The sequence below is a fragment of the Gavia stellata genome, chromosome 12 (genome assembly GCF_030936135.1).
Source record: "Gavia stellata isolate bGavSte3 chromosome 12, bGavSte3.hap2, whole genome shotgun sequence".
NCBI classification, from domain to species: Eukaryota; Metazoa; Chordata; class Aves; order Gaviiformes; family Gaviidae; genus Gavia; species Gavia stellata.
The window spans coordinates 7,656,326-7,786,603 of record NC_082605.1 but is presented as its reverse complement, the minus strand read 5'-3'; the positions used below and the strand labels follow the sequence as shown (position 1 = coordinate 7,786,603).

At 40.3% G+C, this 130,278-nt stretch overlaps 3 protein-coding genes across 3 annotated transcripts; all 3 read right to left on the bottom strand.

The window, feature by feature from the left end:
- Nucleotides 1-2,319: 2,319 nt before the first annotated feature.
- On the bottom strand, nt 2,320-6,723 carry MUSTN1 (musculoskeletal, embryonic nuclear protein 1). The gene is made up of 3 exons (XM_009819392.2): nt 6,438-6,723; nt 3,435-3,555; nt 2,320-2,662 (listed from the first exon to the last, which is right to left on the bottom strand). The coding sequence occupies exons 1-3, from the start codon at nt 6,444-6,446 to the stop codon at nt 2,556-2,558; spliced, it is 237 nt and encodes a 78-aa protein (XP_009817694.1). The 5' UTR covers nt 6,447-6,723; the 3' UTR covers nt 2,320-2,555.
- A 3,628-nt stretch (nt 6,724-10,351) lies between these two features.
- STIMATE (STIM activating enhancer) lies at nt 10,352-47,782 on the bottom strand. The gene is made up of 8 exons (XM_059823519.1): nt 47,608-47,782; nt 29,147-29,195; nt 27,249-27,344; nt 23,513-23,634; nt 17,245-17,357; nt 16,237-16,314; nt 15,271-15,420; nt 10,352-14,368 (listed from the first exon to the last, which is right to left on the bottom strand). Exons 1-8 carry the CDS (start codon nt 47,780-47,782, stop codon nt 14,252-14,254), a joined length of 900 nt encoding a protein of 299 aa, XP_059679502.1. The 3' UTR covers nt 10,352-14,251.
- An 8,043-nt stretch (nt 47,783-55,825) lies between these two features.
- SFMBT1 (Scm like with four mbt domains 1) lies at nt 55,826-89,933 on the bottom strand. Its single transcript, XM_059823265.1, has 20 exons — nt 89,906-89,933; nt 83,272-83,366; nt 78,015-78,255; nt 77,486-77,574; nt 76,293-76,539; nt 74,888-74,985; nt 72,566-72,667; nt 71,199-71,349; nt 69,145-69,227; nt 67,577-67,703; nt 66,772-66,885; nt 65,315-65,357; nt 63,962-64,026; nt 62,347-62,486; nt 60,345-60,454; nt 58,853-59,028; nt 57,909-58,087; nt 57,476-57,721; nt 56,830-56,958; nt 55,826-55,966 (listed from the first exon to the last, which is right to left on the bottom strand). The coding sequence occupies exons 1-20, from the start codon at nt 89,931-89,933 to the stop codon at nt 55,826-55,828; spliced, it is 2,604 nt and encodes an 867-aa protein (XP_059679248.1).
- Between the last annotated feature and the right edge of the window lie 40,345 nt (nt 89,934-130,278).

Below are 130,278 nucleotides of genomic sequence, written 5' to 3'. Positions count from 1 at the left end.
GCACACCCCCTCTCTGCTACCTGGTCTAGCAAATTTGCAATATTCAGTCACTTGTATCATACAAAAGAAAGTGGGAACAAAATTTTGCCCCACTTGTCCCTCTCCATTATTTTTCTAATTATTACAGAATCACAGAATCACTAAGGTTGGAAAAGACCTGTAAGATCATCAAGTCCAACCATCAATCCAAGACCACCATGCCCACTAAACCATGTCCCGCAGTGCCACATCCACACGTTCCTTGAACACCTAAACTTTAAACAACCTCCTGCCAACTTCTCATCACAGATTAATTAAGGAGGGTTTGTTAGACCTGATGCAGGGACAGCTCCAGTGTTATCAGGGTGGAAACTTTTTTCCCCCACAGTGTTTTGTTCTGGTTTTATCTTCAAAGCTCTGGAAGGGGTCTTGCTCAGAGGAAAAGGCTGTGCTGAGTTACCTGTGAGGAACCCAGACCCCACGGAGAAATAGCGTTCAGCAGAGAGAGGAGGCAGGGTCTTGGCTGCAAATAATAATCTTTAAAAGTGAAAAAAATGGGGCAGGGCAACGCACCAGCGATATCTTTAATTTTTTTAAAGAAAACTCCCCCTTAAACCCAAAGGATTTGCTGCTGCCTTATGCACATCCCACTCCACGGCCTCTCTGGGAGCTTCGTGGACGTCAGCACGTTTTATCCGTCAAGCGTTTGGGACAAAAAAGGCAAAGATTATATTCTTCATGGTGCAACAAAGACCTTCGATATCACTTTCACCTCTTCATCAGGTCTAGCCTGTGCAAAATTAATTCTTTATTTAAAGATGGCACCTACCTTACCATTCCCGGACATGCTGCCAGGGACTCGGGGGTGAGAGAAGCGCAGCAGCTGCCAACAAAGCGGAGGATCATCTGTGTTTGAGCACAAAGATCCAGCTGAGGGGAAATATTCCAATTTATAACCTCGGGGGAAAACAGGTTTAGCGTTTAATGCAGCAAATCAAGATGTAAACAGAGTTGCAAAGAACCCAGAGCGGGTTTGCTGTTGTACAGAGACACTCCGCGGGTCGCTCCGCTCTTCAGTCAGGAGGGACGCTGCGCTGCGCCGCCGGTCTGTCACCCCGCTTCTCGCTTGATCCAACAGAACCTCGAGGACCTGAGGAAAAAGCCACCGGGGAAGGGGCTGAAAGCTCTCTCTCAGCAGTGGGGCACGCTGGCAGCCCGGCATCTTGCCTCCCAGAAGAGCCGCTCGTGGGGAAATCGTGGGGAAATCATGGCGCTGCCGCCCTGGGGGCCACGAGGGGGGACATGTGAGGGGAAGGCTGTGAGGGGGAAGGCGGGGGGGGGGGGGGAGGGGGATATGGGGGGGGAGAAGGCCGTGAGGGGGGAGAAGAGATATGAGGGGGGGAGAGAGGGAGAAGAGATATGAGGGGGGGAGAGAGGGAGAAGAGATATGAGGGGGGGAGAGAGGGAGAAGAGATATGAGGGGGGGAGAGAGGGAGAAGAGATATGAGGGGGGGAGAGAGGGAGAAGAGATATGAGGGGGGGAGAGAGGGAGAAGAGATATGAGGGGGGGAGAGAGGGAGAAGAGATATGAGGGGGGGAGAGAGGGAGAAGAGATATGAGGGGGGGAGAGAGAGAGAAGAGATATGAGGGGGGGAGAGAGAGAGAAGAGATATGAGGGGGGGAGAGAGAGAGAAGAGATATGAGGGGGGGAGAGAGAGAAGAGATATGGGGGGGAGAGAAGAGATATGAGGGGGGGAGAGAGGGAGAAGAGATATGAGGGGGGGAGAGAGGGAGAAGAGATATGGGGGGGAGAGAGAGAGAAGAGATATGGGGGGGAGAGAGAGAGAAGAGATATGGGGGGGAGAGAGAGAGAAGAGATATGGGGGGGGAGAGAGAGAAGAGATATGGGGGGGGAGAGAGAGAAGAGATATGGGGGGGGGAGAGAAAAGAGATATGGGGGGGGGAGAGAGAAAAGAGATATGGGGGGGAGAGAGAAGAGATTGGGGGGGGGGGGAGAGAGAAGAGATATGGGGGGGGGAGAAGGCTGTGAGGGGGGGCACGGCCTGTGGCACACCCCAGACCTGAGGGGCCTTGCCAGGGCACAGCTGTGGTCAGCACAGACTTGGGCGAAGTCTCCAGGTCTCTGTGACGCCCCTTCAACCAGCTCCTCCTCAGCTCTTGGCGAGGGCACAGTGCGAAGGAATTGCACTGACACTAAAACTGCATCATCTGGGTGTTTATTCTTTGTGTTTGACAGACTAGATCACAGCTTGTAATGCCAAAGCGACCACAGAATTAATCTAAGCCTAAATTGAAATTAGTAACCACAGTGTGCCAAGCTGTGTTCAACAACCTTTTTTTATTAAACTTTTATAGCAAACACTGTTCAACACATAGAAAGAAAGCATGTAATAAAAATTAACATGAAGTTATACCCTTTGACATGAGTCTATTCCCTAGTTAATGGCTTAGAGTAGAAATTAGCTACTTAGGTCTACGGTGACTTTAGTATAAGGGGCAGAAATTTGGGAAAATGTTACAACCATCATCTGGGTGAGACACATCCAGCTCCGCTGTCAGCCAAAGACGCTCTTGGCCGGCTCTTCTTTTGGTTTCTCAAAGACTGTTTCACCCCCTGTCCGATCCCGGCTGAATATGGAGGGTGCTGCAGAGCCCATTTGTTCTTGGAAAAGAAAACCAGAGGAGGCAATTAGTGAGGTAGCACACCAAATTCAGGGAGTAAAACTACTGCTGTTGAAATACACACATACACATTTGATAAATTTTTCATCCGTCCATCAACTTCCCAAACCTTAAAGCACAGCGCTCCCATCCCAAGTACAGGGCAGCCGGCAGCACCTGTAGGTGGTCGTGGCCATTGACTGGCCCCAAATGCCTTCAGGTGCTTTAGAAACTTGTAAGCTACTGAGGTCCAGGCTATTATGCTGAAAAGGGGTTAAAATTCATCATTTTTCCTTATACTCTCCCACTGGTGGTGGAAAAGCAACACAAAACCAGAGCACCAGAGGTGTTCAGTGCAAGCAGCCACTCTCTTCTCTCTCACCTTCTGCCCTTTATCCCCCCCAACTTCTGCTTCATCTCAAACTCATCAAATTAATCCAACTGAGAGGCCAGAAATCCCCTGATCTATGACCAAGCCTCCAATCTTCAACTTGGGCAGTCATTGACATTGGCTATGGTCCCAGGGCTTGGTTTGAACCCTGGTTCAGAAGGCGAAGTCAGGGCTCTCCCTCCCACTTTGTCCAGACAGAGAGAACGATCACTCCAAGCTGAGCCCCGTTGGCATCTCTTGGTGCTATCAAGACGATGGATCCAAAGTCCCTGCACAGCCAGGCCGGGGCTGGTGAGCACGCTGCCAGCTGCTGTTTCAGAGGCACACCCTTTCACTTGAAAAGAGCAATTAAATCAATGTTTTACTTTGGAAGACTGCTTACCACACTGCTTCATCACTTGGTAGGTTTTGGATTTAATTTCCTGGTTTTTGGAAAGGTTTCCTCTGGCTCCTTTGAGGTCTTCTTCCTTCACTGGAGGACGCTTCTTTTTCACAGGGGCTGGCTAAGAAACATACAAATTGCCCACACATCAGTATTTCATGTGTAGAAGCACAGGGAACAAAGCTGCCTTAGCATACAGGGGTTGCTGATACAATATTCCACCTATTCCAGTTCCGAGACTGAACACTCAGCTACTCCAGATCTTTGCACAACCATGATTTCACTGCCCCTCCCAAAATCTGTTGCCACTATTACTGTTCTGTTCTGAAATTGTCTTCTGATTGTAGAGCTTTTGAAAGAGACAGTGGATTGCTTAATTTTTTAATTTAATTTACTTTTAAATTTTCCCCTGTCCAGCCCTGCCTGGCCCTTTCTGCAAGTACAGACTGGTAATTCAAGAATCTGTCCAATGTTTGGGAAGGGGAAAAAAAAAAACTTCAGTACTAAATTGTGCTTGTGCTTCAGTCTACTCACTGCTTCTTTACGAAACTGGTCAGAGAGATTTTGAAATCTGGCTTGATTTACTTGGAATAAACTTGACACTTGACCCGTAGTTATTGATCTTAAGTTTAGGGAACAAAAGTATCTGAGCACTCAACAGGGTTGTCTACAAGCATGTACTGAACATGCCTGAAACACTGGACTCAGAACCCAAAGAAGGAGAAGGAAATCTAATATAGAAACAGATGCATCATCAGGTGGTGCACTGCAACGTCCAAGTACTAACCTGTTTACAGTTCATCTTGCTAGAAGAAAATCAGGATAACATGGGATCATATCAGCCTATCCCTACCTTTAAATCAGCACTTCAAAGTCAGACACAACGTCAATCAGCAGCAGTCGGCACCATTAACATTCCCTCTTCAGTTTACTATTTCAAGGACAGATCGCCAAGGTTCCACCGAGCAGACCTTGCGGCAGGGTGCAGGGGCACAGGAGATACAATTAAAAAGAATAAAAGACCCCCACACTCCAACTTTAACAGATTTGCACAGTGAACCATCAACGAGAAACTTCTCTGACCATTGCTACATATGTTGGTCTTCTGATAGTTGGGTTTTGGCAGCAGAGGAGCCCATTTGTACATTTCTAGGCCATTGTCTGTAAAGCTAAAAAGAGTTGTGGAGGGAAACAAATCCCTCAAGGCCTGCAAATGGCTGGAGCAGCGAGTCCCAGGGAGCTTGTAGAGACATCGAGTGCCTGCCTGGCTCTGGGTAGGGGCAGGCAGGCTGCCCTGGAGCCTTTGGCATGTTTCCTGCCGGCTGTAAATTCCCGGGAACGCTCAGAATAGCTCGCTGTCAATCCCATTTGCATGTGTTGTGGGAAACAAAACATTCACAAGACTTCTGGAGAAAACACTCTACCAGTAGCCAAAGCAAGCAAGGGGAAAGGGTGGTAGCAAACCCTTCAGAATTCACAACAGCTTTTGGTCAGTTAGCTGGTTAACCAAACACCCCTACAGCCCGGGTCTCATCTGTCCATCTGTAACGAAAATTGGCATGTGTTGGGAACGGTCCCCCATGCCCATGGTGTGGTCCACAGGCAACCAGTACAGACCTGTACTGGCTCCAACACAGAAAGGGAAAAAACCCCTTGTTTTGTTAACAGGAATGCAAAACCTGCTAAGGTCCTTCACCCATTATTGGCAAAAGACAATAACTGCGAGGCTTCTTTCCACTGGGACAAGGGACTTCTTGGGAATGGGGTAAGAAAAGGAGGCATGGAGATGTATTGAGACACAGCCAGGCTGAGCAGTACTGTTGAATTTCACCCAGTTATTTTAAAATAAAACCTCTCATGCTTTGATTACAGGTGGATTTTCCAGCAGGACAGCTGCTGCAGATTAGCTGGCAGCCAGCTAAAAAGCAAAAATGCTGCACAGAAAGGTTCCTGTGAGCCACAGAGGTGAGCCCCGGACCTGCCAGCACCAGCAGCTGCCAGCATCCTCGCAGCCGCACAACTGCTAATTGCTCGCAACACAAGTGCATTTGTAAGCAGGGTTTGCCAGGAGCCATTCCCAGCTGGCACAGCAGTGCAGCCTGCGCTTTAACTCCTCCTGTCAGAAGTGAAAAAGTGTTGGTTTACCACACACATGACTGTTCAAGTCTCTTTTTCTTTGGAGTCAAGAAAATAAGCCGAACAGAGTTACTCTATGTGGTTGAAGGATTGTGCTCTTCTACCCTCCCCATGTTCTTACTCTCCATCCCACCCACCATGTAAAACTCTCACACTGGGGAGAACTCTGCCAGGCACAGGTAGCTTGTGCTGAAAATGTAAGAGTTATGTGAAAAACAACATTTCTGAGCTAATTTTAAGATCGCTTTGAAACACTGATTATTGGGGAAGACAGTAAAGACAAACCATTAGTTACAAAAAGAACATAAGAGTGTGTAACACAAGATTTCAGTCTTGCATATCATGAACTAACAGTTATAATTTGCAGTCACACTCTCTCTTTTCCTGGATGTTGATACATTAAGCTTTACACAGCAGCACACTTCAGCATAGCCACGTCCTTTCAAAGCTACTGCCAAAATTTCAAATCATTGTCTGAGGAAGTATGTTGGAAAAGCAGAAATCACTCCTTCTGTAAAACATCCCAAACCAGAGCAGTGGAAATGGCTTTTCCCTTCCTACAGAAATAAAAATATTTACAGTAAACCAGAAGAGTTAGAAACTAAATTAATTAACCATGAAGAGGGCAGCTGCTTTCCTTCTTCATCAAATAATCCCCCCTAAGAACTTACTTGTTAAAATACATAGACAGAGAGTTTAAATACTTTAACATAATCAAACAAGTCACATAGAGCAGAAAAGCCAAATTCACTGGTTAACAAGAGCAACATGCTAATAAGCCATTCCAAGAAAACCCTCTAAAACAGTAACACGCTTGTTGGGCACCCTGCTCCGACGTGAATCAGCCTCATACAAATCTCCCCGTACCTGTGACATAACTGCGGTGCTCACTTGACCGTAATCCCTGCTGAGGTTGTTTCCCGGCTTTGATTAAACCCAGCCTGGGCACTCTGTGAGCGCTTGTTTTTTCCCTCGACTTATATAGAGCATCTAACATGAAGTCATGAGCTGGGTCATTTTCCCAAACCAGAACCCAGGATGATTCCGGTTGACAGAGGCTGTTGTTCTCGAAAGGTTTATTCTTGGCGATGACTCGGGTTTGCAGTATTTACCGCGCCCTGTGCCTGGGGACGGATGGAGTTGGGCACTGACGAGAGCAGACAGCTGTGGCAGCCGGACGGCGGGGAAGCCCAATGCGCTACAAAACGACTTCCCGGGGAGTCCGCTGGGGCTCTATTTATAACTTTAAAAGGCAAAACTTTGTTACGGACAAAAAATTGACTCTGAATCCTCTTGATGGGGGGGGGGGTGGGTGGGTGGGGTGGGGAAGAGAAAAGTGTGTTTTTCTTTTCCCAGTGTAACAAAATATGCATCCTCTAAAGATTATATAAACCTAACAACCAAAGCATAACATTGCGCCCTAAATCACTTTTGCACGGGGGTCTTTAACAGAAGAGTATTTTGTGCATTTTGGAGAGCTAATAAAATAGGATATGGTTTTACTCTTACAGCTCTATTGCTGAGCTTGCGCTGATGCCAGCACTTACACAACTGAGAGAGTAAAATCACTTTCGACTTACAGCAGTATGAGTAAGTTTAATCGTTTCACCTGTCATCTGTATAGGAATAGCTTACTCAGACATGAATAAATTCAGTGTTCCCCACTGCACCTGCTGACAGTAGTAAAACCTCTTCTAGAGCTTTTAAGATACGCTCTCTAAACAATTTTTTATTCAAATAGAAAAAAAAACCCCTCTTAAGCATGAATTCAGATTTTTATTACCAGGAGAGGGTTGGGTGGGGGTTGTTTCCCTTTATTTATTTTTTTTACATTAATTCTTTGCGTTATGCAAAAAAATCAGCTTCTGTGACTGCACTCAACACCTACAAAGAACCAGGACTCCAGCCAGGTATGTTAATATGAGAAAGGCAGAGGCGGCAGACCTCCAAACATCTTTTACCAGAAACATCAGCTGTTATAGTGGTAGAAATCTGCCCTGGCTTATTCTCGAGCTCTGCCTGTTTTGTTTAGGCTAGAGAGAAGCACAGGAGGTAAAATAAAATTGGTATTTTTCATTATGGAAACATTGCATCAATACCACAGCACTAGGGCCATACGATCCAGGACGATGGGATTTGTCGGTTGTGAACTATCTCCCAGGCCTCCGGGTACCCACTTTGCTTTTAAGCTGAACTCTTTCCAGGCCTGAGAAGATGTTTTCCTTTCGTGACTACTGGGGGAATTATTTGTAGGTTAAGAAGCAGTGTGGATGTTATGCACTTAGCCATTCCTTATGTTGGATTTCTATTTTATACCCACGGCTTAGTAAACTCTAAGAAAAATTTCTGCAGAACAGTGGTACCTTTTAGTTCGTTAACAAAGCAGAAGAAAAAAAACCATCAAGTTTAGGAAAAAAAGCAAATTTTTTTTTTTTCTATTGTACAAAGTAACACCTCTCCTCTACTAAGGGGTTTCTATACAGCCTGTAAGTGTCACCATTCTGACGCTATCTATTACAACAGGAAAATAACATTATGCATGTTTAAAGCAAATATTCAGAATTCAAGACACTAAACTATTTTTTCCCTTCAGTTTTCAAAATTCCTTCATTTAATTGGTACTACATATTCCTCACTCAAAAGCAGAGTTATGCTTTCATGGCAATTAATTTATGCAAACAAAATCATTATACAAAAAAAATCAAAACCCCTTCAGCTTGCATGCCATTCAGGGGTAGGAGATAAGGCGCTTTAGAGGTATCTGAAGCATATCCTGAAGTTTCGAAGACATCCCACATAGCCTGGGCAATTCTGTTCTCTTTGATTATATATTTGATTTGTTTCCTAAACCAAGGCTGAACAACAAACACAACCATTTCCTCTTACAGATCATGGGCTAATTTATCCTTACAAAACCCCAACCCAAATCCACAGTTACTTACATTTCAGAGTAGGAATGTTCCTGTTCACCTGGTTGAAGTCCCGAGATCTGTTAAATGGGGCACGAATGACAATGAAACAAAATAGGCTCATTTATTTAATAATGGCTATTAAAAACGCAAGTTAACCCTCTTCCATCTGCCATTGCAACATGAAGCGTGCAAAACTCCTTTGCTGAGGAATGGTTGCAGCTAAAATATGGCGATGACCATGGAGAATTTAGTGAATGTACACGTCTGGCCACTCTGATCTCCAGGAGACACAGCTCTTACGGAAGATTTGACTCCTCCTCCAGGAAACTGCTAACATCCTTCAGTGGACTGACAGGCTTGATAGATTGAAGATTATTCTCTGAATTCCCTTTAAGGATGCAGTGGGTATGGGGCTGCTTGTGTGTAGTAGGTGGGAAGTAATGAAAATAGCAGGCAAACATTATGGAGGAGTTACAGGGGTAGTAATAGATTGATACTGTGCAGGTCCAGCCCAGCAGAACACACTAAACTGCTCCCACCAAGATAGGAAGGGGTGACAGCAACTGCAGCTCACCAAGAACAGGATTTCTGCTCTATTCTGGCATAAAGGTGTCAATCTCTTGCCATTTGCAGCCTAAAAAAAAAAAAAAAATCCATCACCTGCACATGGTCATGTTACAGCTTGACAGTGAGCCAGTTCTTGTCCTACATGGTCCTCCTCATTCCTCCAGCACTCTGGAAAATTGATGGAAGATACCTTGCCATACCTCCAGGGAACCTGAAGAGTAAGACGGCATCTTTCTGCCAACAAAACAGAAAAAATCCAAGCTAGGCTACACTCATTTTGTTGGGTGTAGTAAGGGAAGTCCAAGCACTTGCTGCAGACACTTTGGTAATCAAAGAAGCTGCTTCCCTGGAGCTTAAGAGACAACTCTGCACTACATAGGCAGCACGCAGGAGTGATGTCTTCGTGAGACAGGAAAGAATCAGCACTGCTTCCCCCCTTCCCTTTTGCATGGTTTTGGAAAGTAGAAGAGACTAAAGCAAGCAAGGAAGACATTGGTCATCTCCAGCATGTTGCCCTCTGGAGACAGAGAGGCTACTTGGTCCTAGAACTAGACATCCTCACATGGCCCTTTTCTGGCTCCGAGGAGGTACTACATGAGTTCTGTGATACAAGGCACTGCACAAGTAAACTTCTCAACAGGATCCTCAGACATCTTCCCTCAGCTTGCATTTCTACTACCTGCTGCAAACAAATCAGAATGGGGAACAGAAAACAAGTTAACAAGTTACTGAATTAGGCCACGCCTCTGCCAAGGGGCAGGCCATTGGAGGTAAATTCAGAAATTTCTAAATTTACACATTCTTGTTGCCAACATCCAAAAGGTCTGGCTTTGCTTGAAGAGCTGAAAGCAGGCTGGGATAATCAGCTGTGTGGTTAAAGCATTTTAACAACACCCTACACTGCAAAAAGGCCTCAGGTCAATGTTCTGCAATCTCAGGAGTTCTCGGGTTGCACATCGAAGGTTTTACTTTTAATATGAAAATACAGATGGTTATTTTTCATGTGCGCAACATGCCGAGGGCAAAAACCCTCCTCAGGGAACAGATGCTAGAAGAGCTTGCAAGGATTCTTAGTTGTAAACAAAATTTGCCACTTAAGAATGGTCCCTCCAACTGAAATGGGACTTGCTGTTAAGGTAAATTAATATATTGAAATTAATACCAACACGATAGTGCAAAAAATTAGATCTGCAGCTCTGAAGTTAAACTCCAAAACCTGCTTCCCACAACAGCACATTATAAACATTGAAACACAGGCACTTTTACACAGAAAAAGTATAAAACAAGTGTACAAATCTGTAATAAGTCAAACTTTATTGTAAACCATTATACAATGTAATTACATCAGATACCCTTAAAAGTTTAAGGTAACACCACTGATTAAACAATATGGTCCAAACAGAGGGTAGCAGAATACAGCTGTTGGTTTTGCTCACATAGGCTATACTCTGAATTTACTTACAAACAAACCCAACATTCAGTTTGAGACGGATACCCACGCAAGACAAAAACACCTACAAAAGAGTCCCTTTTTTAAAGATACTGCAGTTTTACTTTGTAAAACCATAGTAGTCATTTTCAGTAATTGAACTGGAAACTTTACCTAAAAAAGTTTGCACGCCTATGCTGTAGATCTACTCTGACTTGATGTGGCTGAATTTATTCGCTTTCATTACTGGTTTCTTCTGCAAAAAGCACAGCAAAGTTGCAAACATGGGTTAGTCAAGCACAGTGGCAGAAATTCCTTGTGACGCTCAGCTCTCAGCAGAGGGTGAGAGCCCAGCCTCCCTCCCCAGGCACAGCTGGAACCTGCCGGAGGGGATCACTTTGCATTGCTCTAATTTGCAACTCAATTTCTGAGTTTTCCCTGAAGAAAAGCTATAGTACATTTTAGTTAGCAACATTAACATACAGCATTCACCTACTTAAAGTAAGACAAGGGGACCTGAACATACTAAAGCCAGAACTAGAAAACCACGTATTAGACAACACCAGTGTTTTAAATTTATGCAGATGTGTCACAGGTCAGATACTGGAAACAGTTAATACATTTAGGTTGACCATTTGCGGTAAATTCAATCTCCAGCAATACTTCTGTGTCTCTTCTGTAAGTTACAATCCCTTCCTCTTACTTTGGCATATACTACATAGCTTATTTTCATTAAACAGAATCACATTTTTCTAAGCACAGCCTGAATTAAACCTTTGCTATGAGTTGTCCTGAAGTATGTTTACCAGGCATAAATTTAGAGCGCCAGTTTGAGGATAATGCAAACGTTGTCATGTTGCAATATTATTACTGGATCAACTCTTTACGAAAAATTTATTTCGGACTGTACTGCCAATACATTTCAACAAACAGTAAGACATAGTGAAGCACTAGCGCGTACTTCCTTCTTACACATACAAGCTCTTGAGACAAAGCACTTGTCCTACTTGCACCTACTGCAAGAATTCCGATTTTTATCTTACGAAGAGGAAACCTGCCAATTTCACATTTTCCATCTCTTTCACATGGTAACAAAGAATGAATAGAAAAAGATTTTGTTATTTTGCTAAGGTTGTGAATAAAATTTTTATCTTAGTAGAGAAAGTTAGAGCTGTTTTTTCCTCTCTGAAGATATGCTCCTCCTAACCACAGCTACTACTATGGTATTTAAAATACTTCTTTGGCTCATAGTGCTCTACTACATCATCTTGCTAGGCATATCAATATCTCAAACCACGAGGAAAAATTCCTATAGCTTCGCTACAACCATCTTCAAGAAACTGCTCCATAGTGCTTTATACTGTTTTGTACTTGGTCAGTAAGTTTGTGGTCTGCTCAAAACAAATGTTTTACATGATTAAGGCCATAATTTTATACTGACATTGCACAGACTAAACATCAGACTAGAAATAGAAATAATTTTGATAATTTAAGTAACTGGAGAAAAGGAGGGAAAAGGAAGATAAAATGAAAGCTCATACAGTTAAATTTGTGTGCGCTGCTCAGTTATCTCTGATGGTTGACGAGGATAGCGATGGCTGTGCAGTGGTGTGTAGCACATGTTGAATAGCTTTATTTCACTATCTGAAATAGAACAAATCCTATGCTAAAAAATAAATGCTGACATTTGCGACAAGAGCCAGTCCTAGCTCTTAAATCCCTTTGGAAAAGTGAGCTGTATGAGACTGCTCTGTTGATGAAAATGAATTCCTTGAAGTACTGTGCTTTTGGAGATATGCACCCACCCAGTGGTAAATAGTCAAGAGAAGATGCAAGTCACACAACCAATGAAAAAAACTAAAACACCTAAACCAGAGGCAACACTGATTAGGGACATTTCCCCATCCCCCCACCCCCCATTTCAGAATAACTCAAACTTCCATTGTCATTAGTTTCTAGATTTAATCTAAAAGAAACACTAGTACTTAAACTTATTGCAGTTATTACATTTCAGTGCACAGTAACAGAGGTCAGTGGCTCAACTAAACTCACAAACGTTCGGTTTGGTAAAATGTCCCTTCTAGCCGGCTGGACACGCTGAGGTGTACCTGAAGTCTCAGAACATTGTGTTCACCTCAGCAGCCAAGCAGTGAAAAGGAATGCTGGAATAGTGAAAATACGTACAGGAGCGCACAGTTCAGTATTTACTAAGGCCCAAGAACCCCATTTAAGTGGTCTGGATAATAAATCACATTAAGACCTAGTAAATCTATAAAAAAATGTAAAAAATCTTAAAAAGTTCTGAGCAGTTTTCTGATGAAACTGTTTGGTTTAAGGCTTGGAACATTTCTGATGTCCAGATACTACAACAGATTTCAAATTAAGGTCTGTTGTCAAATCTTTGACACATTGCCTTGTCCTGCACAAGGTTTAACTAAGTACAGAAAGCTGTCGGAAACAATAATTTAGAAAATACGCAAAGCAAAAGGATGTCACTGAAAACATGCCTGCTAGGTTTCAGATCAGCACATGTTGTCAATTATCAGAAGGCAAGACAATTAAAATCACAAAAATTCTGTAGTAACAACTGTATTATACCTCTTAGGTTTTTTCTTTTTAATACTAAAGGATAACCAGATTTTATGGAAATTAAACAGGAGAAATCTTGTTTTTTTAAAGCACATTCAATAGAAGATTGCTTTTCCAACAAAAAACAAAAGGACAGAATTATTTGCAATATTGTAGCACAACTGCTTCAATCAGATCACGGTCCTGTACCGCAGGCCCTATATGAGGAAAACTAAGAAATGTTCCATCTCTTCTGGGTCATTTGAGAGGTATGCACAAGAGACTTGCAGAAACAGAAATAGAGTCATCCATAGATATTCATTTCACAAATAACCTATCACAACAGATTTTTGTAATACACTAAAGTGCACGTTTGTCAAATATGCAAACACCACCTCCTATTAAAAAAGGTACTTTCAAATGATGTGGTCAAAAGCACACTTAGGACTGCATTTTTAGTGATATTTGGTGACTTCAGCAGTGACAGAGAGCTTTTCCCTTTGCTATCCCTTTATCTTAAACCAGGACACAAGGATAAATAAGATTTTCACTACAAATCTTTTGACCTATTCTGCACAAAAAAGGGAACTGCACCCTTTTCTCTGACAAAGAGAATCTTTAAATACAACTGTATGAAAATATAACTTAAATATAAAATAGTCAAATAGATTTGAGGAGACTTGGAAAAAAATCTTTGTTCCACCTATTAGTTCCATAGGTACCTGGTAGCAAGTAAACATTTGTAATTAAAAAAATAACGTTAAGTTACAGCTTGTAACCATAAACTATTCTGCTCTAGGAATTATGCTGCAAAAGCCAGTTTTAGTAATAAAACACACTCCTTTAACTTAGTTGATTCTGATGCCTTTTTGAGAACATCTTAAACTGTATCATCAGTAACCTTAAGTGAAAGATTGCTGTATCTGTTTTCTATGATCTTCTCTGAAATGTCAGATACAAATCCCCTTAGCGACAAGTCCTTAACAACGCTGTGTTTGTCACACACGATGAAAAGACATTCTTGCATAATTGGTCAGTGTGTCTGTAGTGCAACTGAACTGGAAGTCTTCCAACTGTTTGCATTCTGTTGGCAGACCTTGCTTTTAAGTCAGTTTGTATGAAAAGGGAGATGCAATTGCAACATTAAAACCCACTGACTGAAGTTTTTGCCATGAAGCCTGCAAATACACAGGTCAGGGAATGTGTCATACAGGCAGACCAAAACGATGCTTCTTTTTCTTAGTGGGCTTTAAGTTAGTCAGTCTACGCAGGTCCTCTTCAGCATCTGATTCCTCCATCTCATCATCTGCTGAAATAAGGATCTAAAAACAAATTATGGCTTCTGAGTAACATGGATCAAAGTCACGCTCTTTCTTCATTCTACTTCTAACCTTTTATTACTTTTATGCTCGCAAAGCACTTTATTGCTCAAGAAAGGGCTTACAGAACGTAATTTGGATTTACTGCCAGTACTATCAAACAATGTCACACATCCTAACTGGAACCTCTAGTAAATTTTGAAGAAGGATGCATGCGTACTAATCTCTACTACAATCACTGACTCTAAACCCCAAGAAGTGATTCCAGCACCTCCAGAACAGTGGGGGCAGCTTAATGTTAAAATGAGACAGAATATGTAAGCTCTCTATCCACACTGATAATATGGCAGTCATCTTATTAAAGAAAACCTTGTATAAATAGCACTGTCTACAACGCAGAAAAGTTACATTAACCAACTAAAGCTAAAACAACTTACCTTCAAAAGATACCACCCATCCTTCAGGTGAACTGAAAACTGCCTACTTAATATAATTTAGAATAAAATCATGCTAAGGCAAGGATGTAAATACTTTTCCAAAATCAGGCCAGTTTCCTCCACCAGCTTGCTCTCGCTTTAAGTTATTAACCTCTCTTTGAATCAGAATTGTCTATTAGTTTTGTATTCCATGTGGGGTTTTTTTAGAAGCATTTGTAACACAGTTCATCTGTGTTATTTAAATGTATTATTGTATCTTCCTGCCCATCTGGAAGGAAATTAACTACCATGAGTGGTGCAACAATGCCATTTTCCTCAACTGGTTTTCAACTGCAAATGCTATGAACTACTGTTAGAGGTATATGCAAAGAAAATCAAAACTAAGTTGACAGTGTTACAGTTAAATCAATGGCGTGAGTGATGAACTGGATTGATATTGTATTAATTGCAGTAATTAACTTTACATACTTCTGACTCTGACTCTTCATGTGATGCTGCTCTCCTGTATCGGACTTTACTTCCATTTCTTGAATCTTGTCCTGCTTCCTTTTCTTCAAGTTTAGCTTTTGTCTTCCCTTTCTTCATAAGAAAATTATCTACTACCCAGAACATTAATGCCTGTTAAAGAGAACGGGGAAGTGACAGTTCAGTTTTCCTCAGAGTAGCATATGTTCATTCGGTCAGTATTTGGACAGAATTAGGAAAACTTGACAATAATTCTGAATTGGCCAAACAGCTAAAAATCTTGTACAGGCATACAGTCACATGGCTTATTACACATAGCACAAACGCTCTAGAACACAGCTACTTTATTCCTTTGTAGAAAAGAAGAAAATAAGAAAAGTAGCTGCTATTCAGAGGTTCTCAAAGGATAAAATCCATGCTTGTACAAATTAATGAAAGAAAAAAAAAATCACCAGCAGTTACTAAACGCAAGGACACCCACCATCTCTGGCTCTAGTCCCTAAATCCCAGATTACTGGGAGAGTATTCTTTGGGAAGGATGATTGCGCACTTGCCCTTTTCCTCTGCTCCATCATAGGCCAGCCACTCTTAGCTAGGGTCAGATGCAGGATACTTCACAGTACAGCTATCCTTAGACCAACTATTTCCTAAAGCAAATTTCATGGTAATTTTATAACCTCTATGTCAGTATTTCAGTAGTACATTCAAGCTACTGAAGTCATCAGCCCAAAGAGGTCTATGAAGCATTTCTGCACCTCTCCTGAGCCTGGTTACTTAGCTCAATATGGATTTCAGCTTTGTAAAATCTATGTAACCAGACATTTTATCCATTCTTTAACACCCTTCCTCATTAAAAATTACCTTAAGCACTAAGGTACACTGTGCTTTAAGGGCTAACATTAATTAATTAACACATAGCAGAAAGATATCCAAGTAAACATCTCACAGAAGCGTGCAAGTTGTACTAACATTAACAAAGAAGGGAACTATCAGCATGACGATAGCCAGCTCCAACTGGGGGTTCTCTATAGGATTCAATAAAGCTACCTGTGAAAAGAAAAGGATTACGTTCAGATCATGGCAGCATGTGCACATAACTGGATTAGTACGTGCAATTGTTCATGTACTAGCTAACACTACAGAAATAGTTCATATGAACCAAAAAAGGGCAGCTTTGTAGAAAAAGAAAGTACTTAGGACAGCTTATAAATTACCGCAGATAAGTAAGCAGGGCTGGCAAGAAACTTATCTCTGTCATTTTTGTTTACAGAAGTCTGAAGAGCTGCGTTAGAATCATCTTGAACATTTTAGAGCTCCATGCTGCCCAGGAACATGTTTTGAGTTCCATCTTTAGGAAATTTAAACAGACCAGTGTTTCACAAAATACACAGTAAGGAGAAGACAGAATTCCCAAAGTAGTCCAGAGCACAAAATAGCGACTAACTGGTTTTAATGGGCTATAAGACCACGCATCATCACTTTGAATATTACGTTGCACAGATGCTATCAAAATAAATATTTATCCAGTCATCAGCAACGGCTTCACTAATCCATTGCAAATTACTAAAATTCTACAGTTTAGATCTGTCAACAAGGACAGGCAAAGAAAATTATTGAAAATACTACAATAAGCAATACAAAAAAGCTTTAAGTAAGGGTTAAAGAATTAAGAAAAGGAAGAACCACTTAGTAGCATCAAAAGCACTCAGACAAGGAGATAGAATAAAATTGCATATATTGCAGTACATAAAACCCCTCCAAAATATGATAGGATATTCCTGGCAATGGATGCCAGAAAGCCTGATTAGCAGTATCCTAATCAAGCTAAAAGAACACACCAGTAGCACAGAGTTAAACGGCATTGACTGTAGACATTTATGATGCTTGAGCCAAACCAATGAACACTATTAGAAGCCTATTGCTTTACAGCTTCCACCTGAAATTCATTGGTCTGTAAAATGCTGTGAAAATACAAACCTCTTTCCACTGAGGTATAAGAAGCACTATAATGATGATGGTTTTCTCAAATGTCATAATCATTATGTACAGAGCACACTGGCCCACCCAAGCACTGCACTGCACTGGGTCACCTGCAAGAAAGAAGAAAGGTTCAATACATGCATAGGGTTGATTTTACTTCACAGTAAACATTTTAGAAAAGCAGTATTAGAAGAGTCAGGGCAGCTATATCCTCTTAAAGTGCCTTCTCCAGTTTTCTTAGTGCTGCTCCTTCCCCTCCCTCAGCCTCACCCCAGCTTTCAAAAAGTATCAGTTAGAAACTGAATATAACAGGACTTTATCTGATTCAGCAGTACCTGGGTATACGCTCACTGTTTTACATAATCTGATGAAAACAAGACAGATATAGTTGTATTACATTTGTTTCTCATCAAATTGCTATTTTTGACCCTCTATCATGAAGTATTAAGTTTCTTAAAAGGGAAAACTTAAGGGAAACATAGCTGGGGAAAAACATTTTTCCCTTCAGTCTAAGTAGAAACATGATGATTTCTGCCATTCTCCCCAGGCTATCAAACATATTTTTCCTCTCTGCAAAGTTAGTTACCATAACTAACCAATCATAATTGAAGCAACAGGTGCAAGAGCTGTTATGAAAAATTTGATGGAACAAAAAATTAAGATCACATTTTAGTTTCAATCTGAAAGGGTTTGAAATTCTGCTGCACCCCACTGTGGCAGAATGAAAACCTGAGTGCATTAAGTTATCTGCCAGGACAGAACGAAGCCCACAAATATTTGAACATGAAAACTTATGTAGACTATTATACTATATGAAAGCAAGGAGAGGAAAAAAAAGAAAAAAGGAAAAAAGCGGACTGGTATGCCTAACAAGCTTTGCAGGTGAGCTTAAAGCAGCACTTCGCTGGAAACCAAAGGGAAGCTTTGGAGGGGGGTATTAGGTCTTTAGTCTTCGCGACAGTCTTCTGCAATGTCTTCAAAGGCAGCTTAAAACTTTTAGCCTGGGGATGAATAACAGGCAACAGAAATTCAGATGCCTTTATGTATTTGTAATGCATAATGGATAGTTGCTACTTCCTTTTCTGGAACATTTCTGAAAGGCTTTCAGTATTAATACTTGGTAATAGTCTTGAGACTTACTGTTTGCTGCTTAAATGCTATGAAGAGAAACTGGTAAACCAGACTGGAGTCCAAAACAAAGAAAACTTCCTAAACAAGTTTCAAAGTAAGAGCTAGGGATCAACACTCAATAGTCTAAGAGGGAAATGGTAAAAATGCTCAAGTTTTACAATTATATACTGCAGTTTATGGCTTCTGTTGAAAAAAAGTTAGAAAATTTGAAAGGGGAAACACATCAGTAATTCAAAGTTGAGCAACTACGATTCTTCTGAAGATACAAGGCCTGAATTAAATTTGAGAATTGTTTTAACAATTAACTTTATACTCCACATTTTTATTAGCATTCTCTTGTTTTCTTCATTAACTAGCAAATATGAAAAAAAAATAAATCTAGCTTTAGCTACAGACTTACCACCAAAACTAGATGATCTGCAGAGGTCCCTTCCAACCCCTATCATTCTGGTATTCTGTGAAACTTTACCAGTTCATTCTAAGCTCTATTCCAATCTGTATTTAATTCCTAAAAATTAAAGACAGCTATAGCAATTTTCCATCTATTCCAACTCTGTCACATGAGATTTTGTATGTCCAAGAACTGTGAAACTCTGTAGTAAGAGTGTTGTGTATTATCACCAATGAACATTTTGTTCCATGATGTTTTTGCAGGGAGGGGCGCTGGGTTTTTTTTTTGTGTATGACTGAAATTAGAAGTTGTGTATATTAAATTCTACTTGAGGATTTTTGTGTGCCTTACTGCATCTACAAAATTATCTCTCAGCTCTAATTACAAGTGGGGAGAACAGGGATGCTGTCTACTTTGACTTTACCAAGTCTTTTGACAGTGTCCCAATAGTGTCCTTGTAGAAAAGTTTGGGAGATATAGACTAGATGGGTGGACATACAATTCTGACACAAAGGAGAAAAAGCTTTCACAATGACAGTGGTTAAGCACTGGAGTAGGTTGTTCAGAGCCGTTCTTAAATCTCAAACCATGGATAAATTAAAAACTGGTCTAGACCACCCCCTGAACAACCTGCTTTAGCTTTGACTTTAACCCTGCTTTGAACAAGAGGTTGAATTATAACACCTCTGGAGAACCTTTCCAACCAAATTTTTTCTATGATTTTATAAACTATGCAATTCAAGGGAAAAAGTAGAAGTTAATAACATCACCACATCCAGGAGGTGTTCCCAAGAATACATGGGACATTTGTACATTCAAAGATTCAGTACACAAACTCAAATTAGAACTTTAAAGTTAATGTTGAAGCCATAAAGCTCTAATTTATTTTCTAAAGTCTGAGAGTCCCTCTTGAATTCTTATTTTACACCTGTCATGTATAAGTTACATGTCTAGAATAAACAAATCAGCAGAAATCTTGTTAAGTCTTAAGTGCATTAAGACTGAAACTGAAAAATTTTGAATCCTCACCAGTAACAATGGTAGCAGCATTTTTTGAAAATGCTGGGCAATGAAAAACTAGTCTATACTTAGTGTAAAGTACTTTCATCAGCCACTTTGTAGAAGCATGTTTATGGACAGCTCTTGAGCAAAATACCTGTGATTCCTCTATCCTGTAACTTCTCTCTGTTCTTCAAATCCTGAGAAATTTTCTCAAGAAAATGCCATCTCACAGGACTACTTCAAAATAAATCTTAAAAAGTTTTAAAGTAAGTTGCTCTGCAAGTTGCAAACAAAGAGCTAGAGGGAAAAGATGCATCAAATACAATGTCTAAGCTTTGCCACCTGCGAAGCAAAGACAAGCGGAGACCACAGCACGATTTAGTTGCCAATAGAGTTCATTGTCACCAAGAGGGATTTAGTCACCTGTTTGCTACTTGCAGCAACTAAAGTAGCCTAAGACAAGAAGGGAAGGAGAACGCAGGGAACATTCTTTTCAGTACAGATCATGACTGCATTTCTCCTCTTCACATACTCAAATATATGAACTGATTCTGCTCTTCTATTAAAATCAACTGCTGATGTAATGAATCTGAAAATACAAAACTGGAAATATGAAGACAAATCTAATAAACTTAAAAATTCTGACATAAAAAAGCCCTTGAGGGAGCGTCATGCTACCTTGTTCGTAAATCAGTGCAGTGCTGTTTGCTGTACAAACAGAAACCATTGAATGCTGATATTTTAGTATCCATTCTTTCCTTGAGGCATTTATGCTTAAAAATTATCCTCCATATAAAGAAGAGGCTTTTAAAACCAGCAGGGCACTGCTATTTTTGTGACAGCTTCAAGTAATGAATCACCAGGGATCAAGTAATAGAGCTAAGAAGGGAAATGAGCTCACAGTGAGAATTAACTTGAGACAAATGATTATTTAGGCTCTAGAAACACAAACAACATCGCTCAATCACAAGAACAGACTTGGTTTTTTTAGATGGGGGGGGCCCTCCTGTTTGTTTTCCCACACTTGCAAACAAACTGAAATCACACTGATCTCCAAGCTGAGGGCTTGACTTTACTACTTCAGATAAAATGCCGCAAGTCTCTGATACCTTTCAATGAGCAAACACCTCACCACCCATGTATGCTAAACATCCCTATTTAACTTCAAAATACTAGGTCTAAACACACTTGTGACCCCACAGGACTGCATTTTAGTCCCCTCTTCTTCCCTACTTAATTTAATTATTTTCAAGAATCTTATGAAAAACAAGACAAGTGTTTTCTTGGGGCCAAAGTGACAAATTTTAAATGAAATGGTGATATGAGGTTTTTCACTTCAGAAACAACAGTAGTACTTAACAGAAGAGGGCAGCAAACAATCCAATGCAACTTGTCCTTTTTAGACAGATTTCTTACATAGGGTCTAACCTTACTGCACAGCCATTAGTAGTAACTTCCCATCTGCTACCTAGTTCTCTTTATACCAGAAGCCTCTCCCACATGATTAATGGAAACACAGATTTACAATATGCTTTCTAATAGTCCTTACGATAGCTTGATTAAAAAAACAACACACTAAGGTCAGGACAGCACATTAACGAAGAAACAGAAGAGAAAGTTAGTCACTAATAAAATGATCTGATATTGGAAAGAACAAGTAAAGAGGAATTATGTAATTTCATACATCACTCACACACACACACAGAGAAGAAATACTTAATAAACAAGTTTAGGCATTTCAGATCTCCTAACTCAAAATGACAACAATGGATCAGTTGCAGACCACCTCCGCAGCAGAACACAAGTAACAAGTTCATTTGTTGATTTGAAGAGCTTAGTTACTGCAGTCACAGATGCCTCATAACTAACTGAAATAAAACCAGGTTCATTTTGGAAGTCAATAAAAGATAGACACAAATTTCAGGACAGTGAATATACTCCCCACATCCTCCCATCCACACAGACTGCTTATTGTTAAAAGGACATTAAAATGGGAGAGGAGGGCAGATTACACAAGAAAAAACAGAATGCTATTAGGAAGAAATAAAATCTAGTAGCTGGCATGATTACAAGTACCTATCTAGAATTGTAATAGACACACCAAGTTTTTTTTCTCTGAGTGGAAAGCCAATTTTATACGGGCTGAAAGCTGCTCAAACACCTTTAAATGTCTTCAAGCCAAATCAACAATCAGAAAAAGGGACTTTGGGCAATAGGTCTCACAGTTCAGTCAGAAGGTGTAGCTCAGCAATGTCTCAGCTCTTGCCTTGCCCTTTTCCCTTCCCTGGGCACTGGTGCTGACCTAATCCCTAAGAGACCCAAGTCTGGGGACTGATCTGGAGGAACTATTTACTTTTCTACAGATGGTGAATTTTCTGATGGTTTAGCTCTCTGAATCAGTTCCCTAAAGAGTCAGATGTGTACCAGTCCAACGAAAAGAGTGGAAATATTGGACCGTGGCATGTGGGAAAAAAGCAGATAAACAGGGTTGTGGCAGTGCTGATTTAAACAGCTTAAATGGTCATAAACTGTACCCTAAAAGATACACATTAAATCTACATGAATCTAACAAAAAACGCCCTAATAGTATAGGCAGTTATTTCTACTAAGATAGATGCTTGTCATAATCTCTATTTTAAACCTCTGACATTAAAGCAAATAGCAATTAATGGTATTTGATTTAATTGTAAACTTCCCAAGCTTTTAAAGTACTTCAACTTGGCAAGGCCTTTATTTATTTATTTTTAATTCTGTCAGCCACTTAGGAACATTAAAAACAAAGAAACCTACAAAACCAAAAAACCTACCAATGATAATTATGAAACTGCTATGAAAGCTTTTACTTTGTTAGGCAAACATTAACTTTTTTTTCCCAAACCATAGGTTTTGATTGTTTTTCTCTCTGATAAAGAGCCATAGCTCTCTTATAAGGCAACTCTCCCTCCAGTCCTATCTCAAGGAGCTTCAAATGTAATTTTTAGCATCTATACAGAACTTCCATTCCCAACCAGCCAGACTAAGCAATCTGAAAATAACAGGTTGAACAGAATTAAATGTTGATGTTGAGTATGTATGACACTCAACTGCATCTGCAAAACCACAATTCCTGCAGATCAGTGGACTTCTGTGGCTAACGTAACGGAAAACAAAACCCACAACTTCACGTGAAAGTGATTTCACTAGTCTATCCCTTAGCCTGTACAGAAGACATATGCATTTTTCATCAATGATACAAGCCCTATGTGCAGGGGTTCGAGTGATCATTACTTGAGGACAAGCACAGGCCATCTTGCCATTCTCTTCACTGAAGGTATGTGGTTGTTTACTTTAAAGAGGGCTGGCAGAACTCTTAGCCCGTATCTTCAGCAACGGCATGTGGTTCAGTGATAGCTTTAATAGGAAATGACCTCCCAGCTATCATTTATTTAAAAGTGTTTCAGAGTAAATTTATCATGCTGTTACTTTTTCCACGAGATTAGCCAATTTGTTCAATCACTCCTAAAAAAATAAATATTCAAGAAGTTGTTCCAAACTCACTAAATACTTAGAGACTTGTGGAGCTTTCTAACACAGAAAGTGCATGCCAAGATACAGAACTTAAAAGAACCCTCGTGACAAGTGAAATATTAAAATGACCACTATAATCATTGTATAATGATTTTAAGATGAGTCAACCACTAGCTGAAACATTCTGAGATTCTATCTTGAAAATAATTTCAGTGCAAGAACAGAAACATTTACCATATTCACCAAAGCGAAGGGACTCCCACTGCTGCCATTCCACAATGCTGCTGACTGCTCGTATACCAATGTAGATTAACAGCATTCCTAATGTGGCATCTAACAAGAAGTTGATAAGGTACCTGAAAGGAAAAACGTAAAAGAAAACAAGGAGCAAGGGTCCACTTTCTACACGTTCAGTGTATTTTAACAACATGATTGAGAAAAGATCTGTATCTATGTTGAAAAGCCAGAGTATTGAGATTAATCATTTACCTACTTCCATAATTACATAGCTAGCCTAAAATTTAAATAGTTTTAGAAGAGTTACAATATTTCGTTTCTGTCCTTAAAGTTAAGCTCCAACTTCTATTTTTGTGAACTCTGGTGTGTGAATGTGCATACTCTATATAAACTCCAATATTCATTTTACTCCTTTAAATTAAAACCAGATTTCCTTTTTACCGTTGCTCAGTTTGTTCTGCATGGAAAAACTGCATTTGAATAAAACCAAAGGAATAAAAGGAATAAGAAGAGAAGTCATCTTAAAGACATCTCAAGGAATTTGAAGGTAGAAAACCCAACCCAAAACACTTTCATTCCAAGGGGGAAAGACACCACAACTAGACAGTTTTTCTTGCTCAAGGGAGCCCCCTCCTAGCCTCAACAAGGAGCAATAATGAGCAGTGGAATAACATGCCTAGAGAGTACAGTCACTATCTAGGCCAAATTTCAACTTACTTAGTTAGGAAGAAAAGTGATTTACTTTTTTCCACTTCAGTTCTTGTCCAATAAATATTTCAAATAGATCAGGAACACGCCTTCCCAGAAAAAAAAATCCAAACCAAACCACCCCTCAATGGACACACGACTACTGCACTACTAATTTTATTGTTTCAAGAAGAGCTTTTGGGATCTTACCTATGCTTCAGGAAACTAGAGATTACTACAGGTTTCAAATTAATTCTTAGGTTCATTAAGTGGTGCAGCTGAAATTCAGAGCATTTTCTAAGTCAGTTTGGTTTATTTACTATCACCGATGCCAGCTGAACCAAACAACAGCTGAGAAAGAGGCAGCTATAAGACACATAAGAATCTCAGTAACAGTGATTTACCATTTGGTAATTCCAAATACTTAAAGGTAAACTCTAGAGTCTATAGGAACTTATCTGCAGGGAAAAAAATAGCAAATCAGAGACCTGTGGGCTTCTGCTGGCTGTGGAGAAAAATCCACGTGGACAAAATAGTATCAGAAAGTGGAAAGCAAAGGCAGAATACGTGCATTCAAAAGAGTAAAGGAGGAGCTGTTCTGACCCTCAAAATCCCATTCAAGAGCAGCTCAAAAATAAAAATGGAGCAGACATGCCTTGCTTCAGCCAAGACCTGCCCATAAACTTTCTAAAAAATAGCTTTTTTTTTTTTAATAGTTGCGTGTCAAAAAGTGTTAATAAACTTCATATTAGACGAACATTAAAATCAAGGTTGAAGTGTTTGGCAGAGGAAACTCAGCAACTCCAAGACTACCCAAGTCATTTTAAGGCCACAAGGGGCTGCTGTAAGTCTACAGCAGGAAGGCAGCCACCAGGAGCAGGGAGAAGAGATGTGCCAACACCTATTTCACATCAAATTACGGCTCACAGCACAGGCCAAGGATGCCTGATACTCCCAAGCACACGAGGCTCACTACATGGAGGCAACATGCTTATTCTGTGATGCACTGCATTAACCCTGCTCACATGTAACCGGCGCACCGGCACAAACAACAAAACAAGTTGGGGCCACTATCAGATAAATGGATTTGGCTGAGAGTTCAGCGAGTAAAAGGCTGGGGTTCATACAAACTTCCCAAACAAACTTTTCCCACAGAAAAAGAGTGACGTTTGCTTTTTCTATTTAAAATTCTTCAAACAACAACCCATCTGTCAAGGTGTTTTAAGAGATGTTTTATCAGCTTTGATATTATTACACACCTGCCTGAATTACAGCACTACATGCCCTAACTGTCAAATGGCAACTTCCAATTGTAGTTTTTTCCAAGCTTTGAACCACAGTGTTTTCTAAAAATACATTTTCTGGTTTTGTTCTGAAAATAACCCACAAACTACAAAACAGAAAAGAACAGAAAACTATCCATGTTTTCATTTGCTCAGTGAAATGATTACTTAAAGTCACAGACAGATACGTTGCTTTTACTAATTTTGACTCGCTTGCACACTTAAGTTATATTTTTCTCAAGAAAGGACAAGTGGCTTTGGTTGATGCAACATGCTATTTTTTCTGCTAACAAGGAGGACCCACACCCTTGCCTGAGAAATTAGACAGCTCCACATTGTAATTTTTGTTATCTTGGGAACAGTGAATAACAGTTCTCTACCTCACCCTCTTACTTGTTTTGTGTCATGTTACACTTACAGAAAAGTGGTATTTGAAAATAAAGTTATGTAGACTATATTAAAACATGTAGAAGAGAATGCACCTGTTAGCAAACCTTTTATTTTGAAAACTCAGTACACAGCACGAAGTTATTTTTAATTTTAAAATACTAATAAAATATTGAGCTTTAAACACTGACAACTTTAGACATGCTTTGGTTAGCTTACTTGAATATACACTTTTATATATAAAAACAGAATGAAAGCAATTTGCACCTGCCAGTTTAAATCTATCAGGAAATTCTTAAATCAGTAAGCGAGGAAAATCCTACAAGGATGCCTGGTATTATTGAAACTGTCAAAGTTATAACTTAAACTTTACAGTTAGTGTGTTAAAATAAATGCATCTTCCCTACCAAAATGCTTTGTGATGGGAAGAGAAAAGCAGTGTTTTACTTGCACATTTATAGCATGTAGGAACAATAGAAACCGAGGAGCAATAAGGGAAATAAAACAGGCTTGTGAAGCAACACAAGCATATTCCTTGAGCTGTGTAGCTCCTTTGTTTACCAAAGGACAACAGTGAGCAGATGCCATTGAAGGAACTGGATTGGTTTTAAAGGGCAAATTACTAGGCTTTTAAAAGTAATTTCACAGCTTCTATTACCAGGAATGTGTAAGCTTCTTTGAGCATGAGCTCTATCAAGAACAAACCCAAACAATTACCATTTGCTTCAGGAGCTCCTCTAAAGAGCCTGATGGGGTCTTAGTCATAAAATCTTCAGGTTTAATATACTACAGTGAAAAGCTTATCTACTTAGTCACACTGCTCCAAGCATGACATTGCAAAATTAATTTTTGTACTAACTGCCTGGGTACCGAGCAAGATTTCCTGCTTGTAACAAACTGAAAATAATACTGCAGTAGCTAACGTAGGTTTTAGAAGAAAATACAGGCATGAATGATTTTTGCTAAATATCCCTGAAAGCAACCTGACTTTATATTAAAGCCACGCTGCAGTGAACAGCACAGTTGGAGGTCAGTGTACACAACCTTATATTCACTTCCTTTGGTCCCTAGCACCTCCTTCAGTAAACGGCCTCATGTCACAATGTGCATCCTAAGGGAGAAGTAGTAAGAGCTTGCCCTCAGTTTAAAATACTTATACACAGCCCAGAACAAGCTTCCCCAGGTCCTCCCAGCCATGAACTAAGAGAGAACTCTGATCCTTGATTAACTAAGCTTAAACCACAGGTTTTTGAAAGTATTGATTTTTACCATGAAACTGGTTTCTCAGCTATATCTTGCATTATCGTCCATGTACACTATCAAACGCAACTGCAGAACTTCCATAAAGACCAATTATTCTGAAATTAAAAACTCACAGTGAACAAGGGTCTTCTTCTGTAAGGTCTGATAAATAGACATTTGCGAAGTGGATGAACAACATCCCTATGGCTTGCTTGGAAGTATCTAAAAACCTGTATAGAGTAAAAACAGTTTTTAAGACACACAAAACTATTTAAATACAGTTGGACATTGCAAATTTATTTTAATTAAAATTCCATCTCGATTATTCATTTTTTCTTCAAATGAGACCACCAGAATGATAAAGAATCATGGTATTTAGCTTATTTAACAATGTTCCATTTTAAATTCTGTGCCTTTTTTTTCTTGAATATTACTAACAATAAATCAAATCATACTAACTTGAAACCTTACCACTGTAAATTTGAAGTCTAGGGATATCCTACTGGTATCATATGCATTATCCAAGAGCTTATTGTCACTAAACCTAGCTAAGTCTTTAATAACCTCCTGTAAACCATAAGTATCCCAGCCTCGCTAGATATTTCAGTCCTTTTACGTTTATGCATTTTTAGCAAGCTTATGGCACAGACAAAAATAAGTTCCTCATCATGTGCTTGTTGGTGAACAATTTAATAGCTGACTAATGATTCCTTTATCTATAGTATTGTCCTAAAAAGCCAACATATTTTTCACCTGAAAGCATGAAGTAGTCTCACTAAATTATACCTCAAGTACAACAGCTTAGACCACACTGCAAGAGAATTACAAACTTGAAAGCATTATCTCCAAAGCAGATGATAACAGAGAAAATAGTTTGCTGCTTACAGGGAAAATAGAAAAGAAACCACTTGGGTACTGATTCAGTATTGATTCCAGCCCTTACCATTCTTTTATCATCACCCTTTGCACAAAAACAAAACTTCCAGTGGATGTTTTATTGAATGACAAATATAGGAATAGTGTCAAAAGTATTCTGAGGGAAGAGTGTATTCTTTATACAGACCAACACCCATTTAGCCTGTTGTTTCCACGTCTAAAAAGATCCAAACACTCCAACAGATCCAAACAACATTTTATGCCTGAATTAATCTCCCCTCCCTGACAACTTTGTCTTAAACTTTATTCTCTTACGTCCATAGAAAGCAGAGGGTTGGAGATGAGGCAGGAAGCCAGTGAGTTACTTATCTAATCAGTACACCATACTATAAATAACAATACTCAAGTCCCAAAACAAGATTCGTTGCTTAAAAATTAAAGGCTCTCACCACACTACTCAGAATTTCAGGCTGAGATAGACTGTAGTACACGAAGATCTTTTATTTATTTTTTCAATAAAGGTCAGGATTAATTATGAAAAGCAGCATTGTACAAGATTAATTTATACCACTGAGGTCTTCAACAACTGGAATGACAGTTTAACATTTCACCAGTCTCAAAACTAGTACAGGTTATGCTGGCATTGCTACAATCCAACAACTTTTAAAAAGCAACAAAAACAAATATACTTTTTATACCTTATATTCTTTTATGGCTTATGTGTTCTATATCTTTTACCATATTGTTTTCAATCTTATACATAGTAGGATAGCTACAGAACATGGAATTTTGTTTAAGCCCTGCTGAGAGCTTCTTGTAAGCTTATGTAAGTTCGTAGATGTTCAGATGCACCTTGGGGCAACTGTAAGTTTCGGTCTTCAGGAGGAAGCACAACTGTAAGCTTTATGTCTAAATCCACATCTTTGTAGAGATTCCTGGAAATGTTTAGTAAGAAAGAACTAGCAGGGAAACACACAGAAGATAACTTTTTCATTGACTTATGTATTTTGGTAACTTTTTTTGTTCCTCACTGTCAGTCACCAATTTCTTGTCATCACTTTTATTTTTTTTATCATCATATGCAAACAATCATCCTTTCAATTTCTAAAAGATGCAAGAAACAAAAAATTTAAGAATAAAACATGCAGAAACATACCATATCCTCCAGGGACGTCTTTCGTGCTTTGGTTCTCTGAAGCGTTTTACTAAGAAGGAAAAAAAAAAAATAAAAATTGAAGACAATCAGCAACTTCCAAACCAACAAAAATATAGGAAAGTGAAAGCAAATCATCTTGCAGAAACATTACATTCTTTGATAAATTAGATCTTACACAACTGCTTTTCACTTTATCAGTCTCTAAGGATACATTTTTAAAGAAACTGGCTCCCTTCTGTCACCTTCAAGTTTCTACAGATCCATCGTCAGACTGCCAGTATACCTCACATGAAAAAATAATCTATTACTGACCACTATTTCATTGGCCTTAGCTTTTATGACCGCCCATCCAGAACATTTAATTTCTGACAGTAAAACAGGTATTAGCAAAAGCAGTTTCTTTTGCTCACTGGAGACCAAAAGTCAAATTGGATAGTATTCTTGCAATATAGCGGCAATCTATAATATCAGAAATAAATCAAGTGAATTAGTAACAGGACAAATATATTCTCTGACAAAGTATATTTATTTTATGGATGACAAATTAGACTTTTGGGGGCAAACTGAATTGCAAGCAGGACAGATTTTTTTTTTTAGTCAGATAATCCCTTCACAAAAAGGTTGATACCTGTTAACATATTAAAAACCTCAAAAAATCCGATATTAAAATTAACGCCAACTATACAAAGGCAAAAAATAGACAAATTTGACTATTTCAATCTTGATACAGTTTATAATATAAATTGTTTGGGTATCTGATAGAAAGCTCCTCTGTACACCCACAAAGGAGGGGCAGCCCGAATCACCCCCTGCCCGGCTACCCCCAGGTCCATCCCAGGAGCCATGAGCCCATCCCAAATCCATCCCCACAAGCCTGGAGGAGCAGAAGCCCAAAGGCAGATGGGGGAACACAAATTACGGACTCAGAGGAAGGGGCAGCTGTCCCAGAACAGCCTCAGCCCCACCAGCCAGGGGTGACACCCATCCCGGGGAGCCAGCTCCAGAGCACCTTTGGGAGGCAGGTGGTCAGTGCATCAGGGCACGGGACAGGTACGGGATGCAGGGGAAGAGCATTTGGGGATTGCACAAGGCTTACTATGGGTTGTTTAGGGGAGGAACCAAAGGCATGGAAAGGGAAGGATCTAGATGGCTCATGGAGGAACAAGTGTGCGAAAATAGAGAAATAAGGGTGTAAAAACAGTTGCTCATACATAAACAGTGGCTGGTCCATACACATGTACTGTCTGATCTGCAGTTTAACCTGTCTTCTTAGGAAATTCCATTTCTAACTCTTTCTGGGTAAGAAAACCTTTTTCCCTACTGGGAACACATGCTCAGCCCTGCCACGGGTCAGACCTGGGGCAGGGAGCTGCAGCAGCCTCGCCTCTGCCGGATCTGGCCTAATGCCGTAACACAGATTTATTTTCTGTTACAGCTGCAAGATACTAATTCCTTACATATCCCAAAGACAGACCAGATAACAAGGTAATGGAAAACCCTTCCACTAAAGATAGGCTTTATATATGGGGTTTACATCCCTCTTCTGTCCAAGGTTCAGTGTCATTCACCAGTTCCTTCAACTTAAGTCTTGAAAAATAATTATTTAGGCTCTTATTTCAGAACTTCTCTTCAAAAAAAAAGAAAAAAAAGAAAAAATAAATTTTAAGCCCCAATTCCCCTCCTCCCCTTCAACTTGCAGAGATTCTGTCTTAAAAGGCAGAAATCATAGCAGGTATAGGTCAGGCAAAACATAAATAGGTATTTTAACATGCTTCTCCAGGTATTAGCAATGAATTTAAGTTTCAAATAGGATGCTGTATATAAGTTATGCTTACCTAGCTTACAAGCCTTTAAAACATATTTTGGTTTATGAACCAACCACAACTTTTCCACAAGTAAGGCAATTCTCCCCAAAGCCAACCATCCTCGTGCAGTACAGCATTAATATAATTACCCAAATGCCTTAAAATAAGTAAATAAAAATTCACCTCCAAGGTGGAGGGGCAGCATTTGCAGGGCGCACCAGGCTAACAACTTGCCATTTTACTGTCCCTCCTGTTACTGCTTCTGACAGCAGAGAGAGAAACTGTGTTTCACCCCCCATATAATAAGACCATTAGAAATTAAAAAGTGACAAGAGGAAAAGACCATACATTTACACCAAAGATAAAATTGTAATAGCAACATTTGCCAGCAGTTTTCTCTGTGAACAGCATGCCATAAATATAAAACTTCTGTTAAAAATGAGTAACACCCAGCTTAGTTAACCAGTTTGCTGTTTATGACCAGTCCTCCCCAGTCACACTAGGGATTACTTTAATTATTGTCACTTTTGCACAACAACAGGAAGCCACAAAGCATCACAAAATAAATGCAAGAAACAGAAGTTTCAACTTACTGTGGAGTTTATGAAAGAAGCTTTTCTGCAGACAAAACAGAAATTAAACTGGTAAGATTTGCATACTTTGGTGGGGAATTCCAAGCTTAGGCTTTTGTCTATTATTACTATGCAGTAGTTGTATAAGCCTGTGGATTAATTTCTCTCTCTAAAGTATTCACAAAAAATAATTTTGGAAGAGGATATTCAAAACCAATTCAACTAGCACCATTTCAAATTTTATCTGTACTGAGAAAAAGACTTCAGAAGGTCCATCTTTCCCTGGCCAATTCTGAAAAAATAACATTTCATTTGAGTTAACATTAAACAGGAGAGTTAACCTTGAAAGCCTCTACAGATGTCTTTCGGGAATGTATTAAATGGCTGATCACACCACAAACTTCTACTCCCCCAAATGAAATGAGACAATCTGTTTAAACGCTTTAGGAGTTGCTACCTGATGAATATGTACCTGTACACTTGGAAGCCCAGTAGGTCCCCATGAAACAGGGTTGTTTTCTCAGCCTGGTTTCTTGCAGCTCCGTGTTTGTGAACACCAGGTATTTTTGACATACACAGGTATTGCCAGGTATTTTCCTACATACCCGAGGCAGTGTCCGCGTTACGCTGCCTACCAAGCACAATATACTATCACATCAGGGTAGTTCAAGTTAAGAGCAATTTAACTTCTCCCCCAGCAAGGGAGCGTGTTTTCTGTATGGTTGTAGACAGCTGGGCCCTTCCCAGTAAGTAAACTGAGCAAAAACCCAACAGGCTGTAGGTAACCACACTGGTAAGCTCAGGGTCCATAGCGCATTTGCTATTAATAAATTAATTTTGCAACCAAAAGCCAGCACATTTTTTCAAATAAAGATTCTGCAAATTTTTTAAGCATCTATCAAATTGAGGAGGGGAAAGCAATTCTTCCACTTGCCCTCCCCCCAAATATGTCACGATTGTAGATGCTGTCAGCCCCACTCACGGTTTCTCTTGGCAGTCTGCATCGCCTCGGTGTAAACTCAGAGACGTGCACTGGGGTGTGTGTCAGCTGACAGATGGATCTCAATCTGCCTCCCTCTCACTGTGAGGAGGTGGTACCCCTCCATATGCTTCAATTCAGAGCGTTATACGGCACTAGCAAGAATTCACCATATTTAGTATTAATTAACTAATAATGTTCAAAATTTCGTGCTGAATTACAAATGAAGAAAGAAGTGCTGCTTGTTTATACATTCAGTGCCAGAATTTTTCAGGAAAGGAAATAAAAGCACCTCTGCCAACAAGCATGTGAGCTGCCAGATGGACAGATAAGTATATAAGGCTGAGTATCACTAATGCAAAATTCAAGTTCATTAAATTGTCTTCCCATTTCATTGGCATTAATTATTCCTGGAATTTCAGAGCACTCTGGAAGAGTTTCTAACAGTTGCTTTAACACAGGAGTTTTGCAATCAGTATTCCAGAAAACTGAAGACTCATAGGGAAGAATAAAGGCCATATATAAGAACAGAGACAAGAAGTAAAGTAAAACCTCTCCAAAGTGTCAATATGAAAAGCAACACTTGAATCTGTACTTGGAATTCAGCCTTGCCTCCTCTCTCTCATTCATCCTCCCAAAAAGTCCCACAGGAAATATTTTGCTTATGGGAAGTAACTTCAACATGCATTTAAGAACTCCAAGTTTCCGGATGGCTGCTCTTGTAGCAGCACAAAACTGGCCCAACTCAAACATTTGAAATGTGTCTACATAGCATGTATTATTGCACTTGTTAGACACACGTTCTGGCAGTTCACAATAAGAATCTTTCTGATTCCAATAAAGATCTAAGACGATTTATCTAGCTCATTAATTTGAAATTCAAAAAAAAGGAAAATAAGCTAAAGAGTATTCAACATGTTTGATGTCCTCTGCAGCTGTACTACAATAACACTGCTCTTCTGAGGAGTGAATTGGGAATTTCACCTGTACTTCCAGTGCTTCTCAAAACTTTTTCAAAAACAGGTCAAAGACAAAGCATGTGACAAAATGTTTCGTTTCATAAACTTCCTACACATTTCTGTCATCAGACCTCAGCAAAGCGACAGCTCAGCTAACCAAACAGATGAAGAAAACCAAAAGGAGGAAAGGCTACCGAGGATAAGATCACATTCACACATCGCACATGCAAACCTGCTCACATGCGTGGGCAGTTTCAGCGAGGACAGAATCAGACCCTTCTCACAGGTGCACAGGGAATGGGCACGAGGAAACAGCCACAAGTTGCAGCCAGGGAAATTCCAGCACGACAGAAGTAAAAAATTTCCAATGAGAGCAATTAAACTCTGTAACAAGTTGTCCAGAGAGGGTGCAGTGACTTCAGTCTCATGGACCTTGAAAATTCACCTGGACGATGTTCCGAGCAAGGGGACATAGGCTGGCCCTGCTCTGAGCAGGAGGTGGGAGCAGGTGACATTTGGGGTCCCTTTCAACAAAAATTGGTCTGTAAGTCTAAAAATCATCTTTCTGTGATATGACGCTTAAAAGCGCCAAGATTTGAGCCAATTACCAAAGGACCAAGGTATGGCTAACTAAAAACCACACACACACGTGTATATATATATGCACAGAATTTAACAGTGAGAAATCTGCTGCAGTTTGAGCTTCCACACAGTGTTATAGCACAAGAGTATTGAATGTCCTCCAGCAGGTTGGCTTCACTGGGCTTCCTGAATGACGTGTTGCAACCAGACAGATCCCTCAGCACAGCCCTCATAGTGCAAGACTCTTGTGATTTGAAGGGTTACTTTGATATTAATTTACATAATTTCCAACATTCAAGACAAGTATTAAAGTTTCTGGTAGAACGCTGTTTTACTAACTGTGTATGGAGTAACAGCTGAAGAGTTAAATCAAGCATTAGCACACAACCTCAGAATCTGACCCAGAATTGCACACGGCTACTCTCAAACAACAGAACTATTTTCAGAACATTTGGTTATCAGGAGAACATATGTATCATAAATGTGATCCTGCAATTCCTAACCCTGTAAAAACCTCGCAAAATCAACTACGTATGAAGGCCAGATTTCAATTTTTTAAAATTCTATTTAGGTAGATTGTAAAAAATGCTGTCTGCTTGCTAGTATCAATTGTTTCCCACAACAGGGGAAACCGTGTCTGTTATGAATACCTACATGCATGCTAATAATTCCTGAAAATTCCCACCACCATGGAATGACAACCGTTAGTGAATTTTATGTTACCTGTGATCTTTATCATATGTTTGAACTTACCTCCCTTTCCCACTAAGCAAAACTTTTAAGAGGCTTTTCTTGCAGGTTCACCTTATGCACCCCATTATTTTCTTGGTAGCAGCAAAGAGGGAATAAGAAATTACAGATTTCCCCAAAATAGAATTTTTCTTTCTTAAAATAGCTTTACAAGAAACGACATGCCTAATGAGAACGGGCTAAAATGCTGCCTTACAAAAAGGCATACAAGTGTATAAACCACATATCACTCCATTGCCAAAAGCTTTTGTGACACTTATGAGCTCAGCATCTCCCTGTAGTCATAGTTTAAAAAAATAGGAATATGGTGGGGTGCGTGCGTGTTTGTTTTAAAGAGAGACAATAAATGGGATTGAAAAAAAGACCAAAAGAACCAGTGGTTTTGGCTTGCTGCTCATTTCTCCAGACAAAAAAGAAAATGCACTATGGCCTTGGTAATTCAATTTTTGCCCTACTGCAATTCTTCCTCCTCTTCTTATGCCTCATTAACTACAAGTGAGCTGCTCAATTACAGGATACCCTGAAAGCCTGCTGCTTATTTCCCCACATAAGAAACCCCAAATTCTTCATTATATTTTTCCTTAATGACCTAGACTTGTCAGCACTCTGGGACACCAATTACACTACAGCAGAAATTATACTGGACTAGAGCAACTGATTTCCAGCTATGTCTGGTGATATAGCTGTACTGGAGAAAGATACCAAGAACCATGGTTTCTTCATGATGAAAAAAGTTGCTCCCCTGCAAAAAGGATTTTTAAGAACTTCTGTAAGACAGAAAACAGTATTAGCCATGCAAGTACCCAATCTCTTTTCCTAATTCCATTGTGTCCTTGGCCTCAGTGGTTCTGTAGAGATAGGTGTGTAATTAAGAACTTGTCCATTAAAGATGGTCACCCAGATAGAAACTTTATAGAAACACTGGACACAATAAAGTTTAATGACCCAGCTAGTTAGTTATTCAGGGACATAAGACTAATGATTCAGTGTCTGGACAGCCATGCGGCACCTGAAAAACTGCAGATCTTATCCCAGTCTCTTCGTTCCAATGGCAGCAGTTAAAATAACGTTGTGGCTACAGTTTTTAGACAGCAAAAACTTGGTGATAGTTAAACGGGTCTGACTGGCGCTCTTGTTAGAGCAGAGAACAAGGGACTTTGTTTTACTGCAAAGTTAAATATGCTAGTGCCAAGCCCAGCTATCTCATGACCAGGGCTCTTTTGTCTCAACACAGATGACATAAGACGATGGAAAATGATGTGCCAACACTTGATTTCACGTAACTTACTGAATGGGCAGCAGTGCTTGCTGGATAAACACTGGAGAATTACAGTTACTGGAAGTTACCTCTGTAAAAACATCTACTTCCCACCTGCTTCCACACCCAGCTAAAAGCCTATCTGTAAATTTTGTCCCTACAAAGATTTTGTGATAGCTAAGGGAATGGCTAGCACAGAGTGAAGCTCCTCTTCACAATTTAGGGGAGGAGAGGACAAATCTTTATCAGAAAAAAAATATTAAAAGAATACTGCTACCTAAGCTTTGGAATAAAACTATGTTGCTTCTTCAGGAAGGGCAGCTTGGCACTAGCATATTTAACTTTGCATTACCTGAAGTTCCTGAGCTTTTTATTCTTAACACATACATATTCTAAGCTAAAAAAAAAAAAACACAAAATCTTTCCAAATGCTTAGCTTGTAAAGATTGGCTGGGGGGGGACACAAATAAGTCATATTTCCTGTTGCATACAACTCAGTCTAAGACAATTTCACCAAGGCTGATCTCATGCATCCTGGTAGCACATGACAGTGTGGTTCTGACAGAAGCATTAACTTGGCTGTCAATAAAGGAAACAAATGTCTCTTAGCAGAGTATGCAGCCCAGACATACCACGTCAACAGCCACTGTAACTGAGCTTTTTGCCCCCCCCCTTTTTTTTTTAAAAGATGAAGCTTACTTTTAAAATAGCTAAACTAACTTAGCAGACAAAGAATTAGACACAAGTTCTCACACTTAATTGCTAACCTATTTGCTATCTCCCCAGAGAGAGCAGCGCTTTGGAAGTCAGAAAATGCATGTAATACACACTACGGAAACAAAAGTATTCAGCCCTTTACTTCCTGAAAGACATGCCAATGCTTTAACAATACTAAAAATAAAGGGTTGCAAGTAACTGCTTTAAGAACTCTAAGGTAAACAGCACAAGTAGCTTAGGAAATATTTATCTAAATATTAAAGTTGTAAGACAAGATTTGATCTTGGAGACAGGCATTTGTTACCTTTGCATTTAGCATCCATAGAACTGTTCGGTCAAGGTGTGCTCTATTTGAAAGGTTGTAATAAATCAGTTTCCCAGCACTTTCAGAGACAGAAGCATATGTTACTCTGTTTCTTCAACAGGTATGAGATAGTTAAAGCAAATCTAAACCTCCAGTAGTAAAAACGCCTGTAAGATTGGCTTCAGCAGTTTAATACACAGCCCTCTTGCAAACACTTTTATACTCTGAACCAGGTGTTAATAAACAACAACCAAAAAGAAAAAGGTAGGTTGCTAGAGAAACAGACAGCCCATTCCTACCATGCGATACATACACCTGGTGAGAGCTGAAAAATACAGTCTGCTGAGTTCAAGTGGTTTTTTTTTTTTTTCCCTATTAAAAATAAGAACCATTTGGGAAACATGAATTATTTAGTACAAAACAAACAGAATCAATCCATATTAATGTGCACTAAGCAGCAATTTATGATTCACAACACCATTTTCACATACAGCATTCACAAGATCACTCAATAATACATGAAGCTTTCCTAATGTTATTAGTATGACAACAGATATCAATGAACTTTAAGTCATTCAAGCCGGTTGTTTTAAACCGGCTCTTGGGAACTGAAAGAACTGACAAAGCACAGCTATAAACTCACTCATCATTCATTAAAATATTAATTAAGCCAGTAACTGTAGCAGCTTTAAAAGCAGAAAGCAAACCCAAAATGTAAGTTCAGATATACACAAAAAGAATGTAAAAGGAAAACTGTGTTTCCATTTGTAGAAAATTATAAGCAGCAAGTATATTAAATCAAGGAGGCCAAAGGTAGATGTACCCTATATGTTTAGAGTCCATTTAAATTTGCTTACCAGATTCATTCTTCCTAGGCTGCTGAAACTATTGAAGCATTGAATTGCAAGCAAGACACATTTCACATAATAACAACTGCTTTAACAAAAAAAATACACAACCTACTTTCACACATTCTCTTTACACACGATCAAATATCATGAAAGGAGAGTCAGTGGCCGATTACATAGACTTCTTTGATATAATGTATCTAACAACTAAGTATTCACCGCATAAATTAAATTTCTGAAATCAAGATGAAAACCTGTCATCATTTGCAAGTGCATGAGCAATCTTCTTAATGACAAAGCTTCATACCTCTTAACGTTTGTCTAAGTTTCATAAAAGCTTCACAACACCAAAACCTAATGCCAGCACTAAAAACATACTGCCATAAGGAAGCTCAAGTTTTTAAGATCAGATAGAGGAGGGTGGTTTCTTCCCCCCGTGTTTAATTTTAAAGCTCCTTAGACTTTTTAATCTTCTAACATCACAATTACCTTGCAATGAAAGCATTAAAACTATGCCTATAAACTAACATATGCCGCTAGTCACACCGTCAGCCTCAAAACAGGAAAGGTATGCTGGAAGAAGTCGCATAGTAGCTGGTATTTTCCAGCACAAGTAAGAAATTAAGAACAATTATTCTAAAAAGGAATTAAAATTTTAGAGCATAACATCTTCAAAAAATTATTAGAGACAGAGAATATATGTTGTTAGTTGTGAATAGTTGTTTGTAATTTTAAAGTAATTTTTGTTCCATGGAAAAAAAAAAATCTGTATTTTTGGCAAACGGAAAAAAAAAAATAACTGGAGTGGAACAAAAAAAGCAAGCAAAGGTTGTTTCTGTAAGTACTCATTCAAGGTGACTGGCTAGCCTGTCCAAAACTGGCAAGATGAACACTATAAATCAATATTTGGCCAAATTCTAAGCATTCAAGCCCAGGGCCATGATTTCTAAAGTTTTACCAGTTACTAAACTGATGTCAGTCCTATAAAACTCTTACATTTGAAACTCTTAAGAATTCAGGAACTCCTCTCTCTAGTTCACCTCTCACCAACAATTTCTAGTTAATTCCATTGGTTCATCTCTTTCAACAGTGTCAGTGGAGCACAGCAATGGAGAGAGCTCTCAAACAGAAGTATACAAATAAACTTCTTGTCACAAATTTCATGTCCTGAGCACCTTGCAGCTTACAGGCCAGCTGTTTCCAAAGTCCTCCTAAGCTCTATTTAACACCCTGCAACCAGATGAAAGAAGGAAACGTAGTACTGTGTTCCTCTTCTATCTATCAGGTGAGACAACACACATTAATCACTACAAGAGGAGGAATGGTTGGTCTTAGAATCTGGGGTAGCCAAAAATGTGACAGAAGTTAAGACCATCAAAGTCAAAACATTTCAAATTACCAGACATGTGATTATTAAAAAAAGTAGTAACCTCTACAGAAAAAAACATCATGAACAATAGAAAAACCAAGTTTAGTACCTTCCTTGGGATGACCTTTCCCTACTCTAGTTCAGCACTCCTGTGAACTAACTTACACCTGGAACTGTGAACCTGAACCATGAATGTGAGCTATGAGGAGTTTGAACTGTGAATCTGTTTTAGCACGTTACCATGCTCAACATTCATTACATATGACAACATATGTATGAGGTTACGACAACAAATATATATAAAATGTGTGATTCAGGGTCAGCGGTAGAAAAACAGGTCTTCAGTATCCTAAGCAGCAGTGAGAACAAGTTTAATTATCCCTGATTAAACTCTAAAACCTCACCCCTATACCACACCACCTGCAAAGGCAGTCTCATGCAAGCTCCAAGCTTATATTCAGTCTGCCAGTGAGATTTAGCATGCTACGTTTCATAGGAATACATTTTGCTGTGATCAAATTTTTGAGAATGCGAAGCATTTCCTACCAGCAGGCATGAGAAATCAGACCTGATTTTTCATTTCGTCAAGAAAAGCCACACAGATAAGACCTTGTTAAATACCAGTTTAAGAATGCAAACTTCATTAACCATGAAATTAATATCACTGCAGAACACAAAAATCCGCACTGTGTATTTGTACAAATCAGCTCCTTACAAATTTAATTATAAAACACTAGTCAAGAACACATTCATTATGCAGTTTACAGTTAAACAACAGTCTAGCTAACAGTCCAGAAGTTAGTTCTAATTAAACACAGCTTCAGAGTTTCTGGATAATTTATCATTTTAATAGTTTCCAAATGTCAACATAACTTATCCTTTTTCCTAAACATTTCATAATGTGAATGACATGCGTAATTATACTTAGAACAATCTTATTAACTGGAGCACAATTATATCCAGCAATCAGCAGAGTAATAAGAAAATGTAATACGTTGTGAGCCAACAAGACAAAAGAGGGCATCGGACAACTGTTAATGAAAAGTGCAACTTCCTTGCAGATTACAGATTATTTGTCTAAACTGATACCTTTTTTTTTCTTCCTTAACTTTTATTGACATGGTGTTTCATGAATAGTTGCTGCATTTAATGACACTACAATATTAATGACCTGACACGATCAGGACATTAAGCCACCCAATAAAGTGCAGTACAATCTATATCCAACAAAGAATCAGACATCTTGCAAGCAGTTTTAATCAAAAAACCAAGGAAATGTAGTCTAAGCAGGACTAAACATTTTGAAAACATGTTTCTCCTATGGTCGGTAAATGCACAGATACATACCTAACTATGCTACAGAACAAGACTGGTCTTCTGCTTTCAAAATAGGAAACAATTCCAAAATTGTTATTCCTAAATTCATTTCAGGTTATTTGCTTCACTTAAAAGATCAGCTGAGCCGTTCCCAACAGTATTATTAACTGCTTTTATACAACATGAAGTTTGTTGGCAAGATTTGTCTTTTTCTGCAGAGCTTGCAATGGACAGAATTTATCCCATCTATGTATTTTATATAGTAAAGAGTACTACAGTATTAGCACAGTAAAAGAAAGCAATTTACTTAGCTAATTTACCCATCTGGCTGCATTGTTTTTTCCTGCTACAGCTCCTAGTGTATCTCTCATTTTTGTCTCAAACACGGGTAAGGATGTCACAGAGACATTGAAAGAACTGATGATTTATTTAAAACAAACAAGAAGCAGCCATGTAACATAGGTGCAAGCTATACCTTGCCATCTGGGGATAGCAAAACGCTTGATCATTGTAAGGCATAATTTACTTGGCTGTGACCAAAGTGACCTCACAGGGCTTTTCTGAGTCCTGCAGCCACAAGCAGACACATAACCGGCAGAGTAATAGCTATTACAGCCCACTAAGATACTGATCATTACTAATTACCACGGATTGGGCCCGAAGGAGCAAGGGGATAAAACACCCTTCTACTACCATCACCCCACCCTGTTTCCTCCTTGGCCTCCAGCCAGATGGCAGGGGACTGCCTCACCTCCTCGTGTCAGCCAGTCAGCCAAACCTGCAGACTGACTGTCCGGTAAGAACATGATTTACTTTACAGACGCAGCAGGGAACCCAAACCCAGCCCTGAGCCCCAGGGCAAGCCCTCGGGCACGGGGAGGCTGGGCGAGGTGTGGCCGCGGGCGGCCGCCGGAGCTGTCCAGGGTCCTCCCCAGGGGCCCGCCCGCTCCCCGGGCCGGGCGCGCGCAGCCCAGCGACCCTTCATGGTCTTCCTTTACCCTGAGGGGGATTCATCCCCCTTGCTGCGATACCTGAAAGTGGTCCGTAAAGCCCTTTCAGACTGCCTAATCCCAGGAAATCCCCAACACACACTGGAATGCAAGCTCCGCACATGCCCGGCACTTCACCAGGAGCTCGCCCTTGCAAAGAGTTCTAGGAAAAAGAATGAAGCGCATTCGACAAAGCGTGAGCCAGTGTGTAAGTACAATACTGTTCATATTTTCATAGATATGAAATATCCTATTTGTGATTTGAAACTTCTGTACGACACAAGTTTTAAAATCAGTCACACAAATAATATTTTCCAAGGTGGTCCTCAGCAATTCATGTGAACACGTACTGCGTCACTCAGAGCTAATACATACAAGGACGGGGTATTATCAAGTCGGGATACTATCATGTCTTTTTAAATAATGCCTCGCTTAATAAAACACCACCTTGCTAGCAGGCCACCTTTCCCTACACCTTAGGGAAAGCGCCATGTAGAATAACCTTGTGACTGTTACTCAGAATTCTGTATTTCACTGCTGATGTTACGGGTATCAAAGCCAACTCCCCACCATTTTCATTTTTAGATCTGCTCAAGCAGAAAGAAAATTCCTATTGAAAACCACTGAAAATCATACGCTTTAGTTCTTTTGTATCTAATAGTTTTCTTTAAGCTGACTTTTTTTGAAAGAGCACTGGGATTACTTTTAATTCCTTCTGAAGTCCCTGCTCCCCAGAACATTATTCCCCATAATAATACCCCCTTACCTTGATGAAAATATGAAATCATTCCTCTGAAAAGCATATTTTTGCTACAGCGTTTCAAATTCTAATAAACTACCTAGTAAGGTAGCTTATTATATGAAGAAGCATTTGTTTTCCTTGCATGGCTTATCAGGTGGGAAAACCTTGCTGTAAAGTAAACTGACCTTAAGGATCTAGTTTTTAAGGTACTCACTTTAAGGCACTGTAAGCAAAGAGAGGACCTTAAAAATATATAGTATCTTTTATAAGAATTGTTTTGGTTTTTTTTTTCAGCTGTGACCCTCAATGGCAAACCTGCATACTCACTTGTTCACCGCACCTGTACCCAATCATTTCACTTTTGTTAACACAGAAGCTTTTGCCCCTTCTCAGTGTGAAGGGAGACACAAACTGTAATAAAGCCATAAAAAGGTAACAGACCCACACACTCTGGTCTCCTTTACAGCACATTTATATTTTCCTCACAGATGGACACAAACCTTTTACCTGTAGAGGACCAAACGACTCTTCTATTTCAATAATTCATCAATACAACTCACATCTAATTTCTCAGCTGTTCCTAAGTATCCCAAAACAAACCTAGCTACACTCTGATAAGGTACAAATCTTCTGACAAACAAGCTTGGTAAATAAACTACATATTCAAGATGAAGTACGTGAAACAGTTTGTGTCAGACAGGGTAAAGGGATGGGCAATGGGTTTTTTCCCCATACCTTTGTGCATGTTTGGCTAGTAAATATCGTATTATTTATAACTATGCCTACACAGCACATGTGCGGGAATACTGTGCTAACTCCACTCTCTAATCATTCATTACCCAGAGAAGCCTAACGAGAGAATGCTCAGAAAATGCTTGGGATTACTGACAAAACACATCATATTACACAAAAATATTGAAAAACAGCTTTGTGGCATCAGTAATTAAAAAATGTAACTATTCCACCAAAAAAACCACCACCACCACCACCTAAGAAGCAAAGCCATCATTTTAAAATCAAGATCCCCATGACATACAAGCATTGTAATGGCAGACTTTGAAAAAAATATTATTTTTGGCTTACTGACCTGAAGCATAAACATAAATCTCTTCCACCAAGGGAAACCCTTTGAGATTTCCTGTTATGAAGTGGCTTGGCTTACATAAACTAAGGTGGAAAATAATGCATACTTAGGAAGGAGGGACGAGAGCAAAATTAAGCAATAGACTTAAAAAAGCAGGCTAAACAGACTTGAGAATTAATGGCCAGAATTCAAAAGAGCTGCCAGTCCAAGCAAACTTGCCAAAAAAAGGTAGTTTTTAATTAGTTAGTTCCCTCTGATAGGGAGTGAGAGCCGATGCTTAGGAGAGAAGCAACAGGAATCGTCAAACTCGACTTCAGTATGACTTTTGCTGTACTGGAACATCCGTAGCATTTGGGTGAAACTGTTTCAACGTGTTTTTAGCTTCACAGCAGAGGACTGAACTCTGAGTAGTAAAGGTTAATTCACAGTGATTAAAGACAACACACTGGTGGGCTCTGGTAGTATTAAGAATATTCACTACTGATTCAGACATCAGAAAAGGACCTCACTTCTCTAGTGCACAATGCTTTACATGACAAGCAGAAGGACAAGATTTGAAATCAGTGTGACTAAGTAGTGGATGTGGAAGGCCTTAAACAACTTACAGCAATAAAAAAAAAATGCAAATTTCTACTCTTTGGTTAAGGGGATTAGGGAGGCTCCTGTATAAAGTCAGGATAGATGATAACTAGCTAAAGCATCTTCTACAAGAGAAAGATTAGGGGGTTATGACAGGTTATATATTTGAATCTGAAAATAATAGAGGAAAGTCACTCATGTAAAAGGCTACTGTGAGGTAAGAGAGTAAGTTAAACAGTTCTTCATTGCCTGTGTGACAGAACAAGGAGGCAAGAAATACAAAGAAAAGGAAACTTCAGATTTAATTTCAAATGATCATTTCGTCAGCTCAAAGCAAGAAATTCTCTGTTGTCACTTCTTGGTTGGGTCAATTCAGTAGTGAGGGCACACACAACGTAGGCTGATAATGTGACTGGGGTAAAAACCTTTCTTTGAAGTATTAGAAGATAGTTGCAGCAATGCAGTTTCCATGCTCCCTCTGTCAGAGAGTCACCACATCTTCAACAAATTAAAAACCTGATACTTAACCACATTTTAGCCCTTAAAATACGAAGTTTCACTGATGTCATTGGCAGGTCAGTTGACAGCATTAACTTTACAGCAATTGAATAGGTGCATGCACAAGAAGGTGGCAAACTGGAGTTATCAGATGTTCAACAATTTTGCTTTAAGAACAGTCCTTCAGTCATTTGTAGATGAACATCCACCAATGAGGCACAGAAAAGGTTCTCCTCCTCCTTTTACAGCTAGGTACCAGGATCAAAAAAAATTTATAAAATTTTCTTTGTTCCACTGAACGCAAGCATGGTAAGATTTATTTAGAAAAGGGCAAGTCTGGGTCAGCTTTTGATTTAGCCACTTACAAAAAATTCTTGTTCTTTACATGTCAAGTCAAATATTTTTCAAAGGAAAACAGCCTCTGTGCTTAAAGAGCAATTCTACAATGTTTCTCTGTTGCCGTTACTTTAATTTCTTTTTCTACAGAGGGTTCTGCACCATCAATCGCAACCAAAGTATGAGAGTATCTCCTTCTAGGGTTCCCTTTGTAAGTTGAATTTAAATACCAGCCAGTCATGTGTCTTCAGTTCTCTGACTTTTTACAGAGGAGAGCTGGAGAAGCGATACAGCTGTATACAGAGAATTAATGCTGCTCAAAAGGGAGGCCCACCTCCGACCTGACAGTGGTGCCACTTCTCAAGCAGTCCCTGCCTAGAGCCACTTGTTTCTCCCTCAGCGCTACCCCCTCTGTTGTGCCAGACAGCGAGAGGACCAGAGCAAACAAATACTCCAGCTTAAAAATAACCAGGTCTCCCTGTTTATTTTACTTGCTGTATCGCTTCTGTGATCCAGCTTCAGAAGTCATCCCTTCTGCCACAGCAGCTCAGGGAAGGAACAGCTGTGTAGGTGCTGAGGCGACTGCTGAGGAGAGGTCACGCTCTCCCTCCCGTTCTTAGCCACAAGTTCCTGCTTCTCTGTCACATCAGATCTGTCACGTGGATCACAAAAAGTCCTATTTGTTGAGGCAATTTTTAAAGGTTTTGGAACAACATACCAGATGTTTTGCATATGATACAGAAAGGATAGAAACATTCAGACAAAACTAGCAGACAGAACTGTCCCCTCCAGCATAGCATAGCATTAACTGAGAGAGAACTGCTCGTTTACCAGTGTAACTGGTCCACACGGTGGGGCCAGCTTCCCCTGCTGCTAGGGGAGAAGCCCAAAATAAAGTGGAAGAGAATGCGGCTGGACAAACATACCTATGCTTCTGTTTTTAAACGTAAGCACTAATAAGCATGACAAGTTGCAACTTTTTTTGCTCTAATCTCCTTTGGAAACAGATTCCTTTTCTCACCTCCATTCCGAAGACTGGCTACCTTCCTTTCACGCCCTTCTTCCACAATTGCAAGGACTTCAAAGATAATCTCCTTCGAATTGTTCCTGCTTTAAAAATATCTAACCAAAGTCAGGAAGCACAGCTAACAACAAAGCTTTATTTTCCTAGTCCATACTTTTTATGTTCATTTTTTCTTGTCTTCACAGTGTATTCCAGTGTTACTGTAAAACACACAAAGATAAGTGATACCATTTCCAGAAAAGAGATATTATCCTGACAAATAACATCTGTAGTTCTTCATCTTTGATGCACAGTCCATGAGAATTATCTGTTTGTATCTCTTAATTCCCAAAACAACAATGTGTACACACCATCTTCTCGAAGAGAGGTACTTTAGTTTGGAAACTGCTAAAACTTCTAATTATAGGGTTCCCTGACTGACCAAATGTTACACCAGTGACTACTGTTGTCATTCAGTAACATAATGGTGACGGCTACATGCATAACTTTTATAAGAGCAATGCAATTGTTAACAGTGACTGGAACACTAAAGTATGCAAATATAGCGTGTTAACAAACTTTTGACTTAACCGTAATTGTATGACGCTAACATGAACAGGTATCAATTCAATTCTAATGTAAACAGGATCTTGGTCTTCAGATCAGTCAAACTGTAAAATACTCGTAGCTGATATTCCTTTTTCCCTCCCCCACATTTTCTTAACAGCCACTTCATGGTCAGCTGAGTACTGGCACCGGGCTTGTTTTTCACTCCTCACCCGAGAGGACACTAACACAAGTATGGGATAGAGAGAAAAATCTACCAGAACCGTTCCACGTTGCTGTGATTCCCTCAGAGCAGGCAGGGTTGGAGTGGCTACAGCCTCCAGCCTTTCTTGCCTTTCCACCAGGCTCAAATGAGCAGCCTAACAAGTTACTGCTCATCAGCTGAGCTGCTGTGAGCAGCGACATGAGCTCACCGCCGGCTCCAACTCCAAGCTACAGCGCTCTAAGCAAGTGCGGCGCAGCGCGCTGTCATTTAAAAAGTGTGTCTTACTTTGCTGTTGATGACGTGACAAGGTACGCTTGCAGTAAAACTGGTACAGCCTAACCCTTTTCTTTTGTATATTCTAAACCCAAGCGATTCTGCACGCACCACCACATCTTGCCAGTTGCATTCAAAGCAGAATACGTGCCCGCCCCAAAGTCGTAAATTATACCAGCATGGGTGCAAATATTAGGAAAGCAAATCTCAGGAAGCGCACTTGCTTGAAGTACTTCAAACGCAGTCCCTCAGAAACAACGCTGTTCATCTTAAACATCTGCCTCCGGAGCCGCCAGCCCTCCCCTCGGGCAGCGCGGCTGGTGCTAACGCCCCACTCCAGCCCCGCGCGGGCACAGACCCCGGGGGGCGCGGGCAGCAGCGGAGTGGCCTCCCCGGGCTGCCGGGCCGCGTCCCGCAGCCTGACCTCACCTCACGGCCCCGCTCCAGCTCACCTGGCACCAACAAAGCCCCGGCCGCACTTCCCTGAGGCCGCCGCGGCCCTTCACGGCCCGGCTCGGCCGGCAGCCCGGGACAGCACGGCACCCCTCCCGGGACGGCCTCAGGACACAGCAGCGCGGCCGCGGCACCATTACCCAAGCCCGAGCACCCCCCCCGCCCCGGGAGGAAGGGACCCGTCCGGCCGCGGCACGCCCCCGCCCGCCGCTGCCAGGCCGCGCGGAGCCGGCGAGGCCCGGAGGCCGCGGCCCGCCCCCGCCGCCACTCACGCATGAGGGTGCTGAAGGCCACGACGCCCAGGAGCCCCTGCAGGAAGATGCCGAAGCTGTCCATGAGGGCCCCGTTCTCGCAGCCGCGGTCTGCCGGCCCCGCCGCCGCCCCCCCGCCCGGCCGCGGGGGGCTGTCGGTGAGGCCGAGGCTGCCGTTGGGCGGCGGCGCCCCCATGGCGAGGCCCGGCCAGCGCCCGCCTCAGCGGCGCATGGCGGCGGCGACGTCGCGACCGGCGGGCGAGGCCGCGCCCCCCGCCCCGCTTCCTGCGCCGCGCCGCCCGCCCCGCTGCGTCACCGGCCGCGCCGCTCTCCCATTGGCCGGGCCGGGCCCGGCCCCGGCGGAGGCGCCCGCCCCGTCGCCCCGCTCGGCGCTGCCCGTTCTGCCTGCGCCGGGCAAGCGGGGTCGCGGCCGGCGGGCCAGAGCGGGCCGGCCCGCACCAGGGGCTGGTATGGGCCGGAGAAGGACGGGAGGCGTCTGGCCGTCCTCCGCGGCCGGCTGCCCCTCAAGGGAAAACCGACACAGCCCCCAGACCGAATACTCCGGCCGGCAGTGCCACCAGACGGGGGTTCCTTCGCCCCCGCACCTCCGTGGGAGGAGAGAGGGGAGAGCTGCCGCGGGCTTCAGCCAAAACGCCGGTTTCAGGCGCGTTAACGCGCCCCACGTCCTCCCGTGTCTGTTCGGCCAGAGCCGGCAGCCCGCCCGGCGGCTCCTGACGCGCCCGGGCCTCGCTCACCAGAGCCCGGTACTCGGAGCAGCCGCAAAACAGCGGCTGCAGCAGCCAAAGGGACTTCTAAATCGCACCGTAGCCCTCACTGAGGAAACCCCAGCTCAGAACCGCACCCGTCCGAGGTTCTGTGTCTGCCCAACAGCTATAGCTCATACCCACAGGTCAGGCAAGTTTGACAGCAAGCTAGAAAGAAAAAATTGTAACACGGATTCTTGAGCAGAAATGTTTGTTCTTTGAAAAGAGCAACCAATGGCACAATGGATAAAACATAACACGCCTGCATTTCCGTTTAGAAAACGTACCTGTTGACCAGTGAGTCGGACTGACCCCATCACACCACGCTCTCTTAATCGCAAGGCAGAACTGCATCCAGGTTCAGGTTCTTATTTTTAGTGCGGGATCAGCCGAGGTCATGTTGCATTGTAGTTTTTCTTACACTGTTTCTTGAATTTCTTTAAATAATTAAAATCCCAGTCTAAATAAGAATTCACTCATAAGTACGTCCCAGAAAGTACATGTTTGAGTCTATCAGAAAATTAAGCAGAGCACATGAAGCAATAGTTGTTCAAATAATGACATTTTTTGCATCTATCTTACAAACCCACCTACGTGACTGTCCTTCCTGGCAGAAAATGCCAAACAATGCACACAGCAGTGATTTCTCTGATATTTAGGTTGTGCCATAAACATCTGGAAGTTGCAGCTAGAAAAAGAAATGCTCTCAACTCTCTGACTTACAGAGCACAAGACACTGTCCAGTGCCCAGGCACCCCAAGTCAATGCTCCTCTGCTTTGAGCTGCATCAGAAGCAGGCGTTCAGGAATGCAAAGAGTTACCTAAAAAGAAAGGGGAAGGACCAAAGTAGGTTGCTTGTTCTCCCCTTCCCAGGCAGGGATCACAGCCACCAAGCACCGCACCTCAAACGTGGAGCTGACCTATTTACTTGTGGCCCAGGAGCGGCTTTTAAGCTTTCACAGCTGCTGCTGCTGAATGTTAGACGTTCTACACACATACCTGACCTGGACGCTTATACTGGTTAAAGATTTACCTAATGCTTTTTACACGTTTCAGACATGAATCTAGAAACATAACTTGAAGGACTTATGCTTCGTGTTACTCCATATTCCACACTTTAAAATAGATCATACCCCAAAAATACCTTCTCAAGGGTTTTCAGCTCCTTGTGACTCCTATAAGCCCTTCTGAAACCTGTGGCAGACAAGACGACACTGCCTGCTGATATGTGCTATTCATGAGCCTTCAGATTTCTCTCAAATAGACAGTGCTCTGTGAAGGCAAGTATAAGATTTACCTTAAATCCTACATATTTATAGATGTTTAAAGACAGTGTTAAGCAAATCAGTTTCATCCCACTCCTATGCGTTTTCTGCACCCAGTATAAAATCAGCTCAAGACAACTGAAGCGCAGCCAAGAAACAAGTGCCAAGGAGCACACGAGTACAATCTGTTGGAACACCAAGTAAGGAAACAAGAACTTTGCAAGGCTGACCTGTTTCTGAAACATCCTGTGGACCTTCATATTATTCAGAGAAAGCAAAGCCAGCTCTTTTTAGAATTTTGACTTGACGGGATAGCGTAAACCGTTACAAAACCATCCAGAAGGAGCAGCAGCATCTGCAAGGTTTGCTTCGGATCATACCAAGCAGCTCCTCAGGTTTGAAGAAAGCAATAAATTACCCCAATTCATAGGTTCTGTCCTCAGCTCCTGTGTATTAGTTTCAGCATCCTGTGAAACAAAATCTGTTACCTTAGAAGAAGGCTTAGAGAAACAGGATTCCTGCATTTGAGGGAACTGTATACAACCCAATCAAGCTCTTAACATGAAGCCCATACAAGCGGTATTTACGTAGACCACATTTACCTTTTATGCAAGTAATGGAACATGCTACACAGTTTTCCCCACACTTTTGGAAGATGGAAAATTGCTCCTGCTAAGCAGCAGTATTTATCGTTACATTAACACCAAAGCCACCAGTAACAGTTTAAGTATCTTTTTTAATTTTCTTACAACCACTTAAAACTGTCATATACCACAAACTTATGTACACTATTTACAGACAAAACAAGCAAAATATCCATCCAAAATATTTTTTAAAAAATCCTCTGATTAAATTGTTACACCTGCTCAAACAATGGTGGGACTTAATAGGCATATTTTCTTGTGCATGTTTCTCTTCCATGTAGTACTTCAGTCTCACTGCATATATATATATTTAAAAGTTAAAGAAAGATAAAACAACAAGCAGAAGGGACACAACACAATATGCATTTACATCTTTGTTTAAGAACAAGCAGCTAATTAAAAAAGGCAAAATACAGGAAAAGTGCATCAGTTCCAATGAGTTAGTATAAGAAAGAGGCCCACAGGTGGACAACAGGTACCCTTTAGGGTAGAGTCTCCTAGAAGACCTCTGATTGTCTACAAAGATTATTTAAAATTTATTTTAAATGGAAATAATAATAAAAAAGAAATGAAAGAGGAGAGGAGAAACATGACACCTCCAGATTTTTTTTTTCCCCACGAGGTTTCTTGAAAACTGGTGCTCAACAACTTCCAGAGCGGGCAAGAATTCATTTGTGTCCGGACTTCATTGTTCATTCACGCAATTTGAGTGAGCTGTCCCCGCGTCTCAAGCAGAAGGCCTGTTCCTCTTGAACTGTGCAAGGCTAGAGGACTTATCACAGGCTCTGCACCCATGTTTGTGCTAAGTCAGTTAAGACTTACCGCCTCTGAATTTTGTCAGCGCAAGACCTGCTCGCTTCCATGGCTTAAAGCTGAGCCAAACACTGCTGGCTTTGCACCTAAGAGAATACCTTTGTCTTCTCATCAAAAAGTCCATCTATATGTCTGGTGCATTTCAGAACAACAGATGCGATGTTGACGAAGCTAGAAATGACCATGGAGACAAAGTGTCACTAACCTTCACTCATTTTTTGCTATATTTCATACAGGGTTTTTTTTTGTTTTTTTTTTTTTTTTAGAAAAAACAAGTAACCATAAAAGAGGCTTGTTGTATCTGGTGTTCCAAGTCCCATTCTAATCCTTCACTCAAAAGGCTGCCTTTGAAAACAAGGCTACATGCATGTTTGGGGAAGGTCCGCAGCACTCTTGAAAGGTGGGTTCAGCACACAATCCCTTTAAAATGGAGCCTTCAGCCAACATTCGAAGCCTCCAGAGGACAGAGCCTATGTGTTTGTGCTTAGTTACTTTTAGGTAATTTGAGCTCACAGTAGGCAGTAACCAGTCTGCCACTATGTGACAGCACTAGTTAAGGAGTAGTTTTGTATAGGATCATCGTATTTTTGGCTTTCTGGTAAGGCTACTTCATCTAGTAACTTCTCCTCTATCAACAGATTTGGTCCAAAGGTATCCAGTCTCCAATTTGAGCTTGATAGTTTTGAAGCCTATTCCATTACATTCAAAAATCGCGCAAGCCACTTTGCCTTTTGCTAACAACGTACCAAGTCTTTGTACTTTACACAGAAGAATGCAGTGCTCAGTCCAATCAACTGTAAATATATTTACACTTCTGTGGACCTGGCAGCTAAATACTCCTTCCCTCTTTTAAAGCATCATTGGAATCAAGAATAAACACTAGCAAATCCTAAAGCAACAAAATACTGCTGAAAGTTGTGATAAGAGAAATTAATCTTAACAACCACTCCTGAACTCTGTAGGTACTGTTTCCATTAATCCCAGGAGAGACTGTAAACACTCCTGGAGTTCTATACAACACACAGATGAATCTGCCTTTTATTTCATTCCTTGAAGAGCAACTTTCAGAGATGTTTAGTGTTAGAAAAAAGTAGTCTTCATTCACCAAGATCATTGCTGTACTTCTCCTCTTCTGGAAGGATTGCTTTCAGTTTAGGATGGACTGCAAGCTGCTGGTGCTTTGGGGGTAATTCTACCACATTAACCTTCCATGATGTTTTTGAAGGTCAAATACTTCTCTATTATAGACTCCTTGTGTTGGCGCAGAAACCACGCTATAGTAACTCAAAAAAAAATAAAATCTTGTGGCCTAACAAAGCTAAGCTTAGCACAGTTATGAGTGCCATATGGAGGCACCGCCAGGTTTCTAACGCTACGATGTGCAAAACCGAGACTGTACAATGCATATGAAAATAAGACAAGCAAGAACACAAACCCTCAATGGGTCAAGCCAAGGGAAATCTCCTTTTACCATCCACATAAACAGTACATGAGGCCCAACGGAGGGCTCTCTTCCTTGTACTGAAGACATTTGCAAGACACCACTGCCTTCCTCCTGGACTCCAGCTTTGTCACGTTTTATGGTGAATGGATGTGGGAGAGGATAGCACAAATCCCTGAAGCCTAAATTACTGCAGTCCCAGCAACTCCTGCTGGTGAAACACTGGTATCACCCACAGCTAAGATTCAGCCACCAGCTACCCAAAAACCAGTTTTAGAGAAACAGAGCAACTAAAGCAGCACGTGAGTTGATTTCAAGTCATGCTGGAATAAGATGAACAAATTTAAGTGCAGTTGTGCCATCTGCCACACATAGAGAAAGAGGAACTTGAAACAGAGTTAAGTAAAAACACCATCCATCAAGATAAAGCCCCAATTATCCCTTTTAAATCCAGCAATAAAACAGAGTGCATTTTTTTCCAGGAAACAGAGTGTACAGTACCAGTGTGCAGCATAAAAACATTTCACAAATAATGAAAACATCCCTTTTGAAAACCTCAACAAAAACAGATCCCATTGGGACCAGACTGTCAGTGCCTCCCAAAACAAGGCAGAAAAATCCAGCCAATAAAACATGCCAAAGGTGACCAGTAAGTATCCCACTAACCTCTGAAACTGCTGACTGCTTTATTTACTGAGAAAAAGTATGACATTTGTATTTAAAACCCTAGGTGCCGTGTTAACAATTTCACTAAATTACCCTTTAAGCTCTGTTCTCTCCTGACAACTACTTAAAAATACATCTCCCTGTTCATGGGGAAAGGTGGAAGCAACATCTCTTGGCTATGCAGGTCAATTCTGCTGGGCATCAGTGCAACAGAATTCTGGAAACCCTGAAGAATGATAAATATGGTCCAAAAGCATCATCTTCCAGCCCATAAGTTCTCTGCTGGCCAAATTTCTCAAAACAAGACGCTGACAGCAAAGCAGCAATGTTTCTTTCAAAATTTTTTTCAGGCCTAATGGCTTACCACTGAGCTTTGTCCTAAGGGAATGGAGTACAGGCGGATGACCTAAGCACAATGTGAAGAGCCAAAATGTCCATTTACTGGCCACATATCTGGTGTAAGGAAGAAGGAGGGGCACTTTGATTTCAATTTAGTTATGTTTTCAGACTCTGCTTACAACTTGGGAGAAAAAATTGTCCTAGCTACACACTGTCCTCCTTCCCTCAAGAATACTCAGCTAGTAAACAGTCTGTCTGACATTTACATTTTGATTCTGGAATGGAAAAAAAATTACCTTATTTTAGCACTTCCATAAATAGCTCTGCCTTGACAAGGCAGTTATTCTAAGGGACAAAAGAAATAAAGCCCAGTTACTTAGCTTTGCTCACTCTAAATGGTTTTCATTGGAGGTAGCTCTGCCTCAACACCTCTGTGGCAGATACAGACACAGAGACTGTGCAAACTCACCTCTTAGTTTACAGACAACCTCCTCGCTGAATCCTACAGCTCACAGCATCAGAATATCTGATCACATTAGATCTAAGGGACACCTGAATCAATCCATTTGACCAGAGTAACCACTGCTTATGAGAAACCAGCAAATGCGTCTTTCCTAAGCAAATTCCTACAGTGAGCACCTTCCTACCTCAAACGCCTTAGTATGTATGTAGGTACTTAGTATGTATGTAGGTACTTAGTAGGTACTTATGCTTTCTGCAAAAATGTATTTGAATAGAAGATAACGGACCAGGGCTGAACACATAAAGCTCCTGCCTGTGCTCCTCCAAATACTCTGAGAACAGGCAGAGTGAATGAATGCAAGCCATCCGAAACTTAATGTTTCAGATGCAGATCTTGAGCCTGATGCAAGTTTCCCACATCTTTAATGGGAAGTAGGGTAAGCCCTGTTACTTCAAGTGTAAAGCACAGGTCTACAGCAAGTGGCTGAATGGGTTTTATTACCCTGGAAAATTAAAATTAGCAGTTCTTCCTACTGTGGGTCTACTGATGGAACTAGATGTCCCTCTGGTCCTTTTCTTTTTCTCTAAAAAAAAGCACAGGAACCCCTTCCCAGCCCCCCATATTTTCATCAAGTCTGATCCTGAGCAGCTGTAAGTAGTTAAAAATACAAAGTCATGCTCATAAGATAAGTTTCCAGTATGCAAACACTGGCAGAGTGAAGTTGCAGTTCTCTATTGATGGCAGTTTTCTTAGTGTATTCTCTAACAAGATGTTCAGGTAGCAAAGCAAAAGTCTGCTGACAGGCTCTGTGTACATGGCCCAATTGTTCACTGTAAGAAAAAGGAAATAACTTCACACAATTAAAAAAAAAAACAAAAAACAACTTATCTAACAACCAAAATATAGAAAATGCAGAGGCACTTTCTCTTTCCTTCCTTTTTTCCTACAGCCCGTCTGTAAGAGAAGTGCAAAATAATTAAGTTTTCTGACATCTGAGAAAAGGTAACATCCAGGTTAAGCCTCCACAGGTTTCAACTAAAGCTTTGGAACAGAAGCTCTATATGCTGATATTGGTTTGTACTCCTGACATGCCTACCGAGGAGAGACTGCTGTGCAGCTACAGACAATTTGTTCAGAAGAAGTAGTTCCCTCCCTTTTTAGCTCATCAATTCTACTGTTCAGGCTGCAGAGGTAGTAAAACCAAAACAAAACCAAACCCCAACAACAAAACAAAAAAAACAAAATAAACAAAAAAAACCCCAGAGGAACCACACTCTTGCTATACTGTACATTCAGAACCCTGTGGCCATGTTGTTGTCCTAACAATGAACAAATTCATTAAAAAAATCCACATTAACACACGAATGTGCAAAGAGCACATTCCAAAGCCAGTGCCGTAGTAAAGCAAATGTTCATCCACAGGGAGGGAAGGGGATTCTGTGAATCATCAGGAACAAAGAAAAGTTATTTCTGGCAGCCTACATGCTAACGTAAACAGGAACTGTTTCTCCTTTTAAAGTTCCGTGCCAACAGAACTATTGAAATGTCATTTCCCACCAAAGGAGACTTTTCTGTAATCATTAAAAAATACATTTAAAAAAGGGAACCATAGAGCAAGAGACTATTGTGTTCCCAAGCTGGCAGCTGGTAGAGTAGCCCCTGTGTTTGCATTGGCATTTTGCTCCAGATGTTGTCTTCCTTTTGTCAAAGTGAAAAACTGAAGCTGACAGATGCTCTTAGGTCACCAGGGCCTCACTTTAACTTCATTTGGCTTTCCTTGCTAGAGAGAAAGGAACATGTTTTTGTAGTTGTGCTTCAAAGGTCCACTTCAACTTGGCTGCTCCTCAGTTAGCAAACTGCTGGTAAAAGGCAAGTTTGACCCTCTCGATGTGATGGCAAAGCTTAATAGCTGGCCCAAGCTTCAAGTCCATACACTCCTGAACGGTGGGCAGGGTCAGCAGCAGCAGTGCCTGGCCATCAATTTCCTGTCAGAAGACAAAAACTCCATAGTGACTTTGCGTTTTTATTTTCCCTGCTCCTTCAGCTTTGACTTGCTGTAATTTCGGATTCATGACCATTTGTGAATCAGACGTTTCTTTCATGCTACTCCAGGCAGCTTAAATATCTCTCTCACAACAAATCAACTCCTTTCTTAAACTGTCAGCTCAAATTCACTGGCTAACGGACAGAATCTCATGAGATGCTATTGTAAAAAATCAACCTAATAATAGAAACCAAGGGAATTTTGTGCAGGAAGTTGTTTTACCTAACCTCTGCATCTTTCTATGGAAACAGATATTCTACAAGCAAAAGCATCTTCTGGAACACCTACCAGAAACCATACTCATTGTTAGTTCTAGTGCTACAGTTTTGATAGGCAATGTTTTTTTATGGCAAATTTTAATCAAGATGCAAGTATAATGTTAACTTGACTCATGTTTGTACTCTAGCTGTCATACATACAAAAATGTTCACTTGTGCAGCTGTACAACACTGTGATACCTGCAGTTAGTGTGCAGAATGGAAAACATCTGGAAAAGTCAACACAAGTGGCAAAACTCCATCTCCCAGAAAACAGGCTCCTGCCTTCATGGTGCTTTGTTGTAGGCATTCTCTACAGTTTTGGGATTCGGATGCCCCAAAGATCAAAATACCCTTCACTGAGTACTAAGAAATCTGAAAAATTCTGGTCATTCCCATAACTCTCCTCTCTCAAACTGCGGAAGGTTCTGCATGTGTTTGTTTCCTCAAAACCCTATTATAAAATTTAAACTAGCTTATTTTTGTGATTCGTTAGAGGATAAGAAGCAAAGTGACAGATTCAACATTTTAACAGACAAAATGATACCTGATCAAGGAAAATCCTCGCCAGTGGTGCACAGTCAGTGGATTTGAGGAATCGTACAACGTCAGCGACGCTCCATTCCAGAGGGTTACTGTCCAGCTGCAGCTTTTCAGCAACTTCCATCTTTATGTCCTAGACAAGCCACCCAGCACAAAAAGAATTCCCAAAATATTACATATGCAATGGACCAACACTCCCCTCTACTCCACCACACTCAAACACTCAGCTGCCAAATAAAGCTCTAATGAGAGCTCAAATTGTAGAGGTTTCTTGGTTAGCAGAGATGTGCAGAAACTTGTTGTGCTGAGGGTGGAGGCTACAACATCATTATAGACAGTAAGCAGGGATCTAAAACCAGGATTTGGTTGACACCACATCACTGCTCAGGTTGAACCAAGAGAGCTAACAGCTGAGAAACAGAAAGCTCACCATTCTGTCCACAGCTTTCTGTTTAGTCTTTATTACAGTCCTGTAACACGACTGTAATAAAAATAATGATTTTTCATTATTCTGTAGTGTCTTCACAATTCCCTTCATGGGGTAACAGAGTATTTTATGAGAACATAATGTATGATGGTTAATACTCCCAAGATATTTGTGCTTGCCCAACAGTGAGCAAGCTGAAACAGAAATCTACATTCAAAGTTACCTTTGGCGAAGGAGGTTTATTTTCATCATCAGAAAAGGAAAAGGTCCTGAGCTTCCTCTTCCGCTTGTCTCGGTCCTGAGCCAGGGAATGAGACAGTTCACTCTGTGTAGGAGAGGATGAGAGTGATTTCTTCTCTGATACCTCTGATTCCTCAAGCAATTCATCTTGGTGCTCTGAGGTACTATCCTCAGTCAGAGATTCTTCATCTACCTCATCCTGGTCATCCTCCTCTTCTCCTCCACTGCCCTGAAGAGGTAGGAAAAAAAAATAGTGATGAAATAAAAAAAAATGGGAACTTTAGGACAAAAGCTACAATTGCCACCCATTTGTCAGCTGTAACCTGAGGTTACAAGAAACTAACAGTCTGATGTTTCAAATGTAGCTGGGCGAAGATCACATACCGTAACTACTAAAGTTGTTGGCAGTCTCATACCTGGGGAGATCCAGCTGGAGTGTTATCCACTGAAGCAGGAGAACGTTTTTTCTTATGAACAAAAAAATGTTTTCGTCTCTTCCGTCTTTTATTTGGTTTCTTCATGGCTACTTCCAGGTTACTGTGGCCACCCGGAGGCCTACCTATCCGCTTGTTTTTCCGCTTTCCATAATAGTGTGCTACCAGGACAGAAGAAAGGAGCGCTATGTTGAAATGCACCTTCAATGTCACTAGTTGTGTTTGTCCATCCATCAGGACTGGAAAAATCCGTAGAAGGACATTTCCCAATAGAAATCCCAATTCGGCAAAACTTCAAAATGAGTATGTCTATATTTTCCTCTTCAATTTGGTTTAAGGAAGAAGAGTTACTAATCAGTTTTATTTGCCCTATAAAGATTTACTTTATCTCTGAGAAACCCCAAATGATTCATTTTATACAAAAATCATCAGACTTGGCCCAATTTAATGGCACTTTCTGTGATGTTTTGAGGTTTTTAAACATGGCCTCAATGCACTGTTTGTTCTCAGTGTCAAACGGTTAGTTTAAAAAAAAAAAGGTAAAAACCTAAAAAAACCTAAAAGCTAAGAAAAAAGCTTGAAGGTGTTTTATTTTGCTCCACAACAAATTGATAAAAGCAATTGCAATGCCACTTAAATTACAATATTAAAGTCAGTTCTTGTCCCAAAAGTTGTCTTAAGAAGATAAAGCTTTAAGCACAAAACAAAAAGTTAAGCCATGGTTCTAACACTTAATATAGAATTAATTTTTTGTCCCCTACACACTGGCATGTGGATATTTTGTAGGCCTATGTATGTAGTGCTTGAGCTGCTCCTTGTGTAAGCAAAGCAATGTATTTTGGATTCCTTCTGGAGCCAAAACCAGAAGAAAACCAAAATATAACACCCCAAGCCCCACCTCGGTATGAGATCAGCGGCCTACTCACTGTACTTAGTCTTTGTCAGGACAGAGCAATTCTCTGAACACTTATCCAGCACCATCTGAGGGCCGAAGAGGTTTGGACAACATTCCAGTTTGATGCATGTTTTTCTACAGAAATCTGCCACCCGATCTGCTGTCCTCACAACTTCCACAGTTGCACGGTAGCTCTTCCCTTTGTACCTAGCATTGAAAATATTGTCATAATTCAGGAATCCTCTAATTACCAGGATAAAAGCACTTCATTGAGAGGTGTACAAGAATATTGCTTTGAGATCAAACTCCAGGAAAACCTGAGCAATGAGGAACTTTATAGACTGGCAAGTCCAGGAAACAGGTAGTCCTCTTTCTTATGACAGATCTTCAAGCAAAGAAACAAAGCCAGCACCAGAGAGATGCCTGCAGTATCAAACACAGCAACACTGTCCTGCCAGCAACTATAAAATACCATGGGAGAGGACTATCCCAGAGTTTAGATGTTTTGTTTTCTTGTGCTCACAGATGGTTTGTTCTTTCTTTGTTTTCATGGGACTGCAGAAGTATCCACTGTGATGTGGACAGCTGGTCCCTAAAACCAAGACGGAGTGCACCAATTCAGCTAATAAAAGGTAACAGCAGACAGCTTCTAGTGAGCCATTCTATACACAATACTACAGCAAACAAATGAACTACCGTCACGTTTCCAATCAGTTTTCATCTAACTGCTGAACAATTCATCAGGACAGTCACTTGCCATGACTCCACATACTGCTTCGGTTTGATTTAAATTAAGCAAAGATTTCTTTTTGTACATCAGCCTTGCCATGACGCTGACAGAGCTGCACTGCGAAGTATCTGCCCGAGTCATTCATCATTTCTGCTTTGTTCTCCCAGCACAGCTACTGGCACGTGCTATTAGGGATGTCTCAGGCCTGCAAGTATCTAGTTAATGCACTGAAAAAAAAAGAGCATCATAATCCAGATATCCCTGGTGTCACTACTGTGACAAAAGAAAGCACACAGCAACTTCAGTGAAACCAAACAAAGCATTTTTTTTTCCCTCTATTCTTCAGCTACATCTTCTGTTTACATTAACCTTTCATATGCTCTTCCTATTGTCCAAATGCAGAGCAATCCTTCAATACATGGAAAGGTGTCTTTTTACACATGAAACTGATCCAACAAAAGAATTACTGACATGTTTTAAACTATGTAGGAAGTGTGCTATGGCACATTGGGAAAATCTAATCTCTAGTATGCAAACACAGTGACCTAATTACAAGACCATCATAGACTATAAAGGAGTATCTTGATTTATTAAATATATGCAAATATGATCACTGCTTTTTAACTAGCCACAAAATAATCTTGCAAAGAAGCTCTAACCCAAAAAGCTCAGCAGAAAAACTAGGGAGTACTTTAGGGTAGGCTGTTGTAGAAAGACTTCCATGCCAGGCCATTTCAGAGCAGAGAACACGGCTACTGGGATCAACCAAGTGGGGAAAAGGACAAGAATTTACTTGGCTTTTAGGGTCTCTCCATGCCCATGCCATGCAGCCTCTTCATCCAACTGCAGTTCTCGCAGGACACGGCTAGGTTTGTAAGCTGCATTGATCAACAATGTGAGAACCTACAGTGAGGGAGGGAAGAGGAGAAAATACGTTTAAGTTATTTGTACAAGAAATCTGTTTTAAAGTGCCAGGGCAGAATAGGAAATTACTTCTATTCATCCAAATTATCTAGCATCAAAGCACTCATTCTCAGCAGGATTACAGATACCACCTGATACTGCCAAAATGAAAACTGAGAGCAGTCGATACTTTGGGCCTTGCCAAACCTTCAGAATTTGTCTGAAGAGTCACAAGTGTATCTAGCAATTTCCAAGTCATTGCCCTTGAATTACACGTCACTAAATTAAACCCCAGGGCTGAATACTACAAAACTTGCATAACCTTGGGTAAATCTGAGTGATTATCTTAGAGATTGTTTGACTTGTGAAGATGTGCCAAAAAATGCTGCAGCGTTTTGCTGTCTGCCAACCCAATACTTGCTACAAAATCATACTGCAGAATCTTAAGCTCTCCTCTGTTTAGCTTTCATGAACCATGATAAGGCCTGTACTATAATAAAACGAGAATTTCTCTGGTGCTGTAAAGTAACTCAAAGTTGTGAACAGCCTGAAGATAGTGGGGGATAGTACAAAATGTGCATTCAAATTGTATTTCTTATTTTCAATATGTGCTTACTCCAAATCATTCCCAAATTGGGTGCATCAGAACCTTGACGTAACAAAGTCACAGCTTCAGTCTACTAAAGCAGCAGCCCAGAGGTCTATAGTTCAAAAGAAGAGTATTAAATGTAATGCAAGTACCAAACTCACTCTAGGATTCATACATTGAGCAAGTGTCATAATTGAAATGAATACAACTAAGCATATTGGTTGAACTTTTAGTAACACTCAGCATCTGTACATCAGCAGGATTTGTGCATACTTTATGCTTTCAGGCAGTGAAGCAGGTTAAACCTTCAAGGTTAAATGAAGCTGCCACAGAATTTCACACTTGCTCTTTTGGAGTGCTTACATCAGAGTACTGAAACTTGCAGAAAGGATGGGGTACTTTTCTGTATGCAAAAATGGAACTTTTTCAATAATCAGCTTGACTCTTGTCCACCAGACTCTTGTTTTACAGCATGTCTGCCAGAAAGTCTTTCTTAAAGTCTCTCCCAGTTACGATATGTGGTAGGGAAGGTAAAAATTCCAGGGATGTTGAGCCTATTCCTGCACTTAATGTGATCGTTTCATGAGAGCTCAAGTGTGCACATACAGTTATACCTTAGGAAACTTTAATCCTCTCAGGTCAGATAATAACCACCCCATGACCTTTATGGAGATTTCGGAAAAATAATTATTGCATTAAAGTATCTGTAAATTTGCTGTGAAACACCTTCTGGAGAAGAGGCTCTTCGGCATTAAAGAATGGCCTCTTCCTCCCTATTCCCCTCCCTCAGTTACATTAGAAGGCAAACCCACAATTTCATCTGATCTTTGCAAATCATATCCAACTTATAAAACACAGAGAATTCTTTTAATTTTCCAATTACCAAAAATAGTTTGCCATTTCTACTACAAAAATGTGTATTTCCTCTGGTTTAACATCAACAGTGCAAACTGTAGAGGAATTTTGGGCTTACCTGAAGCTAAATTCTGTTAATTAAAATTGAAGCATTTATTACAGCTATAAAAAGATACTAACTCCTTTGATTGTGGTAATTACAGGTTACTCTGTTTTATCCTAAAATGAAGTTTAGCAGTAGAAGGCTGACTGTAGCTCAGGTAAATGAGAGGCTTTTACTCTTTCCAGCCATTCATAAAACAGTCTTGTTTAGACTTGATTTTATGCAAAAAACCCTCTTCACTCATTATCACCTTAAATTTATTAATTACCCATCTATGATTAGAGAGACACTCTAGCATTTACGATACACTGCTACATGCAGGTCCACTATGTACAAGCACCTCACCTCTTTCAGAACAAGAACACAGTTCCCAGGTCCCACAGACTGAGGAAGCTCTGCAATCCTGCCTTTGTTAAGGTAAGGCCCTGAGAAGCACCGGTGGTTGAAGTAGATCTTTGGGCAGCAGTATTTTCCATTAATTACCACTGAGAAATGAGAAAGCAAAGATTTAAATCACACGCTACAACCTTCCCAGCAAAGAATGACTTCTTGCAATAAGTAATATTTTGCCTGCTGTAAAAAAGGAGGGGAAAGTCTTGAATGACATGAATTTGGGGTAGTTTCAGTGTCACATTTGCAATGACAGCACTAGGTATTCAATGTTGCCAAAATATTTCTCATACTTCAGACACATGCTTGCAAATTGTCAAACTACAGGAAATAAAGTTGGTCATCTATCAGAAAAGAAACATTTCTTCCTGGCTAGTCTGATGCTTCATGGTATTACACCAGTGAGAACAGGCAAGAAGACGACAATCCCAACGTTTTGGTAGCAGAAGCACTTCCTACACAGCAATTATAGATATATTTTCCAGTCAAGTAATTATCTCTCCCCCAAACTTCTGCCACCAGATAAGCTGGCAAAGTTATTCTCCACTGTTTATCCTAAACTGCAACATCACGTTGCTTTGCATTTTTAGACTCTTTTCCCTCAATCAGCAAACAAAAGATGCAGCAACTGATGAAGTGACCTTTGATGAAGTGACATCAAGTTTTCTAAACCTATTAAACAGTTCAACGCTGCTCAAAATTAAAGTTATGTATAATATGTATTGCAAGATACTTATGTATAAATAAAAAGTTGTTTACCCTAGCAGTGTTGTAGTTTTTCTTGATTGAGCAACACTATCATTTAAAGATCTTAAATTCAGTAGTTAATAACTGGCAGATAAATAAATGAAGTCAAATTTACATTATGACTCTATTAAAAGCCAATTAAAACACTAAGCAAGCACGAATCATTTTTAGAAAGCTTGCATTCGGTGCAGCTTCAGATGTGCATTTCACTGTACAGAAAACAGCAGAAGAGGCATTTTGTTGCCAAACAGATAGATCTGTATGACTGTTTCACCAGCAGATGTACTTATTCATCGTATTCATTCTTGCAACAGTTTAGAAAATTATTAGATTTCGCCATCTGGCACACAAAGCAGTTTACTGTTTGAATTGCTTTTGTTTATGATGATGATGAAGTTACCATAAAAAACAGACAAACCTGTTTCCCAAAGCTAGAATCTAATAACTCAAGAGCACAGATGCAGCGTGCCTGTTATGTTTCTCCCAACATTATTAAACATAACAGGTGACAATAAAAAAAATCATCTACATAGGTCACAGTACACATTTGGCTCCACATATCCTCTGCTGCAGGTGGGATGTTCTGGTGTAAAAATCTAATTTCCAGGTTTAATGCACATATCAATTGCAGGACACAAGTAATTGTATGTTTTTGTTTGTTTCATTCTTTTTTGAAGTTCAACAGATCATCAAGGGATGAAAATCTTCAAACCCTTTCCTCCTCTCCGCTCTCCTAACCGAAGAGTATTGAGCAGCTGAACAATGAGGCAGCTGAAATGTTACAGGATTTTGCCTTTGTTAGCCTGCCCTCTCTGATCAATACCTGAGTCGGATGAGTTCAGTTCCTGGTTCTTTAGTCCATCGTGAACTGTCCTTGAAGACAAAATTCTGAAACGAAAAGAAGAAGATTGGGAAAAGGGACAGATGGTAAGGATAGTCACCTCTCAGTTACTAAAACCCAACCATTAAATTTTCTTTTTTCTCCAGGTCCAGCCTTATTAATCTGCTTTTTATACCTCCCCTGTTTCACAATAACAACATGCAAGGGCTATCAAATTCAATCTGGAAAGGACTACTGTATTGCTACAGCTAGCAGCAATCCTTCCTTGCTTGAAGTATATAGGCTACCATGCTCATAAACACACCACACAAAGCTACCCACAATAGTTTACATTTTCTGCCTCCTTTTAACTTCATTACGCATTCCATGACACAAGGCAGTGTATAGTCTTACCTCATGCATTTTGAAAAAGATGGATTTCAAACAAAATACAACCAAAATGACTCAAGTACTCTGGCAAGAATTCCAATTACAAAACATGGAAGAACAGTCTGCTCAGTATTTTAGGAGCAGTGAAAACATTGGCAGGACTACTGACAGATCTGGTGTTTGTAAAGCTGTAAGAGTCAATAATACCAACTGTCAGGCATTCTACTGAGCATTTTTGAGCAGGCTCACATGAAGGAGTTTCATATGCATGACAAAGAGTTTATAGATAAATTGTAGGTATTAGCAGAACTCTCCTTTTTGGCTAGTCTGGGCCAAATTAATCTGGGAAGGAACTACTAGAAGTTCATCTACTAAATGACAGCACTCCCACTAAAGCCAAATTTTCTGATCAGCTGTGCAAAATCACAGCTACATGTTAAGACAGCCATATTTTCTAAGCATGTTTACATTACAGAAACTGTATTATTTGAGAAGGGAACACAACCAAAAGGGAATCCAGTAATTTTCCCTATTAATCACCATTAAAACAACGCTCAAGCACAAACTTATAAACACAGTCTTAAGGTCAAGCTAGTTTTTCTTAAATGCGCTCCAATACTCACAGATAATGTAATCTTTTCAAAATGGAAGATCAACAGTTTCAACCACAGAACTTCAATGACTTGACCTATTCAATAATCCAGCTGAGTTGCACTAGCATTGCTAAAAACCAAATTCCATGCTTTCTATCTCCTCCTATAGCAGTGCAAGACGTCTTTTTCAACATCAACAGGAACTACCAGCATTAAGATAAATGGATTGCGGAATCCCTCAACCCTCAGTATAGCACTTCTGTAAAGCTACATGTCCCCTAAGACAACATGATTTACCAATTATAAAAAGGAAAAAAAAACCCAAAAAAACCAACCCCATGAAAAAATAAAAGCAAAAAACTCTGTTACTCACTGTTTCTCTGGTTGAACTACTGCAATTTTTTTCTGCTTGTTTACTGAAAGAAAGAAGAAGAAAACATAAACAGCAAAGTATGGGAGGCAAACAAATGACACTTCTAGTACAATATATATATTAGACTAATTTCCTCTAAGTTATATGCCAAAAAGAATCTATGTTCAAAGTCACTGCCATGTTAGATAGCTGACCCATCTGCATTACAGACATGCTGGCCCATGCAATTTGAAGTTACCCAAAAGGTTTACCTCAACTTTCACTACAAACTCATTAAATCAGGCATGCTTATCCCCAGTCTTCTAGGAAATCTCACCTTTTGTGCATCTTTGTTTGCATCATAGCCCCTAAACTACCTGTAATACCAGCCAAAAAGGAGTCATATGCTTTACTTTTCAGCACCCAAAGGTGCTGAAACCTAACCAAAGGTTAGGTTCATAGGCCTAACTCACCACTTTACTAGCACAGGGAAATTCGACATTGTTTAACACTGAAATGGAATTAAATTAGCTGGCTAGAAACATATGACTTAAGCCAGTTGCTGTGGAGGAAAACACTGTTGCAATGAAAAAAGTCAACTAGGCAATGGGTCCACTTGCTAATTCTGGCTTTCACAATCAGGTAATAATATTAAACAAGGTAAGGCAATATGTGCCTCTTCAGCAATTTCAGGCTTTGTCCCCAAAAACTTCTGGATTTTTTTTTAACGCATCTCTTCTCTAGTTAGGTTCCGCCCTGCCTCTTCCCCCTCTGTCCTTGGCAGTGTAGACATGTCTCAGATTAGTTTCTCTTGCTCTGACTTGCAGTAAATGACAGCTCATTGCAATCTCACAATTTTATTATCTTACTTAATAAACATTCAGGAAGTTCTTCAGTTTCTCCAACTCCCATTAGACTTCAATACAGAGGTCAATAACCAGTGGAGAGAAGACACTATCTTATGCTACTTACTAGTGTACTTAAGACAGGTAGGATTTACTTTTCCACATTTTGTCATTAAGGGATCATAACCATCTGGCCCATTTAGAAAGCTAGTCCCCTTTATTTCAACTCCAAAATGCATACACACTCAATGCCATTTTGTTATGGCATTAATTTTATTTGCACAAGTGCAAGTGTAAAATCAGTATCAGGGTCAGACACATGGCAAGAACAGCTCAGACAGAAGTATATGCATAGCATGGGTGTGTGTGCATAGACACAGATATGATTTCTTTATTGTGACTAACGGATCATTTCCACGCACTTGCACAGCATGCACGGGTCTCAAGCCAACACTGCCTGTTTTGGAGTCGTCATATGGATTCCAACTGGACCTAACGGCCGGGGAACAGTTGCACAAGGCATGTGTTTCCAAATTCAGTGATGCCTGCAATAATTCTGCAGCAGCCTGCTCTTGCAGGTCTCACCATCTCTATCAATGCAGCTAATAACTGCAAATAGAACAGAACTGATACCTATTGCTTTGCGAGGAGGTCTGAGCTGATATCCATTCGTCTCGCACCAACCCACTGGAAATATATTCATTGATTCCACGCTCACTATACAGTCCGGGACGGGCTTCTTGGAGCCTGTTCAGTTTAGAGAAGCAAAAATTGAAAAAACTCATAAAAATAAAAAACCTCATTTGGTTAATGCTTGCTATATGTTTGCCAGTGAAGCTGCTTTTATTTACGGTGTATCTGGAACACAATTCATCCCTTTTTATTGACCAGATTCTTTCCTGACCTCATTTGCCTCCTCCTAAAGGCTGGAGATGGGAATCTGCCATCCACAGTTTAGCAGAGATGCACAGTGCATAGTAAGTGCATGCTGATGTACTTCCAATCAAGAAATGGGATTATAATGGAGAATGGCTGACATAGGCCTATTCTATCTCAATGAAGAACCTCTCTAAAAGTTTTCTTTCTAGGTCTGGTCAAAGCTTGCTCAGAATGCAAGTCACTCTTTTGTAAAAATGTTACAAGGCCCTTGCTTTCTAAAAGATACTGATCAGCACTTCGCACAGTGCACTAGCCTAGCACTGAGACACTGCAATGCACAATTGCCATTTTTGCCTGACTTAAATAAGCACTGCCATTCAAGGCTAACTAGGAAACAGACAATGCAAATGGGTTTTTGCTGTGTTTTCATTGAGGACATGGTGATTTGCTGCCCATATTCAGCAGGCTGTGAGTTTGCTCCAGATACTCTTCAGGTTCGATGATGGTACGACAGAAGAATCAATGCAAGTATTACTCTCCTCTCCCACATCAGGCTTACCCTCCAGCTGAAGCCAGAGGTAGGAATCTTTCAACTTGGTGACTGTAGCAATGCAAACTTCTTCAGGATCAACTGGGTTCACAGCCTCAAGTTTCATATTCTCTTTAAATCCATGGTCAGAAGTTAACTAGGAAAAAGACAGAAAACTTCAGTAAAATGCCATCTGTATATCTAGTACATGATGTGAGTAGCCATGAACAGGAGCAACACATAAAAGCCTCAGTGTTTGAGTAACATAAAAAGATACCCATGCAGTCAGAGAAGATTTCAGATAATTAGCACATTGAATACAAGTAAGATATATTATGAACTACAAAGAATCTAAGTTTAAAAAGGCTTTATAGACAGACCTAGAAAAGAACATGTTTGTACTCAAAAAAAAAAAAAAAGGATGCTGAGACGCACTGAAAGGATTGAGTGCATTCTAAGCAAGTAGGAAATCTCCGCTGCTTGCTACCTAAGTGATAAGTCTGACAAATAGTCTGACCAGGCTTTATTCTATTCTATTATGTTAGCTTGGAAATCCATTTTACATACGCAAATAACATTCCTGCCTCATCCAAGTGAGTTCTGGAAGACAGCAAAGGAAGCTTTCTTTTCATTTTACATTTTTTGGGTAAGTAGGATTTCACTTTATTCACCAATTTAGTCTCCATTTATCAAAAAATTCCTAAAACGTAAGAATGGGTATTTATCCAGCTCTGAAGCGCCTGAATTAAAGATAAGAAGGAACAGCCAGACAAGAGGACTCTTCCTCCCAGAGCCACTCTGCAAAATAATTACAGGATCAACACATTATGAATTCTGGAACTAGCCTACAGTGATCAACTTTTCTCAGAAAAGGGATAATAAATTCAATGACCTGTTCTGAGATGCCACAGCTTACAGGACAGAACAAGGGCAACAAGAATTCATAGCTAGCAACACCCTCTTCAAAAAATGGTAATTACTCATTTTAATTTCTCCCCCTAAGCACTGCAATAGCCCAAGCATTGTAAATGGAATTGGAAGGCAGGTGTTAATAGTACCCTTTTCTGCTTGACAAGGTATTGTGCTTTGGGAGACAGCTATACTGTCACTGAACCAAGAAAAGTCCAACATCTAGCAAGCACTTCAGGCACTGATTAATGTAAAATGATTATTAGGTACTAATTTAAGATGACTTGGTATTGGTTAATACAATTGAATGCGTTTTTCAAGCTGAAAGGAAAGAAGATTGAAAGAGTAAATGAAAACAAGGTCTATCAAAAGGCCCTGTTTCCACAGTTACAGTGGAAGGATTGATACTGTTTTATGACTATTCCATGGACTCTTACACATCTCAATTTTACAAAACACTCATTTCTTTTCAATCTGCTTTATCACAACTGAAGCATTTGGTCCACCACTTACTTATCTAGGAAGTTGGCATGCACCTACTGCTGTTCACATACATTTGCACTTTCTTAACTCTTCCATTTCCTCAGTTATCACAGGTACTTTAAGTAATAAACATGCAAAAGGATCTTCTCCCTGGAATCAGGAGTGTCATTCATGTAACAGAGAGATTTTCTGCAAGAGAACCTTACCGAAGGGAAGCAGCTCTGGGGAGCTGCCTCAGCACCACATTGTTTGAGGTAGTCTGCCCAATCAAAGTCCTGCCCAGGATAACCTAGGTGAAGAAAAAGCAAACGGGTTGGTTTAACAGCATGAGAACAAATGCCTCATTTCAAGCTGACACGAAGTATAGCTCACTCAAATCTGTTTGGGTCACTCAAGTTTGTCAGCTGACTAGAGCTTCACTGAACCATCTGAGGTCAGCCCATAGCATGGTTCTCACATATTTGAGATATCCTCTTTATTCTCATTGCAGAGGGGCTTTTGGGCATTGCCCCACCTTGATTCCCATTTTTGACTTGAAATGGCATCAAACTAAAAGTGACTTCACAGAGAGCAACCTGAAGCATGAATCAAGTCCATCTGCTAAGCAGACAAGGGCAGCAATCGAAACATGTGGAAGCATTTGCACCCCTTTCACAGGGTACAGATGAAATTCTGGCAAAGTTTCCATAAGACTACTTCATTAATGTCATGTCAGCTCTGAAACCTTTTTTTTTTTTTAAATAAAGCACCCAAAATGTGCTCAATACTAACATATTACTCTCTCAAACACATGTTAAATACTAAGTCATTAAAGAGAGCAGTTAGTTGTCCTAAGAGGCTCTTCAAGTTTGCTAACAGCTGTAAATCTGCATACATGTTTGAAGGGAAGAGTCTCAACATGGAGTCCATCAGGAGACAGAGCATCTCTCCAAGAAAAAGACAAATTAAATTATCTTTAGAGGAAATACTTCGCTTCCCTGTGATCTAATAAAAAGCAAATAACTGAAAGGACCTGGGTGCAGAAGTGTGCTGCCATGATAGTTTGAGGCTGGCAGTATATTAGCAAGGAGACAACTGCAGCGGTTATTCCAGTAATACCCTGGAAGCACTCCCCTACAAGAAACGCCTGTGAGAACGTTTTATGAAATTGAACAAAATTGTAAAACTAGTCTAAGAATATAGTATTAACATGACAATCTGAAAATACTAAGTTCAACTACCCCTCAGAGAGGGCCTAACCACAGAAGGACCTATTTATTTTCCTCAGTTTTATCAGTACCAGTAGGACTCTTCAGACAATTAGGTGTTCAAGGAACGTGTGGATGAGGCATTGTGGGACATGGTTTAATGGGCATGGTGGTGTTTGTTGGTTGATGGTTGGACTTGATGATCTTACAGGTCTTTTCCAACCTTAGTGATTCTGTGATTCAGAACACCCACCATTTCCAGGGGGCCTATGAGAAGAGAAGCCTAAAATCTTTGTCAGCTCCAGTCACATGTCTAGAAAGTAAGATTTCATCTTTCACATGCAAAATTCTACGTAATGCTGGGTCAAGCAAAGCCACTTTTTGTACCTTACTCAAGGAAAGGCAAGAGACAAACATCCTATGCTCTTTGCTCCTCTGATATCATCAGCAGCTAAAACAAAACATTCTGAATTCTGTGGCGGTGAGTTAAGAGTACTGAGTCCCTGGTTTTACAACACCATTGACATTTCCATTTTGAGAAAATGCATAAATATTTCAGTAGCTAAGGATCAGTCCCCAATGCCCTTATGTCCTGAAGCAATGTTTCAGCAATCTGCTACCTTGCCCACTAGGTCCTTGGAAAAAAAATACTTCATTAACTCCTAAGTGATAAGTTATTCTAAAAATTTTATAAGACATTGGATAGCAACGTTCCATTTTGACCAGAAGCAAAAATCTAATGCAAAGACTATAGGCTTCTGAGATCATGTTAATTAATGCTGAAATCAACATTGCCTTCAGCCCTGGAACACATACTCCATTCATTCAAGGCTTTTATGCATGACCAGCATCCCCAGCCACTGTCATCTTCTCAAATCCAGGCACGTACGCAGGGAACTTCAGTTTTACCAACTCAAAGCTCCTGTTTCTCAGAACTTGATCTTTCTTGTTCTTTGCTTGTGCTACTACATGTAATTCTTTTGCAAAAGTGTTGTCCTAAACATAGCACTCTGGGGACTGGCAATCTACTTCCTTCAAAGAGGAGTGAGTATGACAAGCTTGCACAAACATACCTGGTGGGGGACTGAGATGCAAGCCGTTCTTCAGACTCCATTGCACAGGGAAAATACCAGCACTGTTGACATGACAAATGTAAGACTGGCTGGTTGTACGCTCTGGTCTCAAGTCATCAATTTCTATCATGAAATATTTTTCATTGTATACCTGTAGTTAGCCAAAAGAGAACCATGTGGTCTTGTAAGTAGCAGATTCTGATGTACCACTCCCTCTCCCCCATTTTGATAACTTTATTAAACAGCAACACCGCACGATAGAGATCCTTTACCTTGAAATACTGTGAGGGTAAAAAAAAAAAAAAATAAAAAAGAATCTATGGGATTCATAAACCAGCAGACTCCTCTGCATTACCTGGAAACTTAACAAAAATAACTAATAATAAAAGACAATGTACAAGCACTTAAAAAAATAAGGTGATCAAGTGTTATATGAAATTTTCTTATGAAAAATGCAGAGAAATTAGAGTTTGCAGTCTTATTACCGTTCCGTAATAACAAAACTGCTTATTTCAACAAGGCTGAACTGTGTCCTAGGATGGACTGTCACAAGTATAACCACTACACTCCTGAAGTAACTAGGAGCAGGACAAGAAAATACCAAGAAAAGTAAATGATTTTGCTTTCCTTGGAACTGGTTGCACCTTTTTAGCAATAAGCGAGCATCTTATTTGAAGAAACTGTATGTTAGAGTTTAAAAGAGAGAGATCACCAAAATGTAAGATACCACATTGAGAGACTATCTGTCCTAAAGAAAAAGCAACAGTTCCTGGAAAAAATACAAAAAGAGATTTTAGAATATGTCCTAGTTTTATGTTGTACAGCAACATCTTGGTGTACTACATCAAAGCAGATCTCTTTAGAACCTTTCACCTGTTTACTAAAACGGGAAGACAGAAGTTGCTCAAAACCTGATTATGTTGGGAAGTTTTCATTTCAACTTTTTAATCTATGTATGGGCCCTTGTTTGAAAATCAGGCTACTTAAACATCAGAGCTTGTACATAGTAATGACATTAACTTTTGCAAAAACAAACCCCCAAAATCTATCTTCAAGTGGATACTCAGATTATGAGGGATTATATCTAATTTTAAAAATCTGGGTTTGACAATTTCGGCCATTGGACCTTTTGAGCTTGTATCTTTATGGAACTTCTCCCCTATTTTCAAATACAATGTCTTCACCATCAGCAGTTAAGGTTTTTCTTCCTGGCAACCTGTCTCCTAAGGGAGACATACAAAATACCTAATTTGAAAACTACTTCAAGATTTTAACGATAATCAATTAATGAGAATTTCCTGAGCATTTAAGAACAGAAGTAGCATTTGAATTGAATCTTAACAGGACAAGTTAAAGAACCCTGGTACCTTGAGAACTGTAGCAGGAGAGATTACAAAAGGAGCCATTGGGTCCACAGCTTCTAACTTCATGCCTTCAGAGAACGAATGCACTCCAATCACAGGTTTATCCTGAAAAATGAAGTATCAGAGTGATATCTGCCTTTCTCCATCAAAAAAGACGTACCCTATGTAATTCAACTGAAGAGGATAACTTGCTTTTTTATTGGTTCATTCTAAGAAATAAATATGTTGGAGTACCAGCAACCTCCCTATAATGAAGAGAAAAGGCCAACTATGCCCTCTTAGACGGACAGTTTTCTATGAGTTTTAGGGAAGTGAGTCCCAAAGATTTCCTCTGCTGATATTCTCCACACAGAAGCAAGATTTCACAATACAGGGTGGTCTGGGAAGTCAATAGAAAATTTTTTCCCCCCTAACCTTTAGCACTCATCATGAGCTAATCTAAAAGAGAGCTATAAAAGTCTCCATTTTCAGCCTAACAAAAACTTGCAAAGCAGAGTTCCTGCTCCAGAATTATGTATATCCTGCTCTGTATATGACCCAATACATTCAAGAGCAAGAGCATCTCCTGTTCTATTCTGCTTACAGGTCCAAAAGAAGCTGAGAAAAATGAGCTAAGAACTTGAAGGACTAAATTTACATTCCTACTTCTCAAAACGTGTCAATTTTTTTTTTTTTTTTTAATTTTAATTTGACACTGTCTCCCACAGTATTCTCCTGGAGAAACTGTTGGCTCGTGGCTTAGACAGGTGTACTCTGCTGGATAGAAAACTGGATAGAAAACAGAGAGTTGTGGTGAATGGAGTTAAATCCAGTTGGCGGCCAGTTACAAGCGGTGTCCCCCAGGCCTCAGTTTTGGGGCCGGTCTTGTTTAATATATTTATCGATGGTCTGGATGAGGGTATCGAGTGCTCCCTCAGCAAATTTGCAGATGACACCAAGTTGGGTGGGACTGTTGATCTGCTCGAGGGTAGGAAGGGTCTGCGGAGGGATCTGGACAGGCTGGATCGATGGGCCTGGGCCAATTGTATGAGGTTCAACAAGGCCAAGTCCTGCACTTTGGTCACAACAATCCCATGCAACGCTACAGGCTTGGGGAGGAGTGGCTGGAAAGCTGCCCTGCAGAAAAGGACCTGGGGGTGCTGGTTGACAGACAGCTGAAGATGAGCCAGCAGTGTGCCCAGGTGGCCAAGAAGGCCAACAACATCCTGGCCTGTATCAGAAACAGTGTGGCCAGCAGGAGTAGGGAGGTGATCGTGCCCCTGTACTCGGCACTGGTGAGACCGCACCTCAAATCCTGTGTTCAGTTTTGGGCCCCTCACTACAAGAAGGACATTCAGGTGCTGGAGCGTGTCCAGAGAAGGGCAACGAAGCTGGTGAGGGGTCTGGAGCACAAGTCTGATGAGGAGCGGCTGAGGGAGCTGGGGTTGTTTAGCCTGGAGAAGAGGAGGCTGAGGGGAGACCTCATCGCTCTCCACAACTACCTGAAAGGAGGCTGCAGAGAGGTGGGTGTTGGCCTCTTCTCCCAAGTGACAAATGATAGGACAAGAGGAAATGGCCTCAAGTTGCACCAGGGGAGGTTTAGACTGGATATTAGGAAAAATTTCTTTACTGAGAGAGTGTTCAAGCATTGGAACAGGCTGCCCAGGGAGGTGGTGGAGTCACCATCACTGGAGGTGTTCAAAAAACATGTAGATGCGACACTGTGGGACATGGTTTAGTGGGTATGGTGGTGGTGGGATGATGGTTGCACTTGATGATCTTACAGGTCTTTTCCAACCTTAATGATTCTGTGATTCTGTGAATTAATGTATATTTAAATTCAGGCTCATTAGTAACATTACAGGTCTTTTCCAATCTTAGTGATTCTGTGATTTGCCAGCACTCAGGATATAACAGGACACCTTACACAGCATGTGTGACTTTATCAGGTTACAGATTACGTGTTACACACGTTAAACTTTTCAATGTACTCATGCAATTAGAGAGACTGAGTAACCCTGCACCCCTCTAGAAGGACAGTAATCCACAAGACCAGCTGGTGAACAACCGGAGATGCCATTATAAAGGATTGGAACCAGGGATTTTTCCCAGTATGACAACTAATGCTCACACACTTGTGATGGGTGCGTTGTCTAACTTAACAAGAATTGTATCATAGTATGATTTTTTTAAAATAGAGAGAGAAATGAAAAAAATTTAAAAAACAGAACAAAACAGCCTAAGAAGTTTCAGTAACAGTGACTGATTTCCCTGAATCATTTCTTAGGAATATAGCATTTTCATGGTATCAGCCACAGCATTGAACTACACACATTGTGTCTTTACCTTAAAGAGATCTGTAGGAACTGATGACTCCTCTTCCTCCTCTTTCACCTTCTTCAAGATCTCTTGCCAATCTGCTTCACTCTTCAACGACCTAATGGCTGAGTAAAAAGAAAGGAAAACAGTGAATGAAGTCATCTTCTTCTTCTCCCTCAGAAAATACAGTCTGATTTGTGCTCCTCCAAGTGCTAAATTCACATCTGTTCAGAATCTGTGCAAATATAGTCCTTCTTAAAAAGTAACTGTTTTCTTAGACATTTGGATGTGTTACAAAAAGGGACTGAAGTCAAGCAGCAGTATCACCCATATGCTGCCCAGTCTAGTTTTTCTAAGAAAATGGAAATCACATCAACACCGAGGAAAACTTCTGGAGAAACATATGACCAGAAAACAAATCCTACCTGGATAATGCTAGTCTGTTTTATGCTTAAGTAAGCAGAAAGCTCAATAAATGTTCCACAATTCTGTCCTAGTTGCATAAGTTACTCTTTTAGCATCTGTAATTGCAGACCACACACCTCTCTGATAGAAGAGAAACTACTTGTACCAGTGCCATCACGCACAAAGGATCCCTGAGGTCAAGCCTATGAGTATATCAAAGGCTTTTACATAGACATAAAAAGGAAGCAGGTCTAGTAGCTAATTAATCTTTTTAAAAGCCATTATTCACTTAAATAGTGTTGTGGAACCCACCCATCTTGTTTCTGTCAGTGATTTGGCATCTCCCTGTTCACAATCCTGATTTCAGCAGAGATTGCTGAAGCACTAGCAAAGGCAGTATGCTCAGTCATTTCAACAGAAATTGTTTTGTTTTCCTCAGCATGATTTCTTCTTGCCATAAGAGGAAAACATTAGCAATCCATTTCTGTTTCAGCCATTTTATGCCCCACTTCTTTGATGATCCACCCTGACATGCCTGGAAAACACGACAATCTGTCCCACCCTATGCCTCTGATTCCACACACTCATTCCCGAGGCACCCATTTTTAAGGACATTTTCATACCCACGTAACACCTCTTTAGACAAGGCCTTAATTAGCCCAGTGGACTTGGAGTCCCCGCTGCAAAAGCTCCTGTTGAGCAGTACTTCAAAAACAGATGACTTTCCCCCTGCCCAGGATACAAACCTACCAAAATAACTGTGAAGGCAATCCCTTCCTCAGCTCCTCCCTTTCCACAAACAAGTGGAAAGTTTTGACAGCCAAAACCATTTTGCAACTTTTGAATGAGTGGGTGAAAAGTCTTGTAGGGCCATTTACTGGTGTTTTCACTTACATTTCATTAGGTACAATATATGCCAGATCACACACTGACCATATGCATCCAGAGGGCAGATTTAGAGCACCAAAGCATCAGCAGTATTCTTTAGCCTCTGATCACCATATAGAAGATATATGTTTTGAAGTACCTAAAGGGGGTTGCAGGCTATATCCATGTTGAGCTGCCCACCCCACTTGATGAAGGAAAGGGTCCAAGTAGAATATCCATTGGTCAAATTTGTCAGAATCCTCCAGCCCTTCGTATCGCAATTTAAGTCTCCCACCAACATTTTCTACCACGTTGACTATCCAGGCTTCCAGGGAATCCCGGATGTTTTGCAGTTCTAGTCGGGAGCCTGGTGCAATGAGATCCAATGGATTTTTCCCTCTGTGAAGCTACAAAAAGAACACAAATTATTCTGTACAACACACCAAACAAATCGCATACTTCCACTTCTTTATACACATTCTTATTGCATAAATAAAGTATGAATACAGAAATAAAGAAATACAAGTCCCTTACTAACATAGGACAACAGAAATGACAACATTTAGAATCACTGATGCTTGCATCAGAGCTTCTGCACTGCCTGTAGATACAGAAACAAGTATCTATAGATACAGAAACATTTCACTTAAGTCCTTATTGTAATTTTCAGAAGCATTATCACTTATATATTCAAGGTTTGAAGGAAACATGAATAATCTCTTTCTAAAACTGAGTTATCTAGCATACAAAGATGACTAGATAGAAAAGATACAAAGACAAAAATGCTAGTTGTAAAGAAGACGTCAATAGCATTTTTTTTTAAAATTATGTTCTGTACTTTACAACCAGACACTGATACGAGGTGCAAATATTGTTTTAAATGCAGAGGAGGGGATAAAAATTTGGTTCTTCACTAGCAAAGATGCATGATTTAAGGGAAACAATAGCCTGCCAATTAGTAGAAAAAAACCCCCAAACAATGAAAGGAGTGAACTGAGAAAGGGGAAAACATGAAAGCTAGATAAATCAAGAATTATTTCCTTAGAGCTGTATGAAGGAGGAGCAGAACAGGAGTAAGACTGAAACCTACGGGAGTTTGAAAAAGGTCTTTCTTTTGATAGCATTAATGAACAGCCCAAACCTGCAGTAACAGATATGTTTCAGGACAACACTGTCAAAATGAAATAATGTAAATAGGAAACACTAGAGAGTGGAACTTTAAGGTCTGCAGCATACTACAATGCTCCCTAAACTTAAAAAAGGAATTGAACTTACAATCTGTGTAGTGGTTCCCTTAATGACAAAGGGGAAAACCAAGACAAAACCCAAGATGCAGCACATTGCAGCACTTACCCCCTCCAGCAGGTTAGCAGGAGCACTGCATGCTCCTTTCAGCACCCGCTGAAGGAATTCCTTCTGGTCAGGTATCTTGTCCTTGATACCTAAGTGAAAAGTGAAGAAGACAGACTGTGATTCTTCCTGCCATTTAAAAGATCATTCAGACAACAAGACATTACCACACTCTTGCACCGCCTAATTCACAAGAATTTGCCACACACTCTCCAGTAACACCTTAAAAGAAAAAACAAAACAACAACAAAATCTTTAAAGGAAATGACAAAGCAGTAGTATCTGGTGGGTGATGATTAAGATAACCACAAGCCTCTGTAAAAGTAAGCCCACCTCTGAAATTAAGCTAACTCCTCTCTTGTGAAAGAGCAACCTCCTACTGTAAGTCACAGGATTTCAGAAGAACATGGCAGACACATCACAGCAACACCACCTGAGCATAATGGCAATTATGAAGACCACCTGCCAGGCTTACAAAGGACAAAAGCATACTTTTGTATGTACTCCCTGCTTCTGCACATGGAGCCAATACCTTCAGGCACTTTGAGAATCTTCTTGTTCTGCTCACACCAGCCGACGGGGTGTAGATCAGCTGTCATTATATCACACCAAAAGTCAGCCTTGCGGTCTTCCCCGTAACCATCATAGCGCAACAGGAGCAGCTGCCCACAGGTAGTAATGATGGTGGCTACCCAGTAGGTGTTTTGGTCAGACTTGACAGCAACTTCTAGCTTCATACCAGGGGCAAAACCATTCTGCAAACTTGTATCCACCTAAAGAAGAAGAAGATCATCACATTTGAGCACCTCCCAGAAACTTCATGGAACAACAGGGGGAACCATTTAGACATGTTCATTAGCAAAAAACCTCAAGCCAAATGCTAGCCAGTCTCTTCAGAGAAACAACTTCACCACGTTATGTGACCCAAATTGGAACGTACACAGAATCATCATTAAAGAAATCTCTTTTGCATTTCAGAGTATCTTTTCAACCTTAAATCAGTATCTTTCAGTTCATCTTCCTGCCCTGGACCATCACTGAAAAGCTTCCCAACTCACAGCTGGCTGTCAAGCTAGACAAAACTGAAGGTCAAACTCAGCAACACAACTTTGACTTCTTGTGTTAAAGTATGTCTTTCAATCTCTTTGGACAAAAAGCCTGTTTAAAGTACACACATGTGCTTTAAATAACGATACCACTGTCTCTTCTGCCATGCTCATTTAAGAAGGCATGAATCTTCACAAATTGCAGAATAGGGAATTTTAATGTCTCTATCGGAGAACCTAAATAATTCTATATGTAGCATTGTTACATAAATTGCATAGAACATAAACAGTATGCGTTCTTCAGTGAACTCATGCTTTGACAACAATACAGCACCCAATACTGTGTGCTCTGTGTGTGTGTGTATTGTGTGGCAGGTGAGCAATCTGACTGCACAGTACTCAGATACTGAAGCGTAAACATAAAAAGAGAAAGCAAAACATTAAGTTTCTCATATCCCTAACATCTCCCAACTCAAACACTCCTGAAAGAGTAGAAGGATCCTGTTCTGCTCTCACTACAGTATGTGTCTGAGCTACGCTTAATTCCATGGCCTCAGTCTTAATTAAAAATCTAACTTGTCGATCCCGTGTTCTCAGATGAATATAACTGGTGTTTTCTTTCTTAGGTGGTTCCAAGTTCCATTTCCTCTTTGAATCAACTGCAAGAAAGGCCTTCAGTATGATGCAGATGCAGTAGATATTTTCTAGGTTATTTATTACCAGTTCTGCACTGATGGCTCAGTAACTGCCATAGCTATTATAGTGTCATCAGCCAGCACATACTGGTTTGCTAAAAATAAAACTAAGAGAACCACATCAGAAAGAAAAGCATATGCCTCTGTTAACTGTTCACATCCTTTAGGTTAATACCCTTCACTTACAGAAAAACCTTCTTAAGAACAAAATCATCAGGACCCAATACCTGCAGATGTTTTGAAGTGATATTACAGAGGGCACCTCTTCAAAAAGAGAGTTGCCTTGCTGAAGAGATATTGCTAAAGACTTCGTACTCTGATTCCTGAAAGAAAAGCCAGGAGCTCAACACAAAGTCTGAGGAATTAGGAAATCTGTGCAGCTCTCTATGCCCAAGCTTTAGCAAAGTCTCCCCGCAAAGAGAGCTGCATTCAACGAAACCAAGAGCAACAGACGGAGCTTTCCCTGAAGTCAGGTGCCTTTTTCAGACACTGTCATTTATGTCCCCCGGTGGCTACAGCAGCGGCCAAGAAGTTAGCACCCTCTCCTGGCAGCCGGGCAAGACGACACCACTAAGCGGTTTAAAGCACAAAACTTCGTTTCTTTAGGCTGGCTCACGGAGCAGACTGGCTAGCAGGAGATGCTGTGGAAGCTCCGAGAGGATTTTCCTTGGAGCAGTGGGTCTGAGAGCAGCAGATTCCTCCCTCACACATGGCAAGCTGAGATGGCCACGAGCAGCTAGTGACAGCACTGCTTAGGCAGCTCGGACCCCCGGTCCCTCCCTCCCATCGAGCACAATCCCCCCGCTTGGTGCCATGTCACAGGTCAGACCTGGGGATCTGACTCAGCTCAGAAGGAGGTAATACTTGTTGTCCATTCTTTATCATTAAGAGCATGCAAGAATGCACAGCAAAGACGTGTTCAGATGACACTCAACACTAACTTATTTTTAATATAAGTTTACACACATATATAAGTTGCAGAACGGAATTAAAAAAGAGCATTCAGCAATTCTAGAGAAAAGTGTATTTAGACTTAGGGGGAGATGACAACATTGGCATCGAGTCCAACTCCAAGTTTTTGCTAAGCTCTTTTTCCTGCTAGATCGTAGGCAAAACAGTCACTTTGATCTCAATATTGTTTAATTTTTAAAATGCAAGCACATTAAACATTAGAACATATTTAATTTGAGGAAGTAGCTTACATTTTCCAATGTGTCTTGCTTATAGTAAGTGTAAAACTTTCAGAATTAATGTAAGCGTACAAATATAAAAAAGTCCTCTCTCCCCTCAGCAAGTCTAGCTCTTTGCTAACGCAGGCTGTGTAATCATGGATTACATTTTCTTAACCTGATCATGTACCCTCCTACAACGTGGGTTAGGTATTTCTCACCCACCACTCATAATGGGAGGCTGGTCACAGTCTCACTACTCCAATATTTAAAAAGAACCAAACAAAAACCTTACACTTCCATCTAAAATTTATTTATATTAATTAATTTATTTATACATGCCCATTTGCTTGTGTGCCAATATTATTCTTCAGCTTAGTTTTTTTCCCACTCTGGTTTTTTGAGACTACAAAAGTAGTTCCCTTTTGGCTCTCCTGATGGTAGATTATAAAAATACGTCATTCTTCAAGTCAAGCAACTAGCACTGCACAGATTCCAGCCGGAGGGACCATCAGTCGCTAGCACAGAGACATCAGTGCCTGTATGTTCTCCACTGAAAATCTCTCACCTGATGTATCCTGGAATCACACTAAGATTTTTTTAGGGCTTCATCACATAGACAGGCTGTCACTATCCACTGGGAGGCACTGAAGTTCTCCTCCTCTACCTTTTCCAAACCATTGCCTTCTAAAGGACAGCAGAAACCCTGAGCATGTGACCTTGCACTATTGAATTTCTATTAACAGCAAGATCTAGGTGATGTGATGCTGCTGTAAACATGCTCTTCTCTCTGCTTGTCAATTCGGTGTCAGCATTAACTTTCCAAAATTTCATGCCAAGCTTATTACAGAGAACGTCAAAATTGGCCTCCAGACAAATTCTAAGGGAACTCTGCTAGCAAACGCCTGGCAGTTCCCCTCCTGAACACGCAGGCATCTGTCTTCACGCTCATCCATGCCCCGCAGCGCAGCGCAGCGCTGCTGGCACCCCCAGCCCCCAGGCCGGCTCCCCGTGCCCGGGTGCGGAGCACAGCCAGCCAAGCTCACCAAGCGCAGCTCCTCGGTCACGCTGCCCACAAGAGGGCACCCAGTCCAGCAGAAAAGGACTGGGTGACAGGGCTAGGCTTTGCCCACACCTGCTCACTAAAGCACTCTCCACGGCAATGTCATTCGCACCAACAAAACTGCACCATGTTCTACACACGCAGAGTAATAACAATAAAAACCGTGGAATTTTTTTTTTAAAAACCTAATTGTATTTTTACTGACTATGCCACAGCAATCAGACTTTTTGTTTGACACAGCTGAGCTGGCAAACAGTGCAGTGCAGGGGTAACAAAAGTAATTCAAAGTGTGTCTCCTGCCAATTAACAAAATATAGCTGCAATGTTAATTCAGTTGGCCACCACTGTAAAGCTGGCATTACAATTAGTATGTATAATGTCCGACCTATAATAGCAAGCTTCTTTAACAGAGATCACATAAGGTAAACCACTGCAGAGGAGCAAACAGACCGCTCCCCGCACTCTGCCATTGCTTTGATTCCATACTGCTCCCTCAGTGTGGGCTGCACGGACACCACCACTCTGGGTAAGCTTGCTCTTGATAGAGCCTTAGTACACTAAGGAAAAACAAAGCAAGCACAGGCCTTTCCCACAGAATCACAGAATCATTAAGGTTGGAAAACACCTGTAAGATCATCAAGTCCAACCATCAACCCAACACCACCATGTCCCCTTCAGAAATGAGATACCTGAGTGTTTATTTTGAACAAAAAGCTTACAATTACATCCCAGTGCATGGAAGAGCCTCTGCGAAGTCTACATTTACTGTGCATCTTTACTACTAACAACTGCCATATTTTAATAGATTCTTTAACGTTTGCACTTCTGCAGGTTACCTTTGGACTCAAAATGCTTTGTGATGCTTCACAATCAGACTTAATTTTGTTTTCCTACTGATTTAAGTCTCCTGTACTGAATGTGGCGATTCTGGACCCAAAAGCCTGAGCACCACAGAGTGCTTTCCAAGCAATGTGCCACATACAAGTCACTACCCTCACTGCCACGGTAAAAGACCCACAGCCAGTCTTTGAAAGACTACTAAATGGTATCTTTAATAAAGAGTCGGATAAGGATAGAGGCTGGCAGCCTGGAAGGTGTTTCAGTTGTTGGAGAAGATCCAAGAGGTTTGGAAACTAGCTATATACAGCTCACCTTCCCTGATGACCCTGTACAGAAGGCAGGCTTCACATTCAGATCTTACCCAACAGGACAGTGCACTCCAGGATTTTACCAACAAACATTTGATTAAAGACATCGAAGGGCAAAGTCAAGGCCTTATCAAGACTTCATCCTATCCATTAAGCCTGTGATTGACAATTATCCTAATCAGTTTTCTAACTACTACAGTCAAGTGTTTGGCAGAGCTATTATTTTCTCCCTGGCCTCCTTGACAGACACCATTAAAACCTTCTTTGAGAGCACATTCGAATTCTGCTGTTCAAGAACTATGCCACCAACTTTCTAAAGCTAACTCCTCCATAGCAGTTGTCCAGTAGAAATCACCAAAAGAAGAAAGAGACTGGCCAGTTTAGGCTTTATGAGAAAAATCAAGCTTATCTTCTGGTGCAGAAAAGAATAGGAGCCCCTTAACTTTCAGCACTTGTGGATGGGATTACCCTGTGCTAAGTACAGAGAGGAAGATGAGAAACGATAATAAAAAGGTGAAATTCCTCATTTCTCATTACTCTTAAGAAACACAATTCTAGTCAGTCTTCCAGATTTGAGAGCATCAACTCATTCAAAGAAACCCTAAACATTCAGTGTACCAAAAAAACCATGTAGGAGATGGTAGGTAAACACACACTCCCTTACTCACATGTTTAAAAGATCCATGGGGGGCTGCAGTTGCTCCTGTGTCTTCTAGATACTCATCCCAATTGAATTCCATTTCTTCCACACTGGAACCAGCATCTGGAAGAAAAGCCAAACACCTCCTATTTAGCAACCTGTTGGCTCAAGTTTTAGGCTACTAAGAACTACAGCAAAACCCGCTTCAATTTCAAATGAGTACACAAGTGCGCAGTGAACTTCGTTGTATGTTTCAACACACAGACAACACTATTTAGCCTTTCTTTGTATGTGAAAGGCACTTTAAGTTGGATCTGGTCTGAAAAATAGTGAGACCCTGAGGATTTTGGTTAAGCACAAATTGTGCAAATTTGAAGCAAAAAAATATTAATGTTAATAAAGCACAATGTTAAGCACACATTTGTGCAAATTGACAGGAGAACATAGGCAGAAGAGTTCTGCATTTGTATCAACAAACATAAGAGACTCAAAACTCTGGGCACACCAGATCATCAGTGTATTAAATTAAAAACCATTCAGGAAACAGCAATACCAATAGTAAGAGGTTTGAAAAGAAAGACCAAAAAAAACCTTGAAATATGACTCTCCTCTTTTTTAAGTTAGATAGTATTTATTTAGATGTTATAAAACACCAAAAGCATAGAGATGGATTCAGGGTAGCTCTAAAGGAAACAGCTCGAGACACAACTGAAATCAAGAACACTCAAATTAGTCACTTAAAAAACCCCAGCTCATAAGATGTAACAGCTTCTTTAGACCAAGAAAATCTCATTTCTGGATGCATTTAAAGGAAAAATGTGCTAGAACCACTCAAGCCACAGTTCAAAACTCATTCAGGCCTTTAGGGAAGCAAGCAGCTGTAGTGAGCCACACTACCAATTCGTCAGATTTTCTATCATTATTGTCAAGCCTGTCCCCCAGCCCCTTGTCTCCCCTTTGGTTCTTGGTTTACTTCCCCGCTCCCCTCCTACTCTCGTTTTCTCCAACGTGTAACCCGCCCTGCTGAAAAGACACCACAACCAACACAGGTTGGATTTCAGGTCCCCTATTTAGTTCAGCACACAGCCACATTATATTTTTCCTGCTGGCACAGTGTGGGATGACCAGGGAGGGCCCCACCTCATGTAGGCAGCATTTTTAACCTCAACACACGAACTACAGCTTCAGGTTCAGCAGCAAAACGGGATGGCAGTGACATGACATAAAAGTCAAGCTTTTAATTTCACTTTTAGACAGATTCTACCATCTGTACCATAGTTGTCTTTATGAATGAACATGAGCGATTCCCATCTTTCAGTACCAGGAAACCTGATACATTGCTTGTATGTGAAAACAGAGAAATCTCTGTATCACAAGCATGGGGAGAGCTCAGCAAAGGTTACAGGACATCAACATTTCCTACACACTCAGCCCTTCTTAGGACAGGTGGTAACTGTTCTTTCAAGTAGTAGCTTGAGTAGGAAACATTACATGTCCAAAAAAAAAAAAAAAAAAAGAATTAAGTACTATTACATGCCCTCATCAGACCCGTGGACATGCTGAAAACCTGCTAAGTACGCTCCACAACAGTTCTTAGACCTCAAACAGAGAGGGGCAAATATTTGCCCAAAAGTCTGAGCTACGTTAAATCGTCCAAAAATCCTACAAGTCCTGAGTGTAAGGTAGGTTCATTTTTTCTTCAAACTGATTGTTAAGCTTATCTTTGACTTTTCATTGTAATTCTAGGAATTATCATTTCCCAAAATTTAGAAATGTATATTCAGTTAGCTTTTGTTTGCTGATGACAGTATCTGTTTTAAAGGCAGCTCTTATCTCTCCCCAAACCAATTTCATTTTGCTATTTTTAAACAACCACAGTTGGTTATATTAGCCTTTCATAAGCCTCAGAGCTCAAAAAATTCAGAGCTTGAATATCACCATCACTTTTAGGGAATAATTTTTAACTTACTGAAGAAATAGACCTGGAGAAGGACAGAAGTAAGTAATTTTATTTTAAAAATTTTGTGGGAGTAAAGAGGTTAAGGTACCGACCACAGTTGTTTGCAAGTTAGGGTGGAGTTGATCAAAGCTTTGGCTGCAAGTCATTCTAAGAATATAATTTCATTGCAAAATGTTAAAACAGATTAAGATTTCTTAACTCATTAAAACAACATTTTACTTCAATATAACCATAAAGATACTTAAGTCTACAGCTGCAGAACCAAAGTGGGAATAAACATCAGCTCAAACGCAACATTTATGATCAGTCAAAACCAAAAGCGAACTTTGTCGGATTTTTCTCCCGCCTAGAGAAAGCCAGCTCACCCTTTCCCACTGAAAGCACTCGGCTGCTCAACAGCAGCAACCACCCCACTTTCATCCAACTCCAAAAAGCACTTTGTATGTAAAAAGCACTGCTTGCAATGTCTAATGCATTCCTGTTTGAAGAGAAACATAAAGCAACGTGACTGCTCTGTGCTTTTTAACAAGTTTGAAAGCCAAGCAGCTCGACCTGGGAATACTACAGGGATCTTGAGGCTTTCCAGCCATGCTCTTTACCAAGCCGCTTGCAGCACCAAGTCTTCAATAAGGTGTTATCATCAGATAACTGTCTAAGGGGCAGTTAAGCTCCTTAAATGAGGCACAGGTCACTTAACACACTGAAAGGGTCAATTAGTAACTTATGTTGCCACTTAATTGCTACAAGGGGCTCCTGAGAAAGCCAGTTTGCATGCTGCTCCAGCTACGCTTTTGCCTCTAACTACAGTTAAAACCAGTTCCCAACTGGATCAGAGTTACCACAGGCCCTTTGTCACTCCACTAATCCACGGTCTCTGCAGCCTGTATGTTTTCATATCCAAAAGAGCTGTTTCCTTCCCTGCCTGCGCTGCGGTGAGAAGGGCTCAGATTGCTTTGTACTGTACAGTGCCCAAATCTAACCAGCACACCCAGAAGCTCTCTTGCAACTCATTTTTCATAGGAAAAAAAAAAATTAAAAAAAAAAAAAATCACAAATTCCTGTCCAACACTCATTGCAAATATAATACTCTTCCTGCTTTATTTTAGGGAGTTTTGTTGAGTCAGAGGGATTTTTTTTTTTAAGTTTTTAAAAAAGCACCCAGAACTTTTGCTGTTCCGTTCATTCATAAGAGTTCAACTCAGTTGCATTTACATTTTACTAAGGTTTTACAATTAAATGAGACTAGGTGATTAGCCTCGCACTTCAACCACTGAGCACGCAGAGCTGGGGAGTTCAGGTGCTTTCCTTCCTTTAGGAGGCTGACACAGCTGAGGGCCGTGCTTAGCTATAGGATTTAACAAATCTATCTGCTGCTTCTCATACACGGCCCTGCCACAGCATTCCAGGTTATTTAGCGCAGCACTTGCTGTATCAATGTGGACCACAAAAAGCTCACTGAATAAAGGTCCGAGCACAAATGCTGTATGAGCTTTCACAGTGAGAGCAGTAAATTAGTTTTTTAATTGTCGTATGTGGTAGGACTACATAAACCATGAAAAAAATCTCTGAAATCAAGTATCTATTTTTGGACATCTGAATGCAGAAACACTGCAAGAGTGTGGTGAAGGACCATCTCTCTGGTAAGGCTCACGCTAGCTGGAAATCTTTGAGAGTCAGAATCCAATCGCTTTTCTGGTTTTATTGGCAGGACAGTTGCAGCAGAGCAGGCCCTGTTTAAATCAAGCCTTTGATCTAGTCTGTTGGTATTTTTTGCAAGACCCTCTCGCACAGCACCATCCTCGAGGGTTAGCAGATCCTGGGATACACAGAGGACCAGTTTAATGAAGCTACATTCCTGAGGGGCCATATGCCTGTATTAAGCATCCTGATCAGTCTGAGTTCAAACTATTCAATAAAACCTCAGATATTTACACCAGAAATTCTCATTACTGTGAGAAAACTTGCAAACTGATATGACTTGACAACAAGCAAAACCATATTTAATCCATTTAATCCTAAAGCACGATTTATTAATCTAATGCTGCATGGGTGTAAATATATATATGTTCTCTCTCCCCATCTCCTTAATTCCTACAAGTCCTAAATGAATTCAGCTTTCCACTACACAGAAACATATTTTTCTGTATTAGACAGGATGACTGAGCCACACATTAGCTCAGTCGCAAAGCACAACTTTGGAAAAGACAGGGAAAGAAGCCAGATGCGATTCTCATCTCTGTGGCCTTGCCATACAGCTAGTTTTTGTCAGTAAAGCTTTCAAATCAAGCTAACATTTTCTCATGTAAAATCTGAGAAGTGTCCTACAGAGGTTCTGTGGAGAACACTTTATCCACTCTGGAGGTGAGAAAATTGTCTTTAAGAATATTAGGTGTTTCCTAGGTAGGTATATGGCTTCCCATTTATCACTACTTCTACTGGCATTATTGCGAACACTAACTCTTCCTTTCTGAATTTTACCATTAATTATGTCCTGCTACTCTCCAATACATACAGGAAGAGAAAGAATACTGAATTGTACCATTTGGACACAAGAAGATAGTGAAATATTAAGGACATTAACCCTTAAAAATACCTGCAATGGAAACAGTCTACACCAGACTGTTTTGATCTTTGGATTCGAGTTAAATTCTCACTGCAAATACTTTTCATGCATCTTTAATGTGATTTAGTTGAAGACTGTCATATTGGACATTTAAGTACATCACATTGAAGTCTGCAAGACCTTCAATTAAGGCTAACCTAAAGGTTTCTCACCCTGAAACTTAGATATATTTCAATCTGATTTTAATAACAGTTAATTTTTTCCATCTATACCAGCTGCAAGGCCATGAATAAATAAAGAGAGGCTGGAATTTTAGCAGCTGAGAAAGACTGTGACAAGAAAGTAAGTTATCTTTTCCCGTCGTAGTCCAGGAGAATATCACAACCAACAACGTTGACCACTGTCTGGATTCTTGTAGGCAGAGGGCTGGTATGTAAAAACCAAAAAGACACAGGGGAATCTCCAAAAACTGCTAAAAATCACCAAGTGGAAAAAATTACACCAGTCAAAGAACATGAAGGGAATGTTCCAGTAGTGGTTAGGACTGGTCTAATTCAAAGCACTTCGGGAAACAACATTAGAGGGCACAACAAAACCAATGTGCTTATGCTTACGTGGGTAGCATTTGCTGGAAACCATCTTTGAACTCAGCAAGTAAAGCTCTCTTCAGTTATTGTTTGCTTTTCACTGCCACCTGTACTCAAACCAGGCACAAAAAGGATGCTCAGGAAAATAGCTGTTGAGTAATTTCAAGACAGTATCAAACCCTTCCTAGCTATTCCAAAAGCACAGAGAGAGGACTGTGTGACCTCTGATACTTTGAGGAAAATGGAAAAATGTCAATAAAGGTTTTAGTACAGAGGGATGTGCTATCAGCCTGTGAACACCCATTGCTGACCATGTATTCATCTCCTTACTGTTCTTCTCAGCTGCTCAAGGCCTTTTCTCTTTCTTACACTACGTGACAGAGTTAGCAGTTTCCACTAGCAGAGGAAACAGAATTTACATGTGCCTGGAGACATTCTGCATACTTGTGCATGCTGCTTTTTCTTGCTTATTTGAAGATATAATGTTGACAACAACTTGACTGATTGGCTGTAATTAATAATCAAAAAGCGTATTTCAGCATCATAAAGCAGATGATAGCATTCTGCTAAAAGCACTGTAGATTAAAATCATGTTTAACATTTCTTCAGTAACACTGACAGCAATTGGACTTCCATAAAGTAAAGGTAACAAAAACTACCAACAGTGAATTGTCCTATGAGAAGAGCTGCTTGCTGGACAAGTACCAAAGGAAAGTAATACTCAGATAAAAACCTAATCCAATTGCTTACACTGGTAGCTACAAATTAAGATTTACTTTATATTAACTGTACCAGCACTATAGGTAGGGACCTCCTCAAGGAAAAGGAACAAACCATGGCAGACAAGTCAGAAAAATGGATGGCCCCTACCCCCGTAAGAGTGTACAGTCCCAGAACTGTTTCAGAAAGCTGTTAGTATCCCCAGCCATGCCAGACCGACACTCTTCCCAGCCTGGTGTTTCAAGGTGAACCAAAACTTGAGCTAATTTATCATAATATACCACTCTGCAGCAGGTTAGGAGTTGATATCCCAAGCCCATCAAAGTGGGCACACCAAGGCATATCGGAAAAACAGGACAGTTTGCAGTGGCTGCAAACAACTTCAGTTACCTGGCTTTTTAAACCAGCAGCACAACCTTGTCAAAAATATTAAGAACAAGATGAACACAAGGACAGAACAAGATAATATTAACCACTTTGACAGACAAATGCCTTAAAATAGTGTTAAAGCCACTGAGCTTTTCATAAGCCCATCTCATAGTGGTACCACAAAGAGGAAAGACGCAGCTTCTTAAAAACACATTACTAAGGTGGGCCAGATTTGGTTCTCCTTTAAGCCAATGATACACCCTGCTTTTGAAACACACCAATAACAAACACAGGCCCCACAGCCAGAATCTAACCCAGTCACTGAAATTTTAGTTTCTCCCTGTATACAGTACACAGCATCAGACACGTGCACTATGAAACATTCACTGTGCTCATCTTTGTTCCATCTCGCTTGCCAGTGTTTTTGAGAATCGTTAGCCAGGGAGCTTAGCCAGACTATTACCTGGATCATACTGCTGTTCTCCATTCATCTCCACAGTAGCCCAGTGGTTATTTCGAGCAGCCAGAAGCAGGGGAATCCGAGGCTGTCACAGTTTGGTGGTCATGAGTTGCCTCCAGCCTTCGACTCTACTGGCAGCCAGGACATTCAAGAAGGGACCCTGAAAAAAACCTGAAAGGAACAACTGATAAGAAAATCTTTATTGGATTTTAACTACTTTTAAGATACAGTAAAACCATTACTCCAGCAATAAGCCAAAAACCTTAAAGCAAACAAGGGCACCTCACTGCATTTATGTATGTCTAGCTATTCCACACCCCTCATCTGCAGACCAAACTGATTCTAGAAAAAAAGTATTGCCTTAATCAGTCAATTATAAAGCTGGCTTTCAACATCTCTCCAGCTCCCCAACAAACCCACCCCTCTCAAAAGCTCCTTCAACCCTTTACAAAGCTAAAGAAGCAGGGAACTAATCAAATCATGGCTTAGGAACAAGACAAAACAAGAATCCAGCTCCTTTGTCACCTAGACCAATGAAAATGTCTAAAGTCAAGAAAGCCAAACTGATACTGGCAAAGAAAGAGCACAATACTGCTTACAAAATGTCTCCTCAGGCTGTGGGTTCCTAATACTCTAGCCATTTGCTTTCCACAAGCCTTCAGGCAATTTGCAACTCTGCAACATCAAAATGTTGTCAAGATGCAATCAGGATATGTACTTTATTTTAATTTCATTTTATAATATTCTACCAGTCTTAAAATCTTGGGGTTTATGGAAGTTCATTTTACTGTATATTAGCTGGTAAAACATATTTTAAGATATTCAATACAGGTACAGTCACCTGTCATTCTGTATACTTAACAGATATCTGCACTGACTTCATCCACGCCAACAGTTCTTCAAGGAGAAGCAGTCCTGTACAACACCAGAGGACTGCTCCTAACCACATTACATTAAAATTATGATCCTGTGGTATGACAAAAGAACAAGCAAGTGATAGAACTCCATCCTACCCGTAACACATAGTCCTTCCACTTACCAAATTTCTTAAGCATCACCTTCATCGCCAAGGGACACAGCCCCTCTCTATTCTCTTAATATTCATCTCTGCCAATAGAGCCCCAAATTTTTTTTGAGACAGCACGACAAGAAAATTTTGCAGTCTGTTTTGACAAACCCACACTACAAATACAGAGGCTGTACAAATGTAGACAGCTGAACCATTTAACTTTAACTTATTCTGTTACCCCAAACCAGAAACTATTGCCCTGCAGAACATCTGAGAATGGCATGTGAAAAAAATGCCCTGACACTGGCTGTTTCTCACACCTTCATTTTACTACACACCTGCACGTGCACAGAGAGTGTTCTGTAGTTGTGCAAGCTGAAGGTATTCCTACCCCAGTGTGTATCAGGGGAAAATAACCTTTTTTTTAACCCAACAGGTTAAAAGAAAAAAAAAAAAAAAAAAGGCCTATGAGGTTGGGGAAAAAAAAAGGGAGCAGAAATATGCTCCTAAACATTTTGTGATGAGAAGCCATAATTTTCAAACCTATTCCTATGACCGCTTAAATAATTATTTCATTATTAATGGTAGAAACCATGGAAGGACAGGTTTAAAGCAAGCCCACAAGTTCATTGCACTGGGAATGCACTGCGAGTGTTTTTCCCTTACAAAATTCTCCACTAAAGCAAAACTGTCCAGTAAATAAAAGCCTAGGTTACATGTTTCTTTATTAATATCACACTTTGACTGACAACTTTTTATAAATCAATGAGATGGGGCATGAGGGGGCCCCAAAAACAAGATTATTGGCTTAAAAATTCTTGTTAAAAAAAAAAAAAAGATAATCTTCAAACACCCTTTGCATTCTTGTTGAATGTCTGGGAAGCACCTGTTTTTTCTTTTTAAGCAAGATACCAGAAATAATGTAGAGGACTAAAAATCAGGTTTTAAAAAACATAGGCTGCACTTCTCACCTAAACCCGTTTTGAATAACTATGGTTTAAAAAAGGGAAGCCCTACATATTTGAAAAGTCTTAAGTTTTTTTGAGTTTTGTATACCTATAGTGTCTATGGAGACCATTTGATAATCCTTAGAGAGGTTTTGCTGCGGAAGGGTTCTTTTTTTTTATGGTTAAAGAAACCAACCTATTTTAAGTGGGTTTTTTTCTACTACAGCATGGACAAATCCGTATGAAATGCAACTTGCCTAGCAGATGGAAACACAAAAATCTTACTTCAAAATGAGTATCACAAACGAGAGATTTTTCCAATACGATACCGCTTCTGAAGGTGCAACTGTGATTTCACTTCTGAAGGTAATAACTGGACTGGACACACAGTAACTACAAATGACTAAGACACTATCCAGCCCCTCTCTCTCTGAAAGAGCGTCTTCCATCCCACCACAACTGCAAGCAGACCTTAAGCAGCTTTATGTGGGCTGCAGTTGCATTTGTATTGTCATTCAAATAAGCAGCTTGTGAACTACAGCTGCTCTGAAAAATTCTAATTAAATGTTTTTTCCTTTGAAAATCTGTCTATTTGTTAAAAATTGAAGTATTTTGAAGAAGTAGTTCTATTACAGGGAAGTTTAGGTGGGAGAGTGACTGCTTCTGCCAGCTTGCCCACCCAGTTCCTCAGCGGTTTCTCAGAGAAAACAGAGGAGACAGCTCCCTAATCCCAGGCGTGAGGACTGGGTGGACATCCATGGCTGGGATCGGAAAGGGCAGTGTCACTGTCCCTGCTGATAGCAGTATCTTTAGGCTCCCATGGTCCCCATGCAAAGCAAGTTAATCAAGACATGCCTCCACCATTCAGACACAGAGAACTTGGAAAGAAACAAAAGGGAAGAAAAACCCCAAACCTTCCCAAAGTACCGTAATTCCATTTTGTAGAGGATTTCCATGGTTTCAATGTAAAATGCTGTGTAGCAGGCTGCAAATGTCCTGAGCATGTCTATGGAGCATCCAGGCTTGGTAGCTGGCAATATCACACAAGTCAAACCAAACTCAAGTTACACTTCAACTGAAAGTGAGATGCCAAAGTTGTACTGTAGACTGAGTTACAGTTTTTGGCATGAATTTTAGGGAACTGCAGTGCAAAGCACTGAAAAGCCTGGCTGAAATCTCCTGTACACAACACTGGTTGCGTCATTCACACACAAATAAAACAACAAATTTGAATAGAATTAAAGAAATATCTACCAACAGTGCTCAGTGGTGTAGGAAGTTCTCAAGTACAATCAAAAATACAGCCAACTTTAAAAATTTTCATTACATGTGAGAATAAAAATTTTTAAGAGTAGCAAGAGGTATCACTAAGAGTTCCTATTGAATGGTAGCTTAATGCCACAAAAATCTACTGTGTAGAAGATACTACTCCAGTTTTATTCATTACAGCTTCAGGAATGCGTCTGGAAGGGAACTCAGCTACTGATTTCTGCTATACTGCTTCTAACCTACTCCTCTCCAGCTCAAAGAGACTGTGCTCAGCATACACCTACAGGGTCACAAGTTAACTCCCAACTCAGCTCTGTCTCTATGAGAAAGTTACTGAGAAATTAAGCCCAGGTACCAATCTATCAATCTCTATTGGTTCCTCACGTACTTCTTCCATGCTCTCAGGACAAAGCAGTGCAGGGTAAGCTAACGCAACCACACGTTCCCAGCCTGCCCTTTCTGAAGGCTCTCCTCCTATAGACAGACTGGAAGTCTAAGCTTCCATTAATTCTATCCTTTATGAAATAAAGCTGGAAGATGATGTCACAGGCAACCTGCACGATGCTTGGCACACAGTGAAGAACTAACGAACAAAATACTTTTTAATCATTAATCAAAATATTTCTTGGTAATGGCCTATTGTAAGTCTATCAGCTGTCACACTGTGAAGCCAAAATGAAGGCAATGCTGTGAAAAACGCCGAGCAAAGCACATAGTCCAACAAACCTGGGGATATGCCACTGGTTTCTAATAGCGTAGCCCTGGCAAAGTACCCTCAGAATTTAATTGCAATTAAGACATTTTCAGTTTACAGGATCTAGCTCTCAATTAACTTCTATAACTAAACTAGGTGATGTAAAACTAACTTCATCTTTTTTTGCAACATGGAAATATTTGAGACACCCCCTCCTCCAAAAAAAACCACAAAAACAAGCTGTTTATTTAAAAGATGCCAAATACTGGCAGCTCCTCTTGAAGTTGATTGATATTCTGCCCAAGTCAAGTTGGGTAGTTATTCAGGATTTCATAAGCGGCTCTGGTGTTTTATGTACACAAAATTGAGAGTACTTGTAATTAGCACCCGCCATGGCTGATGCTTACAGTCTGGCAACCCAAAGACTATCTTTTGATAAATCTCGAGGGGAGGGGAGAACAACTGCTGCTGGAACAGAGCTGATGTGGAAATACTTTGGACTCTTCAGTCTCACTTCTGCATTTCAAACCTTCTTTCAGCACATGAAATATTCAGATGTTAGCAACTGGAGGCAGCATTAAAAACAGTTACAGTTCATTAAAGCCAGATGGCTCACTTGAATATGAAAAGAAATCAAACATAAGTTGGATGTTGAATTAAAGTAAATCAGCTGGTGTCTGAGGCTTAATATTATTTTAAAACAAAGGCATATGAGACAATGGGGACATGAGACACCCCTATGGACTGGGGAAGAAGCTACAGAAAAGATCAGGTTTCAGCAAATTCCTTCATGCAAAAGCATCCAGTAAAATCTATTTCGAAACCCTGTGTCTACCATAGGGCTTCACTCCGCAGAGGCAGGCAGAAAACCTGTTGCAGAGGTCTGTCAGAGCGGGGAAGAGGTTCTTCAGCGCCTGAAATCTACAACTCTGCCACTGAATACAGAGATAAATCTACTGCTAACACAACAAGGAAAGGTAAAGGTGCTTTTTGTTATTCTTGAACCATACCCTGGAGGCGCGAGGGGAGAGGGTAAATGCCCTCCTGGTCCCTATGCCCATTCGCACACATACCTGTGCTTTTTCACTTCAAGGAAATACTAATTATGTGTTCCCTATGAGGGGAGATGGCACTTGCACTTCATCTGAAGACTTTTTATAACAAATTCTTTATTGCAGGACTCACAGCAATGGCATAAGCAGCACCCTGTTCAGCACACCTTCTAATTAGGGCCAGTGTTTGCAGTGGAGATTCTTGTTGGCACTTCAGAAAGAAAAACTATTCAGGACAAAAGCACCCCTCTACTACAAACTTCTGTCTGAAAAACATTGCAGAAGAACAGGTACAGATGAGCACCCAGCAGCAGCAGCCACCCTTTCCCAGTGTACAGTTGTAAATAGGAAACAACCAGTCGTTCCTGTGCTTCCTCGTACATTTTAACTCAGTGACCCTTTCAGTGAATATTCCCAGTTCTTCTTACTAACGCAAAACTTCACTGTAAAAGCTCTTCTGTAGTTACGTTCTAAAACTCTCATGGCAAAATTAGCTGGAAGGAGAGACTTTTCCTTCACAGAGAGAAGACTGCACCAACACCACAGGCCGGCGGGCCCAATCCTGCCACTGCAGTGGACGGAGCTCTGAAAGGCAGTGGCACAGATCCTCTCAAGCCTTATTCCTGATGCTGCCACACGCAACAGCAGTTACAAGCTGGGGCTAGTTCCATATGCTCACTTGCCCCTCTGCTTTTATTATTACTGCAGAAATAAGCAATTTCCACAGCCTGCGAAAGACAGCTTCAAGATTTTTTTTAACCTTTTTCCTAATCTAACACCACTACAGTCAATCATGAATATAGGCATCCGCTGCCCCTTTTGCTACAAGAAGGTGAGACAGTGGCTCCAGGGGCAAAGGGGGCATGTTATGAATCAAGATTTGTATGCAACTGGGTACTTGCAGGCCGCGCACCTTATCAACGTAGAAGCAGATTAAGCTGGCCGAAATGCAGTTGCGCGGGGTCCTTTACCATAGGAGATAAGCCAGGCGGAGAACATCAGGCCTTTGGAAAACACATTTGCACCCTCTCCAAGGACAAAGAGACTCCACCCGGCCTGACTGAGACTGCCAACCCATCACTGATAGGAGAAAGTAAAAAAATGGAAAGGACCATCTAGGATGACAACTTAAGTTGAAGTGTTTTGAATTCCAGTAGAATTTATTTTAAAAAAAATTTGAATCTATAGCACAAACAGAACCCATCATAATAAACTATTTGGTAGAAGCCAACTTTATTTTAGGTCCACTTATAATGTGTAGCACTTGATTCCTCATAAACATTTTTATGAAATCCATTACAGGCATACTGGTGAGTTCCATACCACAGTAGTTTGGAGTACCATTATTTAGTATTTTCAGCACAAAACAAGTAAAGTACCTAATAAACAAATTTCTCAATCAGAACAAAAATCAAGAGCGCTGGACAAAATTAACTTTCAAGCTATTCAATGCAAGTTTCATTCACTCTTTCATAGCAATGCACTCGCAGTACAGAAACACCCAACCCCCCAAATTAGGGTCAGTACATTTCCTTAAAACAGCCATATCCTTTTGGGGGAAAACGTCAGAGACTCTGGCTAGACACTGCTGCCAACTCAGTGGAAGGATACAGCTGATTACCTGCCATAGCAAATCAGCAACCATCTCCATCAGGGCAGATATTTGCCTCCTTTGAAAAAATCTAATCCCTGAAATCAGGACTGAGAGGGGCAAAAGCGAACAAATATTCAGAACAGCATTCAGTGTAAGGAATCTTTAATATCTGTGACGCTAAGGAACTGTTTAAAATTCACAGATCAGCAAACGTCTGCATGATCACTTCTGCTACACTCGGATAAGCAACTCACCAAAACCCCACAAAGCCGCACTGCCGCGGGAGCGTGCATGCCGCCAATGCTTTGCTCTCTCTCCTCTCCCCCACTCAAGGAGTTTTTAACTCCATTCACACCGCACAAGAGCAGGGCAGGCACAAAACCAGCCTCTGTCTAACCTGCCACATGGAGTATGATTCTTGCTTTTCATGTTTTGTCATTTAACAACCACATCACTGCTTCTCTAAGCACCCATTAACTGTTCTTCTGTACACAGAGCACCAGCAGGTCAGTACACAGCTGTCTGTGAATATCCTGTACACAGGATATTCATTTTCTTGGGAAGCAAAGTATTATACATACCTACTTTTACGCCTTTCCCTATTGCCCCATCCTCCTGTCATTCTCCCTGCTGGAACCCTCAGCAGAGGTCCTACTTCTCCAAGAAAGGTTCTCTAGAGTCGTATACTTCATGCAAGCTCCTAGTTCTCTAAGCCTTTTAGAGCCAAAATAGGGTTTAAGACCTTTCTTGTAATTTTGTCTTCTCTTATTTAGTCACTAACAGTTGGAAGCCTGGATAACACTTAGATATTTTCTAACTTTCAGTTGTATAAACAAAGTAAGTATTTCACAAGCATATGCCTTCCTAGTATTTGACCCTCCAACAAACAAAAGACAAAGTGGGAGACTTCTCACAATCTCCTATTTATGCTGGAATTCCATTTTTTCAAGCCATTTTAACTGCTGTTCTGTGACAAGCAAAAATCCACTTCAGTGGCTTCTGTAGGAAATAAAACTACCTGCCACAGAGCCCTGTTAATGCACTCCGAATCTTTCCAAGACAGCCCTGCAAGGCCCAGAAAGTAGACTACAGATAGGCAAAATAAAGTTTGATGCTTCTATAGCAAAGTAATAAAAATACTACCAATTTCATTAAAGTCACAGGTGCTGACGGAATTATCCTGTCCAATGTGGAGAACAGAAACCTTTGGCTGACTTGCAGTTCTTTGAAGCATTTTTACACACACATATGGAACGGTGGGTCTGTAAATAGGAGCTTATTTGCTTGCTTCTGTAAGGATTTATCAAAGATAAACAGATCATTGACTCGCCCTGTATTGTAGGTATGATCACCAACATTTTTTTTAGGCCATCTTAATAGCGTATTAGGTGCTCAAAAACAAAAGCAAGACCTTCCTATATTATTCCTATATTTAAAAAATAAATAACAGGGGCAGCTATGTTTCCTCATTCCCTGCAGTTGCTAGACCAACTGTAAGCAAATCTAGTCTGAGTTTACCACCTTCCACTATCAACCCTCTAACCTGCCTCTTACAGCCAAATCGTACAATTTTGTTCTTTTGTAACAGGCCACAGGTGGACTGTCCTGGTGACTAACCCTTCTTCAGCAGCTCTGGCTGCAGACTTTGCCTTACCTAGTTACGTTCTGTCCAAGGACAACAGTAGTAACCAACAACCAACTATCCTTCATGAGAAATTGTTATTTCCTCAAAAGCGGTCAAAATTTCTGAAGTTTCAACGCCTCTAATCTCTCTCTACCAAGACTCTACTCTTGTCAACTTATTTGGGCTTTGTCCTTGCAAGGACAAAAATTGTGTTAACATTGGACTGCCGCTCTCTGCAAAGGAAGCTTTCCTGGAGACATGGCACAGGATTCCCGCAATCCCTTTCATCTTTTTGCCTGCCAAGAGCATGCTCGAGTATTCTTATCTGAACAGCTTCTGAATGGCCTCTGAGAACGAAACCCATTGAACATGAAGATTATATATGTATATATATGCAAATAGGAACTACTATCACCAGAGTTAGATTAATTATTAAAACTTACTATATTCCTCTATCATACCTGCACTGCAATCTCTGCTCACTGACTGGTACTCATAACCGTTCCACTCTTCCATTTCCCTGCCAGCCCCATTAAATCTATTTTAGCAGAAGAGAACTCCAAGTTGTTCATCCCTCCCATTGCAACAGCAACACTGAGACTCCTCAAGAGAACTGCATTTAAAGAACACACCTTATTTTCTCACATTTCCAAAGAAATTCTCAGAAAATACAAAAGGGCAAAGGATCTGCTGGGGAGAAGCCAGAACATAACCATCAATAGCAATCCAGACTTAGACTAAGTCGCATGGCTCCGGAGCGTGCTCCACACCTTCCAAATGAAAGTAACTAGAGGACTGCAAGCACCTCCACAGGGGAGGTTAGCCAGCCTGCACCACTGCAGTCCATTGTAATAATAAAATACTTTTTTTTATCCCAAGCGTTTATTAAAAAAAAGCCTCTGTTTATGATGGCTTCCTGGGGCTTGCCCAGTGCCGACAAACAAAGCGGGCAGAACACCAGCACAGACTGCTCTGTCCGCACTGCACCAGTAAACCCCAAAGTTATTCATAGACTTTTAAATCATTGCTTCTTCATGCACAGACACCTTCAGGACTCAGACAGGTATCCGTATAACACACTTACATAGCAGCACCCCAGCTGCACTTCCCGTCCCTCTAGCAGAGCCCTTGCCCTGCCTGCAGCAAAGCAAATGCATTTGCATCACCCCAGCCTGCGCCACAGACAGAGGCCATTGGGTCATCACAGCCAGCTGCGGGACAGGCGCAGGGTCCTGTCACCGCCTGCCCCGCACACAGCCGATGCAGACACTGCTCGCCTCACTAGCAAACTTACGTCAGAGCCCCTCACGTCAGGTTAAATACAGCAAGTTGCTGGCATTACACAGACAAATAAACAAAAACCTTGCAGCAGATTGAAAGGCTACAGCCTGGCAGTTCTTTCAGCCTTGAAAATGTGGAAATGTCTGTGAATGTGCATTTTATTAGCACAAAAATATCTACCAGAGAAAAGGAGGGTGTTTTGTCACAAAATGGGACCAATGCTCATACCTTTAACTCAACCTTTTATTAGAGCTACTCATACGACATAAAAACCCCAACAATCTATTTAACACAAATGTGTTGATACAATATGTAGCGTTTATCTTCTTGCATTTAGGTTATGTTAATTTATGCCAGTTTTCCAATCCCAACCCCTGCCTGAAGTCCAGTTGCTTCCAGGATTTGACTTACCACCTGGATATGCCTGACTATACACGTAACACACCTAAAACTGGAAAGCCTGGTTAATAAATGTTGGAAGTCAGGTCTAGCTTAAGAAATTACGAGATCCGTCTTTACAAGCTGTGCTGCACTACCCAGCCAGCAAAGCAATTTCCATGAGACTACACGTTAAATCCAGGTGAGAATGTAAAAGTCATGGCTCCGTTCCCAGCTAATTCGGATGCCACTGGACAACCGGAGCATTCGCTTGACAGGGGAACAACACGCAACAGGGTGTCCCAAAAAGTTCCTTTGTACTTATAACTGGTTGCAAATAGAAGCTGTTAAGAATTGCTTAGTTTGATTCTTCAACATTAAAGATAGTGGGGTTTTTCGCCAAGTCATTCAGGTTTGCTTTTGTTTTTTAAATGCAAAGTATCCAGCATTATTCTGTTTTCTTAATCTATTTTCTACAGCATACAGACTACCAGAATATTGGGCGTTATCGGCCAAATAAAGAAAGTAGACAGAACAGACTGCTGTGTCGACTTTTTATTACTATAGCACGAATGCAATTGCCTAAAGTTACAAGTTGGATAAGAAGATGAAGGAAGAATGGGAAGTTCCTGCTGCTCCCAAGTGCCAGACAACAGTAGTTCAGCAACTTCTTATCCTCTGCATAAAGACAGGCAGCATGAAGGAGTAAATATTCTGCCAGTAACATGTAGTATAGTTCAAGGTTAGATAAAATAAGAGTGCTCAAATGGAAAGAAAATTACTCCTACCTCTACTCCTGAATCCCTAGGGCGTTTAAATATTGAATCTCACACGACATAATGATGTGATACGGATGGCTGCCCAACAGAAAGTGATACGCAAGAGTTAAACTGCCAGCAGCAATGTACCAGCCATCAGATTAAGGGACCCTTTAAACTCTAGGTTGAGTAGCCTTTAAGTTGAAATGTACACCACCACAAATAGCACTATGAAATATCTGGTTTCTCAGCTTCCCCACAGTAACTACATTACATAAATGGGTACAGTATCCTGGTTTAGACTTTTTAAGTGAAACGACTAAACTTTTTGTCAGAGTGACCACCAATCTCATTCTTCTGGCTTGAAATAAAAATGCACAGAACTTGCTCAGATGCTGTTCAAGAGACAATTCTGAGCCAATGCTAAGATTGGAGATCTGCAGTACAGAGCCCTAGGGAGCAACCTGTGGAGAGCTATAGGTAGCAGAGCAGACTGCATAAGCACTTAACAACTATTAGCTCCAAACAAAAAAAGAAAATCACTCCCTTTCCACGGTCTCAAGGAAGAGCACTTCCACTGCTAAGTGGTAGAAGACAAAAGCACCATTGGTTGAGCATAATTAAGGATACAATGCTCAGCTATCCACTATGTGAGACAAAGGTGTTTTAAACCAAAAAGTACATTCATTGCACATATATTTTAGGCAATTAACAAAGATGAAAATTCATCTATAAGTGCCTGAAACATGAAAATTACTGGAGAAATCTGCAAAAATTCATCTGTTAGAACACCAGATTTGGAAACTAATTTCAATGCATGAAGGGTATCAGTCCTGCAGATAAAGTATGAAGGTCAATGCAGTCTTAATGAAGTTACAATAAATAGCTCCATAATACTGCTCAGACTCTTGATTTGTTCAAACAAGTCCTCTTTGCCGACTCATATTCTGTGCATACATTACAGGAGAGTCTTTGAATCAAATCTGAGCAGGACACTCAACTTGGCTCAGCACTCAAGTCATGTAAAAGGAAAAAACCCTGCACTATCTTCCAAATCCTTTTTTGAAATTGAACTCCTGTTCCAGAGAACCACCTAATGGATGTCACCACTGCAGACAATACAACAATTAAAGGAGAAGATGTGGAGGAGGAAGGAAGGTACTTTGCAAATATGACATTTTTTAAAAAGTCAATCATATAAAATGCTTTTCATATGTAAAAGCATACTCCTACTTGTTTCCTTCCTTTGTCATGTCATTGAAATACTACACGATACAGAAAAAGGTAATATATTACACCAATTTCTCAGAAGAGCTCCTAAACCACAAGCTACACACAGAAAAGGCAACTGTCCCTCGAATGCCAACACAACCACAGGACAAACAGACCCCAACAGCCAGTGAGGGCTCGCACCACCTCCAGACATTTGAAATCCACAATAGAGCCCAGCTTAACACCGTGGACATTTATTCCCAAGGACAGTCTCCACCCCACCAATACAGAAGTTTAAAGGTTAGGAGCTAAACTTATTTATCAACACATTGACATCTAGTTTTGTAGATCCCATTTTCCTAGAGCAAGCAGGAACTCCAACACGTCTCCAGCTCAACAGCTGCTCTTTGGTGCACATCACTTGTGAAATTACAGCCAATCTCCTAGATTTGGGTTTAAAAATAGACTTGCTGGTCTAACCTTAAGTTCTTATTTTTAAAATATTGGCACTGGCATTAGGGGACAACAAAGGAAGTGGCATCTCATTCATACTTCTTACAGACATGGAGTATTAGGCTTTCTTCCCTGAGCAAACAACTAATCCCTGTTAGTCAAATTGTCAAAGGCAGGCTAGAGTGAAAATTAAGATGGAAAATACCTGGTTTCAAAGTTTGTAGTTTTGGTACTATATAATTTCAATTTAAATAATTCAAGTTTAAATAATTTCAATTAAAAAAAAAAACTTAACGAAGAATCTGTATTTGGTTTTAGGCATACTAATGATAATTGAACATATAGTCTGCATAGACAGATGCAACCGTGAACCAAACTGGTGTCCAACATACAGTAAACCTATTTTAACAAGCAGTGGCACAAAAAAAAAAAAAGATTGGAAATAAAAGCTGCAGAAGCAAATAGGACACAGTTTTATCAAAAGCATTCATCGCGACACATTGAGTTGGATCAAAACAGACTCGGAACTCATAATTTTCCTTATGAAGACATTAACTTACCCCTGGGTAGCCAGCGCATGTCACAGAACAGGGTAATAAAACGGGGAAAGCCTGTGGCTGCAAAAGTTGTCTTTGGCAAGTGAAACTAAGTATAATTTTCCCTAGCAAGGATTCTGTGCTACCTGCTCTCAAGAAGTAAGCCTCAACCTACCAAGTGCTGGAGCTAATACATTTGGGAAGTGATAAATGGAAGGAGGATTTTTAAAAGTGAAACCACACCCAACACTCATTTAACATGCTCTACACAGCCACCTCATCACCAAGTCCATCAGCACTCAGACCTTGCTTTCAGAAATGCTAATAAGCAGTTTTTCATTTCAGATGAAACCCAAGAGTAAATGACACTACAAACTTTCAAGAGTCAGGACTCCAGGCCTGTTGTGTCATTTTCGTCACAAAACCACGCTTCAGAGTTCAGCATCACTTCAGGACTTCTATGCTTCAGGTTTTTATTTTCATAGCTTAATCTCACTGCTTCGTTACTGTGAAAGGCAATGTCTCATTACCACAGAAGTACTGGAATGCTACCAAATAGCACTGCAGACGGCAGGTGCCGGCACTATCACAGCATCTGCAACAGCCCTGCTCTGCATTCCCCTCTCCCCACCTGCTCCTCAGAGACAGCAGCGTGCACGTACCCCTCCTGCTCCGCAGCACAGGACAGGCTCCAAGCAGGGGCTGCACCTCCACTCCTCCTTCCAGCGACTGCTGCTCCTCCCTGGGGCCCAGCAAAGCACGCGCTGCCTCACGTGCAGCATCACCGATTTCACACAAGGAGAAAGAGATCAACATCTCAGGATGGAGCAGACGTTTGTAGCAGTTGAACACGAAGGTATCATCTTCCCCTGCCAACAGTTCACCGCAAGGAGAGCGCTCAGTGCCCTGCACTAAGGCAGCCTGGGGCCAAGGAGCAGTGAGGAAGACCCCCTTCCTCCTCCTCACAGCTCCTGCAACCTGTGACTGACCCCCTCTTCACAAAGTCCACTACTAGCACAGTACAGAAACACCAGTAGCACAGAAAATTAAACAGCAGCAGGTTTCACTTCTTCTGTAAGGACATGTTCTCTTCTCCTTCCCCTAGCAGACCAGCTCAAACATCAATTCAAAGCATGCTACCTGTATACCATCCAAATGTTAGACCTTGACAGGACTACAGTGATTTCCTACTCACAGACATTCCCTAATTTAAAAGCAAAAACATGACTGTGAATTACCATCTTAAAACAGGGGGGAAGCCAAAACCACGATTCTATCATACATGGGAGCCAATGGGGAATGTATCTCAAAGGCTATGTCCCTTTACTCAAGGCTTCAAATGTGAATGTAAGAACTTTTTATTAAATATACTTGCTTTCCATCTCAACTATTTAAGTAAAAATTGCCACCTCAAGTCAGAATTCCTAGATGACACAAAATTCAGCTTCCTACAATGCATATTTAAAGATCCCTTGATAAAAAGAGTGTTGGGGGCAGGTTATCCTACATCCTAACCTCCACCAACTGTTCACAAAAAGCCCTCTGCGGTTTGAGTTTGGCAGTCAGATCTTGACTTTGATGCCCAACCTGTTTTATAGGTTTCCTGTGCACTTTTAAACATCTACAATGCTGTTACCGTGAGATGCATTCTGACCTGAGCTGCTCTGTATCTTCCAAAGATAGTGTGGCTAATGAAATGTCACAGTACCTGTAGAATTAGGAAGTCTTGAGTATAAACACCTCGAACTAATCTAATCTAAGTTACTTTAAAACTGATTCAACAAGATTCACGATTCACTAGCCCAATGCAGGATCTATCACTCCCACAAGAAATGATAAAACTGCAGACAAGGTTATGTGTTTTCCCTGCAAGTGCAGGAAAGCCCATGGTGGAACCAGGATCAGAAGCAGTTCAGCAGTCTGACATGTGGCTGTATGAGCTGATTAAGTGGTGTATCTGTCAGATACTAATGGTGCTTCAGATTGTGACAGCAAAAATAAGTGTATTTTTCCCCAATGATGACAAATATGAGTTTACTGACACTGCTCAAATGCTAACAGCAAAGCCAGTGATACTGAATAACTAGACAGAAGTATCTGAATTATTTAGTAGACAGTGCAGAAGCAAAAGCCAAAGCATGATCTGACCAAGAAAACAAAAAGAAGAAGAAAAAACAAGAGCGCAATTAGTTTTCTGTTGAAGAGAAGAAACAGCTGACTGCAGGATTAGGACAGCAGCCATGGCAGAGACGAGGGTGCAACTGCACGGCCAAGGGTGGTGACAAGCAGCACTGCTCCTTTCTGAGAGCCAACCACCACACTGACTGAGCTGCAACATGAAACAACATTCAGAGACTTTTTTTCATTTTTAGACAATCTTTCTGAAACGCTATAAGAAAAAAAAAATGTACTCCCTGGCTAGTATCAGTGAAGAAGGGAATGGAAAAATGTACATTTCAACCACTCCTTTTAATAATCCTGTACAGAAAACCCGACCAACTGATCACAGTTAACATTTCTTCAAAGGGAACATTTCTTTCTCATTTAACTTACAAAACTCTGTCTCCTGCAAATGACATTTTATTTATAGCAGTGGTATTTGCTGTATAACTGATTGGGGAAGGCTGTAAATGAGCATCATTGCATATATATGGAAAACAATGATAAAGCAGTCATCAAAAAGCTACAGAAGATTTAAATATTCAAATAAGGCAATCTGCATAACCCCCACCTGAATTTTAATTTTGTAGAACTTATTTCATAGCTTTATGCTGTAGATTATTTGTGCAAGCTATTTCTTTTCCACAGAAAAATGGCATCTTGCACTTTAGGAAGTGTCCACCAATTCCCAGAGTCATATCAATTTTAATTCTTGCACTGAACATAAAGGAGGCTTTACCGTAGGAGGACAGGTTATTTTTTCAAAGTCTAAGCGCTCAAGGCAAGAAGGCAAAGGTGAAGACACTGATGAGCCATAGTAAGGTTATGGTGGCAGTGAACTGCATTGAGGCTCCTCACCTGCCAAGCAAAACAAGATCATAACTTGTAGCTCTCTAAAACACAAGCTAGCAAAATGGGAAGGAGAGGAAAACAGTGCTGCGGAGGTAAGCGAGATCAGACATCACAGAGAACCAGCCCTTACATTGGAGCAAGGATTTCCAAAGGAGAAAGAGGACCAACTTGCGGAGGATGCCACAAAGAACGGACTTGTACCAAGCAGGTCAAAAAGATGTATTCACAAACTGGAAGGCTAAACCCTGCCCACATGACAGCTTTCGACCTGGCATTACTAAGAAAGCACTTCAGTTTAAAAAACCCAATGTTCTTGCAGCCTTGCCGAGCAGTGCAGTGCTGACAGCCAGAACATACAAAACCATACGTTTGCACGTCATATGCTGTAAACACAATGGGTAAGGGAGATCAGGAGCTTTTCTTGTTCAAAACTTACTCTGAAATCTTGAGCAAGGCAGATTATGAGCAGCCTTTCTTTCAGACCATGGGATTTTAAATGTTATCTTCTGCACGTGCTCATTTAGTGGTACTAGCAACTTTCTCAACATTTTTGATCGCGGAGATTGAATATTGCTTTGGAAATAGCACTGTTTCATCCTTAGTTTTGTTTGGATTCAAAAGTGGGAACACCAGAACACTCCTCAGACAACAAGAAAAAGATAATTTTTAGCACCACTCAATCCTCTGACCGCAGAAGCATTATATCATATCTATTTAAAGAAGTATCATGCCTGAGAAGCTTAAATTTGATAAGAAAAGTCTCAAGAAGGAAGGGGTGTTAGGCTCCTTCCCATGGTACACACAAAATTGGGGAGAGGGGGAGCCAGAGAAGGGAGATGGAAAATGGGGGGGTCAGTAAGAGCAATCACTGCAATGTTGTCCTAAGGATCAGAGAAACAAAAGGTGAAAGAAAGAATAAGCACCTAGAAAATATTCAGGTGCTTCAGAAAAAATTTTCTCTTACAGACATTAACTAGTTGGTCCAGAGATTTCCATGAAGGAGTTGGGGACCAGGCAAATCAAATGCTTTAGCAAAAGACTGGTTAGTTTATTTTACTGACCTACAATACACTGTTGTAGCAAATTTCTTGTACACTAAAAAATTCCTGCCCTACAACGCCTACTTACTGGCACTTCAGGGTGAAAGTGAGCACTTCCTAGATCTAAAGAATGTAGGGAAAAATCAAATCAGGTTGTCTATACAGGTCTCACTCTGTCAAACTCTTTGCAAAAACAAAGCGCAAACAAAAGCTCTTGCTTTTCCCCACACAATAGCCACCCCAGGTCCACATACCCAGTTTCTTTCAGGACTAGAAGCTTTTCTTCACTTCAGCCAAACAAATCCATCGCACCATACCTCTGTGATGTGAGAAAAGACTCCGAGACCAATGTCCCAAAGAGCTTATTCATTTCCTGCATCCATGAACTCTACAGCATTCATTACTACAATAAACACCGTAAGTATTTCTCACAGCCTCCTAAATTGTCATCTTTCAATGATTTTTACTGTTTTATCTTTAACCTTCCACAGTCTGTCTTGGCTACATGATGGTACAAAACCCCACACATGCAGCTACCGAGATTACTGCATTATTTAAATAACAACTGAGTTAAATTTTCATTGACGTTAATTACAAGTTGGTTCATTAGTACGTCAGTTACTGCGATAAAATTCAGTTACTGAGAAGAAAAAAAAAAAATATATACTGGCTGTTTCTGGCCCAAATTGGTTGTACGCATCGCAGCTTTATGCTGGCTTAGGGCAACCCACGAGGCTGGGGACGTGCTCAGTGCGATTCACGCTTTCAGCTCTTGAGCATCAGCACTTGAAAAGGATGGCTTTTGAAGAGGAGAAAAGGGGAAAAGAGCAGGAGAGGGAGTTTGCCTCTTAGAAATCCACATGAGGGAGAAAACTGGAATAAAAGTACATTTTTCAGAGCTGTTTTTTTCCCCTCCTAAATTTTATTTCAGTCTAACACTAACTTTCAGATGAAGGTGAAACAGAGTTTAGATTTTCAGTGTGTGAAGAGAAGTGAAAACGCAGAGCTGTCTCTCGCTTCTGATTCAAAATACCCCAACACAAACAGGGAGAGTCGTGTAATTGCTTTGATCACCTCCATACCTGGATTCAGTGAAGAAACAGTAGACATCATGCTGACCCTGGGTCTGCACCATGAAAAATCTTCCGTCTGCACCACACCTCCACAAACAAGTAAACAACAATGAAGAAAGCAAAAATCAAAGCGCTAACAGTTAATGTCCAAATAAGTTCTTGCCTCAACATGTGCTACAAGAACCTTTGATGTCACAGAAAGAGGAGGAAACTGGAAGAAAAGGTCAGGCTCTCCTTGAGAATGACAGCTCCTCAGGGCTCAGCCTCAACATGGAACAAGGAAACATATCTCAAAAAGATGTTTGCTTCTAGACTGTACCCCTTACCGGTTTTTACAAGACTTTTGGGCATTCTTTACAACTTGGCTATAGTTCCCTGCATAACTAAACCAAAATAAGGCTGCACTACTCCCAAAAAGGCAGCTCCACACCCACTCATTCATCCCTACCCCATGCTAAACTTTCCACTGGAGAAAACTCATGCAGCAAAAACAAACAGCAGGCTGTGTTCAGGGTAAAACTCCCCCTATTTGTAAGATTTATAAGCAACTACTACCCCCTTTCATCTTTCCAGTCAGGCACAGCACTCAATTCTAGCAGAAAAGATGAATGAGATTTCATAACTTCAGTTATTTATAAACCCGTTAGTGTCACGTCATCCTGGCTATCATACAATGTGCATCGATTCTGCAATCTGTTGGGGCAATAACGCCCATTTTGCATGGTACAGTACCATGGAGCAAAGGCTCCAATCTGATGGAGTCAGAAGAAATATTTAAGCACAGACCAGAAACTAGGGAGTAAAGAATTTTTACTCTCTTCATTTACATGAACTCCCAAAACTTCTCAAGCAGGAATTAACTTGCAACACCAGCACCTGAAGCAGCATGGCAGATAGCTCAGTGACCCTGGTTTTGCTGAGAAGGGATGTGCAGCAGAGGCTTAAACATGAGCTTGTTCTGCAGCCACTGAGCAGAGTTTCAGGTGGTTGCCACTGAGCATCACAGCAGACTGGCAGAGCGTTCTGTTGTAAATCTTCCCCCCGCATCATGGCAAGAGGAGTCACGGGAAGACAGCATACACTTTGTCAGACTATGACTTCGCCAATCACTGCAATCTGACTTACGAGCTACACAGTTGCTTTTAGTAACTTTCGAAGTGCAAAACAGTAGCTTTAATCATACTTTCAGGTTAACTGCACTTTCAGCAGCATCTGCTTTCTTTAAGCACCAGTCCCAAATAACATTCAGGAAGCCTTGAAATCTTTTTTCCCCCCTTCTAATTGCTCTCAGCAGCAATGCTTCCCGCCTGCCAGAGCGTGCGCTGAGCAACTTCTCACTGCCACTCAGCAGCCGTCTTCCCCCTCTTTCTTTCTACCCACTAGCTCTACATAGGCATATAGTATGTTACGAACTGAACAGAACACCAGTGTTGTTACAGATAGCTTCAGGAGATGTACACAGCAAAGTCCTCAAAATCAAAAAAACCAATTCACAACCAGCACAAGGGAAGTCAGTCTTGTAAAATACGTTAAATACTGATATTTGACAAGCTCTACATATTTAATCATTGTGGTCACATACACAAAGTTGAGCTGTTTTAGTTACATTATATTTAAGTTATTATAAGGATAAAATTCCACTGTGCACTTTTACTTTTTTAATCCAAGAACTTGTGGAACTGAGAGACATCCATTTATGGAAGGAGTCTCCTTAAAGCTGGTTCTGATGAGATTATGGGAAATAAGCACAGCCATGCAGGGGTTTGCATTTATCAGCTGAGTTGCATCATTATGCCATTTAACTTATATATTAGGTAAGTTGCCCTTGATAAGCTAAAAATAAAGAAAATTTTTATCAATTAGGAAAAGATCCATGGGAAATAGAAGCATTCATACAGCGATAAAAATAAGTAATGAGAAGTTCTATATAGATGATGGTTACCTCTGGTTCCCTGATGACAGCAATACTGACAAGCACTTGGAGGGGTTATGTCCATTGGAATTCACTAGTACTTGATTAATTCCTCCTGACCAGTTTCCCATTCAGTGTTGAACACAAGATGACCTTATCTATGCTGGTATTTAAAGTACATGCAACTGTACCCAACATTCAGGCATGTTATATAAACTAAATTAACCAGCATAAATAATGTGGCTTGCATATCATTACATGTACTCTTTCCATATTACAATCTGAGGAAGAAACCCCTCTATTCATTCCTTTGTGTTGACCAGAAGATGTAGGTTTTCTCAATTAAGCTACACCAGTAGTCTCCATGTGCATCCTTTATCAATTAATGGAAGGCCAGGCATGTGGTGTACTTCATCATTTTGGTTTGCCAAGAAAGCCAACAGGCAGACTAACAGTTAATAAAATAAGCATCTATTATTGCACTAAAACTGAACTTGTATACTTTAGAGAAGACTGAAGCTATTTCACTCGATAGCAGCTGTGTTTACACTATAGCACAGTCTGGTACCTCCGAAACTCAAGTGAACTTATATCCAACGGTAACTATGCTGGTTCCAAGGGAAAAAAACTGTTAAGAGGAGAAACATACTTCAGCTTCTTGTTTTAAAAGAAAATCTTTACTTCAGCTGCTTTTAAAGGTACCACAACTTCATTTACCATGGACCAGGAATACAAACTGAAACCAAAATACATTGAAAACAGTTGTTTCATTCATACAGTAGCGTCATATAAAAATTCATCTGTGCTCACCAGATCAAACTTTCCCCTTCTCCCCCAGCAAGGTACACAAATACATTTTAATCAATATGAGAGCCAGTTTACAGTTTAAACTCTGAGCCGCATCCATCACTCACTGTCAGGAACAGAGTGCCCATCCTCTGAAGTTTTCTTCAGATGAAAAAAAAAAATGTCCATCATCAAGATAATTCAGTGTTACTTTTTATTGATTTAGGTTCGGTGGATATCTTCCTTTCTCCTCTTAGCACTCGCTGAACAGAATGGGAAATAACACTTTATCTAGAACTATCAAAAGCTTCGGACATCTATTCTGCACGATGCAGTCAGCTGGACCAGATCCGTGGAGCTGACTATTCAGAAAAGGAAAAATCTACTTGCTTTTACCTGAAAACCACGGTATACGTTACGTTGAAGATGCCAGATCCATCACAACAGGACCACCACAGCAATAAGCCCCCAACTGGGGAATGCCATCAGCCTTTAAGCATCATCTCTCAGCCTTCTGCTGTGGCTAAGCAGAAGAACCATTTGGTAAACCACAGCACTGGAACGGACGCAGTGATCAGTGCTCCGAATTTGTGAAGCCATGCAGCAACCACAGCCAGGCTGCCTCCCGGCTCCTGGCACAAACAGCAGCAGTTCAACCTGAGAAAGTCGACGGTTCTTCAGCCTGGCCATTTCACTCATTGCTCAGAATACAAGACAAAGTTGGTTTGTGGGTTTTACTTAACATTTCTTCTTGGGCAACCGCTCTTTTATTTTGATTGAGGCTTACTCCATTTGGCTTTGGTTTACGATGCTAGATCTGCTTTGGACTGGTGAACATGGACGATTTCTCCTAGGTTTAGAGTAACACAAGTAGAACAGATCTAAAGAGCTGAGTTCAAAGGTCTCCTATTGCCCAGCAGATCAAGGCAGACTGCTGCCTCTAGAGAGCAGCAAGACGATGGCTGCCTGCTAGCTGCAGCCAAGCTCTAGAGACAGGAGTGCGATAGTCCATCTTTCTTGCAGTGTGCTGCTTTCCTAGCACTACTCTCCTCTAAAAGAAAGGAAATGAAATCACACAGTGTATCAGACAGTTTGTCTTTGTTTCCTTGTTACCCAGGAGAAAAGACAAAAATAATACAAATCAGAAAGGTCCGAGAGAGAGTGCAGCATCTGAATACAGACAGAGGGATGCAAACCTCCCTCCCAAGTGGGGCACAACACGGTGAGAAAAATGAGGACATCTGGAATTCACTGCTGGCTTTTTTCTCAGGCTGGCTCCTTCCAGGTAGTTCTACTACCTGCAGATATGTAGGTGAGGCTGATCAAAAAAGCTTTCCCAAAAGGCCACTGGCTTCCTAGGAGGCAGCTGGGGATTAAAGAAGTTAGAGCCAAAAGCTGCTTAGGACTTTAAGTGAAAATTCAGAGCGGCTCTTAAGTTGCCTGACCTCCCTGCTGCAGAGTCACATTCATTATTGTTACCACAAACACAAATAAAACCAAGCAAGCAGTGGCAATGCCACGTGCCTAACGCCATCAACACCTGAGCAGCGTGCGTATGGCCAGCTGTCATTTAACTGATCTGCAAGCCAGAGTATGATGAAGAGCAGTCAGGTGGTTACATCCAGCACTGCCACAGAACTGCTCAGCAGACACAAAATCTTCCCATTCTTTTAATCCAAATTACTAGAAGTGTAATGAGTTCTGGTTTTAGTTGTCACTGAACACGGACAACTTAGATGAGCTTAGCAATACTACACGATATTGGGCATGCTCTCAATTTGAGTAAACCACACACTGGCTGACTGCCTCTGCTCTCAGTACGTCTTCTCATAATGCAAAACCCCAAGTTAATTTTTTCATAGCTGGTGCATTTACCGTCAGTTAAGACAGAGAGATCACATCATAAACATCTATAAACACCAAGAATTCATAACTACCCAAAAGGCATATAAATGATCTTAAATAGATGCCTACCAAAAAAAAAAAAAAGAAAATCCCAATTCTGTTAAGTGATTTTTAGTCACGACTATAGCACAGTAGTAGTACTTTGCTGTCAAGAGATGGTGGGCAGAGGACCCACAAAATTAGTTTCCACAATTTATAGCAGCACTGACATTAAAGACAATAAATGCAATAGAAATAAATAAAGTAGAAGTTAAATGCCGTGAGGGCTTATTAATTTATAATATAACTAAATTAATCCACTATCAGTATCTAAAGAAGAACTACTGAAATCAAATGCTCTTGGGGAGTTAAGAGGAAATGAGACATTGGGTTTACTCTTCACTGCCACTTCACTGTTTTAGCAATATAGGATTCCAGGCTCCCACTCCAGATCTTCTGTTTTAAACAGTAAAGCTGAAAATAAACTCCCACTTTAACAGCATGTACTTTTTCTTCTCTGATGCACCAAGCTAAAGACTTAACACGGGAGTGTTGTCTGCAGCCAGCAGAACAACATCTGGCAGCTTTCCGAGCATCCCATTTGAAGTGACTCTTCACACCGCATATTGGCAAACTGCGCAAGAAGTCAAATCATCTGGTGGCAGAGCTGGGTAATGCCCCAGGTACAATCGGAGTCTTCACATTGAATTTCTACTTACTAGAGACTCAGACTATTATTGTAAATTGTTGAACAACTGTATCAGGTGTCCCAAGAGAGGACAGGTGCTTACTGCTGGTTTGTATTGTACTTGTACTTCACAACAGCCTTCTCCTTCTAACACAAATAGAAAATGGGGAATTCAGCTCAGGTGTGCAAGGTCACGTGGGACTTCTGTGTGATAATAGCTGAAGTGATGCTGCTCTACAACACTATTGTAATTTGCAGTACCAAACTTTTACTAAAAAAGGGTATTCCTGCAAAGAGACAACAATAAGGCTCATTTTTTTAAAAGGGAAAGCTAAAAGAGATTAAATTCGTTTTAAAAGCCTCTCCATCTACAGTGCAGACTCCCATGACCAAAGCTAATCCATACAGGCCACTTCGGCCACAGAGTGAATGAGACCTTGCGAGAGAAGCCCACCAGCATGACATCATGATGATGTAATGTCACACAGGAAATCAAAATTTAATCAAAAATTGCAGGAATTGCAGATCTTGGGTCAATTTCAGCACAGCTTAAAGCATGTGGAACATGTCAGCACTTCTTAGAAATCCCACTATAGTAATTCATACCACACCTTCCTTATTTAAAATTTCTACTCAATTTTTCTACATGACCTCCAGGGAGCACTTACTCCAACAGCAAGTTCTGATTACCAACTCAGTTATTAAAACGTATTAAGTGATAAACCTTAAAATGTTTATTAAATTATTAAAACATATTTATCAACAGCTTCACCTTAGATATCAGATTAAAAAAAACCTCATATCTAGCTTTTCACACATATATAAATGACAACATCAGAGAAATAGATTATATAAATTTAAGAGGAGAACCAGACACCATCAGAAGAACAGAAAACCTCACGGTTAGGGAGAAACTGTAATCAAATAAAGGGAAGATAGAAATTTTGCACAGCACAGAAGTTTCTGCACACTAATAATCAGTCATGGTCAAGTAGCTGAAAAGGCCACCTGACATGTTTCTGTTGAGAAAGCTGGATGGCTCAAGGGATTTGCAAGACATTAAAGCTCACCTAGGAACTGGTCCACAGTTTGATGAGCATAAATATTTTGCATGTACACTTAATGCAGGTTAAGAATACCCCCTGCTGTTGCAGCTGAACTGCACTGTAAGCAAGGGTGAGCAGAGGTAAGGTGTAAGAGGAAACCTGTTACCAGTTTTGATAGAGAAAGAAATCATTGCATGTGAAGAAGCTCCAGGTTGCCAGCGTGACAGCAGCTCAAGCTGGATGGTCAAAAACCATTGATGTGATGTCTGTGAAACAGCCTAATATGAAGTAAGGCAGGTACCATGAGGCAATAACAACCGCCCAGATGTGCTCCTTGCATTCTTCATATTGGCCAGAAACCAGGCTTAACTGGCACAAATAAAAATTAGATACGCTTCCTTTCTGCTTTAACTAGAAGAGGCAAACATGTTCGCTGCAATTACATACATACAACTATGACTGAAAAGCTGCAACAGCCGAAAACAAGAGTTTTCCTTAACCTTTTTCTTTTCTTGTCCTCACAAGGAAAAGATTGTTATGGAAGGTCTTCAAGCAACAAAGAGCTGGCAGGTAACAAAAACGCATCATTACATTTTGTGCATTATGTGCACATTAAACCACTGCCACTCCATTCCAGGTCTTCTCACTCCGGCATACTGTTATTTCTGGGACAAAAGACTCCCCAATGCAACCCTGACAAGCGGAGGTACAGCCGGGGTCCCTCCGCGCACTAGTACCTCCTTCCTCTGATCAAGATTCAAAATCTTTCTTCCAGCCACTGTATTCACTGTAACACTGCTCATCTTTTGCCCAAAAACATACTGGTAATGTGAATGAGCAAACATGAACTCTCTAATTTTCCTCATGTCACTCTATATAATTTTTAAGGGGTTTTTGTATTTGGGTAGATACAATCTTGTTTCTATTCTAACCCAATATTCCATTTCAGTTTTTAAAACCTGATAGGCAACCCACAAAAACCCAGAAGGCCCATTACACCTCTTATCTACTGCAACTCTGAACTAATGTTACTGCAAACTTTGTGTTATTTTCATGACAGGACAAATGGTTTCAGCCTTTTCTTATTCGCATGAAGTCTGCAAAGGCTTTGTCATTTTGCAGGGGAGAGGGTCGTAAGAGGATAAAGAGGTAAACCAGCAAAGGCTTGGTTTTCCAATGTTAAATTTTATCTATCTAGAAAGATTATAGTGTCTATATCGATGAGAAGAGTTTTAGCCTAAGCTCACTCTGCTTTTTAAATAAAAGTTAACAAATATATAATGAAAAATTACCAGAGAATGTTAGTTATCACTGCAACTTTCTCTAGAGGACTGTCAAAATTATCTTTTTAGGCTTAAAACAATTTATAAGACTGGATTATTTTGATAAAATCAGGTTAAGGAACAGCCACACATGAAGCCTTACTGACTGATGTACGGGAATAACAATACAGAGACATTTAAATAAAGTTCAAGCTAAAATAATCTTGCTAAAAGTTATTGGTTTACAGTTGATTGGTAATTGAAGGGAACAGGAGAACAAGTGACAAGGATCAACTTTGTATTAGCATATTTGCAGCAGAGTTAAGGCAATGGCTTTGCAGTTTATAATTTTTTTAAAAAAAATTCCAAATCACAGGCCACCCTTCCTCAAATCTTTCAGGTGGATGAACTAAAACTAGACTCACTTTCCACTAAATAACTTCCACTTGCTTCTCTGAAGCTAACTTTAGACAACAGATAGAAAGAAATACCATGCACATTTGGGGACCCTGTGTAACTTCGTATTAGTAGTGTATGAAACAATTCAGACTGTTGGCAGTGAAGATATTTTATGACCAAGTCAATTAAGGGAGCCATCTCAAATGTACATCTACAGCCTGCAAACACATACATGCATGCCTAGTTACAGAACAACCCTAATGATTAAGAAAACAAAACGAAACAACTGCTGAAAGCAGTATATCCCCAGAATGGCAGTGGCAATAATAATTAGGCTTCAGAGTCAACAACCCACTGTCAGAAGTGGCAAGATACAAACATGCACAAAAGGTAAGACAGAGTGTTGGTGTCTTAGGTTTTTTTTTATAAAGATACCTAACTCTTATAAAAGTGGCAATGGTAAAAATGGCAAATTTCTGTTGTGCGGGAACTGAGAGTTATCTATGACCAGGTACAACTGCCTTGTATTTAATCTGTTCTGGATGTCATTCTCTACGCTTCTTCGGCACCTGCAGCATGTAAATAAAAACTGTTGAGCCCTGTAACTGTTTGTATGAGGAAACATCAGAAACATCTAGAACACATTTGTACAATACAACAGTACTCTATAGCAACGTCCCAAGCTATTATGATGAATCACAAAAATTTTCAACGTTCAGCATTACACATGAGACTTGCCAAAAACTCAGGCAAAGTTTGTTCTATGTTTGATTTTTAGAAGTCTCTACCTTCCCCTTGCTGTGGTTCTCTGCCAATACTCAAAGTTCTCCCTAAGATGTTTAATGAAATACATCAAAGTCACTCTTACAGTCTTCAAGACCCAAATAGTTGCACTGCAGTTCAACCATTAATTAAATCCATCCCAAAAGTTGGGTTAGCCACCATGAAGACCTTACTCCCAACCCCAGCTCCATTCCCCAGCAACACCATCACACTGCCAACAGCTAATTATCAAACCCATCATAGATTAAGTTCCTCAAAGGACTACAGAGTCACAAGTAATTTAAAAGCCACTGTGAAACTTACAGCATTTAAATGCAAGACATATGTTTGGGAAATGCCAGTTTCAAACTGAAGCCCAGCTCTGTCCAACACGAGCCACTGAGGAGCATGTCCTCAGGGAAGGATCCGAGACACACACAACTATTTCAACTCATGGAAAATACTATTAACATGTTTAGGTTCATCCACCTGTATTCCGTACTAGATCAGGAGAAAATAAGCATGCTCATCTCTTGCAGAAACAGGTTTTTCAGTGACTTTTTCTGAAAGGATTGTGCCTTTTTTATGTATTCAAAATGCAAATGTACTGGTTGCAACCTGATTCCAGGAACCTGTTCATCTGAGCAGTGTGATTACACACTTGCTTTCTCCAGCTGAAAAGCGTAGCTGCTTTTAGTTTCTAACTGCGTATTTTTTAATTATTAGCTTTATCAAAAGGAACTAAACTGACAGCACAAGCTATTTTTACAAAAGCAGACAAACAGGGCATCAGGTATACCACGTAAAACATTAAATAAGAATGCTTTTTGACTAATAAAACTCACCACAAAACTTGCATTAATTTTTTTTTTTTACTAAGTTCACTCAATATAAGCAGCAATTTTTCTATAAACTTGCACACAATATGTGAGCAGAGAACGAGATAGGCATGTCACAGTAATTCAAAATATTTCCTTCACAGAGAAATTTTTTGGACAAAATAACTCATGAAATAATGGTACTAATATTTTATCAAGCTATCAGTCTTAATTATTAAATAACCCAAGGAAATTGTAATACTTAACTCCAGAGTACTGAGAAAGAGGTGGGGTTTTGAATGGTATTAAGAGCATAAGAGAAGAACATTCAAAAGACATTCTGAAACATCTTGACTGTGAAGTCCATGTTCACTCTCTACACTCATCCTCATTTTTGACAGCTCCATCCCACCTTTCCTTCCCCACAGCTTCTTCTTCTCCATCAAATCAGACATCATCCATGTTTGTGAAATCAAAACAGCTACAGTTCCTGAAGGAATGAGGTCCGAAAGAGGGACAGCCCGTCAACTTCAATTACTCGTGTACACCTACATGTACTCATTTCCGACACAGAGCTGTGGTGAGCAGGTCAGTGTGTGTACTTACAACTTCACCCCGCTCGATGGAATCAGAATATTTTTATCATACACGCCAGTCCTGACAATGAAACACTTCTAGTTCCAGCCAGGGAATGCTTCACTACCAAGAAGATAGGTGCTCTAACCCAACTCCTACCATTAGTATAAGACTAAGCAGCTAATTAGCAGAGAAATAGTTGACGCAGAGCAGACGTGTATTTACTGGAACACAGCATTAGCATTTATCACAAAACTCTGAACAGATTTTTCAAGTTCCCAGATTAATGTGGACTTCAGGCCATATATCCTATCAAAGGTTTTAGGCACCAGTGTTGATTGTTTCAATGGGAGTTGGACTCCAAATACTTTGAGAATCAGGGTCTAAACTACTAAACTTTGGGAAGCGACCACTGGTATAGATGCAACAGGAGAGAACAAGCTGTCTCCCTGCTGCCTTTGGTTTCTCCTGCTGTCTGAACCACTCATCCTCTGTCTGGTAGGACAACTGCCGTTAGCATGAGAAAAAAGCAGAAGCAGCACTTCATTTTCTGCCCTTTTTTTTTTTTTATTAAAAGAAGGATTAGCAAGCTGTAAAGGAAAACTCTCCACCAAGCTGCCCATAAGTACAATGCTTGCATGAAATTACGCTGCCAGTTACACCAACAGACATCATCCTTTTCGCATGCTCTCAAAAAGTGTTTTCCCCCAGGAAACTAAATCAATATCTTAAGCAACAGCAACTGCACACACAAAGCAGACTGCTTTAAGTATAACATGAAAAAGCACTGTTCATGTTGTTTTTAGGATTATGCGTTTTAATTACACCCCTTCACCCTCCTTCTTGCTTTGTAATTGAATTTCCTTTTATCTTTAGAAGGCTAACTTTATTCATAAGAGGCTGTGGATGGCAGAGTTCAATCCTTTCACTGCAGAGTCCTAAGGTCTCCCACTGCTTTCCAAGATTTCATTCGCATTTTGTTTTAAAAGGGTTCCAGGTCAAATTAGCAAATATATTTTTAACGGAAATAAATGCATATCTAAAGGAGGGACATTATAATTATACCCCCACCACCCCCTCCAAATTTCCCTTTTGTATCTGAAGGGATCCCAGAAATATCAATGTCCAGAGCTCCATCACAATGCTTAGAAAAATTCTATTCAACCAGTGGATATTTACAGGACACTTATTTACAGTCTATTTGAAACCTGCAGATTTGGGTACCGTAACATGTTCTTTGTTCTACCTGTAAGACCCAACAAATCTCACAAAGACAAGCTGGCTTCAATACACTGCTGGTTTATCACTAATAGGCTCTCCTGACTGCCTGATGACCTGACACTTAACTTTGCCTATGTGAAAAGAAAATCCTTCTCCTGCTATCATCACTTATTGTGCAGAACTTGGCCACTATTTCAGTTCCACTGCCAGCACATCTCTTAACATCATGTCCAAGCAGCAATAATAAAGAGGCTAAAGGCACAGAAATACAGTTACTTCACACCTTACAGACTGGGTTACTTAATACACTTTGGGTGTTAAAGCAGCACCCAAACCTTTTCTGTGAAGTGCGTAAGTTAAGTTTTGTAACACGCTGAGAAAACATTTCAGAACAACAAGGCTTTACATGTGGCATTTTAAGTTTAGAAAACTGAGAAAAACATACACATTGGGCTGGCTAGGAAGCCAGTATAGGTCTTAGTGGATTGATTAATTCTGAGAGACTTCAGGCGTCAACATAAATAATCCTCAAAAGTCCCTGCATTTGATCTTGGAACATCTTCAACCAACCATGATCTTCAAACCTTCTGACTGGGAGCCAAACGGCCGCCTATTTTCACTGTAGCTCGTGAACCGCTCCCGCGTTATCCAGTGAAATGCTGTTTTAACTTGCTAAAGCTCCATCTGAGTCACTACTAAGACGTTACCACTCTTTGCATGTACAAACTGTGATGGCAAAACATTGCTCTCCCCGTATCTTTTCCTCCTAAATGGAATTACAGTATTACGAGCTGTGCTAGATCATGGAATTCTGTCTCTCCAGGCAACACCACAGAAGTATGGCCTTGCCTTTTGTTACTGCTCATTAACTGATATGCTTCCTTCCCATTCCTCTCTTTAAAGAGTACTGAAAGCTTAAAAAAAGAGGAAAAAAAAATTAAAAAGAGAATGGCTTTCAACAATACAAATTGCAAATCACAGGAACATTAACAGGCCTAAAGGCCTAAGAATAGTGACAGCACAGGGTTTTCGTGAAGAGCTCACAGTAAGTGATGATGTTCTTATTACCCCAGTATCAGGAGTTGTAAAATTACATGAAAATCTGTTCTCATTTTAAGGGTTTTTTTTTGCACTTCTGTTCATACAGAGAGAAAAACAAGACTTGAGCCTAAGGGCTCAAAAGACAGAGAGCAACTGAAAAAGATTCCTCTATTTTTAGAAGTACAATTTCAAGATTGATCCTGACAATACTGAAATATTTACACTATCATAAAGTGTTTTCAAACCCAAACTTTTTTTTCATTGAATTATTTTTGCAGCCCCATCCTCACAAAGTTCAGAGGGTATTTTTTCAGGCATCACTCTGCTGGCACATGCAACCTTATTTCTGTTGTTAATATATAAATACAAATGAGAGATAAGACTTTCTATTCAAGTTGCATTTCAACTTTGGAATCAATAGTTGTGATTATTAAATCAGGATTTTAATTTTACAGCAGGGTATAATAAAAACAGTACCTCAGAAAAATTAAAGGATACCCTCATCCTGAAAACACTACCTTAAAAAGTTCTTTTATAAAGTCTCCTAGATTTTCTTCCCCCATGTCAATATTCTGCATCTAAGTGTAGGCCCATGGAAACTCTTAAGAGCTAAACCCCCTAGAAATACCTGTATGTATTGTAATACTGTGCTTTGGCTGTGAGATTCAATTTTAAATATACTCATTGATTAAATGGAAAAGAAAACCATTTGCCTGGTTGTGTTTAAGAAACATCTCTGCTGACAGCCCAAGTCTGTTTTGATTTGCTCTCTACAGATAGGGAGTTGCTAGCAAAACATTAAGCGGAAAGTGCAGCGTTGGATGTAAATTATACCATCTCACACTTAAGTGCTGGCCTCAGCTGCAACCGGAAATTGCACAGACAAGCACTGCCACGATCACTTCTAGGAGTAACAAGAATGTAAAAAAATGAATTATCAGTTCTCTATGCAAAGCAAGCACATAAATTGAGTGAAGAACTGGCCCAGAAAAAAATACCCACTAAAAGCTTTCCGAAGCTGAGGTCAACACCTCTGCAGTATCCTAACTTTAATTCTTGTAAGGTACTTTGTTAGCCCTTATGGTCGCAGAAATAGTCTTCTAGACGTACAAGATTAAAAGCTTGTTCTTCTGTACCAGGGCTGGGCACACCCAGAAGTGAATGGCCACAAAATTAACAGAAAACTGCTGAGGTAGAGAAATAATGAATGGATATTTCAAAGGGCTGAAAGAAATTAACAGCAAAACGAAATCACGTTTCTGGCTTCTTTATTCAACAATCTCCAGCATAATTACTACCTCATACAGAAGTAATTCATGTGGAATATAAATCCTTTGGATTGTGGTATATTCCCACATAATATGGATTAAATGCAAAATCCATGTTCCCCTGTGCACATCACACAGGTGTCAGACACGGGGAACTCCACAAGGCACCATACAAGGAGACTGATCTGATCTCTTATGTCCAGACTAGGGATGTTTGTTTTGCCATTTTCCAAACTGAACTAACCGGTGATCTATTCACACCATAGCATGTAGGCTTGGTGGCAGTGTGGAAGCCTGGAGTACATATCTGAATTAACAGCATTTTAAAAACTTCACAACCTGGGAAGTTCATAGTAAGATTTTTTAAATGTTGAAAAAAATCAGTGTTAAATTCCACACCACGTGCTGCAGAGCAGACCCAGTCAAAGGTAACTTCCTTTAATGAAGTTTCATCATTTAATGAAGTTAATTCATCAAATAACTTATCAAGAAGTAAGAGTTTTACTAAAGATGCAACACAACCTGGGCATTAAGGCCAAAACCAAGTTTAATGGTCACCTCAGGTGAGAGGGTGGTCAAAAACTAACAGGAACATGTAAGAAGTGGTATCAGCATGTCTGGTTTATACATCCTCCACCATCACAATGAAAACTTTCTTACATTAAAAAAGAATTGTGCACTGTAAGTGCTAAGAATTGCCAGTTTACGAGTCTTTTGCATATAGAAATATTTTTTCAGTATTCATGTTGCTATAAGGATGCAATTTAGTTTTATCCAATTTAATCCCTTCCCCTCCTCCCCTGCAAAATACCTACATGAATGTCCAAAGGCCAACAACCACAAAAGCTGCGGCCACATGCACCCAAAGGCCAGCACGTCAGGCATATCCTCCCTGAGTTCCCAGCATACTGCTTCCCATGCCCTCTGCCTGTGAGCTGAGTACAGAAATACCTGCTTGAAACAGAAAAAAGAAAATCCATCAGACCGATGCACATTGTTCACGTTTCAACTGTGGGAACCTCTGAGCACCTTTAACTCCCATTCAGTGTCTTCAACACAAGTTAAGGAAAAAAACCATCTTGCAAGCTTGATGTCCACAGACACAGTACCATCTTTCCAGAACCTACTATTTTATTGTTTTAAGACAATACAGAAGTATGTAAGAGATGAAAAATAAATGTTGTTTGCTAAGAACTGCAGAAGGATAACAGAAGATGAAATTACAAGGCAGGATGATGAGACATAGAGAAAGAAATAACCTCACCTATACAATGAGGTGTTGCTACTGCAACTCAGGATTTTGAAATTGTTATGACTAATTCTCTCGGAGCATCAATCCCATACTCATTAAGAGCCCCAAGGAATGGAGAAGAAAATGGAAAACATTGTGCTACGATTCTAGGAATCCAGAGCACCTTGAGACAGCATGTAGTGCTGGTGTCAAACAGCCATGGCGAGACTAGAAGATGCACAAAAAAGGTATCAAAGAAGATCAGAGGCTTGAAGTACTTCTGTACCAACAGAGATGGTTGTACAATTCAGTTTTACAGCAAAGTTAAGAAATACCGACAGCCAGAAAGAGCACTGCTGCCCAGTCCAGCACTGCACACACACACACAAGCTGTGGATAGGCTTCAGTGGCTTCTGTACAATAAAACTGGTTCCTTCTTCGAGCTGAACAATACCATTATGGAAGAGTACAATAGAGATGTGTAAAACCAAAACTAGTATGAAAAAGAAGAACAAGGAAAAGTTATTCACTATTTCTCCTACCACAAGACCCGGAAAACACAAACCGAAGCACCTTTTCACGTCACACATAATTAAACTGCAGACTCATAACCCCAGGAAGTCGTGGATTCAGAAAGGATTAGACAAACTGACAGAGAACAGGTCAAATCACTGGTTCCTACGCAGCCCATACAGCCGCGACATCGACTGCGAGAAGGATCGCACTCTACTTCACTGTTTCTTATCCTCATTTCAAAAGGTTTTTGAGGCGAGACATGGGATGAGGTGTCCTACTGATCTGACACATTACAGCAATTTTTATGCTCGTCACAACTTAAGCTAGACTTCAAGCCGCTCTTCTTCCAGCAACACAGAGAAACTTCCCAGCCACCTCCAACAGCTTTCACGCTGGTATTTTTCTTTCAAATCCCACTGTTAAGATAGGATCTCAGAAGGGTTAATTTTATACACTGAAGTGATTTTGCCATGCTGTTCGTCAGAAATCAAGTTTTTGCATTGTGGAAAGACAGGCTTCTCCCTTTTGGGTAGATAATAAAGAAATCATACACTATTAGTCTTTGAAAATCAAAATACACTGCTTATTTCAGAGACTCATGAAGCCTGATCATTATAACCACCATAACCCAGCTTTCTGAAAAGATACCTGTTTAGAAACGTCAATGCTGCTATTTTTCTATAAAGGTGCCTCCGCTAGTCAATAGGCAGTTATTATATTGTTTTGTTATATTATCTATCACTCACATTTGCATGTAAGAATGATCAAGACTGACAAAGCATATTTTGATGTCATTATCTACGTAACAGCACAAAAGAAGAGCATTTATATAAATTGCTTTAAATAAAAGCATATTAAACTACGTAATACTGCAATTTCTCAATAACCTAAAAACAGTCCCCAGTAAGATTCAACCACTATTTGGAAACGAAGTATAAATGCAAAGGATTAAACCTGAATATTTAAATAAAAAATTTAGCTTTACTATAAAAAGATAATTTCTGTATTTCTTACTGGATAATCACAAGAATTATAATTTATGTCAAGTTGCTTTTAGATGGAAATTGGACTCCAATTAGAAATAAAACCTATACTTTCATCTTACTTAGCTAAGTAATATTCTTACCTTAAAAGCATATACAGAGAAAGCAGATACAAAGAAAACAATATTTTGGTTTTCAATTTAATAAGAACATAGGGTTAAACCAAAAAACATTAACTGCAATTAAGAAAGGTTGGGCTTTTTTCTTGCCACCTTGCCCTTCCAGCTGTTATGCTCCTATCTTATTTTTGTACCAAGATTGGAAGAAGAGGCAATCTTCCCTGGTTTTTCAGTTTCCAGTCATTATCGCTTATTTACATAAGCTGAACTGGTTGAAAAATCAAAACCAAACAAACCAACCGTTTGACAAACTCCCTCTGCACTTACAGCGAGACTAGAATTATCTAGAACTGGCTTATTATCACAATAAACTCTGGATTCACGTACTTAAGCCAAGCCACTTCCCTAAATACACTGGTTTTCATTAAGAGGAGTGACAAAATACATGCTTAAATTTGCTAGAGAGTAAGTTCAAGAAGTAAGATTCAGCCACAAAAGCAATGGGAGTTCAAAATTCAGTTCCTCCCCCAAATCTATTTAAAAAGTTTAACAAATAACCTAAGACATCATCACCTTAAAAAGCAGCCTTTTGCACTTGGCCGCTGGACTAAAAAGCCTCGTGGCTATTAAGTCTTATTTTGCAAATAAAAGAGAAAAGCGGGGAAGAATATGCCTGTGCCTGTGGTGACATTTGTTTAAAAGGACTTGATTAGTTCGGTTCAATTGGCCAATTAGTGCGAGATATGTAACACTTCTGACTGATCCTGCACTTTCATTATTTCTTAGGGCCATTAGTTTAACCCTCATGGTAACACTTTAAAGAGCAATGAGCAGAGTTAATCCTGGAAGGAACCACTGCCTTCTTCAATAATTTCTCTTTTAAGATGCACATTATGTGAGTTCTGCTGGCCCAACTGCAAGAAAGCATCCTGTGTTTTCACCCTGCCTGTCTGCTAGGTATTTCCTACTGGGACATTTCTTTAAGAATTTCGTTGTACAGATCTTGTCATTTGTATTAAAACACAACTTGAACAGTTTAGTACTTACACATGAATGGGGGCATATTTGGAACTCGACATTAGGAAAAAATAAGTACTTTTTTATATATATATATATATATATATATATATGTGAGAGAGAAAGCCTGTGTATATAATACATACACCTGTCAGGCTTCAATAACATTTCTCAGTACTGCTTAAAAACACCACAGCTTTTTGAACACCACATCCTCATTCTCAGAGCAAAGTTAATGGGCACTGGGGCCAACAGTGGCCCCCTTTCAAGAGAAGATGCTTTGACAAGAGAGAAAGATACTTACGAAAAAACCCACCCTATTTTCAGACAAGGCTTTACAGAAAAATGGAGTTTCACAGTCCTTACATTTAAAATACTTTTTATGTTTTATGATTTCAAGACAAATAACATTCTTTTTTCAAATCAGAGGCCATGGCTCCCCATGCACAGAGCAAAGAGCACACTCGAGCAGCAAGCGTGCACACTACCACAATTCCTGAGGAGCTAGATGTTCCTAAATGTATTTACTTCAGTCAAGCTACAAAAAGAAAAAAAAATCCCAAATAAAAAAGAAAATCTTGCATTTATATGTATTTTCACAGGTCAAGAGACCAAGAAAGAGGTAAGAAATGCCAGGGCATCACTTAGTCCAGTACAGAGAGGCGAGACACCCGCAGAACTTACAGAGGCATTTGTAATAAATGTGCACCCAGCATCAGAGGGGAAGTGCCCTCACTTCCTGACTTGATTGGTTTCTTCTGGAAACAATGACAAATCTGAAGGTGCTATTTATGGCTTTCTCTCACCCATCCCCAGAAGAAATAGAGACTACAGCCTCTAAATACGTCAAGACAGAGTTCATCTTCTCCAACCCACTTAATACCTACTTCAGTATCACTGCTCCAGTCCCTTACATCCTTGAAAAAGATTAAGTGACGAACAGCAAAACCTTGCAGGGTTCCCCACCGCCACCATTACTTTCAACCAATGACCCAATTCTGCAAGACAGAGCACCTCTTGAGATATGCTGAGAGCCCTCGACTCCAATCAACCAAAATGGGAGAGGAGGTCGCTCAGCCCTGGATAGTTTACTCTTAAAGAAAAAAAAATAAATCCAAGATGCATCTCTCCTCTCTCTCATCAGTACTCTCAGAGAATCTCAAAGCTGGTTTAACAGCTGCATCATTTTTAGATACCATCAAATTCCACTAGTCTCCTTCCCAACTCATCTGTTTGAAGAAAGAGATCATTTCTGTAGTGAACAAGAGTGTCCTCAAGTGTAACAGCGAATAAACCAGTGTAAATGAAGTGCCACAGCAATATAAACAATGACCTTGAAAACCAGCAAGCTGCTGTTCAGGGTGACTCTAGGGACAATAATCACACTTTAGACGTCCACATAATCTCAAGAAATTGTTAAGATTACCTCTGTAACTAGCAGCTCACCTGAACCGTAGGTAAGCATCTGCAATCAGTTCACCTGCCAAATCTGAATGGCTGAAAAAAGCCAAAACAAAACACGCGTGGCACCCACCTACCTTTAAGAGAAGGCAAAACTCCTATTTGATCATTGTTTACAAGTAATCTGTGCAGCAAAAAGATAGTGTCATTTAAAACTGCTCTGTCTTATTAAAAAAAGACAGCTTGAAAGAACAGTAATCCTAGTATTAGAGTCAAGCTTCTACAGGAGAGCTGGCTATTCTACTACAAACCTTCATGAAGTCCTCTTAACTTCAGGTTTTAACATTATTGCTTACCTGGTTTTCTTAGGAAACAAGGCTCGTTTGATTAATTTGAAGTCTTCATGTACACAGTTTTCTGCCTGTCTTCTCACAACTCTTCATCAAACCCAGTCAACAAAACGTCACAGAGGGGCAGGGGTCTCAATGATATTAAGATCCTACAAGTGTTGTACTAGGAAGCTTATTTTCACAACGAAAAGAAATCTAAACATGATTGTCTCTGTTGAAAGAAAGACTACTGCAGATATCGCAGAGAATCCAGAGGAGGTAAGAAAGGAAAAAGTGGCGGGGGAGACAGAGGAAGAAAGAGACCTTGGGACCAGGGCTTCCTTAGTCCTGTGGCTCCCAGGCCATGTTTATTTGCACAGTTCCTAGCGAAAGGCTCCTCAGTGGTGTATGTGGGTGATAATCCAATACTACTAAAACAAAGCAGAAAGCTACCCCCTAAGACTTACGGCTTTCCATCTTCAAAGTGTTTTTAAAGCATTCATCTAGGACCTTGTAATTACTATGCAGCTTTGCGTTAGTTAAAATACACTAATTTCCCAGAGACGTGGAGAGTTACCTGGAGAGTCCCAACTAATATGCAGAATATCTTGTTCCAGCCTAAGCTCACACCCTCCTTTCTCATAGGGGAACATTTAAAATATTCAAACAAGTGATTCCCCTAAGAGATGCCCTATTAAGAATGCAGAGTAGAATTCATGTTGTAATACTTCAATTCTAGAGACTAGCCTTTGCTAAGTACACTTAAAAAAAAACAATCTCACCCATAAGATATAATAATAATAATAATAATAGTAATAATAATAATAATAATACCACCACCACCACTCCCATGATCATCACCAATCCACAAAGGTTGTCAGCAGAGTCCAGGAAAAGGGAGGAAAAATCAACATGGGTACAGAGTGAACACAAAACGTGTATATGTCTTACAAGCACCAAGTGTTTTTTAAAAAAATATATTCTGTACCCTTGGAACCAAAACCATTTTAAAATCAAATGAGCAATAAATAACATCTCAATGATTCTTTCATAGGCTTTATCAATATAAAGAAAACTGAGCAGTGGAAAAAATTATGGATTAAAGTTAGAAAAAATATGTAATTCCATAAAAAATACCATTACACTGATGACATAGCTTTTAAAATAATAAAATATTAATATATAATTAACATAAAAATTTATTCTCATTTTCAACTTTTGCTAAACTTGGAGAATGCGAACTGCTAAATCTCCCTTTCAGGATCTTGCATATTAACACAACATCTGCCTTCAGGACAATTTCAGCAAGCGTTTGAATCAAAGCAAAACAAAACAATCAACTCCCACCCCTTACTTTATCCCCTGACTTTTCAAGTAAGAAAGTCATCTTGCGGGGGGGGGGGGGGGAACGAACCCTAAAAGCTTTAAACAACACCCACCTCAAGTTTAAACCTGTGACATAAAAACTGATAGCCATTTCCCAAAAGCAGAAGGAAATGGGCACACAGTCAAGTCCACTACCAGCAGCAACACTGATGCTCAAAGTTACCAAAACAAAGAGGACACATAAAATCTGCTGATCATCAAGCAAGATGAGTCAGATGGACAGCACAAAAGAAAGCGTGACAGTTCCAGAAAACATTTGTAACTTAACACAGGCTACACGGTTTTAAGTCAATGATAAATTTACAAGATACAGAAATGCACACTTAAAATGTCAAGAAACCAAATCTGAAGACTACTCTGTAATGCTAAGACTGCCACGTTAATACAAGAACAACAGACATAATGCAAGCCCTGTGTTTTTAGGTATGGAAAGCTCTCTTCCCCAAACGCCCCTTACTAAACACCTCCTAGGTTTCAATTTCTCCTGCACTTAAAGGACACTTTAGTGAATTTAACATGAGTCATTTCACTGTCAACGTGTTCATGCAATTAAGTTGCCATGTGTCTAAAGTGCATCACTTCTAGGACAATTACTTAAGTCAAGCCAGTGCAAAGTGACTGTATTGATGTCTGTATCACCGCATGATGATCATGCCATGGCCAAACTTCACAAGTGGAAGCACAGTAACGATGTTAAACTGATTTCCAGCAATAAACAGAGTGCATTCAAAAAGTAAGCATGACAGAAAGGCTAAGGTCTAGAACTGTCACTGGTCTGCCACAAAACGACAACAAAAAAACAACCCTGTAATGTGTTACCAAAACATACTATGATAAACCTAGTTTTGCAATGCTCTTTTAACATCTTCCCCACGAGACAGTGAAAGGGTTCCCAGAATATAAAGATTACACCATGCAAACCACATCAGTTATTAACATGTCATCTTATGCTTAACCCACCTTTCTTTTCCACACAGCAATTGCTTAGGAGATTTGCCAGGTTTAAGACTCAGGTAAGATAATTCAATACCAGCAAATTAATAGTAGAGGGGAAAAAAAACTGCAAAGGAAAAACCATACAGATCAATAATTACTAAGATCTGCCACTGTTTCTCAGCTACCTATCTTGCACTGCTGTCTCCTGCGGAGAACGTGAATGCCAGGTTTAACATAGCAGGATACTTCAGTCTTCCAACACAACTGCCCAGCAGAGACATACGCCAAACATGAGCAAAGCCATTCGCCCAACACTTCCACGCTCAGTCTTAGGTATGAGTCATAAAATAAGGTAGAGTGAGAGCTATCAGTTTTATTTTGTTGTCTGTCTTGTCCAGAAGCATCTTCCTGTTTTTTCCACTAACACAGGTTCTGGGAAGAACTTGATTTCATTCTCATCTTTCAATCACAGCAACAATTCACAAACCAAAAGTAAAAGAGGAAATGGCTGAACTGAAGGCAGGAAGCCCACTAAGTCTTCTTCCTATAGATGATCTTCTAGATAGATAGATGCTTTTTTACTCTCTTTTAATTGTAAAATCCATGTCAGTAGTACCTACCACACAGGAAACCTATGTTTTCACAGTTAATTAATATATTTTCATCTTTATATTGACTTAACTTTGCCCAAAAAGCTGGTTATTTTGAAACAGCAATCATAGACCTCAGCCAGACCAGGATTCCATCCTGCTGGGTGCTCTACAAGTTACAGCCCCTGCTCCAGTAAGAACAAGACTATTTCCCATTAACAACTTTTTCTCTTACAAACCAGATGTTTCTGACCAGTTCACATACATCATAAA

What these genes read in the sequence shown, in the direction of transcription:
- SFMBT1 (XM_059823265.1), bottom strand. Translation starts at nt 89,933, where the DNA reads ATGAATGGAGAACAGCAGTATGATCCAG. An exon ending in AGAACAGCAGTATGATCCAG is followed by an intron (nt 83,367 to 89,905) that starts GTAATAGTCTGG and finishes CTTTTCTTCCAG; the next exon opens with ATGCTGGTTCCAGTGTGGAA. An exon ending in TAGCCTGCAACCCCCTTTAG is followed by an intron (nt 74,986 to 76,292) that starts GTACTTCAAAAC and finishes CTTTTTACTCAG; the next exon opens with CCATTAGGTCGTTGAAGAGT.
- MUSTN1 (XM_009819392.2), bottom strand. An exon ending in CCAAGTGATGAAGCAGTGTG is followed by an intron (nt 2,663 to 3,434) that starts GTAAGCAGTCTT and finishes TTCTTTTCCAAG; the next exon opens with AACAAATGGGCTCTGCAGCA.
- STIMATE (XM_059823519.1), bottom strand. Translation starts at nt 47,782, where the DNA reads ATGGGGGCGCCGCCGCCCAACGGCAGCCTCGGCCTCACCGACAGCCCC. An exon ending in CCTTCGCTTTGGTGAATATG is followed by an intron (nt 17,358 to 23,512) that starts GTAAATGTTTCT and finishes TCTTTCTTGCAG; the next exon opens with GTGACCCAGTGCAGTGCAGT. An exon ending in ATGAAGAGTCAGAGTCAGAA is followed by an intron (nt 14,369 to 15,270) that starts GTATGTAAAGTT and finishes ATTTGTTTTTAG; the next exon opens with ATCCTTATTTCAGCAGATGA.